Source organism: Schistocerca cancellata, chromosome 2, assembly GCF_023864275.1.
Source record: "Schistocerca cancellata isolate TAMUIC-IGC-003103 chromosome 2, iqSchCanc2.1, whole genome shotgun sequence".
In the NCBI taxonomy this organism is placed as follows: domain Eukaryota; kingdom Metazoa; phylum Arthropoda; class Insecta; order Orthoptera; family Acrididae; genus Schistocerca; species Schistocerca cancellata.
The window spans coordinates 781,247,694-781,391,872 of NC_064627.1; the positions used below are offsets into that span (position 1 = coordinate 781,247,694).

General features: G+C 43.4%; 1 protein-coding gene across 1 annotated transcript; it reads right to left on the minus strand.

The window, feature by feature from the left end:
• Nucleotides 1–48,028: 48,028 nt before the first annotated feature.
• On the minus strand, nt 48,029–107,005 carry LOC126148370 (uncharacterized). Its single transcript, XM_049915754.1, has 4 exons — nt 106,886–107,005; nt 84,392–84,668; nt 64,489–65,079; nt 48,029–48,650 (listed from the first exon to the last, which is right to left on the minus strand). Exons 2-4 carry the CDS (start codon nt 84,662–84,664, stop codon nt 48,258–48,260), a joined length of 1,257 nt encoding a protein of 418 aa, XP_049771711.1. The 5' UTR covers nt 84,665–84,668; nt 106,886–107,005; the 3' UTR covers nt 48,029–48,257.
• Between the last annotated feature and the right edge of the window lie 37,174 nt (nt 107,006–144,179).

Below are 144,179 nucleotides of genomic sequence, written 5' to 3' on the forward strand. Positions count from 1 at the left end.
ATACTTACGCAGTGCTATCAGACGAAAAGACCAACCTGACACAAACTGTGGGAAGTTTGTTTTGCAACCTTCGTACCTGGATAAAGAGCTTTTCCTATTTGAGATATCTGTGAACGTTGCGCATAAAACGATTTAAGAAGAAACTAAATTCCTTCAGCTGCGCCAATGTTTAAAGAAATCGTGTTAACGGCACTAACTCGTGGTTTGTAAATAGTTTAACAGCCGTACTCTGCCGCATTTCGCTGGTTCGAAGGCAAAAAGCTTACTGACAAATTTCACAGAAGGAAAAGGGGGACGAAATGTCTCCCACTCGAAGGTCATGTTGTTTTACTTAAATGATTACAAAATCGGGTAAAAGGAACAATGAGGTTGTCAGTACAAGCACATTACTGTTGTCAATATTATGTTGCACCGCCCAGGGCCTGTAATGATAAAGGGCCCGTTTAGGGGAAGGAGACCAGACAGCGAGGTCATCGGTCTCATCGGATTAGGGAAGGACGGGGAAGGAAGTCGGCCGTGCCCTTTGAAAGGAACCATCCCGGCATTTGCCTGGGCCCGTTTAGGTCAGGCATATTGTACACAGAAGTGGAAGAGAGAGCACCACTAAATTCTACAATCCGTATGCATTGCAAACACACAGGAATTACTGTTACAGTGTACTTATGGAGCCCTATGAGTGAATTGTATATTTTCCGGTGAGAAAGAGCATGGCAAACAGTCTTCGCTACATTAGGTTACTTAAACTGGCGTCACTTTGAGCTGGAATTTATGGCCAGCGACTAAGTGTAAGGACAGTGAGTCGGATGCGGGTTTTGCAACTGTGAAATACTGTCCTTACATTATGGAAGCGAATATTAAATTTCAACTAATATTCCGAAAATTTTGGACTTGGATAGCTTAGAATGAAAATCTTTCTGTTTATTGCAAAGGAAAACAATTGATTTTCTAAAACATTCTGTGTCATACACAACTTGAAACAGGTCACGTCGACCAAATCATAAGGAAGAACCGACAGCGACGTATAATGGAAGGCAGTAAGATCCCTTGGCTTTTGGTTTGGCAGTATTCGACAGCCATTTCTAGGCGCAAGTAAATGAAGAAAGGCAGCACGTTTTCGTTATCAAGGAACGTCTTCATCAATTACTTTAGTTTTAATGTGATCTACGAGTAATTGCTGATGTTTGATATTAACATGAAAAGCATTCCGTAGACAGGGAAAGAACTTGTTCTTGGTCAACTAGTTCTGTAATGACCAAAAAGACTTAAATGATCTTCAAGCACATGTGTTCCAGCAGTGGTTTGAAGAAAATGTTAGTAATAATGACGGTGATAATCGAATTATCCGGTAACTTCAAACTTCACAGTGGATTTTCTCAAACTAAGAAATTTCCTGAATCAGTGAAAATTTCAAAATGGCTTCAAATCGAGGCTATGACGCCTAGAAGAGTCTTTACATCCTGCTGACATGAGAATAGCATAATCTCCACGTCAGAAGTTTGCTTCTACTTAACCATGTAACAGACTCGCGTTTTTTCCACCGTGACTAGTTTAGTAAGCTAAGCACATCATCCATTACAGCACACTCCTGGGGCTGGGAAATGTGGCCACAATGGTCTGGTGGAACGAACTATCACAAGTGCAATGCGTGGGTTCAGGCATTTACTTTTAAGAGGCACAAATAGATTTACTTTACCTCTGATAACCTCAAGAGAAAGTTGTTATAATCCAGAATACGCATTAAACATCACGTTCCTTCATTCCAAACTGGGCAGAGCCGGTTTACGTTGGAAAATGACATAGGTGGAGGTCAGGGTAAACAGAAATACTGTCACCAGTAAACTTACTTACATTAGAAAATTTTATTTTATTTGATGAGCTGATAGCCGTCTGAAGGAACAGGGCTTTATTTTACTTGTACTTGATTGAACTAGAGACGTTGAAAAATTTGGTGCTGGACTGTGATTCGTATTCGTATCTCCTCTTTCGAGGATCTGAATCTCTCGGAACAGTATAGTTCAATCATTTCATTCCTTTTCCCAAGACTGCAGTCTTCTCTAGGTCTCCTCCAAAGGTAAATATGTGGGTCCGAATTCTGATCCAGTACAAAAATATTCATAATTTCATTTCAAGCCCTATCACGTGCACACCGGCCTGCTACTGAAAATTAACGTGCATTTATAATGTCTGTTCATGTTGCCAACAATTTCTGGACAAACACGCACACATCTTACTGTTGGTGAGTAAGCAACTGATACTTAAGCAATATTCGTGGACAATAAAGACGAACGATAGGAGTGTGGTTCGATTGTCGCTCAGGCACAAAAATTTGTGTCCTTATTTTAGATTAAACACCTAGCAGCTGGCAAGAAAAACCGATACGTAACATTTGATTTTACTTAGTTAACAATCCGAGTACGTCTTGGGTTCGTATCTCCGTCGCAGAACTTCACATCATGCGTTTCATCTTTAAATTCATACACACTTCGTTACTTCTGAATTGAGGTATATCAGACATCTTTCATGGTTAGTTAACAGGGATGAAAGGGTCTTGATAGGAGTCCCGGTTTATTACAAAAACTGTCGTCTTTTATTTTCAAGTTTAGATTTGGTTACTGATACAGGCGAAAATTTCGGTACTTCATGACTCTTCATGGATAGCAATATGATTAGATTAGATTAGATTAATACTTGTTCCATAGATCATGAATATGACATTTCGTAATGATGTAGAACGAGTCATTTTAATGAAAGATTTCTTTACATACCAGTATTCACTTCCTTTACAACAATTTTTTACTCCCTCTCTCTCTCTCTCTCTCTCTCCCTCTCTCTCTCTCTCTCTCTCTCTCTCACACACACACACACACTCACACACACACACACACACACACACACACATTCTCTTTTTATTTTTATTTGTTTGTTGTGCTCGACAATCGGTGAGGCACGAAAACATCCGTGAATGAGTTTCTTAGTTTTGAGTACAGTTACGAAAGAAATATAAAAACAACTGTGAGAGTTACTGATTTATGATGCTTAGTAGCACTCAGTTCTGAGTATTATTAGCAACTAAGCTCCAGTCCCTAAACCTAGTTACAGAAATGCGAATCAGACGCATTACGTATTCCAGGCCGTAGCAGCTGCGTCTTTGAGGCGCCAGCTATGGTCACTTCCCAGCCCGCTGTAGGATCACATCGGTTCGTCTTCTTCCTGCTGGTAATATAACTGAGATTTGGCAACAACGCAAGGTATGTTTGGCAACTCTGTGATCAACGTGTTACTTCCTGGTGTGCACGGAATTAAGCCTCAAAGTTCACTTGATTTGTCGTGTCATTCCCATTGAACAACCTGAGTTGTTATCGCTTGAGGTGTAACAGAAGATTGTAAATTTACGGTTTTCAGCTAATCAAAGTCATTGAACGCGGCAATCGCAATTATTCTCGTCCTGTAAATAGCGGTTTACGAGTTCTAGACACTATCTATCTGCCAGCGGTGTGTTGACGTGCTGACCTGAGAAAACGCGACTGTTATGGTTCGCGGTTCCAGCCCCGCTGAATGTAACGTTTTTATCCCTTCTGTGTAAGAGATGCAAGCAGTCAGATCAAACATCGATAAGCAAATCGTAAGAAAATACTTTCAGCTCATAGTGCAATGGTGAAAACTTACAATGCTGCACAACAGGTAACGCCTCTTTCCGCTGCTGACAAGCAAATTCTCGGTTTCTAGGAATACGCAACTTTATTTATGAAATGCCACGTTTGCATACCTGTTGAGTATGTCACACCATACCATTTAAACACAGACCCAATCGAGATCTAAGTGAGTAGTGTTTTACTAATTCGTGCAGATAGAGGCACACTTGTGTACAGATAACCAGTTTTGTTAAAACAGACTTTCGTCTTAAGGTTATCTTGGGTAGTTTTATTTCATTTCTTACAATACAGTGCACAGTTTTCGTAAGGTTTCTTTTAGTGTTGTTAAAACAATACTAAACATGAGAGAGAAATTAATCATCAACGATATATGCGAATTCTCTGATGTTATCTATAACAGTCTGACAATGCACATTACATGCATGTAGAAAACTTGTTGTGAGTTAAAGCTGTCAAACAAGGTTTGAAGAAGAATAAAATGCCACTGCCAGACGACAGCTAATTTAGAAAATACCTTTCTAACTATTTTGGCACGATGCGCTCTCCCCGTACATAATACAAAATCTTCGAGCGCATGTGCTGCCTGGCCGTCTCTTAAACCTGAAAAGAACAAAATGACGCAGAAGTTAGCCTTTTTTTCCACATGCGACTATTTTGGGTTGAGAAGTGAAGAGAATTATGTTCAAAGTACCATTAAATTGATAACTTCAGCAGAGAGCAGAATTGCGTTTAAAAAAATGTAGTAGCGAATGTAATAGAACACGCCACATCTTATCAACAGTGCGCGACGCTTGCTGTTACGCTACTAACTGTGACATAGTTACAGCAGATCTGGAAGTAAACAACAGTTCCTCCAGAACTTCAGCATTCCACAGTGCTCTGAGATAATGCATATGGCCGGATCTAGACTTCTGAGAGACAGACAGTTACAGCATTTCTTTTGCACTGCACGATGGTTTCAACAAACAGAGTGCGCAATAGAGTATCTCAAATGGAAAGGAACACTTCCTATTTAAATTTCTGCATCCTACACTGATGGCAGTTCTGTGTAGGTGGCAGTTACGTTATTTTATTTCGGTGATTACAAAATAGAGTCGAATGTATGCACTGGGTAGCCAAGGCAGCTAGGTCATGGCGATTTGGTCAACCAAGTAAATGAATGTACTGAACATCCTGCAAACCACTGCAGAGAGCCTGTGTGTCAGAATTCTCATCTTGGGTGCCACAACGGTGTTCTGATAGGGAAATGCAGAGAGCCTGTGTGTCAGAATTCTCATCTTGGGTGCCACAACGGTGTTCTGATAGGGAAATGAGTTATAGAGAAGAGGGTTTGGAGGTCTGTTGGACTGATGCTAGTTGCATATGATGTTGGTCTCGGTTCGATCCCAACTTCTGCTGATGTTTTTTGATAGGGAGAGGCAGATTCTATTCTCTTCTGGCTACGCCAAGTGAAAAAGGTATAATGGCATTGTGGTCTGAAAATCACATTTAACATGATGTTCCTTCTCTACCAAGTAGACATTAGGTGTAACCACAATAAAGTAAGGAGTGGCGACATGTAGAAACTCTATCACCAGTAACCTTTCTTATACTAGTTATTTATTTCTAGCGACGAAACAAACCCTGTGTATGGTCACAGGACACTTATTCCGTCTTTTATTCGAGCTTCTGTATGTCGATAAAATTGGTTCTGAACTGGGAATGCAACTCAGACCGCCCTTAACACAGAATTTGATCGCTTCGTGACAATACAGCTCGACTACAACTTGTTGTTTGTTCAAAACTGCAGATTCCCCAACATCTACACATATTGCGCATGAATGGGTTGGAATCCTGGCCCAGCACTAAACTTTTCGCTATGTATTATGAAGCTCTAGGAGGAGAACACCTATCTGCTGGTGGATAATAATTTTTATTTTTAATGCATTTTTATTCGTTGTCAACACTACTGTAACTGACGTTTTTGACTCCCAGTGAGACACAGAACTATTTGCGAGATCACTGTAAGTTCAACGATACTATTCCGAGCTGCTGGTGGAGAAAAATTCGGTAAGTGTCGTTTCTTTTTGTGTAGTCAACAACGATATGTGTGGGGTTCGATTCCTAGTCAGCGCTAAACTCTTTGTCATATTATTTCTCGTTCAAACATGCTCACATGTCGGTGCTGGTGTAACAAACCAATACTTAACGTTCCTTTTCTCTAGAATATAACAGCGATATGTGCCGGGTTGGAGTCCTGTGAAGGAAAAAATTAATGTTTCGTCTCGTCATTTTAGTTAATACATCTAGCTATTGCCGAGAAAATCCGATATGTCAAAGTTGATTGTGCTTCAATAACAATCCGATTAGGTTCTGGGTTCGAATCCCTGTCCAACACAAAGCCTTACCTCACTGCATTTCAAGTAAGTTACTTGTGAAGAAGCAGTATTTAACATCTCTCGTAGTTCGTTAACAGGGACAATAGATGCTGGGTAGGAATTCGCGACCGTTAAAATGTTTACGTCATGTAATTTAAAGTTGATATTTGTTAACTGATACTGTATAAAATCGAGGTATATCACTCTCTTTATGCCTAGTAAGGAATGACTGTTAATTTCCGTCAGTCACGAAATCTTAGTTTGCATGACCTGGGTGTGAATCCATATGCAGAACGAGTCGGTTCGTCGTGTCATTTGGAGTTCATACATATTCTCAACTAGCTGCTCGTGAATAACGTAAATTTTTAATGACATTTTGTGTTAAATAACAAGTATGGTATGTTACTTTGAAGAGGAAATCACGAATACGACGAACTTACTACGTGCATTACGTATGTGACTTAATAATGAGAGTGCTAACATTTCAGGTATGTCATTTGTTGCAATAAATGTGAGCTTACAGGCCTTAGGAACAGTCTTGTCTGTGATGAGATGTTCCCTGATATTTTTAGTATCGTGGTATTACGTTACATCCTGAGTTATTGCGATACAGAGCAGTGTTTTCTAGTGGTGACTTGTTGGAACCATTTTCAGTATTCAAACGACTGTGTCAAAGAGCTATTAGAGGACCTGCTAGACAGCTGCGTCATGTGGGTTGCATAGGAATCAGGCGAATTGCAATCCAGGTTGTTCGGATACTTTTGAGCATGACTGTACTTCGTTAACATCCGATTAGGTGCCGGGTTTGCATCCCTCTCACAAGCTTTGTATGATGGCATTTCAATTTTCAACATGAGCATACCTTGTTCCTTGTGAATGACACCATATTAAACATCGTTGGGGGTAGTTCCCAGGACGGTAACTGTTGTGACAGGATTCCTAGTTCAGTACAAACATTTTCGTCATTTATTTTCACGATCCGAATTGATAACTGATACTGGTGCAAACGTCTGTACTTCAAGTCTCTTTATGCCTAGTGATCCGGTCTCAATAAGGCACAAACAAAGACTAGCTTAGTTAGCAATGGCTATAGGTGCTGGGTTTGAATCCAGGTCCAGAACGACCACGTTGGTCATGTCATTTAAAGTTCAAATTTGTGTACACGTAGCTGTTGATGTGTTATGAGAACAATGATATTACTGGTGATTCACTGTTAATGTTTAGATTTCCTTAGAGTGCTTGTTGCCGTTAATCACGTTTTTCTACTGGTTCGTCCAATATCTAGAGCCACTCGCCGTTGAGCGACCTTCAGCACGTGGATGGAAAACCTTTTAGAGAGCGAAAAATTTTTTCCAATTGCCGTACAGCCTTGTAACTCCATATATTGTCTCAAGTATTTAATTTTGAGTAAGGATTACTGTACGATATATGTAAAATAATCCGTTTTCTCAGAACTTTTGGAATGTCACTTGTTGTAATTAAGGTTAGTTTATGAGCGTTATTGGGCGTCTCATTGCTAAGAACGTGTTTTCTAATATGTCTTGTATGACGATATTAGTTGACACTTAGACTGACTGCCATAAAGACCTTTGGTCTCTTAGTAGACTCCTGCGGTACCCATTGTATGTAGTCAAACGACTGTACCCCACAGGGTTTTGGTGTTTAGAGGACCTGCAACACAGCTACGTTATGTTGGTTGTATTTGGCAGTGACCCACTTTTTTTGCTGTCAAGTGTACCTCTCGGTAATACACAACGCCTTATAACACAAAAAAATAGTGCGCCATAATTCTTCAGTTAATTAATTCTGTAATTGTAAAGTAATTTAATATATATATATGTACTTTATTAAGTTTGTCAGTATTCACTACATAAAAACTGTAATATAATCATGCGGTTCTAGGTGCTACAGTCTGGAGCCGCGTTACGGCTACGGTCACAGGTTCGAATCCTGCCTTGGGCATGGATGTGTGTGATGTCCTTAGGTTAGTTAGGTTTAATTAGTTCTAAGTTCTAGGCGACTGATGACCTCAGAAGTTAAGTCGCATAGTGCTCAGAGCCATATAATCATGAAAAACTATTGAAAATAATATTGTAAAACCTTTGAAGTAAAACCTCTGGCAAAGTCAGGAAGTTCGTATTGTATAGGATACAAAGAACCTGTTTCATAGTTGAGAATAATATCGTTAGGGAAACGCTTGCACAGAGACAACAGCAGAGAGAGGGAGTTGCTAGTCTACATCTACATCATACTCCGCAAGCCACCTAATGGTTTGTAGCGGAGGATACCTTCGGTACCACTATCTGATCCCTCCAACCCTGTTCCACTCGCAAATAGTGCTTGGGAAAATGATTGTCGGTAAGCCTCCGTATTGGCTCTAATTTCTCGAATTTTCTCCTCGTGGTCAATACGCGAGATGTATGTTGGGGGAAGTAATATGTTGTCCGACTCCTCCTAAAAAGTGCTGTCCCGAAATTTCAATAGTAAATCTGTCCGTGATGCACAACGCCTCTCTTGTAACGTCTGCCAGTGGAGTTTGTTTAGCATTTCCGTAACGCTCTCTCGCCAGCTAAACCATCCCGTGACTAAACGCGCCACTCTTCGTTGGATCTTCTCTATCTCCTCTATCAGTCCTACCTGATAGGGATCCCAGATAGATGAACAATACTCAAGAATAGCTACTTCTTTCATGGATGAGTTACATTTCCTTAATCTGAGAGTCTGTTGTCTGCTTTTCCCACTATCTGTTTTATATGGTCATTCCACTTAAGGTCGCTCTGAATAGTTAAGCCTAGATATTTTACGGCAGACGCTGTCTCCAGCTGTTTGTCATCAATAGTGTAGCTGTACAGTAGTGGATTTCTTTTCCTATGTATGCGCAATACATACTGTGGTGAAGTATGGACGCCAAGTGGCGGTGCTCTAGGGCGCAATGGTGAGTGTTTTCGAAATGGAGTCTGAAGCATGGTAAGGCGTTGTGAAATGATAAGCGAGCACATGTCTGGGCGCATCACGAAGCATATAATGAGAAATGGTTATGGAATAAGAGTACTGAGTGGCCAAAATTATTAAAAGTTGCTCATTGTTGAAGAAGAGCCTGTTGCCATGAATAGTCGTTACAAACTGTATTACGTCGCACTACAAAGGAGGATTGACCCAGCTGTCTTTCTAGTTACCTACACGCATTTCCGGCATCGTTAGTTTCAGTACTTCGAACATTATACTGTTTCTTAGTTGAACTATAAATATTGTTAGCGCTACTGATTATCGCAATTCGTTAACCATCAGCAGGGTCCTATCCTTCAGTCATTAGTCCATTAAGTGAATGAGATAAAGTTATTAACTGGAAAGAAAATTAATCTTCATGCATTTGCAGTTAACTTGAATCAAAAACTTCATGAAACCAGATGCATTAATATTTAGTGTTCTTTGTGCATTGTAGTGCTCCTACAGCATCCAATCAGTAACAAAGTAAAGAGAGCGAAAAGTGAAAGTAACGTCAATACAAATAAAATAAAGAGCATCTGATACATTTACTAAAGTGACTTTTATAATTTTTATTGTGCCTTTGCAAGTATTTCGTATGTGTCTGACTTTCGTAACATTAGCATTGTGAAACTGGTTGTTGCAAATTAATGAAGGCTTTATGAACTTTTCTGAAGCAACATTTATCGCTATCCAAAGATAGGACCATTTAGTTATGTACGCAGCGTGTCAGCGTCCTAGGTATAGTATTTTGAAAATTATAATGCTTCTTAGTTAAAATGTAAATATTGTGAGTGCTACTGATATCCCAATTCATTAATGATAAGTAGGGTCTTATCCTTTCAGCGTTATCACCGAGAGAATCATAAGTGAATGAAACAGTTCATGAAACTAGGCAATGCTTACGTTGGCATCTCGCAAGGCGAACATGGAATCGACCTAAAAGGCTACAAAGCGTCTTATGTGGACCGGCTCATCGTCTTGTCGCCTCCAGGGAAGTGTTAATTAGTCTTGTAGGACAGCAGGGGAGCTTCTAGAATGAAACTTTCACTCTACAGCGGAGTGTGCGCTGATATGAAACTTCCTGGCAGATTAAAACTGCGTGCCAGACCGAGACTCGAACTCGGTCCGGCACACAGTTTTAATCTGCCAGGAAGTTTCATATCAGCGCACACTCCGCTGTAGAGTGAAAATTGCATTCTAGAAACATTCCCCAGGTTGTGGCTAAGCCATGTCTTCGCAATATCCTTTCTTCCAGGAGGGCTAGTGCTGCAAGGTTCGCAGGAGAGCTTCTGTGAAGTTTGGAAGGTAGGAGACGAGGTACTGGCGGAAGTAAAGCTGTGAGGACGGGACGTGAGTCGTGGTTGGGTAGCTCAGTTGGTAGAACACTTGCCCGCGAAAGGCAAAGGTCCCGAGTTCGAGTCTCGGTCCGGAACACAGTTTTAATCTGCCAGGAAGTTTCAGCAGGGGAGCTGTTTGCTTGTGGAATTGATGCAGCGTGGTCGACAGTGTTACATGGACGGAAGCTTGGTGACACCATTTAGAGTATATGTTTGCAGTGTCACCTGGAAGTAAGGTGGAGTTGCAAGATACGTCTTGAATCTAAACCGAGCATTGGAGTGAAAGTGTTACCCTAGTTTTCCGTCGAGATTATGAGCTGTTTATGCACTGTTCATTGTGCTGTCAACGGGTGCAACAAGAAGAGCACGTGTCATTTGCTAACTTGCCTGGATTTTCGTAGTATAAAAGAAGGAAGAACGCAAGCCAGCTGACGGTGAGCTCTACAGTTTAGCACGCGAACAGTTGTCAGCTTCTGGTATTAACGTACGCCACAGATTAGCTTTGTTTAATGCTTGGTTGGTGTTTGGGAGCGTTTGTGTTCAACTTGTATATTGCGAGCGGCACACTGTCTTGTCAGAATGTTCACCGTTTAATGCGGCTGAATGTCGTTAAGCATTTTGATTACTCATTTCTGTGGTTATTGGTGCAATGTTTTTAAAATTAGTATTTTTAAAATTACACACTATATGATCAGGCTGCTTTTATTCTTACTGAATGTTATAAAACGTTGTAAATTGCTTTAAAAAGGAAATACTTTTATAGCTTTACTCTTGGTTAAGATTAACAACCAGTTTTTTGAGAGGGATATTTGCTAGCCTGTAATTCCTTTCAGTCTAGGCGCTTTTGAAATCGCATTTTGGGATAGTCTTTTTCAATTTTTTAATCCTAGTGTTTTGGCCAAGTATTGGTAAAACTTTGTTCATTTGAATCACAGTGAGAGCTTAAATTTTTATGGAATGAGTGCTCTCTGATTTCAGATTTGTTCTAGCAGCGTTACTTGGTTTTCAAATTAAATTACCTAGAATGTTTGACTATCTTCTACCACGAGGCTTTTGTGTTCAGAGTTCCTTTATTTTCGAGTGTATATGATTTTAATTGCGTATTCTGTTGTAAGGCATATATTATAATTGCTCTTTGTGTGGGTTTTAGATCACTGAAGAGTGTGAACCACTCCCTATAATAACTGATATCTGTTTGAGAAGGGAACATGTGTGGAATGCTGGACGTGGCTGTTACCCCTTGTAAGCTGTTAGAAAATGTTACAGAAATTGCTATATAATTTAATGTGTAAGCTGTATACTTTTTAAAAGAATTACTGTTGTTCATTTTTGGTGGATTTACTGTTGGCTTTCAAAATTCTAAATTGGCTGTCCTCCTTGGAGTTACTTGGTACAATATAATTATCAAAAAATTTACGTGTTTATTTTTGAGTACGTGCGCTTGGCATCTTCCACTACCTAACTGAGTGTATTATCTTATAAGATAGCTCAGTTATACACGAGAATTATCTGTATAACAGCGATCAAGCTATAATCTTGATTGCATTCTTTCAGTTAGCATTGTTCTTCGGAATTGAAGCCTCGTAAATAAGGCACATTAGGTAAACAGGTCATTAAAATCAATTATAACCGGAGAGTGTAGGTTATAGCCTATCTTGTATCGTCTGCCACAGTAGGTTTTCAAGCGTCTTTGTAACGCTCTTGCACTTGCTAAGTGATTCTGTGAAGAAACTCGTCACTCTATCTCTTCTTTTAATCCAGCCTGGTAAGAGCCCCACAGGTACGAGCAGTAGTGAAGAATCGCTGAAACAAACAAATGTTTTGTAAGCCTTTTGTTTGGTGGGTGAATTACATTTCCAATGCATCGCAACCTTTGATCTGCTCTTTCTGCACACGTTTTTATGGTGTCATTCCACAATGGATCTTTCCAGCCGTTACTCCTAGGTATATTACGGTTGTTAGCGATTCCAATGATTTTCCTCCAACAGCGTAATCAAACAGTAATGGATCTCTTCCATGTTTACGCACAATGTCTGACAGTTTTTTGTGTTCAGGGTCAACTGCCAGCCGTGTACCAGTCAACGATCCTCTGAAGGCAATTCGCGTTTCGCTGCTTCTTTTCTGGAGTTTTTGTTGTAAACAACAGTATAGTCTAGGAGCCTCCTCACAGAGCTTTCAAAGTTATCCACCACATCCGTTTATATATGTAGTAAATAGTCTCGGCCCTATTAACTTCCTTGCGATACTAACGAAGTTACTTTCAAGTACAGTGATATCATCCCATTGAAAACGATGCGTTCAGTTCCACCTGCGAGGAAGACTTGTATCCAGTCACAAATCTTTTCTCATACTCAGTGATCTCGTATTTTGTTCACTAAATTATATTGTGGAGCACGGCAGCAACCTAGTCGCTGTTATCTACTGCTCCATTTGATGGACGAACAGAGCGACACAAGTTTAACAAGATTTTTGTTTCCGAGATTCATGTTGATTTCTGTTAAGAAAATTTTCATGCTCCAAAAAGGTCGCAATATGTGAGCTGTTTCCAACTCCACTGCCACTAACAATACTTATATCTGTATGGTTCATCTTCGCTGTGGCGCGAGAATTAAATTGAGACTAAAAGCTTGGATTTTTATTAGTAAATAAACATTTTAAATTCGAGTTCAGCTTTTATGCTTTCCCTTTTATACCCTCACTTTCGGTTCCTCTCTCATCCATAAGTGGCGGGACACTAATTTTGGTACCATTAACAGTCTTTACGTATGACCAAAATATCTTCCAGTTTAAGAGAAATCGTCCGATAATACTCTTCCACGGTAGTCGTGAAAGACTTCACTCATGGCCCTTTTGACAGCCAAACTGAATCGTCCCCTTAGAAAAATTATTGAATTACTGATTATTACAAATTTTCTCTTCCTGGCGGACACATGTCGAGATCATCCGCTCTCAAAACTCCGCCATCTCTCTCCCCACATTCACCACTGCTGGCGGCTCACCTCCAACTGCGCAACGCTACGCACTGTTAACAGCCGACTGCCCAACACTACAATAGCATATACTCCAACAATGCAAACCAACCACAGCCTTCACACAGCACAGTCAGTGATTTTCATATAGAGCGCTACGTGGCGTTACCAACATAAAAACCTAAACAGTCTACTTACAAAACGCGTTTCATTTGACATTTCCCTATCTCACGCCGTATGCTTAGTTTTTCACATGTTGTGAAGTATTGTGTGTTTCTTTAGAAATTTCTTTACAGTCAGTGTATACCATGGAGGTTCTCGCCCATGATGAACTATTCTACTAGGCACATACATGTCGAATGCATGGTCAACTATTCTTCCAAACATGAGCCACACTTTTTCCATAAGGTCAACTCCACAGCTAAATATTTGGAGTTTCTTCCAGAGATACGAGAATACTGACTGTTTATCTTGTTTGCTAAAAATATTAATCCTTCTGCTTGTTTTATTTGCCGTTTGTACCACGGTACAACTGCTTCATGGTCACTTATACCAATTTCTAGCAGCGTGGAGTGGCCGCGCCATGTCACAGATTGCGCGGTCCCTCCCGTCGGAGGTTCGAGTCCTCCCTCGAGCATGGGTGTGTGTGTTGTTCTTAGCATAATAAAGTTTAAGAAGTGTGTAAGTCTAGGGACCGATGACCTCAGCAGTTTCGTTCCTTAGGAATTCACACACATTTAAACGAATTTCTCTGTGGACATCAGCAAAATGATCAGGTGTATTTGTTGCTGCTGGATTCAATATATAACGTTTCCACCAGGCGAGGGCTTCCGAACTATCTTATCTGGACAGTTCTCAGAGAACGTAATTTATTAATGTAGCGCAGGGCCTCTTGTCGTGCTCACCACTTTCAAACCTGTAGTTTCCTCATTTGATTTATCGGTGATTAAAGTCTTCTTCACTGATGACAGTATGTTCGTGAACATACGTACTAGCGAACCGAGGTTTTCTCTAAGCTTTCGGGTACATCTGGACACGAGTCTGGCAATCGACAGAAGGATCCGATTATAAGTTAATGCTCATCCTTTATACAGAATCTCACTCTGACAATATGGCATGTCTCTGTAGATTTAAGTTTTTTTGTCTGCTGCGACAAATACATCACTTCCATTTACCAGTATGATATCCTTCTAATACATGCTTACATTTTCTCCAAGTATCTCATTGCTGTTGGAGTTTTAAGCAGCTTTCTGTGCCTAGTATAATACTCAGTATAATGTGAGCTCCACAGCTTTTTAGGAGCGCTTCAGACCCTGCCTTTTTTTGAGAACTCTTTGCCTGTTAGTTTCTAGGATGTTAATAATCTCGACTGAGAAGGGTACTTCTTTTGTCTTATATTCACACTTCCAGATCCCCTACAGTTATCGTTAACTGGTTTGGATGGAGAGTCGCTTAATCCAAAAAGCTCTTGTGTGAACACCACAGGCAGTTCAAATGCCCGGGTAGCAGCCCCTCATGTTTAGTGTACACCCAACTCGTTTAGGGGGCCCTACAGTTCTCAATCCTATGGCGTAAGTACAGAAAGTAGCAGCCTTAGCTTGTCACAGAATTTCTAAGTCTCTGGTTCAGTCTTTCCACCCGATTCAGAATCGGGAGGCAACAATCAGTTTTAAGGACAATGCTGCAAACTGTGAGTTTCGTTGAAACTCTGTGTGCAAGGGTGTCTTCGCAGCTATCTCTGCCATTCGCTGGAATGATCCAAGCCTGACCTCGAAGCCCAGACGACAGACATCGTTTGTTCCAACAGGCGTTACAATGTGCGGTTGGTTGCACTCTGATCCCTCAGTGGCTGCCGGAATAGCTTCATAGTAATGATAAATAAGGTCCATAGTCATACGCACTGAATGTGTCTGGTGTTCCTTCCAACATCTGGCTGCAATTTCCCTAAGGAGAATGTCTCCGATGTCGAGTTCTCATCAGTTACACAATGAAAACATTTTCTTGTGGACAGGTGGTGTCGCTCATAAAAATGATTTCTGGGCACCACTCCACGGAAAGGGTGAACAGATCCCTCCACTCTCTCAGTACAATGTATTACGTATCTCTCTCAAAAGGATTTAATTAGGCCGCACATTTAATAATAAAACCATGATCTCGTAGTTGCCGCCCTGAAGGCTGGCAAGAGTCTTCCATCTCTGATGATCTGTTAACGAAGCCTCTAGCTTTCAATGACACCAATATTTCCCAGGGGCATCGGAACTTGAACTATAAGGCTAAGAGTAGCGTTATTTGAAGTAAGAAAACACGACATGAAATGAAATGCTACAGCAAATTAAGGAGATGCCTTAGGTTCAAATGGCTCTAAGCACTATGGGACTAAACATCTGAGATTATCAGTCACCTAGACTTAGAACTACTTAAACCTAACTAACGTAAGGACATCACACACATTCATGCCCGAGGCAGTATTCGAACCTGCGACCGTAGCAGCAGCGCGGTTCTTGGCAGAAGCGCCTAGAACCGCTCGACGACAGCGACCAGCGACCGGCGACGCCTTAGGCCTCGGGGCTTCGGGAGTGCTTTGATTGGAGATGCTCAGCATAAGCGTTGTCTCACAGACTGCAATAGAATCTGTTTATAATTTGGGCACCAATATTGCGCTTGCGTCCTACAAGGTTCTGCCCAGGGGCGTATTTTAGATGTTGACATTTTCGGTTAAGTTTAATGTGTCCGCTGAACGTCCGCAGCTCGTGGCCGTGCGGCAGCGTTCTCGCTTCCCACGCCCGGGTTCCCGGGTTCGATTCCCGGCGGGGTCAGGGATTTTCTCTGCCTCGTGATGACTGGGTGTTGTGTGATGTCCTTATGTTAGTTAGGTTTAAGTAGTTCTAAGTTCTAGGGGACTGATGACCATAGATGTTAAGTCCCATAGTGCTCAGAGCCATTTGTCCGCTGAACTTCAGTCACACTGGACACTCAGTTCGCTACCTCAGATCCGGCAAATCGCAGGAGTGGCAACAACTCCAGGCTTGTTGTGGTCGTTGTTTGCAATGGATGCACTGCTATTTACACTCAATGCAGTCAACCGTTTCACGCCACATCATATTCGGGTGTCCTCCGAAAGTTACGTCGATTTGACAGCTTTCCGGTAGTTCTGAGGTGATCTCTCCTCTACAGTTAACAGCCGATTCAGTGTGATATCGTGCCAGGTACCTCTGAATCTCATATGTACAAGTAACTGATGTAAAAAATATAGGTGATAGTTATAACGGAACAAAACTACCCAGTACTCACCTCGGCATCCACACTGCTACTGAAGCTTGGAATTGTAGACATGACATTGTTTACGTAGTAGTCAACAGAAGAAACACAGACTGTATGTCATTTGTAGCGAGAGTAAATCCATCCAAGAATCCAAAGTCATTCCTGCTATGCATTTTCAGTTCCCCATCGCATCCACTTGACAGGGATACTTACTCTCCAAGAGACATCCAAACAGTCTTCGAGAGTCTTGAACGAGAAGAGTTTTATATGGGACTTCGTTTGCACAAAAAGAATATTCGTGATTTTTCCTCCACTTTGACCTACCTACACCTGGTTAGAAATTATGTGTACTTACAGTAATAAGCTGTAGGAAACGTTAGTAATGAAGAACGTCCTTAAAAACTATCTTTTTGTGTAACATATATTATTCTACCAATTTCCGAAAGCCACAGAGACTGGGAGCTCTTGCGCCACACAAACAAACTGCCGGCAATGACAATGCAGAGAACACGCCAGGAGCTGTTAGCACAGGTGAAGTGCAGTGAAGACGTAATTCATGTATCAAAAAGTACACAGGCTGATTAAATTCATTTCCGTTGCAAACCTTTCACACCAACTGCAACGCAAGTGACTGGAGAGAGACTCTGAGTTCTAATCTGTGTCACTTTTTCTATCCTTTCACGTAATTCTTCCGCAGTCTCCCTACACCACGGTCCATATTGTAAAAAAGTGAGGCGCTGACGGATATAAAGCGCCTGTTGTGTAGTTGTTAACTGTCTACCAGTCATCGGCGCAACCTTTACAGACAGGAACCTATTTAGCTAGCTTTAAAAATATTGTATCTCGGTCACCAAATGGTTCAAATGGCTCTGAGCACTATGGGACTTAACTTCTGAGGTCATCAGTCCCCTAGACTTAGAACTAATTAAACCTAACAGGACATCACACACATTCATGCCCGAGGCAGGATTCTAACCTGCGACCGTAGCGGTCGCGCGGTTCCAGACTGTAGCGCCTAGAACCGCTCGGCCACTTCGGCCGGCTTATCTCGATCACCAACGCGATAATATAAACACCTATGAACATACATCGATGTTTGTCATATTCACTTCTCTTATCCTCTACCCTTTGTTTTAATTATTCTTCATTTATTTCCTTTTCATGTTGTTTTGGATTTCTCTGTTAATATTTAGACTTAACTAAATCAGAGTCATTCATTTTTGTCCACGCCGATTCAAACAGTTTCAACGCCGGCGCGTGATACAAAGTAACACGTGTCTGTTATTTCGGACATGTCCGAAAGAACAGATAGTATGGGGAATCTGCGGCTGTGATAAATTTTACATAAACTGATTGAGGAGGGGGAGAAAGTAAAGAAAGTAAAGGAAAAGGAAGGAGCTCATGATATCAGCCGTATCGGGACATTACGCGGAGTCAGCGGAGCCGAGTGGAAGTTTGTGCCGGACTGGAATTCGAGCCCGGGATCTGCTGACTAGGCACTTACGTCAACCACTACACCACCCAGACTCAGTATTTTCGCAATTACGCGGACTGTCTCGGTACGTCCCTCAGCCGACCCATATTCCCATCAAGCGCCACCTATCCACAATCGCCATCTATGTCCTCCATGCTCACTATTTTGAGATTCCTGCGGGAGGTCGGACGTGATTCTGCAGTCGCACTGAACGTTGTGGTCTCATAGCCCATAGAGGCGATTCAATTATGTGAATGAATTCGGACATGTCAACAAGAACTGTTACCATGCGTCGATAGAATCGAGTCACCCGATGTGTTGTGAATCCACCACTTCGAGCGAGAATGCACAATCATATTCGACCTCCTGCAGGAATCTAAAGTAGCGAGCGTGGAGGACGTGGACGGGGACTGCAGATACACTATGTGATCAAAAGTATCCGGACACCTGGCTGAAAATGACTTACAAGTTTGTGGCGTCCTCCATCGGTAATGCTGGAATTCAATATGGTGTTGGCCCATCCTTAGCTCTGATGATAGCTTCCACTCTCGCAGGCATACGTTCAGTCAGGTGCTGGAAGGTTTCTTGGGGAATGTCAGCCCATTCTTCAAGGAGTGTTTGCACTTAGGAGAGTTATCGATGTCGGTCGGTGGGGCCTGGCACGAAGTCGGCGTTCCAAAACATCCCAAAGGTGTTCTGTAGGTTTCAAGTCAGGACTCTATGCAGGTAAGTCCATTACAGGGATGTTATTGTCGTGTAACCACTCCGCCACAGGCCGTGGGTTATGAACAGGTGCTCGATCGTGTTGAAAGATGCTATCGCCATCCCGGAATCGCTCTTCAACAGTGGTAAGCAAGAAGGTGCTTAAAACATTAATGCAGGCCCGTGCTGTCATAGTGCCACGCAAAAAACACGGGGTGCAATCCTCCTCCATGGAAAACACGACCACACTATAGCACCACCACCGCCTCCAAATTTTACTGTTGGCACTACACACGTTGGCAGGTGATGTTCACTGGGCATTCGCCATAGTGACACCATGCCATCGGATCCTCACATTGTGTACTGTGAATTGTCATTCCACACAACGTTTTTCCACTGTTCAATCGTCCAGTGTTGACGCTCCGTACACCAAGCGAGGCGTCGTTTGGCATTCACCGGCGTAATATGTAGTAGATCTCACCTCTCGCCTAACTGTCACAGTACTTGCAGTGGATCCTGATGCAGTCTGGAATTCCTGTGTGATGGTCTGGATAGATGTCTGCCTATTACACATTACGAGACTCTTCAACTGTCGGCGGTCTCTGTCAGTGAAGAGACGAGTCGGCCTATAGGCTTTTGTGCTGTACGTGTCCCTCCATGTTTCCACTTCACTATCATATCGGAAACAGTAGACCTAGGGATGTTTAGGAGTGTGGAAATCTCTGGTACTGATGTATGACACAAGTGACACCCAATCACCTGACCACGTTCGAAGTCCGTGAGTTCCACGGAGCGCCCCGTTCTGCTCTCTCACGATGTCTAATGACTACTCTGGTCGCTGATATGGAGCACCTGGCAGTAGGTGGCAACACACTGCACCCAACATGAAAAACATATGTTTTTTGGGATGTCCGGATACTTTTGATCACATAGTGTAGGTGGCACTTGGTGGGAATGTGGGTCACCAGAGGGCCATACCGAGATAGACCGCGCAATTTGCAATAAACACGGTGTCTGGGTGGCGCAGTGGTTAACGCGACCGCCTACTAAGCTAGAGATCATGGGTTTGAATATAGCAGAAATGGAAAAGTTTAGAGCGACGGAGGCTGCTATGATGTCCTGGTTATAATCAATACGCAAACCGGCACCCAATGGAGCTAGGAGTTTGTATAAAAGAGTGCTACGTCCGTTGTAAACCCGTGCAGAAGTAATCTGACACAGAAAGGAAGAATGTCTGTCGTTTGCAATGCATGTACAACCGAGTATCGGAAGCCGCAAACTGATTTTCAAAATTACGAGACTCAGCATTTGCCACACACTCGTCTCTTGTGGGACAAATTGCGGCTGTCGGAACAAGACTTGTACGGGAAGACGAGCGCATAGCAGAATCTCTAGAAGCACATTATGGAGACCAATGTACTTCTCTTCGTGACAGTAGACGGCCGCACACGTGGGCGATGTAACTCTAATACAGCAGCAACGTGAAAAAATCACGACATGAAATTTTTAAGGTTCACTACAGAGCGATAACTGGGGACAGCCATGAGATTTAAATTCGAAGAAGTTGTGAGAGTAACTAGGTATGCGTTTACACTATATAGCTGAGTTTATGCAGAACCAAACCAACGATCATAATTGCTGGCCACGTATCAAATCCGGCTCCTTATGTCTCGCAGTTCATCGCTCCGTGCTTTATAACGCATGGACAGGTCGGAAAAAGAGCGGACAGTTCGAATATATTTTAGAGTCTATTCAAGGATCTTAGCGCATAAGAGTCTGTTGCACATGGATCGTATAAATAACGTCGTTAACAGATAAGATTAAGGTTTCCCAAGATACTTTAAACGACAGAGGGATGAGTTCCCTTACAATTCATTTTCTGCCACTCGAGTTTCAGATATGGTATCTATCCATATCTTTTAAACGACAGGTGGATCATTTCCCTACTGATTCATTTCCTGCGACTCCACTTTTAGATATAAGATTTACTGCTATCTATTAAAACGTTGATGGATAATTTCCCGGCCGGCCGGAGTGGCCGAGCGGTTAAAGGCGCTACAGTCTGGAACCGCACGACCGCTACGGTCGCAGGTTCGAATCCTGCCTCGGACATGGATGTGTGTGATGTCCTTAGGTTAGTTAGGTTTAAGTAGTTCTAAGTTCTAGGGGACTTAATGACCACAGCAGTTGAGTCCCATAGTGCTCAGAGCCATTTGAACCATTTTTTTTTTTTTTATAATTTCCCTTGTGATTCATTTCCCGTCAAGTTTTAGATAGACTATGCGTGACGTAATACTGCAATGGGACAAAAATGTCATTGTTTATTCCGAAGTAGTATTCCAATTCCTGTCAAGCCACAATGCCTTATTTTTACTTCAGAGCAGTATTCCAACTCCTGTCAAGCCCAGGCCGGCCGCTGTGGCCGATCGGTTCTAGACGCTTCAGTCCGGAACCGCGCTGCTGCTGCGGTCGCAGGCTCGAATCCTGCCTCGGGCATGGACGTGTGTTGTGTCCTTAGGTTAGTTAGATTTAAGTAGTTCTAAGTTCTAGGGGACTGATGACCTCAGATGTTAAGTCCCACAGTGCTTAGAGCCAGTCAAATTCAGAAACAGGAAAGATGCAGGACTAATCGCGTGAGGTTTCTTACTAAGCAATTTTTCATGTCAAATATCAAGTGATAACTAAGTTCGACACGAAAGTTGAAATCTTTTCCCGTTATCAATTAAGCATCACTGACGGGACGGATATCCAAATACCAATCACAGTACAACAAAGCCATGCCGCTGGCTTCTGACGCTACGCGGCAAAATGTAGAATGTGTGATTATAAAGTGGGGATTTCTGTGGAATTGCCTGTGAAACGTTATGACAATAATGACTTTGTGTTGGTGTACGGAAAGTAAGAGGAAGTGAAAAAAGATAACAGTAAAAAAATAAAGGTATAGCACGAAATAGCGTATTAGCAGAAATCATACCCCTTACGTAAAACCAAGGAATTCATTAAACTAAGAACCTATTCGGTGGACCGATCATCGCAAGATTTTTTGCTCTCTATCCATTAACATATTGTACATGTTGCTCCGAAGTGAGGATGAACTTGACAAGGATTGTGCTCTTATTTAGTACGAATGTGAGAGAAATACATGGCACGAATATGAGAAACGTGGTGGAGCTGCGCAGATGGTCAACCAATCAACACCACTGCTGACGCTCAACTCCAAGGACTCGTCACAGTCTCGAACACCGATACAAAGATGTTGATGTGATTTGAATAAAGTCCTTTTACGTATTAAGGTGAATCATTCTGAAACACGAAATGATCAGCTCGTACAACAGAATACGCAGCATGCTATCTTGTAACTAAACCCGGATTCAATCCACGTGAAGGATTGTCTGCCGACTGGTACACCGGCCATCTCCAGTGTCGTTTTTAGGCAGCTTCCCTTGCTCGTTTAGACAAATGCTGGGCTCTTTCCCAAACTCCGCCTCAGTCAACACAAACAAAAAACACACTATACACAAAATATGACAACACACAAAACAAAATTTACATGATTCGCATTTAGATGGTTCACTCAACTTGCTTACTCTGTTCTACCCATCGAGGCAAGGAGCCGCCATACGGTGTTAACGTTCTTTGTCAAGAAAGGAACAGTTCTGAATAACCTGCGAAAGGTTTGTCACTCGGGGCGTGATCCTGTGCTTCGGCTGAATATGAATTTAGTGCTGCAAATACACTCCTGGAAATTGAAATAAGAACACCGTGAATTCATTGTCCCAGGAAGGGGAAACTTTATTGACACATTCCTGGGGTCAGATACATCACATGATCACACTGACAGAACCACAAGCACATAGACACAGGCAACAGAGCATACACAATGTCGGCACTAGTACAGTGTATATCCACCTTTCGCAGCAATGCAGGCTGCTATTCTCCCATGGAGACGATCGTAGAGATGCTGGATGTAGTCCTGTGGAACGGCTTGCCATGCCATTTCCACCTGGCGCCTCAGTTGGACCAGCGTTCGTGCTGGACGTGCAGACCGCGTGAGACGACGCTTCATCCAGTCCCAAACATGCTCAATGGGGGACAGATCCGGAGATCTTGCTGGCCAGGGTAGTTGACTTACACCTTCTAGAGCACGTTGGGTGGCACAGGATACATGCGGACGTGCATTGTCCTGTTGGAACAGCAAGTTCCCTTGCCGGTCTAGGAATGGTAGAACGATGGGTTCGATGACGGTTTGGATGTACCGTGCACTATTCAGTGTCCCCTCGACGATCACCAGTAGTGTACGGCCAGTGTAGGAGATCGCTCCCCACACCATGATGCCGGGTGTTGGCCCTGTGTGCCTCGGTCGTATGCAGTCCTGATTGTGGCGCTCACCTGCACGGCGCCAAACACGCATACGACCATCATTGGCACCAAGGCAGAAGCGACAATCATCGCTGAAGACGACCCGTCTCCATTCGTCCCTCCATTCACGCCTGTCGCGACACCACTGGAGGCGGGCTGCACGATGTTGGGGCGTGAGCGGAAGACGGCCTAACGGTGTGCGGGACCGTAGCCCAGCTTCATGGAGACGGTTGCGAATGGTCCTCGCCGATACCCCAGGAGCAACAGTGTCCCTAATTTGCTGGGAAGTGGCGGTGCGGTCCCCTACGGCACTGCGTAGGATCCTACGGTCTTGGCGCGCATCCGTGCGTCGCTGCGGTCCGGTCCCAGGTCGACGGGCAGGTGCACCTTCCGCCGACCACTGGCGACAACATCGATGTACTGTGGAGACCCCACGCCCCACGTGTTGAGCAATTCGGCGGTACGTCCACCCGGCCTCCCGCATGCCCACTATACGCCCTCGCTCAAAGTCCGTCAACTGCACATACGGTTCACGTCCACGCTGTCGCGGCATGCTACCAGTGTTAAAGACTGCGATGGAGCTCCGTATGCCACGGCAAACTGGCTGACACTGACGGCGGCGGTGCACAAATGCTGCGCAGCTAGCGCCATTCGACGGCCAACACCGCGGTTCCTGGTGTGTCCGCTGTGCCGTGCGTGTGATCATTGCTTGTACAGCCCTCTCGCAGTGTCCGGAGCAAGTATGGTGGATCTGACACACCGGTGTCAATGTGTTCTTTTTTCCATTTCCAGGAGTGTAGCTTGCTTTGACTGAAACATCCTAGAAGGTGCGTTATGTTTAAATCTTCCATGTGGAGTCATTAGTCTGTTGTCACTGGCACTTGCGGAGGTATTTGGCAGAATCATTTTAACTTACTACATGTTTATATAATTATGGACACATCATTTGTTGCACGTAGCGTCTTCGTCCTGATAGAGAGTTGTCCTCCACAAAGCACTAAGGACTATTAATGAATCGGTTGTCGCTTGGTACCTGGGTTGGTTAGCTGTAAATGATGTAGTCGGTGTTCTCCACCGCTTCACGGTCACAAAACGGTTATTCAATTCTTTGTAGACGAAAGAGGTGTATTCTCAATCCTCTGCTGTTAAAGTGGGAGCAAAAATGATGACGGGAAAGTTTGTGCTCCATTCTAAGACAATAGCACTACATCTGCCTAATGTCTTCCGATATGCCGGCTTGGCAAATTATGATTTAATTAAGTTAAACTGTTTATATCCTAAGTGTATGTGTGTGTGTTTGTGTGTGTGTGTGTGTGTGTGTGCATGCTCGCACGCGATAGAAGTGTCATTGTCTACTAAAATAAATGTGTTCACATAATTTTGTAGAATATAATGTATCAGAGGCTAGCTAAGTGGATAATGTACGAAGACCAAAATACACAAAAGAAACAAGAAAGTTATCTCACGGTGTTGTGGTCACTATTTATACGGTACGGGCCTTAGAGACTCGTGGCTAGAGTTCCGTACGACGCTGGCGAAGTTAACAGTGCTGTGGACATACTGCTGTTCTATTAGGAAATGATTTTAGATAGTTGGCTTGTGACAGGTTGTTTCGGTTTGAGAACTGCAATGGGACTCGTGACTCTGTGACAACAACATGCGTTTTGTAAATATTTCTCATGTAGTGCTGTCTCAATAAAGTCTTTTGTGTTGTTACAGTTTACCCGTCTTTCGTAGTAGGTTGAAGTCAATAACTACAGTTGTGACCGAAAATTACAGAAACATACCAAGCCAACACGTCAACGCAATGGAAGATCAACAGTCACCTATAGTCAAACAAGAAGATCAGCTTCAATACGATTGCAGTTCCCCAGTCTCGCCGACGACTTCATCGCAAATGGGAAATTCAAGTACGTCATCAACAACCACAACAAGTGCAATACCGATATCAACTTATTGGACAACTCTTTTAACAGAATGGGTCGTTCGAGTGGGGCGCATTTTTCAGCAGTATGGTGTGTGCAACTACACAGAAAAACTGCATCTTCTCTTCACCAATATGGGTCAAAAATTGTTTAAAGTTGTGCAAGACTTAGTATCACAGCCCATCTTCAAGTAATCATGTCAGAACTTTGAAGATACAGTAATAAAGCTCCTATCGGTGTCTAAGGAACAACGTACGCAAAGCATCCTGCATAAAGAGGCGATCGGAAACCGAAGCCCGTCAGAATCTTCGAGTATCTACGTAATTTTGGCGGGTCAGATCGTTCTTTTAGAACACGCATTACTTACGATATGGCTCAACCATCTCCCATCAACAGTAAGTGTAGTTCTGGCTGCACAGGACAATGTACCATTACCTACTTTTGCAGAGAAGGCGGACGCAATTTCCCATTTTCCCCTTCGGCACTTCACAATGTTAGTGTGCTACAACAAATATTGTGGCAGACGCTCTGGTTCATGGCGACGTTATAGAAAGCAACACACTGGAACTTCGGATTGACACCGCCCGCAAGTCCGGATAAAGATCAACTTTTCTTCTCGTTAAGATATCTAAGGCGCCGTTTCCGTAAACTGGAAAAAGAAATTACTGTCAATCGCCGCACAATTGATGTTCAATCTCCTCAACAGCACAGTCACAATCCAGAGACGAACAAAACTCACACTTCCTCGTGGTGCTGGTTATCGCGTTAAAACTGGAAATCGAGCTAAGAAGGTGGGAGCAGCGGTGCCCTTACCCAAACACCAAACGCGACCAATAGGGAGTGATATCTGTCGGTAAAAAGAGTTATGACGTCCCGCAATCTCTGAACAAAAGCGAATGAATCACAATTGCCCTTTCTCACAGAATTTGTATCCCCAAGTGTCAAGTGCTTCCGTGAAAAACGTATTTTTGCAACAGACACAGTGAATAAACAGTGATTCAGATATTAGCATCTTACCCCTCAACTGCACCGAGCCAATACATCGTCAGCCGGACTGCACGTTGAAAGCAATAAATAATACACTAGGTCCCACCTACGGCGCAACTCGCCTTTCAGCCCACAAATAATACGGCGAATGATTTTTGACAAATGCCGCAATCTCCCGCACCATCTTAGGAGTGGAAATTTCAAACCATTTTAAATTTTATGTTGACATACACAATCGCCAGTTGATTACGATGAATCTTCAGTATAGGATCCCTGCAACTATGACGACAGGTGCAAATACAGCCGCCGCCACCAGCGAGGACAAGTTTTCATTTCAGCAACTTCTACGATATTATTTAGCTTTATTCACACCGACGACACCCCGAAAGGAAGCACAGCGTTCAACAGTGGACTGCATTCGGATAATACCTGGACCGCTTCTCTTCGGCGGCACGCACTGCTTAGCTACGGAACGTCACGCGGTGACCAAACAATGTTTCGACAGGTGGTTGGACGTAGGTATCACACACAGATTGAACAGTCCCTGGTAGTCACCACTTTATCTGATGACTAAGGATGGCCGTACTTACCGATCCTGTGATGATGATGATGATGAGGGTATGGCATGGGTGGCCGGGAGACCCCTCGCGGGGCGGTTCGGCCGCCGCTCCACGAGTTCTTTAACGCGACTTGCGAGTAAATGAGGATGAAATGATGACGAAAGACACACAACACCCAGTCATCTCGAGGCAGAGAAAATCCCTGACCCCACCGGGAATCGAACCCGGGACCCCGTGCGCGGGAAGCGAGAACGCAACCGCAAAACCACGAACCGCGGACACCGATTTTGTGATGGTTTTAGGGCTTTGAGTTTTAGGTCTGTCCCAGATCGTTATGCCATTTCCAATATCCAGGACTTAAATGAGTGCATTACACGGTTTCTCAATTTTCAGTGTAATTAATTGTAACAAGCCCTATACGCAAATTGCAGTAGCCTTCTGTTACGTTCCAAGGACGGACGTTATTACCTCTTTCGCGTTGTTTGAGTTTCAATTTGTGCCATACGGTTTAAGCAATGCAGCTCAGACGCCGCAGCACCTGAAGAATATATAGATGAAGTTTTGGAAAGTCTAAATTTTTATGTCACGTATTTAGATAACGTCCTGGTTATTTCTCGTAATGAACAAGAGCGCAGAGAGCGCTTACAGTTATTGTTTCAACACTTTCAGATGTAGGTTGCACATTAGGTAAGCCATCTATCAGTTGTTTAGGATACGTAGTGTCAGTAGAAGCTATCAAACCCCTCCCCGACAGTGTGCAAGCAATTCACAATGTGCCCCACTCCAAAGCGTACCAAACGTTAAGACGTTCCTAGGGATGATGAACTTATATCGACGACACCGTCCAACCAACCGACCAACCAACCAACCAACCAACCAACCAACCACCAGAAAACCCATGGTGCGATGGACACAAACTTAATAATGCATTGGTAACGGCTGTCTTACTGTCTCACCCAAGCCACAATTAGCCTTGGCATTAAACGCTAGCCAAACAGCTATCGGGAACCTGACAGCCACTAGCAAGTTACACCGGCTCAAATCTGTTGATCAGCAATAGACCGAGAGCTACTTGCAATCTACGAAGCAATAAAATACTTTAGCAGCAAATTTGAGGCTAAGACTTCCACCATTTTTACCGATCATCGCCCTCTTACCGCCTTCGAGAAACTTAATTAGCAAATTTCGCCTCAATTTACCATGGACAGCCACGCATTAGCGGTTTCGAAAACATCGTCTCTCACGGGCATGCATTTAGTGCAGGATCCAGGCCAGTCATTGCAAACACACAGTGCACGGATCCAGAACTACAAATTTTATTATACCGTGGTAGCTCCAGTTATAAATTAAATGAGATCTTCTTTCCTGTTTTGGAAATCACCTTATGGTGTGACACGGCCGAAGTCCAACAACGCCCATACATTTCCGCGACGCAGCATGGAAATATATAATATTCCAAGCTGTTCATAGTCTGTCCCACCCTCGCGTTCGTGCTTCCGCACGTGCTGTGATTCAAAGCTATACATAGCCAGGACCAGACGAACAGTGCCACCAGCTTGTGGCAGGGGTTTATTTGTGTTGTAGACAAAATGAAGTCGGTCGACACACTTTCGCTTCTATTGGTGATATAGTTACCCCCGCAATAAGAATTATGCATGTGCACCTGGACGTCGTAGGACCAGTTCCCTACTCCGTGGCGGCGTTAACAATACTAGACCGCTCTACCCGTTAGCCAGAGGCCACGCCTAGTACCTATATTTCACCACATACGTTGGCTAAAGAATTCGTCCGCAAGTGGATGCCCAGTTTCAGGGTTCCAGCCACAGTGACTATGCATCGCGGTCGACAGTTTGGCTGCTCGATTTTTACCGAACTCAAAAAACTATGTGTCACGTCTCACCTCAAAACTACGAACTACCACCCCACGAGCAATAGAATAAGGTTGAACGACTTAGTAGAACCCTCAAAGCAGTTTCTTTGTGTCACATAGTACCTGGAGCGACGCATTGCTTAAAGAACGACTGTAAAAGCGGATATTGTCCTGGCCCCGTGTCAATTAGTCTACAGACAACAAGCATAGGTTTCCGCAGATCTCATAGAGAGTCAAGAAGTAACAACACCCTCGGCCCACGTACTGCAACAGTTCGTATCAACACTGTAACACGCAACGCAGCGATCTATTTCAGCAGCATCACCCTGTCACGGCATCAAATAAATGTTTTTAATTCACTAGCATCTCCAGATCTGTTCTCATGTTTGGTTAGTTGTTGACACATTCGAGCTGCCACTGTTTCTCCCTTATCTTGGACCATATCGGGTATTACAACACGGCTTGCACGACTTTGTAGTACTTCAAGATGGCAAGCAGACAGTAGTTTCTGCAAAGAGAGTGAATCCCGCTTACGTCGCAAACGGAGAGCCCTCAGGGAAGCCACATGCAGCTTGCTCAATGCAAATCGCACTGGATGAGAAACTCTCAGAGAACAACATCCCCATAGTTTCACAGCATCAAGAGGCCAATGATCCAGTTACATTAGTAACACCTGTGGGATGCAACTCATCCTCACCTGAAACTCCACCTGTACAAGGTTTTGTTACTCGCTCTGGTCAAAAAATTAAACATTCCAAACCACACATACTGGGCGTGCCGTTCTCTCGCCCAGCAGGAACACGTTCCCAGGTTTACACACCCAGAGGGACCTTTGCCATCGTCACCTTCTCTAGCACCACTGTCGCCACCACTGGAAGCCATCTCCCACAACGAAATTCGAACTACAGCATTAGCACCTTCTGGAGATATGTTCACAAGAGCAGGGTGGCAAGTATGCCCCCAAATTCCCCTCCACTTCTGGCACTCCCGGCTTCCGCAATCAAACCCTTCAGTCAGCGCTAACAATCCGCCCCAACTGTTACTTTGCTTTCGCAGAGACCCGTAGCGTAATTGATAAACATCATGGGCAAATAAGAGATTTTCAAGCTCTTGATGTGTAGGCTACATTTCACGTCAGGCATGTTGTGGGTGTAATACCAGCCTGCTTCATCCATATCATTTGTAAGGACTACACATGCAGATGGGCATGGTTGGGGGAAGTTCGAGATGGACACAGGAGAGGATGGATAGAGAGAGGGGGAATAATGGGATAGATAGGGAGAGTGGGGTTCAAGAGGGGATGGGCAGATAGTTGGGGGCAGGAGTGGATGGACAGAGACCCTGTGGAAGGAGGGCAGGGCAGAAGAAGGAGGCAGCTTGAGGGCAGAGAGAGATGGAGCAGATAGAGAGAAGGGAAGAGGAAATCTGTGGGGACAGGAGGAATGAGGAATTCACTGGCATGAACTGGGGAGTTGGAGATGTAGGGAGAATGGGCAGGAGGAGATATATGTGGAGAGGATGTCAAGAGGATATCTGCAGGGAGTTTGGGGTAGGAAGATATGTACACAGACAGAGAGGGGGGTAGAAAAGAGAGAGATGTGAGAGGAGGAGACATGGAGAGGGGAGGACGACATGGAGAGAGCCAGTTGGGGGAAGAAAAAAAGATGGATGGAGAGAGATGAGGAGGGAAGAGGAGCTCGTCAGAGAGAGGTGCAGGAGATGGACAGGAGGAGAGGGATAAGAGAAGGGGCAAGGAGGAGATGGTAAGAGAGGTGGGGAGGACGAGATGGACAGAGTGGGGGAGGAGGAAATGAACCAATAGTGTGAGGAGGTGGAAATATGTGTAGCATGTGCAGTATATGTTCTAAATGTGCACATGGGAGAATTCCAGGGAGAAGGCTATATATCAACATAAAGTAACAAATACCTCTGTATGTTTAGGATCTCCTTTCAAAACCCCAAATAATTTAATCCATTTAATTTGGCACACTAAGGGCAAACTTTACAAGTATCAGTAATGTGGGGTCTACTATCTTCTAGATTCAGTAAGAGGGAAATGCAGGCAAAAAATGGGCTTTTTTCAGCACTTGCCATATAGGCTGCCCTGCATGATAGGTGCCTTATGAGGGAGTAGCATCAGCCTGCTTCATTGATATGCTTTGCAGGGCAGCCTGTATCACAGAAGAAATGGTTTTAAGGCCTTTGGCATGTAGACTTTCTTACACAAGTGGCTTGTCGTGGGAATAATATGAGCCTGCTTTATTGACCTTTTCTGCAGGGGCTATGAAAGTGGGTTGGTATAGCTAAATTGGTTCAAATGGCTCTGAGCACTATGGGACTTAACTTCTGAGGTTATCAGTCCCCTAGAACTTAGAACTACTTAAACCTAACTAACCTAGGGACATCACACACATCCATGCCCGAGGCAGGATTCGAAACTGCGAATGTAGTGGCCACGCTGTTCCAGATTGTAGCACCTAGAACCGCTCGGCCACACCGGCTGGCGGTTGGTATAGCTGTGGAGAGGTTGAGATCGATTGAGGAGGAGATAGAAAGGGGGCAATAAGGGACGAATACAGAGAGAGGGGCAGAAAGGAATAAGCAGAAAGAGGGAGCAGGAGGGGATGAAGAGATGGGGTGGTGGAGGTGGGCAGGAACTTGGAGCATGAGGAAATGGACAGAGGAAGAAATGGAACAAGATGTGGGTCTGGAGTGATGGAGAGAGAGTCGGAGGAGTTGGGCAGAGAGAGAGGGGGAGAAAGAGGTGGACAGGGAGAAAGGTTGAAGGATGGGACTGACAGAGAGAGTAGGAGAGAAGGAGAAGGGCTAAGGATGAGTGTGGGAGTAGTTGGATAGAGAGAAATCAGGGAGGAGCAGATGGGCACAGAGAGCGGGGGGAAGAGAAGATTGACACAGAGATATGGGGTGGGGGAATAGATGGTTAGAGAGGGAAGGGAAGAGGACACAGAGATATGGGGAGGGGGAATAGATGGTTAGAGAGGGAAGGGACGAGGAGACAGAGGGAACAGAAGGTGGACAGAGAGACAGTGGCGGAAGGGGCTGGGCAAATAGAGGGGGTGTAGGAGGAAACTGACGGATATGGGGGGAGGAGGAGATGAGCAGACTGGTGAAAAGAGGAGATGGACCAAAAGTGAGGGGAGAAGGCGATGTCTGTGATATATGTGTCAAACATGTACACAGGCAAACCTAAGAGGAAAAGGCTAGTACTAATATGGAACATAACTTTTGTTACTTAGGAACCATTTTCATCTTTTCTTATCCTCATAAATTAAGTAAATGAGCGAGACAAATGTGCTTGTGTGATGGTTACTTACACCTCTGATTTTCACAGAGGGAGGAAAAGTAAAGTAAATACAGAAAACAGGGTAATTTTTGATGTTCTACTTCTCATAAATTTCAGTCAAGTAGCCCATCAGTGCCATATTTGTACCAGGATATCATCTGTGCATATCTAATAGGAGCTAGAATAGTTATGGGTGTTCAGTAAAGTTACTATCTACAACCCATTACGTAACATAATTTGATAATCACCTTTCCAGTAAGCTATACTGACTGAACCTAAAATAACAATGAAACCAAACAGTGGGATCTCCAGTACAGACATGAATGGCCTTTTAAAAAGGGGGTAGATTCGGTGAAGGTTTAGTATTCAGTGATGAGACTAGCTCCTATTGAGTAAGGAAAATCAGTGTTAGTAAAATAAAATTATGGCGGATGGATAATCCTCATTATGTAGTTGTGAATTCTGATTATTTTCTAACAGTGAATTTCATTCACACATCGAAATGCAAAGTGTACCATCTCTTGAAACGTAAGTTTCTCTCGGCTTCTACAATCTTTAGGTAAACTACGGGAATTCAGTTGTGTGACGTCATTGACAGCTGCCGATATTTCGACTGGAGGCAACCCCGTCATATTTAAGGCAAAACTGCACCAGGAAAACGCTGTGCGAGGAAATTTAGAAGCTCAGTTAGCAGAGCAATTTCGGAAAGATAGCACACATACACACTCTGTAAACACTAGCCCCACAGAAGAATTGTATTTTATTGTTCACACTGCAGCGTATTCCGATACGATTCTGACAGGCTAGTATTGTGTTTTAGGAAGAAGTGCGTATACAATTTTTAAATACTGATATCTTACACGTTTGTGCTTACAAAACAATTATTGTGGTTGAATACATACTTCCAGAACCTGCTGTTGAACAGCATGGTGGCTAATGTCATGAAGAAGGGGTAAATTATTGATTTTTGGTTCAAATGGCTCTGAGCACTATGCGACTTAACTGCTGAGGTCATCAGTCGCCTAGAACTTAGAACTAATTAAACCTAACTAACCTAAGGACATCACACACATCCATGCCCGAGGCAGGATTCGAACCTGCGGCCGTAGCGGTCACGCGGTTCCAAACTGAAGCGCTAGAACCGCAAGGCCACACCGGTCGGCTATTTATTTTTGCCTACTGCTCTAATACAGGTGGTTATAAGTAAATTTAAAGTTACAAAACGCTGAGAATTATGTCAAATTTGGATGGGATATTATCGAAGAAAGGCTGGACATTATGGAAAAAATTAATGAAAATTTTTGCACTAGAAGGCGCTGTAAGTGACAATATGCAAAATAAAAGACATGGGGTACATGCCTGTTGCTCAGTTTGCGTCTGAGACATGTCAATGTCTCATTGTAGGATCGCGTGCTGCTGGTAAAGCTCTTTTATAAGAATGGTGACTGGGTATCAGTAGCTCTGCAGAAGTTGTGGACACGTAACGGTATGAAAAAAGACGTTGCTCTTATGTCTACCAAGGAACTCGGGAAAATTCGAAAATACAGCTTCTTTTGAAGAGCAGTGTGGCAAAAGAAGAAAACTGATTCATCTGACATTAGTAGAAGATGTGGTCACACCGTTGCAGCAGGGGTTGAGTGCGAGTGTGCAGGCATGAAGTACATGGGGAATTGCCTGAACTTTGGATATGCCTGTGAGCATAGTGCATAAAATTCAACGAAACATCTTGCATTGCTATCCATACAAAATTACTCGTATTCAGGATTTGCTTCATGCTGATCTGCCAGTAAGACAAACGTTTCCTCTAGAATTTATTTCTAACATGGAACTGAAAGATGAATGGCGATGGAACATTCTGTGGACAGACGAAGCCCATTTCCGTCTCCAAGGAGATGTCTATACACGGATTTGAAGAATTTGGACAACGGAAAATCCGCTCGCACACCAATCGGTACCGCTTCATTATGCAAAGATAACTGTGTAGTGTGAGTTGGAGGCATCGTTTACTGTAAAGGCATATTTTTCGAGGAGATGTATCCTGTTACCTGTATCGTCACTGGTGAAAACTATGAGAGTCTTTAGTGCACCAACATCATTCCAATGCTTCAACAGCATAATATCATTTTTATGCAACATGGCGTACCTCTGCACATTGCACAGCCAGTGAAGCAGCTGCTGCAGAGGGATTTTGGATATGCTGGAGTTATCAACCATAATTTCCCTACAACCCGACCGTTCAGATTACCTGCTGTTAATCCGTGTGACTTCTGGCTGTGGGGTTATCTGAAAGATGTTGTTCTCAGTGCCGAATTGAAGGCATACACTGTGCAACGCATTCTGAACGTGATCGCTGAGACCCTCCGATTTCTTGTGGAATACGCTGTTTCTCGATTTCGACTTGTGGAAGAAAACGGTGGATAGCATACTGTAAACGTCTTGCAATAGTCTCACAGCAGTTGCATTTTATGTGATTTTTGGCGTCAGGACAGCGAAGAACTGATTTTAATGTTAATTTTTAAGCGGACTTTTGCCTTAGGGCAATGAAAAACTAATTTTTACCATCTGATTTTGTACGACCTTGCCGTGATGGTTAGGATTACCTACACTCCCTACAGCTCCGACGGCTGGCAGCGCAGTTGCCAGTATTCGATATGGAAGTTCAGTGGGCCAGCGACTGCCCCGCGGCAAACCCACACAACTACTGGATTTTCGACGTTTACAAGGTACAGCAATATGCACAAGTGTTACGTGTAAAATATCGAATGAAGACTTTACCTTCAGCTTTTGTTCGGGAGAATGGAAACTCCAAGATCATCGTCATCTGACTGATCATCTCTCGTCGCGACCACACAGGCTTCGGTGTCTTCACTGCTGCTGTTTTCACCGTCTGATAAAGAAATTACAGTACTTTGTACGGATTATTCTCTCACATATTCTACTATGTTCGACTGTGTAATCTCTTTCCACACATCGCGCATGAAGTTCTTCCAATTTTCTGGCGTTATTCGTGTGACAGCTTCATTTATCAACCTCTCCGCGTCTCACAAAATAAAGGTTTTATTTCTCTCCGCAACATCTGTTTTTATTGGACACCAAACGAATTCGATGGCGTAGTAATGGCAATGGTACGGTGGAAGAGGCATAACTTTTTGGCTGTAGTTCTCTGCTAAAGTATCAGTTACATATCGCGTCTTTTATGGCTTGTATCGTTCCACTAATTCCAGAGGCTCCGCTTTTCTCATATTCTGCTCAAAGCCTATTTTACTATTTTTCAACCAGCTGACTACTTCGTCTGTCCTTAAAAAGCAGCCATTGGTGCCTTATTTAACGGTACAGAATAGTGTAGTGCGTTATCCATAACAAAAACACTACCACAAGTAACATCTGGTAGCAAACGAGTAACGAACCAGTCTTCAAATGTATTCCTCGTGGTAACTGATAGTTGATTTTAACTGAAACGTCATCATAGCATCGGGCACTAAACCATTTATAGAGCTAGCATGAACAATAATTATACTGTGTTCATCATAAGAATAAACCTGATATAAACATTACACCATGTATTCTCACGCGTTTGCTTGAATCTCATTGGATTTACTTACACATGGAGCGGAAGAGAAGCTGTGTCCAGTACAGCCAAGCACGATCATAAGGATACGCTTCATGCTGTGTTACACGCACGTAGAGTGAGCGATAACGCGGGACAACAGCTTTACCTATGCATTTAACTTGGACAGCACTGGCCAGTCAGCTGGTCCAACTAACCCCCAATCAGACGTAAAACTAGACGAGCAGAGAAACAATATACACTCCTGGAAATTGAAATAAGAACACCGTGAATTCATTGTCCCAGGAAGGGGAAACTTTATTGACACATTCCTGGGGTCAGATACATCACATGATCACACTGACAGAACCACAGGCACATAGACACAGGCAACAGAGCATGCACAATGTCGGCACTAGTACAGTGTATATCCACCTTTCGCAGCAATGCAGGCTGCTATTCTCCCATGGAGACGATCGTAGAGATGCTGGATGTAGTCCTGTGGAACGGCTTGCCATGCCATTTCCACCTGGCGCCTCAGTTGGACCAGCGTTCGTGCTGGACGTGCAGACCGCGTGAGACTACGCTTCATCCAGTCCCAAACATGCTCAATGGGGGACAGATCCGGAGATCTTGCTGGCCAGGGTAGTTGACTTACACCTTCTAGAGCACGTTGGGTGGCACGGGATACATGCGGACGTGCATTGTCCTGTTGGAACAGCAAGTTCCCTTGCCGGTCTAGGAATGGTAGAACGATGGGTTCGATGACGGTTTGGATGTACCGTGCACTATTCAGTGTCCCCTCGACGATCACCAGTGGTGTACGGCCAGTGTAGGAGATCGCTCCCCACACCATGATGCCGGGTGTTGGCCCTGTGTGCCTCGGTCGTATGCAGTCCTGATTGTGGCGCTCACCTGCACGGCGCCAAACACGCATACGACCATCGTTGGCACCAAGGCAGAAGCGACTCTCATCGCTGAAGACGACACGTCTCCATTCGTCCCTCCATTCACGCCTGTCGCGACACCACTGGAGGCGGGCTGCACGATGTTGGGGCGTGAGCGGAAGACGGCCTAACGGTGTGCGGGACCGTAGCCCAGCTTCATGGAGACGGTTGCGAATGGTCCTCGCCGATACCCCAGGAGCAACAGTCTCCCTAATTTGCTGGGAAGTGGCGGTGCGGTCCCCTACGGCACTGCGTAGGATCCTACGGTCTTGGCGTGCATCCGTGCGTCGCTACGGTCCGGTCCCAGGTCGACGGGCACGTGCACCTTCCGCCGACCACTGGCGACAACATCGATGTACTGTGGAGACCTCACGCCCCACGTGTTGAGCAATTCGGCGGTACGTCCACCCGGCCTCCCGCATGCCCACTATACGCCCTCGCTCAAAGTCCGTCAACTGCACATACGGTTCACGTCCACGCTGTCGCGGCATGCTACCAGTGTTAAAGACTGCGATGGAGCTCCGTATGCCACGGGAAACTGGCTGACACTGACGGCGGCGGTGCACAAATGCTGCGCAGCTAGCGCCATTCGACGGCCAACACCGCGGTTCCTTGTGTGTCCGCTGTGCCGTGCGTGTGATCATTGCTAGTACAGCCCTCTCGCAGTGTCCGGAGCAAGTATGGTGGGTCTGACACACCGGTGTCAATGTGTTCTTTTTTCCATTTCCAGGAGTGTAGCTTTGAATGTCATTTAATTTTTAAAGAGAATGTAATAATATTCGGCAAAACTCCAGCATTCCTCACGCTTCTTAGGTGACCAGACGGAAAGCATAATATGCTCTCGTTCTCGCCTAACATAATATTCTAATTACAAACAAAAGTGATAAAAATTCCTAACTTACATACAGGATAACTTTTCTGAGCGAGCTATGTGTGATGCAAAAGCGCATTGCAGAGATTTCACCGTATTGTTGAATACTGAAGCCACTGAAGGTATTAATAACAGTCAGTCGTCTGGTAATCTCTTAGCTCCTTCGTTATCCGAATCCGAGAAATACATTTCAGTTCTGGACCTGTCATTTCCTGTATTGATTACGAATCGACCAACAACAGAATCCACGAAGGCGCCTTATTTCCTACTCTTTTTTTTTTTTTTTTTTTTTTTTATGACGTGCCGTTCTACATCCCGCCGGCGTTCGGCAGTGACACGTGAAAAAGTTGCGTGCGTTAATTCCTGTACGTCTGGCAGCTTAATGGTCTTGTTATTTCTCGCGATAAATCCCTTAACTTGGCTCCAGATCACTTCTGTTGGGTTCATATTGTAATGGTACAGTGGCAAATGTAAAGATGCAGCATTTGTATGGGTTGCTCGATCTACATCTACATCTACATCTACATCCATACTCCGCAAGCCACCTGACGGTGTGTGGCGGAGGGTACCTTCAGTACCTCTATCGGTTCTCCCTTCTATTCCAGTCTCGTATTGTTCGTGGAAAGAAGGATTGTCGGTATGCCTCTGTGTGGGCTCTAATCTCTCTGATTTTATCCTCATGGTCTCTTCGCGAGATATACGTAGGAGGGAGCAATATACTGCTTGACTCTTCGGTGAAGGTATGTTCTCGAAACTTTGACAAAAGCCCGTACCGAGCTACTGAGCGTCTCTCCTGCAGAGTCTTCCACTGGAGTTTATCTATCGTCTCCGTAACGCTTTCGCGATTACTAAATGATCCTGTAACGAAGCGCGCTGCTCTCCGTTGGATCTTCTCTATGTCTTGTATCAACCCTATCTGGTACGGATCCCACACTGCTGAGCAGTATTCAAGCAGTGGGCGAACAAGCGTACTGTAACCTACTTCCTTTGTTTTCGGATTGCATTTCCTTAGGATTCTTCCAATGAATCTCAGTTTGGCATCTGCTTTACCGACAATCAACATTATATGATCATTCCATTTTAAATCACTCCTAATGCGTACTCCCAGATAATTTATGGTATTAACTGCTTCCAGTTGCTGACCTGCTATTTTGTAGCTAAATGATAAAGGATCTATCTTTCTGTGTATTCGCAGCACATTACACTTGTCTACATTGAGATTCAGTTGCCATTCCCTGCACCATGCGTCAATTCTCTCCAGATCCTCCTGCATTTCAGTACAATTTTCCATTGTTACAACCTCTCGATACACCACAGCATCATCTGCAAAAAGCCTCAGTGAACTTCCGATGTCATACACCAGGTCATTTATGTATATTGTGAATAGCAACGGTCCTATGACACTCCCCTGCGGCACACCTGAAATTACTCTTACTTCGGAAGACTTCTCTCCATTGAGAATAACATGCTGCGTCCTGTTATCTAGGAACTCCTCAATCCAATCACACAATTGGTCTGATAGTCCATAAGCTCTTACTTTGTTCAATAAACGACTGTGGGGAACTGTATCGAACGCCTTGCGGAAGTCAAGAAACACGGCATCTACCTGTGAACCCGTGTCTATGGTCCTCTGAGTCTCGTGGACGAATAGCGCGAGCTGGGTTTCACATGACCGTCTTTTTCGAAACCCATGCTGATTCCTACAGAGTAGATTTCTAGTCTCCAGAAAAGTCATTATACTCGAACACAATACGTGTTCCAAAATTCTACAACTGATGGACGTTAGAGATATAGGTCTATAGTTCTGCACATCTGTTCGACGTCCCTTCTTGAAAACGGGGATGACCTGTGCCCTTTTCCAATCCTTTGGAACGCTACGCTCTTCTAGAGACCTACGGTACACCGCTGCAAGAAGGGGGGCAAGTTCCTTCGCGTACTCTGTGTAAAATTGAACTGGTATCCCATCAGGTCCAGAGGCCTTTCCTCTTTTGAACGATTTTAATTGTTTCTCTATCCCTCTGTCGTCTATTTCGATATCTACCATTTTGTCATCTGTGCGAAAATCTAGAGAAGGCACTACAGTGCAATCTTCCTCTGTGTAACAACTTTGGAAAAAGACATTTAGTATTTCGGCCTTTAGTCTGTCATCCTCTGTTTCAGTACCATTTTGGTCACAGAGTGTCTGGACATTTTGTTTTGATCCACCTACCGCTTTGACATAAGACCAAAATTTCTTAGGATTTTCTGCCAAGTCAGTACATAGAACTTTACTTTCGAATTCATTGAACGCCTCTCGCATAGCTCTCTTCACACTACATTTCGCTTCGCGTAATTTTTGTTTGTCTGCAAGGCTTTGGCTATGTTTATGTTTGCTGTGAAGTTCCCTTTGCTTCCGCAGCAGTTTTCTAACTCGGTTGTTGAACCACGATGGCTCTTTTCCATCTCTTACGATCTTGCTTGGCACATACTCATCTAACGCATATTGTACGATGGTTTTGAACTTTGTCCACTGATCCTCAACACTATCAGTACTTGAGACAAAACTTTTGTGTTGAGCCAACAGGTACTCTGAAATCTGCTTTTTGTCACTTTTTCTAAACAGAAAAATCTTCCTACCCTTTTTAATATTCCTATTTACGGCTGAAATCATCGATGCCGTAACCGCTTTATGATCACTGATTCCCTGTTCTGCGTTAACTTTTTCAAATAGTTCGGGTCTGTTTGTCACCAGAAGGTCTAATATGTTATCGCCACGGGTCGGTTCTCTGTTTAACTGCTCAAGGTAGTTTTCAGATAAAGCACTTAAAAAAATTTCACTGGATTCTTTGTCCCTGCCACCCGTTATGAACGTCTGAGTCTCCCAGTCTATATCCGGCAAATTAAAATCTCCACCCAGAACTATAACATGGTGGGGAAATCTACTCGAAATATTTTCCAAATTATCCTTCAGGTGCTCAGCCACAACAGCTGCTGAGCCAGGGGGCCTATAGAGACATCCAATTACCATGTCTGAGCCTGCTTTAACCGCGACCTTCACCCAAATCATTTCACATTTCGGATCTCCGTCAATTTCCTTCGATACTATTGCACTTCTTACCGCTATAAAAACGCCTCCCCCTTCACTGTTCAGCCTGTCTCTGCTGTAAAAATAATTGTTTTTCATGTTTCTACGACACTTATCACTCTGTTTCATGTGAGACTACATCTGTGGTATAAAACAATGGATATAGTCCAAATAAAGAGTATTTGGTTTTTCGTTTTTGTCCTAAAAATTAAATTCTCATGTTCTATTAATTTAAGCAATCTTTATCAACAAGCTTTCATAAAATATAGATAATTAAGGATTTATATTTGAATTGAAACAGGAATTTCGCATGCAGTATGTAATTAGAAACAAGAAGACTTTTTATTCTTACAAATGATGATGAATTTTACATTTACTAAATGTAGGTATTTCAAACTAACGAAAAAAGGATGACCAAGGCAAGACTTGACCAGCGATCCATGACCTCCACTTCGTTGTTATTCGTTTATTCTTACGATGAACATAATATAGACACCCTCCCTTACCAGCCGGCACACTCACAGTTCCGTGGTGCGTGTCGTCTGTCCACGCAATGGATCGTATTTGACGCTCATTGACCCATGTTTCGTCAATCCATATTACATTCTCTGGATTCACTATTAGCAACTCACATAGGAAGCGACGTCTCTGTGCCACAGTGTCTCCACGCTCCATTAGCACCTTTCCTTCTGAGAACTTTTACCACCGGAAGCCAGTTTTTTTATTTTTTTCATTTTTAACAATAGAGATACTTGTTCTTCATGTGAACAAATCAATGTCTGACATCGATTCTTTCAACTTTTTAAGCGTCGGCTAGTCCTTCTTGCTGTAGTACGCGTATGTATGTTGCCTGATAGCACTTTCGTCAAAGTTGTCTGTTTCAATCACATGACATGATATCTTTCTTGACTTTCCAGGTGTCACCATGACAGGGCTCTCGGCTGAATTGGGAGCATATTTACCATTTGTGATTCACTTCATAATCGCTGTAGAGATGTTCAATGGTTCTGCCAACCTGTCAATCACTTTACTCACTGGTATCAAAGGCCCACCATTCTCCCTTCCCCTTTCAGAGTAAACACGAAATGTGTATACAAATTCGCATGGTTGAGATTATAGCGTAGCTCCTTCTCCAAAACTCCTCTTATCTCCACTACAGCAAGCCATTTTCCTCAAGCATGGCAAGAAACTAAAAGAATTAGTGGAATGCACATTTACACACACAAACCTGAACGACTGAAAGCAGGGGTCGCCTGGCACTTCGGCAAAACTGAGGCATTGCCACGGTACTCTAAGAAAAAAATCTCATGATCTGATTGGCTGTTGTGGATGCACGAAGCACGTGCGCAAAGGCCACTTCAACTGTCAGTTCTTCTCTCTCAGTACGAAATATAAGTGAGAGTGCCACAATTGTTGAATGCCAAACTTATGTACTCGTGCACATTCCACAAGTTGTTTGGTTTAATGTGCAACTAACACAATAGCCGTCGTACTGCGATTCATCTATCATTTTCCGCCAAATTCAATTATCTTACGGCGCTCACAGTGCCATATAGTGGTAAAGTTTTCGTTAATTTTCTGTTAAAATTTGACATCGTTCTGAGCAGCGGTTCATGTCTGTCCTCATCTGTATCTCTGTAGTCCCCTGAAGTGCTATGGTAGTTACAGTCTTCTAAGATGAACTGTGTCGTCTGCTTGTTGAAGTCTGGTGGTAAAACCATGTTGAGCTTCTCTGCATGGGGCTTGTCCATTGATGTTACATTAAAGGTGTCACATTCAACTGTCATTAGATCTGTGTTGTTGTTGGTAGTTCTGTTCGTCAATGTTATGGCTTTCTCAGGCTTTATGAAAATAGCACTGCCGTATTTGCTTCAGCTAATTTCATTCCAACTATTTTATGGTCTTATTGCCGCTTCTTTTGTGCGTGTTTCTTGCCTGTATTATCTGTGAGATCACCTCGACATACGGCCATAAATAAGGCAGTTACGGGAGAACTAGCGTAGATTGAATGCTGTCCTCAATTCGCAGCGGTCATTTACGACGACTTTGGCTGTGCTTGTGGACTTTGGTTCGGACACGTTTTGGCCAGCTATATGGTTGACTTTGTACACAATTGGGCGATATGGTATGAACTGCTCCGTGTATTTGCGTGCTCGGCAATGAAGTTATTTATTCCTGAGGAATTCACAGTTCTTATGAATAGTATACAACAACAATGCCTTCACATTTAGCAACTCACTTTTTTTGTGACGTATGTTAAAGGATATTTCTTTATATTCGGTTGCGTATAAAATATTAAGTGGTTCAACTACATTATCTATGTACAGGTATGAAGCTTTTTGTACTGCAGTTGTATATACCCAGAAACGATTCCCTGTGCATAGTCACATTTTAGTATATTATTTTAAATTCGCTCAGTTGAGAAGCCCTGGGTCTGCAACGCCAATAACTAGAAACTACATCAGTCCGAAACTGATGCCAAGGAACAAATATGCATGGGGACGCATAACACTGTGAATAAACGATATTTTTCCAACAATCCGTCTCTTTATTATTCATTATAGCTGCAATGTGTTATTATTTACCTGGTTTCCGATCTGCATCCACAGCAGAAATGAAAAGTGCAACATAATCTTGAGTAAACTGATGTTGAGAATGAGATACATCTCGTCGTCTGCAATGGAACTGTTAATAAACGGAGTCACATTAACCGGACATGCAATGCGGGCGGACCCGGTGCTTTAGGGACCCGCAGAAAAGCAAATAAATATTATTTTTATTATCATAAGGTTAAAAATAAATATAAAAAATTAAAATATATACAAACATAAAAACAATATTATGAAAAGGACATATCCACTACATGGCGTTTATCAGTCTATCCTTTTCATAATATTGTCATTATTCCATCTTCAATTTTCCAGTGTTCAAATACAAGTAGAGAACTATTTATAAGGTAAACATGGCAGTAAGCACACAAAAGATCAGTTCAAAACGATTTTGTAGAATCAATCAACATTGAGTAACAGCTATAAGAGTGTGTTTTTGTAAACAATCCTTGTCCTTGCAGTTTCTCGTGACACTTGGTTTACAACACGGTCCTCGATCGTCATAAAATTACGACGCATATTAGTTATTATAAAACAATGAGAACAATGAAAAAGTATACCAAAATATCACATTTAGATAGAAAATTATTCTTTCTTGTTGTGTAATGTACCTAAGATTCTATTAAGCAAATTTTTTTCTAAACATTTAACCTTTGACAGGTCTTTATTCGACAACAATGTCAATTATCCAATAAGACGTTGTGGTGCAATAACGACAAATTAACAGCCATCTCCAATTTCAGACGAGCGCTCTTCGTAGGAAGTTTAGAATAGGTGTATTGTTAAGTGGCGTGATATCTTTCGAACGCGGCATGAATAGTTTAAAGTTTAACATTTTTTCGTGTTTATAGTGCCTTTTTACAGAAAAATGAAATAGTTCAAATTTGAGCACGAACATCTAAGTGGTGCACAAAACAGAGGAGAAGAAGCGAGAATTAGAAAGAGAAGCAAACAAATTGGTGAAAATACGTAATTTTTTCTCTTCCTGGTGGCAGAGCTAGATCAACGTTACAGAAGTTTGCAGTGCCGTAAGTGAATGCGGTTCTTAAGTGAAAAGCGATAACAGCAATTGTGAAATCGGAAAAGAAGATGTAAGAATATAGCCATAAATACCGGCTGTCCCAGAAGTCGTTTCCTGATTACAGAAATTTGTAAGACATATAATATGACACATAGACAAATTGCAAGCGATGTAGTCAAGTTTTTGTGGACACACACATACATACCTTAGCTGAACGCCTGATACGGTGTCATGCACAACAAAATCGAAGGACCTTTTCTCTTCAGTGAAACGACAATCACAACCAATGCGTATCTTGAGATATTGCAGTTATTTGTTGTGCCACAAATTCAGGACATTCCGGGCTTAATTTTCCAACAAGATGGTGTCCACCTCATTGGGGGCTAGATGTTCGTGCCTATTTGAATACAGCATTTCGGGGAAGATGTATCGGGGGTGGCGGTCCCATCAACAGGCCTCCGCGACGAAAGGACATAACACCACTGGATTTCTTCCCTTGGGGCTACGTCAAAGACCAGGTTTATCAAATACCAGTGAATGACATCACAGCATTAGGGCGCAGAATTACTGACACCGCAACAACCACCCCTCACGAAATATTGACCAACATATGAAGGGTTTATTTCAATAGTGGTACAAGTCCATTTTTGTTCATATTGAGATACAGAGTCCTAAAGTTAAATGAGCGCTGAAAAATGTGCGGTTGAGATACCAGAAATATTCAGGCATATGGCTTCTTGCTAGAGATGAACCTTTCTTTCTGTTTGTTTGGCTCATTAATTTCAGAAGCATTATAGACAGAAAAGTAGAGGTAATGGATTTGTACCACTATTGAAATAAGCCCTCATATGGATGGAATTAGAATATCGCCTGGACATCCTTTGGCCAACAAAAGCAACACACATGGAAATTTTTTAATCGTTTGTGTGCACACAAAAACTTGAATATTCTACCCGAACTTCAAGATAAAAGATAATATGTCTAAGTGTCATATTTTCTGTGTTAGACGTGTTTGTTATCAGAGAGAGACTTCTGAGATACCTTGTATAATTTGGCCTATTAATAGACCGGACTGTTCAAATGACAGTGTAGATTACCGCTTAGATGTAGATGATGAAACTAAAAAGTTTTATGTTAAATAAAATCTTTATCCGCCAGTGCTTTTTATACCCAAAAAATGCTAAGCAGGAAAATAGGCCCTTCTCCATTGAACATTATGCAAAGTACACAATGGAAGCACAAAAAAATTTGAGAGAATGCTTGTGTTATTCACTTAAAAAGACTCCATTTGCTGTAAACCATGTTGGCTCATTGGGGGACAGAAATCGTCGTCAGCTTGGTGGGAAGGTTTCGAGATTGGAGGTGGCTAACCAGAAGTGTAGTACGACACGAATCTAGCTACGCATATTTTAACGCATGCATTGCTTTCAGTTCGTTGCGTAGGAAAAATATAGTTGAGCAGTTATGGATTCAGAAGTAAACAAAAGTGAGAACAAATGGAAGTAGGCCCTTGAGCGTAATAAAAATGGTTCAAATGGCTCTGAGCACTATGGGACTCAACTTCTGAGGTCATTAGTCCCCTAGAACTTAGAACTAGTTAAACCTAACTAACCTAAGGACATCACAAACATCCATGCCCGAGGCAGGATTCGCACCTGCGACCGTAGCGGTCTTGCGGTTCCAGACTGTAGCGCCTTTAACCGCACGGCCACTTCGGCCGGCGCTCTTGAGCGTATTCTGAATCAACACTCGTACCCTAAACATAGCGTTTCAGGGATATAGGGAGGAAACTGGAAAATGAAACAGTGGAAACTTTTCATCACTTATCGAACTTGTCGCTAAGTACGATCCGTTACGATGCAATCTAAAAAATTAAACAAAACGCGCACAAAAGAACCTTAGCCCTTCAATTAAGAATGAGTTAATAAATGTCCTACCTCGTGCAGTTTAAAAATAAATTATTGATGACATTATAGTTGTCCCTGTCTTTTCCGTTATTACAGATACAACACACAAAATTACAAAAGACATCAAGTAACTCAGAAATTTAGATACGTTAGTGTTCCATGTGATGTCGCTGGAAACCCTTGTGACATAAAGATAAGTAAAGTTTTTTAGGTTTTTGTGAAGTAAAAGATAATAGTGCGTTAGGAATAGAAAAGAAAATGTCAAGTGCAAGAAACGAAAAGAGGCTCTTGTTAACTAAACTCCGTTGTCAGAGTCATGACTATTGTCCGCATAAGCCAGCCATATACAAAGCTATTAGAACGAGAACTCAACAAAGACAAAAAACTGCAAAACATATGCACTGTGCAGCGCGTAGTTTGAGTCTCGTACTTAACGACGTAACTCCGCCTGGTGTTAGTTGTCTTCAACAGCCAGTGCCGGTCCCACGCCCGGATGAAGGAGGAGGGTTGGGCATTAGGCTAACAACCCAATCCCGTAAAAAACCTCTTTCTTACGGAACACAAGATTGACGGAAAATGTGTATCTTGAAAAGTGCGTACTCTTCTTCAGAATGCAGCTGATAATTCATCTTGCTATTGAAACAATTTTGAGGACGAAATGTAATCAGCTACATCCTTGGCAATGAAATCGGAAATTTCACCAGAATTTGAAAATAAAAGAATTCGAAGAATGAAAAAACGTTTTAATGAACTCTGTCAGGATGAATGGCTAGCGGATGGAAATATATATTTCAGAATCACTGTCGTAATCACAGTTTGGACAATATTGTAGACCAGTTGAAAAGCAGGTTTGAGCGTATGGATAATGTTAGCCACATCTTTAAAATTATTTTCCCAAAATTTCTAAATTATGCTTGTTACAAAGAGATTGACAATGCAGCAGTAATTCTTCAAAATGAACATGAGGAAATATTTGCAGTCCATTATCAGACTAGGTAATTGGTTTCTAAATCGCTCTAACAAAAAAGAAAAAAATAATAATCTCTGTAGGTGACTTAACAGAACAATTGTTAATAAAGAACTGAATCGTAGGTGCTAGCGTTCCAGATGTATGCACAACATTTTACCTGTATTAAACTATTCCTGTTACTGTTTCTTCAGCTGAACGCTCATTTTCGATGCTCAGACTTATAATGAAATATCTGCATAATTCTATGAGACAAGACAGGCTTAGTGAACTCAGCCTTCTCAGTATCGAAAGTGAGAGAACTAGATCCATTGATGTCAGTGAAATTATCAATACCTTCGCGTCACAGAAGGCACGCTGCACGGTCTAGTTTCACTAGAGATACATATGAGTACAGCGAGGCTTTAGAAGCACAAGTACAACAAACAACAGATACAAGTATACGCCTATGCTTATGTACATTGAGTGTCAGTCACTACAATGCATTTAACTGTTTAACGTTTACCGATAATTTTGTTTAATACTTTGAAAATAATGAACAGATAATCACTGTCTTTATGTTATATGGAATTATACAACACACTGAATTGAATTTCTGCTTCTTCCTGCTGTAATGAATTCTACGTAGTTACTTACAGATTATGCATTTCATTTTAGAGAGCGCGATTTTTTTTCAGCTGGGCCAACATTACACCTCTGATCAAGAGTAATATCAGGTTTACTTGTTTCATAATTCGTTAAACATCACATAGTGTACATAGCTCAACAACCTACTTGTCCATTACTTTCTGAAATTGCATTATGTGAAAACATAAAGAACACATCAGTAAGGAATTCGACATGGAGAGTTGATAAATTTTACAAGTGCGTAAATATTGTGAAAACAGCCACTCTCTAAAAGTCGTAACTATCACAGTTACTTCAAATATTTTAGTTCTAATGGGATCCACAACTAACACAAATTTTCTGAAAGATAAAAATCTATTCCAGTGGCAGCTACTGGCTGTATTAAAACATTCTTTTCTTTTGAATTCACTACTACTGCGCAGTTTAGACTGTGCAGCCTATTTCGAGCGATTGGATAGTATGAACCACAAAATGCACATACTTAGGTTACAAGCCGAAGTATTCGTAAATTCATAAAATGGTAAAACATAGAGGATTGGTCAGAATTTGCAATGATAGACGTGACATCAAGTTGATAATCTGTGACACAACATACCATTTACAAGTGTAAGAGTGTACTAGAGTACATACGTGAGTTATGCTGTACTACCACTTGAGAATGGCTACATACCCAAAATTGTACAATAGTGGTGAATATGAAACAAAAGGGTGTTTCAATCCAATTAATGACAACCAGAGATACTGATTTTTTATTTTTGTCGTTTAGAAAAAAAATTCATTCAGTGAGAAGGTGAACGGAGCAAGTTACACATGGAGTTGAAAGTTAAATTAACAATTATTTCACTCTGCATGTATTGCAGACGTTGTAGTGCTGTGGCAAGATTTGTCGCATAAAATACTGAAGTCATTATGCAATTCTAGTGCTGTATCACACTGTATAGTCAATGTGATTCACAGGAGCCCCTTACTCTCGAAGTGGCGTATGATGTACTGCATATATGGTCGGGAGTATTCGTTGTCATACACGCCATACAATGTGTCTGGCTGAAAATTGAAGTCCTGTAGAGCTCGCGTGAATTTGTCTCCGACGCGCTCCGAGGAGACCACGAAACCACAGAAGGCGGAAGTGTAGAGGGTGAAATGCTTCAGGTCCTCCATGTCCCTGAGCAGTTCGTCCAGCGGGTAGGCGTCCGCCGCAGCTGCCATCCCCAGCGCGCGCAGCGACGCCTGTAGCTGTGTGTGGTAGGTCTCCAGCAGTGAAGGCAGGCGCTCGTGCACATCCAGGCCGGTGTTCGCGTACAGGAAGTATGCCAGGTCGCGGGCAGGGCTGGACACGTGTGTCATCTGTGGATGTAGAAAGGCAGCAGAGCAAAATGAATTCCGTTGAATACTGAAGTGATAGATTAACATGCCCCACCTGATACTAGAACTGTATACCTGACAAAAGCTTGCCACCAGACGGAATATTAGACACTTCTTTAAAAGTGCACACGGGTCTCTTTGGGAGGATTTATATAGTGTAGAACTGGAACCAGTCACAAATATAACTCTCCACTGATGACATCAATCATGGCAGTGTAGTGGTATGCATGTGTTATTTTGTTGGATAGTGCAGTAAGATGAAAAGATGTGGAGATGTGACAGAATGGTAGACAGGAGATTCTGTGCCAAAGATTGACTCAGATTATCCAATTTGCTGCTATTTCAATGCAGAAAATCCGATTTGTCTCCACGGAATGACATAAAAAATAGAATGAGATACCATGTGTGTCAAATGGCGCAAGAACAGTGGTCGTAAAAAGATCCTTACCAACAGGGATCAGAGGCGGTTGACCGTCTTTTCATTGACAATCGGTTTCAAACCTGACATGAATTGCTGCGTGAATGAATGCAGATCCATCCCAACCAGCTTATGAACGATCATTGCTAAGGTAACTCCATGCAGTGGACATTTGAGTCAAGTACATCGCAAAAAGCCATTGCTCACGCCACCGTATAAAGCTGCTGCACGAGATCCACGGGCCAAACAACACAGAAACCGGAAATTAGTCGACTGCAGAAGCTAAATGTGAGCCGACGAGTCGTGATTTTGTCCCTTTATTCAAATGCTACCAGATGACTAGTGAACTAATGGCACAATAAAGGTTTTAAGATGGAGTGTGTGGAAGGTGATACTCAGGCTGGAGGTGGTTCTGTGACGTTATGAGGGTGGTTTACATACCAAGACTTGTATTCACCCGTTCAGGGTACAAACAACGTAAATAAGGATGTTTATTTAACACTCTCAATGACAAAGTGTTGCTCTTACAGCTTCACAATGATTTGCTGTGCACATCCCTGACCTCCTGGATTAGAACAGCCGTGTTCACTGGGCTAAAAACGAATTTTCCTTGCTCGATGAAGTATACCTCACCCTAACACTTCTTGACTGGCCCACTAACTCACCCAATCTTAATCCCATTAATGTTTCTGGGATTACTTCGAGCAGTGGATGAAATGTAGCAATCAACATCCCATTTTGCAGGAACGTGGGGTTAAATCATGTCAGTAGATTCAGCTGGATACAGCACACTTGAAGAATCCCATGGACTCTCTTCTTGCCGAACGGTGGCCATCAAAGGGATAAAGGCAGTGTTACAAAGTATTAGCATCAGGTCTCCTCGGGGTGAATAATCTGATGCCTTGTGTGCTTGCTTCTTTCACAGCAAGTGGCATACCAAATCACACATTTCATAAAAAAAATTATCTTGCGGGTGCTAGAAGCTCTATTTGACATTTTACTCCATGTTTCGAAATTTAATTTGAGTTTTTAAAACTCTGTCTCCTGCCTACAAAAATTTACGATGGATGAGAATCTCCACATACAAAAGCAGTAAATAGTTTTCAAGGAATACACAGCGCTGTGCAACAAAAATCTACTTGCAATACTTAATGAATTATAGAAAGAAACTTCCTCAAACACAACCTAGTATTTAAACAACTTCTGCTATACGAAAATCCTTGCTTCTCAAGTTAACGCCAGTGAAGAAGTATTTGTGATGCAGACAATGGCACAAGAATGGGGTGTGGTTTGAAAAGGCAGAGTGGTCATCGTCTGATATATTCCATTTGAGTAAAGAGCAGAGAAATGGCTTGTTGGAAGTCTTGGGACGCTACCCAGAAATACTAACGATTGGCTAGGGGTCATCAACAAAGTGTCTAAGGTATTGATGACAGATAAGGTACCAGTTCCTCAGTCACCCTACCAGTTATCACCACTGTAGATGAGAGAGTTAAGAAAAATTATCGATCAGTTTTTAGCTGAGTGTGTAATTCCACCAATGGTCTCGCCCTACGCATTATCGATATTTTTCGTTCCTAAACCCAGTGGGGAAGGATCCTAGCTGGTTGTGGTTTATTGTACTCTGAATCAAAAGGTAATTCAGGAATCTGAACCTTTGCCTGACCTTCATAATTGATAAATTGTTTTTCAGATACGGAATACTTCACCATTCTTGACCTGAATCAGGCCTACCACCATATGTCTCTCCCAGAGAAGTCCATGCCTCTTCCTGCATTTTACATTGAATTAGAAGCTCTTTGAACGCAGCTGAGTTCCATTTGGGTTGACTACGAGAGCAGTCATATTATCACTCTTTCTAGGTTGTGAGCTGGGTGACTAAAATTTAGGGGTGTTACAATCATTTGGACAACTTGATTATTTGCAGAAAAACTTTCAGTGATCACCTGGATAATACAGGACAAGTCTTTCATCCACTGTCGGAAGCCAGGCTGAGTGTGAAATCTGCTATGTTCAAACTGGCCCAAAAAGAGATGTCATTCCTTGGTCATCCTGTGTACAATAAAGGTGTACCACACAGATACCTCCAATTTAGGTGTCGTGGTCATCCTTCTCCAAGAGGAGGAGGGAAAGAGCAAGCCTGTCAGTTATCCCTGCACCCGCATTATCAATTGGGAAGATCACATAGTCTGTATGCGAAGCAGAAGTGCTATCTGTGTTATCTGGATTGGAATAATACAAGTTTTACCTTAAAGTTAACCCATTCTACCTAGAGACCTACATCCAGACCTTAACATCGGTTCTAATTAGCCCACGGAAGACGCCGAGGATAGATCGGTGGGCTGTACACATATCTACCTTACGTTTTAATGTTCATCAGATAAGGAATACAAATAACCGAGTGGCTGACGCTCTTAGATAAGTGTTTCAACACGACTCTTAGGCGGCAGATATCCTGAAAGACGAGGAAAAAATGGCTTGTGTGCGGACAGACCTCAGGGAGATTTTGGGGCTGCTCAGAGGGTTAGCCAAAAACAAAAACAAAAAAAAAACATGACATCAGTCCACGGTTACTGAAATTAAAACAACGGCTTAAGGGAGGGGAAGAGGTGCCTGGGTATTCACTTAACGAGGGATGACAGGAAGGATCAGGTATGGCTATCCCAGGGGCTGAATCCTCTGGTGTTTAAGTACTTTTATCATTCCTTGTGTGCAGAACACCTGAGAGTATATAAGACCATTACGAGGATTTAAGAGCACCTCAGTTGGTCTACTCTTGGTGTTAAATGGCGATGTTCGTAAATTACTGCGCCAGTGTGAGGACTGTTTGGTAGTGAAACCCAGGTGGGGAAGCTTAGCTCTCATAGGGGAGAGCAAACGTTAGACAAGGTGTTCATCTATTAGCTACGTCCCCTAACCTGTACTAAACAGGGTTATCGGTATGTGTTGTTGGTGATGGGTGGTGATGAGTGACTCTTCTGTTTTGTTTGGCTGTTGCTGAGCTGGGCAGGTATTATGAGTATAACCATTCAGCATTTTAGTCGTATTTTCTCTATATTTGGGGCCCCAAGGTTATGGTCAATGACTATGCGCTATTTACTGTGTCCTGTGAATTTAAAAGGTTCTGTGTTACCAGCGCTATTTCTCATGCAGCCACCACCACCTATTACTCGCACCACTATTCACGGAGCGTGTGAGCTGCAATCTTAATTTTGCCTTGATCGTCTACCACAAGAAGTCGCAGAAGAAGTGGGATGAGTCTGTTGGATGGCTTTATTTTACCTTTTACATGACCATGTATGAGACTAATAGGACTATTTCCTCCAAACTTATATTTGCATTCCCTGTTAAATTGTTACTTTCCAACCTCTGGTCAGTTAATGATCTTCTTCCTGTAGATAAGAATATTAAGGCCATTAAGAAGAACGGAGACTCTATGAGAAATAACATCAGGCTTGCACATCAGAGAGTGGCCCCCTGGTACAACAAGGGCTGTCATGTGACTGAGAAACAGGTTCTGCTTGAACTTTTGGGAGCAAACCAAGGAAGGACGGGGGTGCGGGGAGAGAGAGAGGGGGGGGGGGCAAAAGGTCACTTTTAATATGTTGCCACGGCTTGTGGGACTGTATAAGGGGCCCAAAGCACCTTTCCAGAGAGATTTCTGATCCAAGAACTCTATACCAGCAAATTAATTGGGGCTCATATCAGCCAGCTGAAGATCATCACTGGGAACCAAAATGGTGAGGAAAACTCTCATACCTTGCCACTCCCGCCCCCATAAGGGGAGAGGAGAGGAGGCGGATGGGGCAATGTGTGCGTGACATCTTTGGCATTCAGTAATCTATTGTGTCTGTCCTGCGTATGTTCTGCCCCTTTGCTGAGATACCCAAGGACGCCTGTCCGCAAGGGGAAACGCGAGCAGCGGGAGCCGGCGAAGATGGGGCGTGCTCGGCAAGTAAGAAGTGGCAGTTGTGTGGACAGTTGCAGTTCTGGGTTTGCTAAACATGTGAGAGTGCTCTGTTGTGCCAGGCATAGCTGGAAGGTGGCTGTCTGGCCTGTGGAGTGCTATTGTCACCATGGCACTGGTTGAAATTTAAGTGTCAGTTACTCGATCGTAGGGGAAAGTGAGCCTGCCCAGGAAACCGTTTGGTACCCATATTGTGGACTTTACGGTGGTGCCTTTTGTAATGGTCAATAATTTTGTTCTTAACTGATGTATGAGACACTGCATCTTGGTCCCTTTTGGATATAGCTGGTATTTGTAGTCATTCCTTCGATTTTCTGTTGTGATCGAAAGTGCTCATTTGTATTTTCCTACCGGACTGTGTTTAGCGGTTTTTCTTGGTACGTATTCGCGATTTGTGGCTAACGTGGATTATAATTTGATTTTCGTTGCCTACTCTCCATTATACTGTGTGATGTGGCTTGGTTGTTTGTCTACACAAGCCCGCAGTTTACGTCAACTTTTTCTGTAAAATTAAATGTAGACTGCTTTTCAGGCTAATTACCTATTCGGTGCTTACCAGCCTCGTTTTATTTATTGGTGTCTTTATTTTATTGGAACAGTGTTTAACGCTTTCAGTGCTTATCAAACGTTGTATTTATGGGAGTTTTGTATTTTCTTAAAATAGTGTTTAATTATGTTAATGTGTGTGTTTGTGTGTGTGCAGTTCAGATTAGCCATTATTTAATGCCTTATTTATTGAATTCAGCAGCAGACAAGGAAAGGAGCCTCGCTGTAAGCTGAGGTTGGTCTTACGGCATTCATAAAATCATTTTGTAATGTCAGTTCCTCTTAAATATCTGTCAAAAGGTGTCTATATTGATAAGACAGCTGGCTAGCTGATATAGTAAATCCCCATTGCTTGTTATTAGTTGTTTTTCGAACTACCTGCCTGTTTAATAATCATCTGGCGAGCTGTTTGTTTTCTGTCCCCGCCCTCCAGGCTTAGACGACTCCTTCTGTGTATTTGTTCGGCTACCGCCGTTTTTGTTTGTCTGTAGCTCTTGACATAAAGCGTTCGCCTTGCTTTGACGTTCTGTATTTCAGTTCTGTATGGTACATACAACAGAACCTTTACATTTACAGTTAATTTTCCTTATGATTTAATGCAACTGATTTCTACTAAATCTCTCTCAAGTAAGTCTAAGCAATATTTTCTACAGGCAGCCTTTAGCATAAGTTCAGTACAGTGTTTGGGTCGGCCATTGTGCCTTAAAGAACTGTGTTTAAAGACCTGATAAATTACCTGCCCATGGAGACATGTTCATATGTAAGATTACGATTCCTCAAAATAGGTACTAATGAATTTCTTGTGTTTAAAACAAATTTCGTGTAAGTGCTCAAGCACCTTCACCAATCATTTATATAGAGGTGACAAAAGTCATGGGACACCTCCTAATATCGTGTCGAACCTTCTTTTGTCAGACGTAGTGCAGCAACTCGACGTGGCATGCATTCAAAAAGTCGTTGGAAGTCGCCTGCAGTAATGCTGAGGCATGCCGACGCTATAGCCGTCCATAATTGCGAACCTGTTGCAGCTGGGTTTTGTGAACGAAGTTTTACTTCTCGATTATGTCCCATAACCTTCTTTGGGTTCATATCGAGCGATCTGGGTGGTGAAATCATTCGCCCGAACTGTGCAGAATGTTCTTCAAACCAATCGTGAACAATTGTAGCCCGTGACATGGTGCACTGTCGTCCATAAAAATTCTATAGTTGTTTGGGAACACGAAGTAATTAATGACTGCAAATGTTCTCCAAGTAGCCAAACATAACCATTTCCAGTTAATGGTCCGTGTAAACACAGCTCTCATCATTATGGAGTCACCACCAGCTTGCAGAATGTCTTGTTGACAACTCCGGCCCATGGATTCGTGAGGTCTGCGCAACACTCGAATCTTACCATCAGCTCTTACCAACTGAAATCGAAGCTCATCTGACCATGCCACGAATTTCCAGTCGTCTAGGGTCCAACCGATAAGATCACGAGCCCAGGAGAGGCGCTACAAGCTAAGTCGTGCTGTTAGCAAAGATACTCACGTCGATCGCCTGCTGCCATAGCCTATTAACACCAGATTTCAGCGCACTGTCCTAACGGATACGTTCGTCGTACACCCCACTTTGATTTCTATACTTATTACACGCAGTGTTGCTTGTCTGTTAGCACCGACAAATACGGCTCCTTTCGGTCGTTAAGTGAAGACCGTCGGCCACTGTGTTGTCCATGGCGAGAGGTAATGCCTGAAATTTTATATTCTCGGCACACTCATGGCACTACAGATCTCGGATTATTGAATTCGCTAACGATTTTCGAAATGGAATGTCCCATCCGTCTAGCTCCAACTACCATTGCTTGCACAAAATCTGTTAAGTACCGCCTTGCGACCATAATCACGTCGGAAACCCTTTTCACATGAATCACCTGAGTGCATATAATAGCTCTGCCAAAGCACTACTCTTTTATACCATGTATGCGATACTACCGCCATCTGTATATGTCCGTATCGATATCCCATGACTTGCTACCTCATTGTGAAGCTTGTGGCATGGTCGCCGGCCATTAATGAAGATATTCTAAGGTACTGTTCGTTGTAGAGAAGTTCTGTTCACTTAAGACTGGCCAGTGCTGTTGTTGGTCGCCGGCCCTTAATGCAGGTATCCTGTTTCTAGAGTGCTATTCGTTGTAGAAAAGGTCTGTTCACTTAAGACTGCACAATGTTGTCGTTAACTGGTCTTTATGGTCGAGGCATCATGTTACACACACACACACACACACACACATGAAGATGAACACCCCCACTTTAAAAAGTAGATTAATAAAAATAAATACATAAAATAAAAAATAAATAAAAATACAATCTCTCCGTTTCTCTCTCTCTCTCTCTCTCTCTCTCTCTCTCTCTCTCTCTCTACCCCTGACACACTCGCGCGTGCGCGCACACACACACGGACACCACACACACACACACACACACACACACACACACACACATGCACACAGAAGACATGATTTCTCTCTCTTTCTCTCTGTTTTTTTCTCTACTTAATCAGAAAATATAAACACTAACAGATCGATAGTAGACGCCTCGATCGCTATCTAAAACGGACAAAACACGAACGCATCCCACAATAACAAAACAAAACACGGAAAATGACGAGAGGAAAGTGCTCAGAAGTGTAAATGTGTTAACCGCAGTAAAGTTCTGTGTGCAAATGCAACTTCTCAACACATGCACGTGGGGGACGAAGAAGAATGTAATAAATACCAAAGAACGGCGAGTAACGAAAAGAATAAAAACTGTTTATAATAATAAGTAATGCTTGCGAACTGTTAACTTGCCAAAAAAGAAGAAGACAAGTTTAATTATTTCTGATAATAAACTGCTGTTCGTGTATACCATATTTTGTGGTCTCTGTACCTTTCCACTTCCCAACGAGCTCCATACCGCATCAGTTGCTTTACGTAATGACCTAAGCGCTTGTTACAATAATTATTCAGTTATTTATGAGGAAGTTTAGTGTATTCCGAATGTTATACTCATTCATAAAATCTTTTGTATAAAAATCTTTCTAACTTTGTAGCAAAATGCAAACTGCATTAAAAATGAACCCGGAGTAGAGTGAAATTACTGAAAAGTCATGTGTAGACTACATGAGCAACCAACAGCTGTTGCAAGGATTTTGATAAATATTAACACTTTCCGTTACATAAGAAAGCCGGCCGCGGTGGCGAGCGGTTCTAGGTGCTTCAGTCCGGAACCGTGCGACTGCTACGGTCACAGGTTCGAATCCTGCCTCGGGCAAGGATGTGTGTGTTGTCCTTAGGTTAGTTAGGTTTAAGTAGTTCTAAGTTCTAGGGGACCGATGACCTCAGATGTTAAGTCCCGTAGTGCTGAGAGCCATTTGAACCATTTTTACATGAGAAAAAGAAGGAGGATTAGAGTTTAACTTATCAGCTACAATGACGTTATTACAAATGAAGCATGAAACACGGGCAATGATGGGAAAGGAAGTCAACCGTGTCATCCCCCAAAGGAATCATCCTAGCATTCACCTTCACCAGATTAGAGAAAACACAGAAAACTTAAACCATAACTGCTTCCTAAAAGTGAGGTCAGTGCGTTCTGAGTCATAGTGCTTAACTCTTGTAATGTAATACACGCAAATATGGAAAAAATTTGTCATATGTAATTAACCATATATGAGTAATTGGAAAACAGCCGATTAGAGTAGAAACTAGCGCCTCAGAATGACCCTCTGCGACGTTGATCATATGTTATGAGTTACAGCTGTATGCAAAGCTTGGCTCGAACGAGGATATCCGCCTTAAGCTTGTAAGACACTAACAGTTACGAAAGAAATCTTTCGCAGCAGCAACCCTGGTGGTGTTGATAAGATCCGCTGCGTATTCTTGCTCTTAGGGGTGTCAGTCTTACAGCGCCATGGGGAAACTTCGGTAATGTGTGGAAGGAGAGGGCAGCAGCTCCTTTCAGTCTTAGGTTTTGAGTTGGTGATGGAGCATGTTCGAGTAGCCTAGCTGATAGTATATGCCTACAGTGTAAAAGAAGCTGCACCTGAATCCTGGTTTGGCACGCAGCGTTAACTTGAAGCATATAATCAATGCAGCATACCCTCTGCACAGAGTGAAAGGTTTTCTTCTCAGTCTGTATGACAATGTTTGTCATTAATGGAGGCAGAAGAAATGTGGAGTGGATTTTATAGAGAGTGATGAGGAAGATGAGAATTATGTAAAAAGTATTGAAATGAAAATGTGATCTACGTTGCCGGTTATTAAAGCTGTCTGTGTCTCAGAAAAGAGTTAATTATGCAGTAACAAAAATTGTTAATAATTTGCGCAAGAACACACACCGACGGAAAAAGCACGCGACACCAAGCAGCTGTGCGATGTAAACGAAAGATGGTAGGAGTGTTTCTTCATCTGAAGGACGATATCTATTCAGATTTCACCCTAATCGCATAAGCCTGTCGCTAGCAGTGCCACTGGGAAGGATGTACTGAGTTCATGTCAGTCAGGAATGCCTTTAAGGCGACATACACCATTATCAACACCTCAGTGAGTTTGGACGAGGTCGTGTAACACGGATATGAGGAGCTGTGTGTTCTTTCTGCGATACACAGTCACTGTACGTGATTTCTGTCAGCGGTGGTTACGAAAATATACAGTGACTGTTTGTAAATTAAAATTGAAACAAATGGGTCCTCGGTCACAGTTTTCAGTGATATTTACCAGGTTCCAACACTTCTAGGAGTGCCTTCATCAGAATTTAGACATTTAAAGTGACCGAGCTCCAGACGACCGCGCTACCTAGAGGGAAGACAATCGCATTCGGTGTATGGTTCTGGCACATCGGACTGCATCTACAGCAGCGATTTGAGTAGCAGTTGGCATCACAGTGTCATAACACACTGGTTACTTCAAGGACAGCTCCGAGCCCGACGCCCTGTGGCGTGCATTTCACTGACCCCAAACCACCTCCATTTACGATTTCAGTGGCGTTAAGCGAGAGCTCACTGGAGGGCGCGGTGGAGGTCTGTTGGGTTTTCTGATGAAATCTGGTTCTGTTTGGGCGCAAGTGATGGCCACATATTGATAAGAAGGAAGCCAGTTGAGCACCTGCAACCAACCTGTCTGCGTGCTAGACATACTGGATCAACACCGTGAGTTATGGTCTAGGGTGCGAGTTCGTATGATAGCAGGAGCACTAACGTTGTTATCCCACGCACCCTGACTGCAGATTTGTACGTCAATCCGGTGATTCGACCTGTTGTGCTACTATTCACAAACACCATCCCAGGGGGTGTTTTCCAACAGGATAGCGATAGTCTACATATCACTGTTGTAACCTAACATGCTCTACAGAGTGTCGATATGTTGCCTTGATCTGCTAGATCCCCAGATCTGTCTCCAATAGAGTACATATGGGACATCACTGGACAACTCCAGCGTCATCCACAAATTTCTCTTTTAAACTGATAGCTTGAATAGAACTGAAAAACAACGTTTTCATTCATGTTAGCAACACTCCCGTATACACATCCTGTAAAATGACTCGTTCCACATTATTTCTATGAAATAATGGTTTAAATGATCTATGGAACATGTAACTGCCGGCCGCGGTGGTCTATCGGTTCTAGGCGCTCAGTCCGGAACCGCGCGACTGCTACGGTCGCAGGTTCGAATCCTGCCTCGGGCATGGATGTGTGTGATGTCCTTAGGTTAGTTAGGTTTAAGTAGTTCTAAGTTCTAGGGGACTGATGACCACAGATGTTAAGTCCCATAGTGCTCAGAGCCAATTGAACCATTTTTTGAACATATAACTAATTACCTAGCACTCGCACCGCTGAAGCAAACCGTTACAGCGCGGAAGCTCTGTAACAAATATGTATGAAAAGGCAGCGTGCATAATCACGGTTTGGGGCTCTTGGAACTTGGTTCACATTCGAACTAAAAACAAGGGGCAAAAAGGTTTTGGCTTATCCTGGACCATCGGCTGTTTGTGTAGCCATTCGAACATTTGTCTTACTATAGTTATGTGTTTAAGAAAGTTTTGAACGACGAACCGAAGCTGACACTCAGGCAAATAGTGCTAATCAATTAATTCTTCTCGCAGAAGATTGTAATTGGACTGAAATTAACGCCGAGCTAATGGCACGATTTGTATGTGCACCGTTCGAATTTTACGTGCAAAAACAGTCTCTGTTAAATAATTATGTCCAGCTCGGCACAAAATGAGATACTGTTTGATCGAGTAATTAAAGCTTTAAAGATAACTATGTAGAAAATTAAACTAACACCAAAACTGCTACGAAAATAGTTTTCAGATTAAAGGCCACCTTATTTCCAAACAATATAAAAAGTTTCAGTGTGTTTTCTTCAAAAAAATACTATGCTATATTGTAGAAAATTTGTTTTCGTATAAAACAAGCTAAGTTCGTCTATTCGCATATAGGATTGGAAAGCTGGTAGGGCTACTGTTTTGTCGTACAAACATTGTTTTGCGGTTCTTCTGCTTATTTCAGCCAATCATACTCACACTTTTTTCGGACTGGTTCTTGCAATATTTAATTGGCTACATTCAAGGATGGCTACATTCAAGGATGACATAATTTAAATTTTAAGATTCACTTTTTTATTTTTTTGGATATTTATTTTACTTATTTTTCCTACAGCACCTAAATATCATATAGTTACAGAATGACCTTGAAGATTTTGAGAGAATATTTTTATTTTTAGGTTCAAAATGGTTCAAATGGCTCTGAGCACTGTGGGACTTAACATCTGAGGTCGTCAGTCCCCTAGAACTTAGAACTAGTTAAACCTAACTAACCTAAGGACATCACACACATCCATGCCCGAGGCAGGATTACAACCTGCGACCGTATTGGTCGCGCGGTTCCAGGCTGAAGCGCCTAGAACCGCTCGGCCGCACTGGCCGGCTATTTTTAGGTAATGTTTGTAAATATAAACAAATTGTTTTTACAGTGGATATTCATAAAAAGTGGAATTGTTTATAGAATTTAAATGCTAATATAAAAAGTTAGCAGCTATCATATTGATTTTGTAATTCCTGAAGCAGAGCTTGATAGCACAATTATATCATTAATAGTAAAATGCCTCTTTTTGACTTCAATTCAAAGTAAGGGATTATTTAACAAACTTCTAGCTCGAAGCTGACTGCAATAATTTTCTACTTATTCAGTTTCAGGTTGACTGATTAATATCAAAAACTTCTTAATGCAACCAAATTTTTAAAGTTAACTAAAACCCTTCTTTTTTCCTCACTGAAGTGCAATGAAAAAAGACTTAGATCACTGATTGGAAAACCTCATGAAGAATGGGACTCACTATTTTTGAAGGCAGTACTTCTTTGTGAATAAGAAAGTATGTCTAAGTAGTGTGAGGAGCCTCGTTATAGAACAAAGCTTGCAATTGAGCACAACAGAGAGCCGTAACATTTGAACACCCATCTGCACAGTTTTCCTGGTGCTGTTTTCTCCTATAAAATTGTGTAGTATTTCAAGGGGCCTGTTGATTTTGTTCCAAATTTTCCCACAGGAAAGAAAATCTTCATGACATTTGTCGCCATGCATAAACCGCATGTAACAAATTAGATGCATATAATTGTGATTGTCTATAACTTCATCCATTTGAATAGCGAAATTCAGATTTGAGTTTTTCAATCAACTGACCATTAACGCTGTCAGCCACACCGAGTATTTTGCGACTAATAGTGTTGTCTGACAAAGACACACTTGCCAGTTACTTGGCAGCTGACTCACCTATCATAATAGATACCGTCTCCAGCGCTGCTGATAAACTAAGGTCTTCTACTGTGGTGTTCATTTCTTTCTCTTTGCTACAGATAGACGAAACAAGAGCCATTGTAGGAATCGTTGCTTGTTTAGTGACAAGTATTTTTTTTGTCATTTCTTTCAACTTGTGTGAAAAGTATTCCCCTGATTTGTTCACCAAACTACCGCAATCTGATTCGAAACATTGTTTCATTTGATTAGGAAGCATGCTTTCAGTAACTAGGATTTTGATAGAAATGACACAAAATACACATTCTTTACTTCCAGTAGTAGTAAAAGAGACTGTTGTACCTAGAGGATGGTGTACATCAGAACACCTGATGTTTTTGGATTGGTACTACAGTCTAGTTACTAATTTTAGAATCACATAAAAGGAATGTGCACTAGAGACTGCCATAAGCAGCTTCAACCATTTTCTACGGTTTTTGTTGTCGCTAGACATGAGGTTATGCTTTGTGCAACATTTCTATATATTTTGAGGTCTATATATTTAAATACTGTATGATATATTAAAGCTATTTCGAATATACTGTCAGTTCTTCAATTACAGAATTTTATAGCAAGTAAAAATCTATATGTTTTAAGTCTAGTTATATAATGTATGAAGGTTAAGTCACACTTTGTGGCTCATGCACCATCTTGTTCCTTGAAACAGAAGGAGGTCTTTTACCACTGAACACGTGATATTTGCAAATTAACTGAGTTTCGTTAATATTTTAACGATTTTATCTGTCTTGAAAATGCAGATTTGTATTAGTTTCCAGTAGCTTCAGTTTCAAGATGTACACTCCTGGAAATGGAAAAAAGAACACATTGACACCGGTGTGTCAGACCCACCATACTTGCTCCGGACACTGCGAGAGGGCTGTACAAGCAATGATCACACGCACGGCACAGCGGACACACCAGGAACCGCGGTGTTGGCCGTCGAATGGCGCTAGCTGCGCAGCATTTGTGCACCGCCGCCGTCAGTGTCAGCCAGTTTGCCGTGGCATACGGAGCTCCATCGCAGTCTTTAACACTGGTAGCATGCCGCGACAGCGTGGACGTGAACCGTATGTGCAGTTGATAGACTTTGAGCGAGGGCGTATAGTGGGCATGCGGGAGGCCGGGTGGACGTACCGCCGAATTGCTCAACACGTGGGGCGTGAGGTCTCCACAGTACATCAATGTTGTCGCCAGTGGTCGGCGGAAGGTGCACGTGCCCGTCGACCTGGGACCGGACTGCAGCGACGCACGGATGCACGCCAAGACCGTAGGATCCTACGCAGTGCCATAGGTGACCGCACCGCCACTTCCCAGCAAATTAGGGACACTGTTGCTCCTGGGGTATCGGCGAGGACCATTCGCAACCGTCTCCATGAAGCTGGCCTACGGTCCCGCACACCGTTAGGCCGTCTTCCGCTCACGCCCCAACATCGTGCAGCCCGCCTCCAGTGGTGTCGCGACAGGCGTGAATGGAGGGACGAATGGAGACGTGTCGTCTTCAGCGATGAGAGTCGCTTCTGCCTTGGTGCCAATGATGGTCGTATGCCTGTTTGGCGCCATGCAGGTGAGCGCCACAATCAGGACTGCATACGACCGAGGCACACAGGGCCAACACCCGGCATCATGGTGTGGGGAGCGATCTCCTACACTGGCCGTACACCACTGGTGATCGTCGAGGGGACACTGAATAGTGCACGGTACATCCAAAACGTCATCGAACCCATCGTTCTACCATTCCTAGACCGGCAAGGGAACTTGCTGTTCCAACAGGACAATGCACGTCCGCATGTATCCCGTGCCACCCAACGTGCTCTAGAAGGTGTAAGTCAACTACCCTGGCCAGCAAGATCTCCGGATCTGTCCCCCATTGAGCATGTTTGGGACTGGATGAAGCGTCGTCTCACGCGGTCTGCACGTCCAGCACGAACGCTGGTCCAACTGAGGCGCCAGGTGGAAATGGCATGGCAAGCCGTTCCACAGGACTACATCCAGCATCTCTACGATCGTCTCCATGGGAGAATAGCGGCCTGCATTGCTGCGAAAGGTGGATATACACTGTACTAGTGCCGACATTGTGCATGCTCTGTTGCCTGTGTCTATGTGCCTGTGGTTCTGTCAGTGTGATCATGTGATGTATCTGACCCCAGGAATGTGTCAATAAAGTTTCCCCTTCCTGGGACAATGAATTCACGGTGTTCCTATTTCAATTTCCAGGAGTGTATTTAGCTTGTAACTGGTTTTTTATAGACCTCTTGCTTAATGTGATTTCTCCTATGCTCATGAGCGTGTAGCAGTGTAATAATACAGTATTGTCAAGATAATCTGAATTGCAAAGCATTTAAATTTCAAGAGAATCTTTGTTCCTAGGTACATGACCATGTTGTAGCTTGGACCATGTTTTCACATTTGGAAAAACAATAATTTTATCGAGTAACTTTTCTAATTCCAGAAGAAGGCTGCAGCACATACAAAGTGAATGCCATTGTTTGAAAACAGAATAAGACAATATATTAAGCTATTACACAGCTGGCTGTAGGTGAAATTCCGAAAAGTATTCCAATGGTGCAACATTCTGCCCTACATGTAATACCAGAATTCATCTGTCTGTCGTCATATTTATTTCATTTTCGTATATTCATGTGTTTAAAACTGCATGATGCATTTGAAATATCACCTTTTGTACAAACATTTAAAAATTTGTCCATTCTGACAGAGGAACACAAATCACAGAAGACACAAAACAATTAAAAACGAATTGCATTCGACAAAACTAATCTTCAAACTGATTATTACTGAATGAAAAAAACTGAGTCAAGAAGCACAGTTTGACTGCTATCTACCATGAAGACATCGTAACAACATTTACGTGCTGACCTACTAGATATCGCTACTAGCACTCACATTGTTCTTTTACTCAGGCAACAAATAAAGCAAATTACTGTTTTTATGAATGTGCTATGATGAGACTACTGTAAGGCTGGGCACTCCTGGGAACTGCAATGCACATTTTGAAAACCTCTCAGGTAGACAAGCAGACACACCGAATAGACATGTCACTGAATAGGTGTCACACATACCTGAAAATCGACGAACCGCACATCACCAACATCCCCTGACGAGTACTTGAACATCATGTTGTTCTTCCAGCAGTCACCATGAACCAGTACCTTCAGCTTAGTATCTTGTACTTTTTTCTTCAACGTCTTTCTCATCAGTGGCAGTAATGTATCTGTGAGCTCCATATACTTGTCTGCACAGTGCTCATAGCTAGGAATTCTCTTCACGAAATCGGCAACAGCGGAAAACGTACTTTGCATCATCGGCCGCAGAATAAACTCCATGTCCTCAGTGCTGAAGTAATCGACATTGAGTTGGGCACCGCAGTCAGGGAGCTTGCTGAGCACATAGGCAGTACCAGCATGGAGGCGTGCGTACGCTCGCATCACCACCTCGCAGTGCTGGTAGTCGAGAGGTCGATCCGCGTCTGCCAGTCGATAGCCGGCCGCCACCAGGTCGTCCAGCACGAGGAAGGCCCTGGGCGTGGTGCCGTGGTGCAGGCACGTGGCCACCAGTGGACGGAACATTGCGCCCTCCACCAGGCGCAGAGCCTCGTGCGCTATGGGCATCACTTCGCCCAACACCAGCGCCTCCGTCTTGAATACGTCCCACTGTGAAATAAGATGGTTATGGCACTGTCTCAGATTTTTCTACACTTAGTTTACTTAAGCTTTGTTATCTGAATTGGACAGTATTAGGTGTCACAGTCAAAATATTTTGAATTTGAAAAGAGTCTGCAATGTACTTTAGTAGTAATTCTACGACATGAAACTTCCTGGCAGATTAAAACTGTGTGCCGGGCCGAGACTCGAACTCAGGACCTTTGCCTTTCGCGGGCAAGTGATCTACCAACTGTGCTACCCAAGCACGACTCACGCCCTGTCCTCACAACTCTACTTCTGCCAGTACCTCGTCTCCTACCTTCCAAAAAACACAGGGGTGCCCAGCCTTACAGTAGTCTCACCATAGTACATTCATAAAAACAAGTTTCATATCAGCGCATACTCCGCTGCAGAGTGAAAATCTCATTCTGAAAACATCCCCCAGGCTGTGGCTAAGCCATGTCTCCGCAATATCATTTCTTTCAGGAGTGTTAGTTCTGCAAGGTTCGCAGCAGAGCTTCTGTAAAGTTTGTAAGGTAGGGGACGAGGTACTGGCAGAAGTAAAGCTGTGAGGACGGGGCGTGAGTCTTGCTTGGGTAGCTCAGTTGGTAGGGCACTTGCCTGCGAAAGGCAAAGGTCCTGAGCTCGAGTCTCGGCCCGACACAAAGTTTTAATCTGCCAGGAAGTTTCATATCAGCGCACACTCCGCTGCAGAGTGAAAATCTCATGCTGGAATTCTACGATAGCTATTTCCTAGGCCACTATGAGGTTTCCCAGGGGTCGATAACACTGACTGACTGTGGGGCTGCTGTTCAGCACTACATATTCATTTTTTAAGTATAGCATTGTGCAGGTCACTTAGTGTGTGTAAATGGTGATTTATATTTTTATTCTATTTCTAGCTTTTCCCTTTAGTATGCTCCTGCAATATTCAAGTAAAACTCGTGGCGTACATGCCAACCAGAATCATCGCTTCAGAAAAAGTTGTTAATTCCTGTGGAATATGCTAACAAACAACCCGCTGTGCACTGTTGTTTGTAGCTAGTAGCAAGTGTGGGAGACAACTCACGTGTTGGCTGACAGTCGTCGCTTACAGTGGTGCATCCAGACAGGAAGTTCTTTCTGGATAGGGGTTTTTTGCTAGCAATGACGAGAAATCTCTCCTATTCTGTTTCTCGGACTTCATTCCAAAATTAAAAGTAACTTCTGTTCATCACATGTTGACTGGTTGATGGCCTCAAGGGCTGGTCTGGGCGCAGCCATATTTATAACATATGACGCTAACGTCTAATAATAGTTTATTTCACTAATTTGAACTCTTATGTGAACAACATAATAAACATTAATCAAGATACTTAAACTACTAGCCACTGTTGACCTCTCATTAGCTCAACTGACATAACAAAGGAAACCACTGTTTATGAATAACAAACTTCACTGTTCCACATTTTTACCGTCGTTCAAATTACTGTTTAACAGTGACAGTTGCCTTACCGGTAAACAAAACTGACAGTTGCCCATGGTTGCAGATGCTGACTTGGTTAAAATGTCACGATATCAGTTATTAATTATTCAGCTGACATAAGAAATTAAAATAAGTCGTACTACAAATTATAAATTTATAGATTTACATTTGTCAGTGGACAAAATTTGACTTCAGATACAGCAAAACGTCGCGAGCCACTGCTTTTGAAAGCTTAATCTTTATGTTTCTGAGAAGCGAAAGTTGAATACCTCATACTGGACATTACTGGATATACTGGATATTAAGGGATTCGATCCTGCAACTGTCGGGTTTCCTAACCCTACTCCCACCTTACGGATGTTTTTTCCCTTGCCTCCTCTTGGTGGATAGCCGTGCGGGATTAGCCGAGCGGTCTGGGGCGCTGCAGTCATGGACTGTGCGGCTGGTCCCGGCGGAGGTTCGAGTTCTCCCTCGGGCATAGGTTTGTGTGTTAGTCCTTAGGATAATTTAGGTTAAGTAGTGTGTAACCTTAGGGACTGATGACTTTATCAGTTAAGTCCCATAAGACTTCGACTTCACACACATTTGAACATTTTCTCTTGGTGGATACTGGCACAGTTAGGTCATATTTTAGGAAGTCTGTTTCATTGAAGGTATTTCAAATTTCAGCTCAGTTGCAATACCACAAATGGAAATAATAAATTGATCAGTCGGGAATTTGACAGTGCGATTGGGCATTTAAAGCATGATAGAATTCCTAAATAGGTTCTCTCTGCTACATTTGGAAGGGGGAAGAAGCGCCTACTGCATGATAGCATAGACACGACAACAACAAATACTACTGCAAGACAGAGTCCACTGCAATGTACTGAGAAGCACTAAACACGATACGCTTAAACCACGATTCAATCCATTTTAGCAGTTGTCATGGCTGGATGTCGGAGACAGCCGAAACACTCACACATCCTGTGTGCTCAAGTTCATAGGTCCACATGCATTTCCTCAGGCCAAATGCTGCGCAACACTAGTGGCCACCATGGGATGTATGTCTCAGCGATTGCACGAAATCCGCAGGTAGATGGCCATCTGTAGAGGACCACCCAGTTGTGGAGGCTGTCCAGGATGACTTGACATAATTTTCCACGTAAAATTTTACATACCCCTTATGGCTATCGATGCGCTGAAATTGCAATTTCCCACATCAAATCCATACCTCCCTTAGACTGGGCATTCTCATTTTCTTTGCACATATCAGAACAATGAACACAGGAACTTTACACCCCAACACATACTTTATAAGCCAATTGATCACAGCGAATATCACACATCTCTTACTAGGTATAATACTTCGCCAATAACTGAATGCTAGTGACACTAAACACATCGAGTGAAAATCCGTGATCGATGGATATGCTCCATTTGTTTTTCTTGCGAGTGGTATGTAATCGTCTTATAAGCGACCAGCTATTAAAAACGCGATCGCGACGACCATGTTACTGTCACCCTGCATAAAAAAGCAGTCTTGGTTCTACAGGCACACACAAGTATTACCGAAGATACCAAATTTAAAAATTATACATGCTTTATAAATGGATGTGTGGTATTGCTACCAAATGATATGGTCTTCCACACAAATACCGTGACAATGAAAATAGGTGGTGAACGTGGGGTGTGTATTAAAAGATCGAAAGTACAGGTGGACATAGCCAGCAGTGTAAGCGCGTAATAAAATCACCAATCTCACCGAAAGTAAAAGTGATGTGGCTAAGGTACATGGTATTAAGCCAATATTTGCAACTCCCTCATGCTGATGGTAGACATTTCTCACATTAACAAACAATATTTGTAATGAGCTCTATCTCGATACCATATGGACAGTGTAGCAGAGGTTCTGTGATGTATCTGTGGTGTTATAGGTGAGGAAGGATGATGGTTGATTGATAATGATTACATATGAGCAATCACTTAAAAATGCAATGCTAGACTGAAGTCATAAGAAATATACAAAATCCTATGACCAATACACCGGCTTTTCAGATCTACAGTGTTACACTTTTTAGTAGAAATGCTGTCTGTGATTTGGAATCAGGTCTCTCCATTCAAGTACATACTTTCGTTCGATCCTATGGAGATATGTTTTAGTGATTACAGCAACTGGTGCATGATATCCTTGGCACTCTCACGTCTCGAAGTGAGTCACCTTTTTCGAACCTATCTGCTGAGGACCCCATACAGCACACCAGCAGTGTGGTTTTAAATGGTCTCTCTGCATCTTGTAAGTGTTCCTCAGTCTCTTCCCATTCTCCATGTAGCTTTGTCCATGTGATCGTTCCAGTTTAAGTCGGAACCGAGCAGAAGTTTGAACACAATATCTACCACCTTCTCCATCCTGTGGAGAAATAGGGTGAGCTGACTTAATACGACAAGACCGTGTTTTTGTGTAAGGCTAGCGTCAAACAAAGATTTCTGCTGCAACACAAGGTAGTAGAAAAGATCGTACAAGGAGTTATGACGATCTTTCCTACCGGGAAAATTAGGAAGGATAAGGATTTTGCTCCTGCATTGTGGTACATTTCCAAACTACATACAGGTATTGGAGCCTGAAGGAGATCTGCGTCCTTTAGGATGTATTCATGCCTGTCACCCTAACATTCTCTCCTTCCTCGTTATTTTGTACCATCCAACGGAGAAAAATTACGAACTATAAAAACTTCACAAATATCACCCAGTAGAGAACTCAATAAGATATTGTTGCGTCCCTCTCTTCCCATACATAGAAAACAAATATCGTCTGCATTGTGACATCGAGCATATGTGATGATCATATTAAATATATAGGTACTGGTCCACTGGAGCAGGCATCCAGTGATCAAAGTCGTTTCTACAGACCAGTGCAAACTTTCGTCACTCATACTATAGAGGAACCATATCAAACAGACTATCAACCACAAAGAAATGGTGTCTTGTGTTGTTGTTTCATAAGTAGTTTGATAAACTGTTTTTTGCTGTAACACATTGAAGCAGTTTATGACTACATCTATGCATTTTTTTTCTACCATGACTTCGACATCTATGTCAGGTGCCAAACTGATATTAATATATTTTGATCCATTGGCTCTCACAGAAAGCTGGACATCCCGTGGTGCAAACTATGTTGCTTCCAAAACAAGTAGGATGGCTGAAATAAAAGACAGAGGCAGTGTTTATTATTGACAAATCACAACAGATCCGAAATGGAAAGAATTTACGGCACTATAGAACGTTTCCAAACACACGTCAGAAGGTGATGACCTCTACATTTTATGTCATCTTCCACAATGACAGGTTTGCAGATGTCTAGATGTTCCGTTCTAAAGAGGCGAAGAGCACTGATTGCTCATATTGCAGCCATGTATACGATCAGTGTTTTGGTGCTGGTCAGCCCCAGAAGGTGTTGCTCCCACCAAGACTCCCTCGATCTCAAACAAAAGGTATTAGTCAATCATTATGTGATAATCAACAGCATGCCAGTGGATAGATGGGTTGGAAAAGATACTGCCGATGTGTGACGATGTACTAGCATAACCACCACAGTTAATAATGCGATCAATTTTAGCAATTTTACTAGTTTTTCCGTAAGTTATACGTTGACCATTGACCAGACAGCATGCTCCCCAATTTCGGCATCTTCGCTAAAGCACCTCTCCACTACTGTGCATGTACGATATACTAGATTACGAGTGTAGATAGATGACTGTGCAATACGTCCATTTATGGTTAATTCTTGAACATATACACCCAAGTATACCAGACAGCGTCCTACATCGATGCAGTTAGTTAATCTACATAATTCTAGCACTCCTATCAGAGTGCATAATTTGTGATTACGATTGCACATCTTTCGCTATGTGGATGGGAGTCCCAGAGTATTCTCGCATTCATAGGAAAAAGTTGGAGATTGAAAGATTTCCCTGCATTGTGTTTTACCAACCCTCACAGCAACACTGTCACTGACTTAATCTGCAGCTGAACAGGAGTAGGGTACTATACCGACTACATTCCACTTCTCGTGCAGCAACAGAGCTAACTGAGTCCGTAAATGCTATTCACCGAAGACTGTTCCACATCAGTCTTACTGACGATACCTATCTCTTACTATGAAATAAGGTATCTTCGATCATAGTGGGTCATTTATGATTACGTTGTCCATCTTTCACTCTGTGGATGGGAGTCACAAAGTATTCTCACATTCTTGAGATAAAGTTGGAGATTGAAGGATCTCGCCACATAGTCTCTCACCAGCCCTCCCTACAACAATGTTGCCGATTTAATTTCCAGCTGACTAGAAGTAATAGGGTACTACACCCGATACATTCCACGTCTCGCTAAGGGACAGGGCGAGCTGAGCCCATAACTGGTATTTAGCGGAGACTGTTCCATACAAGTCTTACGACACTCATCCAAGTGCACGAAATCTCTGCAGATGCGCGGATGGTTAGCAACCTCTATCGGTGGAAAGTGCTTTAGTGATACAGAGAGCCGTAGTGTAGGTGCAGCCACAACGAAGGGGTCTCTTTTGAGAGTCCAGACAATAGTGTGGTCGTGAAGAGGGACAGCAGCCTCTTCAGTAGTTACAGGAGCAACAGTCGGGATGATCAGTTGATCTGGTCTTGTAACACCAACAAAAATCGCCTTGCTGTAGTGGTACTGTGAATGGCTCTAAGCAAGGGGAAACTACAGCCGTAATTTTTCCCAAACATTGCAGCTCTACCGTATGGTTAAATGATAATGGCATCTTCTTTGGTAAAATATTCTAGAGGTAAAGTAGTTTCCCATTTGGACCTCTGGGTGGCGACTACTCAGGAGACGTTATCAGGAGAAACAAATCTGGCGTTGGCCGCGCGGAGTGGCCGTGGGGTTTGAGGCGCCATGTTACGGATTGCGCAGCCCCTCCCGCTGGAGATTCGAGTGCTCCCTCGGTCGTGGGTGTGTGCATTGTTCTTAGCATATATTAGTTTAAGTAGTGTCTACGTCTAGGGACCAATGACCTCAGCAGTTTGGTCCCTTAGGAATTCACACACATTTGAACATTTGAAATCTCGCGTTCTACGGATCGAAGCGTAGAATGTCAGACCCCTGAATCAGGTAGGTAGGCTAGAAAATTTAAAAAGAGAAATGGATAAGTTGAACTTAGATATGGTGGGAATTAGTGAAGTTCGGTTGCAGGACGAAGAAGAATTCTGGTCAGGTGAGTACAGTTTATAAATACCAAATCAACTAGGGGTAGTAAGGAATAGGTTTAGTAATGAATAAGGAAATAGGAATGTGGGTAAGCTTCTATGAATAGAGCAGTGAATGCATTATTATAGCCAATGTAGACACGAAGCCCACACCCATCACAGTAGTACAATTTTGTGTGGCACGTAACTCCGCAGATGATGAAGAGATTCAAGAAATGTAAGATGAGATAAAAGAAATTATTCAGATAGTTAAGGGAGACGAAAATTTAATATTCATTGGGGACTGGAATTCGATAGTAGGAAGAGGAAGAGAAGGAAAAGTAGTTGGTGAATATGGACGGGGGGAAAGGAATGAAGAGGAAGCTGCCTAGTAGAATTTAGCAAAGAGCATAATGTAGTCATAGCTAACACTTGGTTCAAGAATCATGAATGAGGCTTGGAGACACCGGATGGTTTCAGAGTCATTTATATAACCGTAAAACAGAGATTTCGGAACCAGGTTTTAAACTGTAAGTCATTTTGAGCGGCAGATGTGGACTCTGACCACAATTTTTTAGTTTGAACTGTAGATTAACAACGAAGAAATTAGAAAAAAATAGGAATTTATGGAGATGGGACCTGGATAAACTAAAAGAACCGGAGGTTGTAGAGAGTTTCAGAGTGAGCATTAGGGAACGGATGGTAATAACAGGGCAAAAGAATACAGTAGAAGAAGAGTGGGTAGCTTTGAGGGATTAAATAGTCAAAGCAGCAGAGGATCAGGTAGGCAAAAAGACGAGGATTAGTAGATGTCCACGAGCAACACAAGAAATATTGAATTTAATTGACTAAATGAGAAAATATAAAAATGCAGTACATGAAGCAGGTGAAACGGGACACAAATATCTAAAAAATGAGCTCGACAGGAAGTGCAAAATGGCTAAGCAGGAATGGATAGAGGATGTACTGGTAGTAGCAAACAGCGCTAGGGGTAAGATACATGCCGCCTACAGGAAAATTAAAGAGACCTTTGGAGAAAAAAGAACCACCTGTATGAATATCAAGAACTCAGATAGAAGAACAGTCCTAAGCAAAGAAGGAAAAGCACAAAGATGGAAGGAGTATGTAGAGGGTCTATACAAGGGCGATGCACCTGAGGCCAATATTATGGAAATGAAAGGGGACGTAGATGAAGACGAGATGGGAGATATGATACGTGTGAAGAATTTGACAGAGCACTGAAAGACCTAAGTCGAAACAAGGTCCTGGGAGTAGACAACATTCCATTAGAACTACTGATAGCCTTGGGAGAGCCAGCAGTTTTGAGAAGGGAGTGCTTTTCCCAAATGTTATTTGATCTGTATATTGAGAAAGTAGTAAAAGAAACCAAAGTAAAATTTAGAGTAGGAATTAAATCCCAGGGAGAAGAAATAAAAACTTTATATTGTAATTCTATCAAGGAGAGAAAAGGACTTGGAAGACCAGTTGAATGGAATGGACAGTGTCTGGAAAGGAGAATATAAGATGATTGTCAAGAAAAGAAAAACGAGGATAGTGGAATGTATTGCAATTAAATCAGGTGATGCTGGCGGAATTAGGTAAGGAAATGAGAGACTTAAAGTAGTAAATGAGTTTTACTACTTGGGCAGCAAAATAACTGTCGATGCAGAGTGGATGTAAAATGTAGACTGGCAATGGCAAGAAAAGCGTTTCTGAAGAAGAGAAATTTCGTAACATCGAACATAGATTTAAGTGTCAGTAAATCTTTTCTGAAAGTATTGGTGTTGATTGTAGCCATGTATGGAAGTGAAACATGGATGATAAACATTTCAGACAAGAAGAGAATATAAGCTTTTGCAATGCAGTGCTACAGAAGAATCCTGAAGGTTAGATTGGTAGATCACGTAACTAATGAGGAGATACTGAATAGAACTGGAGAGAAGCGAAATTTGTGGCATGGCCTGACTAGAAGAAGGGATCGGTTGGTAGGACAGATACTGAGGCATCAAGGGGTCACCAATTTAGTACTGGAAGGGTAATAATCGTAGAGGGAGACCAAGAGATGAATACTGTAAGCATATTCAGAAGGATGTAGGTGCAGTAGTTACTCGGTGATGAAGAGGCTTGCACAGGATAGAGTAGCATGGTCAGCTGCATCAAACCAGTCTTTGGACTGTAGACCACAACAGCAGCAACAAGAACATCGGTATATAGCAGATATGAGAGTGTTGTGATGATATAACAAATGGTTAAGAAGAAACGTGTTGTTTATGAGCGATGGAGCTCCAAACGGACGGAGTTTGAAGCATTTTACATAAATAAATCAACTGTGCTATCAATCCTAAAGTGTTGTTATAGTGTCTGAGGTCAGTATCAAGAGGATATCGGCAAGAGAGAGATGATCGTAGAACACAAACACAAACAGTCCTAAGGCTACAGGGTTCTGCACTTAAACACACTGTAATGGTAAAGCTGTGTGGTTTCAGAAGTATTAGTCATGTGGAGTGCAACGCTCTTAATACACTAATGTGGGACATGGATGTCCGACATCTGACATACATCCACCCTGGAAGTTTTCTACCCACTCATTACGTTGACAAACTTTAAGATGATAAAATCTTTGAGATACATGCACTACATAGCTTTCTGGAAGTGTATAGCGCCCACTGTTCACATCCAAGTACCATTCAGTCAAATCTGAGTACCATTCAGAAATTAATTACACTATGCTCGCATCAGTCCTATAAAATGATCGTCAGCAACAGAAAATTCCGCTGACAGGGAAACAGACAAACGCTTAGCAGCGGTGTTTGACATAAAATTACATGCCATGCTGCATTAACTCTGTAAACAGCACAACTGTCAACCAAATGTATACATAGGGTTTGCAGTACCTCACAATCACATGTCACTAAATTGGAATCATTGCAGTTATGAAAATGAAGACTCGATTTATGTCCAAAGTATGGCAGAGAAATGGAATACTTTTCTTACATCTTCTTTCATATAAAGGAGGGTGTTGAAACAGATTTTCCATTATTGAAAATTATCCCTACACATGTGTTGCAAGTCCTCTGCTGACTACGGTATGAAGACGTTCGCTGTTAGCGAATGCAGGTAAATAGCGGTCTAAGTTACACACAGAACACACAATTGTATACGAGTCGTTCGCAAGTTTTACCGCACAACTGATGCACTCTGAGTGAACAACTGAAAAAAAAATGGATAAATGCATGATAAATGACCTGCTGTGATATCTTTCTCCCTCTAGAATACATCAATCTACCATTAAATAGTACCTCATTACAACTTCTCTCAGCCGATCACTCCATCTAGTTTTTATCATCGTTTAACGCAGATCCATGTCAGTTTATAGGCAGATGGTTCTCTCTTGTAGGAAAGCATCAAAGACAGAAGTCAACTTGCATGTATCACTATTAAATCAATAGACAAACAGTAGAATGTTGTTAAAAAACCATGCAGCAACTGTTCTGTAAGTTATTTGTTAGCTGACACTACATGGTTATGATTGGTGGAGACTACAGAGAAGCACATTGTAAATACTGTTTGTTAGTGTTTAAAAGGCCTAAACAGCCTTGCACAGGTTCAAACACGTGATCAATTCTGCAGTTGTATATTGCACTCCCTCCATCTGGTAATACAATGCTACTTACCTAAGGACACTTTATAAAAATGTATACTGTGGTTGCCTATAACTGGGTGGTCACATCTAGTCTTATGGTCTGACGTATATAAATTTATTACTCTACATTTGGTGATCATTCACGTTAATCATTTCATTCCAGCCCCCTTATCATGTATGGTATGGCTATCTCTACTGCTGAGGCACTGTACTCCGAAAAGGGGTGCTAGCCACCTCAGTATGCATGCATCTGGAGAAATCTTATGTTCTGAGATAGGTATCGTCAGTAAGATTGGTGTGGAACAGTCTTCACTGAATAGCATTTACGGACTCAGTTCGCTCTGTTGCTGCACGAGACGTGGAATGTAGTCGGTATAGTACCCTATTTCTGGTCAGCTGCAAATTAAATCAGCGACAGTGTTGTAGCGAGGGTTGGTAAAACACTATGTGGGGAAATCTTTCAATGTCCAACTTTTTCCTATGAATGCAAGAATACTCTGAGGCTCCCACCCACATAGGGAAAGATGTGCAATCGTTATCATAATTTACACACTCTGATAGGAGTGCTAGAATTATGTAGATTAACTAACTGCATTGGTATAGGTCGCTGTCTGGTATACTTGGGTGTATATGTTCAATAATTAACGATAAATGGACGTACTGCTCAGTCATGTATCTATACTTGCACTCTAGTATGTAGTATATGCACCGTAGTGGAGGGGTGCTTTAGCGAAGATGCCGAAATTGGGGAGCAAGCTGCTGTGTCATTGGTCATTGTAGAAATTACGGAATACTAGTAAAACTGCTAAAATTGATCGCACTATCAACTGTGGTGGTTATTCTAGTACAACGTCATACATCGGCATTGTCTTTTCCTACCCATCTATCCACTGGCATGCTGTTGATTACCACATAATGATTGACTGATAGCTTTTGTTTGAGATGGAGAGAGTCTTGGTGGGAGGAACACTTTCTGGGGATGACCAGCACCAAAACAGTGATCATGTACATGGCTGCAATATGAGCAATCAGTGCCCTTTGTCTCTTCAAAATGGAATATGTAGACATCTGCAACCCTATCACTGTGGAAGATGAGATAAAAGGTAGAGGTCATCATCTTTGAACATGTGTTTGGGAATGCTCCACGATGCCGCAAACTCTTTTCTTTTCAATCGAAATTAGAATTATATATTAATACCTTCAGCTGCTGACTGGCGTTGATACACATCAACGGGGGCAGGCGAAAATGTGTGCCCCGACTGGGACTCGAACCCGGGATTTCCTGCTTAGATGGCAGACATTCTAACCACCTGAGCCACCGAGGACACAGAGGATATTACGACTGCAGGAACTACCTTGCTCCCGCCTCCCGTGAGACCCACATTCTCACCTTCTATGTCCACACACTACATTCATAGTGTCCCACCCCCAACACACTCATTATTCGTGGAATACATCCTTACCAAATCCCATAAGAGTTCGGGGAATTTGTGTGCATCCGCACGGAAGAAGAAGGTCATGGCTGGTATTGCCAGGACTATATGCTTGTATGGATATGGTGTCTGTTCTTTTGGACAGAAGAAGAAGGTCATGGCCGGTATTGCCAGAACTATATACTTATATGGATATGGTGTCTATTCTTTCGGACATTAGAATTATGTATTAATACCTTCAGCTGCTGACAGGCGTTGATACACATCAACGGGGACAGGTGAAAATGTGTGCCCCGACTGGGACTCGAACCCGGGATCTCCTGCTTAGATGGCAGACATTCTAACCACCTGAGCCATCGAGGACACAGAGGAGGATAGTTCGACTGCAGGAACTACCTCGCTCCCGCCTCCCGTGAGACCCACATTCTCACCTTGTATGTCCACACACTACATTCGTAGTGTCCCACCCCAACACACTCATTACTCGTGGAATACATCCTTACCAAGTCCGAAAGAACAGACACCATATCCATATAAGTATATACTTTTCTTTTCCATCTGTTGGGATGTCCTCCACATTTTTGTCAATGAGGAACACCGCCTCTTTTTTCATTCCAGCCATCCTGTGTGTTTTAGAGGCAGCATAGTTTAGATCATGAGATGTCCAGCTTTCTGTGAGAGCCAGTGGGTCGAAATACGTTAATATCAGTTTAGCACCTGACACAGGCTTTGACGCCAAAGTAGAAAAAATGCGTGGCTGTGTACACAGCTGCTTTGATGTGTTACAGCAAAAAACAATGTATCAAACTGCTTATGAAACAACGACACAAGAACCCTCTCCTTGTGGTTGATAGCCGGTGGTTTGATATGGTCCTCCTACAATATGGGTGGGGAATGTTTGCACACTCTGGGCAAGCAGCTTTGATCACTGGCCACCTGCTCCAATGGACCAATATCTATATTTTTAATAGGTTCTCCACATATGCTCGATGTCAACACACAGACAGTATTTGTTTTTGATACATTGGAAAAGAGGTACATGTTAATACCTTATCGATTTCTCTACCGGGTGACTTTAGTTAAGTTTTTATATCTCGTAATTTCTCTCCGTTGGATAGTACAAAATAATGAAGGAGAGACTGTTAGGGTGACAGGGTTGAATGCACCCTAAAGGACGCAGGTCTCCTTCAGACTGCAGTACCTGTATGTATTTTGGAAATGCGCGACAGTGCAGGAGCAAAATCCTCTTCCTTCTTCCAGTTCCAATATGATGCGAAGTCTTCCTAAATATTCTGGTAAGAAACATTGCCGTAGCTGTGTGAATATGATTCGCCAATGGCTGTGATCACTTAAAGATATCTCCATAGGATACGACGTAAGTATGTAGTTGAATGGAAAGATTTGATTCCAAATCGCAGACAACATTTCTACCACAAAGTGTAACACTACACATCTGAATAGCCGGTGTATTGGTCATAGGATTTGGTATATTTCTTATGACTTCAATCTAGCATTGCATGTTTAAGTGATAGATCTCATAGCATACCATGCACTTTATGCGAGCATTCTCAATCAGCAATTATACTCCCTCATCTATAATCACATGGATGTATCACAGAACCTCTGCTACATTTTCTACATGGTATCGAGATAGAATTCGTTACAAATATTGTTTGTTAGCGTGGGAAATATCTTGCATCAGTATGAGGGGGTTGCAATGTTTTATTACGAGCTTACGCTACTGGATACAAGCACCTGCAATTTCTGTCTTTTAATACACACCGCACGATCACCAGCTACATTCACTGTCATGGTATTTAAGTGGAAGATCATATCATTTAGAAACAGTACAACACTTCGATTTATAAGGGATGTAAAATTTTTAAATAGGATGTCGTTGGTGATACTTGTGAGTGGCTGTAGAACCAAGACCGCTTTTTTATGCAGGGTGGTAGTAACAAGACTGTTTGTCGCTTTTTTAATGCCTGGTCGCTTATAAGACGATTATGTCTCTCTTCCTAAGACACGCTGGTACCACACGCAAGAAAAACAAATGGAGCGCATGCATCGAACACAGATTTTCGCTCAATATCGTATCTTGTCACTAGCATTCAGTTTTGGTGAAGTATTATACCTAGTAGGATCGCTGTGATCAATAGGCTTATAAAGAATGCGTTGGAGTGTAACGTTACTATGGCCATTGTTCCAACACGAGTAAAAAAAAAGGACAATGCCTGGTCGTAAGGGAGGTATGGATTTCACATGGGAAATTGTTGTTTCAGCGCATCGATAGCCATAAGGGGGATGAAAGATTTTACGTGGAAAATTATGTCCAGTCAAAAGAAGGATATAGATACAGATTTTTCCAAAGCTACAGTCGTCAGCGGGAGGTATTTCCGGCACTTCACTCATTGTTGGATGTCCCAAGATTGGAGCTATCATCATAATATTTAATTGTGATTTCATTGACTAATATGTAGCTGTTTTCCCAGCACATTTCTGCCTGGTGTTTGAGTGCATGGCAGAGGTGGCCAGTGTCCAGAACGAACTGACATTTGTTAATTAAGGCGGGAGGCATACCTAAGCCTCTGAGCCGGTCGCTCTCTGGTAGGGTGAATAGCAAAATATTACTCATTATGTATTTGGCAGATTTTGTGATCGCATGTAATGGGAGTATTCTCTGATTTTTATGTGGATATTTGAGAAGATTCAATCCTGCGAGTATTGACGCTGGACATATTGATAACATCCGAATTACAACCATTCCTGTCATCCTGGACACCCTCCACAACCGGGCAGTTGTCTCTGGTTGACCGAGTCCAGCTGCAGACCGGCCGCGATCGCTGAGATGTGCACCCACAGTGGCAACTAGCGGTGTGTAGTGTGCAGTGGGTCGCTGTGTTTGGGCAATGAGACACAAGTGCACAGGATGTGCAAATGTTTCAGCAGTCTCTGACTACTGCTACAGCTTTGATTGTGCTTTAAGTTTGTCTTGTTTAGTGCTTCTCAGTATACTGCAGTGGACTCGTCTTGCAGTGGTATTTTTTGTTGTTATATCTATCCTATCTTGCAGTAGGCCCCTTTACGTCCTTCCGAATGTACACTATGTGATCAAAAGTAGCGACCGCAGTAGTCATTACACATCGTGAGAGTGCAGAACGGAGCGCTCCGCAATACACATGGACTTCAAACGTGCTCAGGAGACTAGGTGTCACTGGTGTCATACATCTGTAAGCAAGATTTCCACACTCTTAAACATCGCTAGGTCCACTGTTTCCGATGTGATAGTGAAGTGGTAATGTGAAGGGACACGTATAGCACAAAAGGGCACACACCAACCGTTTTTGTTGACTGACAGAGACTGCTAGCAATTGAAGAGGGTCATAATGTGTAATAGCCAGACAACTATTCAGACCATCACACAGGAATTCCAAACTACATCAGGATCCACTGCAAGTACTGTGACAGTTAGGTGTGAGTTGGGAAAACTTGGATTTTATGGTCGAGCAGCAGCTCATAAGCCACACATCATGCTGGTAAATGCCAAAAGACGCCTCGCTTGGTGGGAGGAGCGTAAACATTGGACGACTAAAGAGTGGAAAAACGTTGTGTGGAGTGACAAATCACAGTAAATAATGTGGTGATCCGATGGAACGGCGTGCATATGGCAAATTCCTGGTGAACAGCATCTGCCAGCGTGTGTTGTACCAACAGTAAAATTCGGACGTGGTGGTGTTATGGTGTGGTAGTGTTTTTCATGGAGGAGACTTGCACTCCTTGTTGTCTTGTGCAGCACTATCACAGCACAGGCCTACATTGATGTTTTAAGCACCTTCTTGCTTACCACCGTTGAAGAGCAATTCGGGGATGGCGACTGCATCTTTCTACACGATCGAGCATAACGCACGGCCTGTGGCGGAATGGTTACATGAGAATTACATCCCTATAATGGGCTGGCCTGCACAGAGTCCTGACCTGAATCCAATAGAACACCTTTGGGAGTTTTGGAACGCCGACTTCATGCCAGGCATCACCAACGGACATCGATAATTCTCCTCAGTGCAGCACTCCATGAAAAATGGGTGCCGTTCCCCAAGAAACCTTCCAGCACCTGATTGAATGTATGCCAAGAGAGTGGAAGTTGTCATCAAGGCTAAGGGTGGGCTAACACCATATTGAATTCCAGCATTACCGATGGAGGGCGCCACAATCTTGTAAGTCATTTTCAGCCAGGTGTCCATATACTTTTGACCACATAGTGCAGCAGAGAGAACCAATTTAGGAATTATATACTGCTTCAAAACCCCAATCGTAATGTCAAATTCCTGGCTGATCAGTTTATTGTTTCCAAAAGTGATATTGTGAGCACGCATCTGTCCACCCCCTCCCGCAAATTTCTTAAGGACATAGAATGCGACTGAGCCAAAACATGAAATTTTCAGCTACTTCCAACTTCTTGTACACAGTTGCAGTATGTATAGCATCTCCCTTGTCATTGGTGAAGCCTAGCATATCCTGCATCTTGCAGCTTCTGCGGAAGGCAACTGGACATAATCCCGACGAAGTTGTTTACCAGTTAGGTCACATAGGGCAGCGCGCAGCAAACGCAGTTTGTAAATTTCTTGCCCATCTTGCTTTTTTTTGTCATGGCTGTTGGGGTCGATCGAATGTTGTAACCACTGGTCAGGAACGCAGTACGCAGTCTTTTGAGCTCACGTGTTACGTAATATTAAATCACCCTCACAACATGAATAGAGAAAATGGACTCAGGCTCTACATATCCTGGCTGCCAGTCCTCAGAGTCCAAAAGGCTGCACCAACAACATTCTCAGTCTTCATTACATCCCTGCTTGTGCGGGCGTTTAGCTTCTTCAAGAATCTCATCTCTGCTTTCTGTATTTTGCTGTCATCTGTTTTTTTTTTGTTTTTTTTTTTTGTGCGTCCAACTCTCGCTGCCATAAAACAGTAATAATATCGTCATATTCCACAAGATTCCGGGATTGCAGCCGGATCTCATCGACTTCTTTCCACGATATTTCGGCTGACAACCTTACAGCCATCTTCAGGCGAGTGTTTGACACTGGAGATAGCTAGTGCAAGTCGCTCTATTTATACGTAAAAGTGCCGCAGGCGCGCATGCGCAAGTTACCGTAGCATGCACGCCACCTGTCGATTCCAAGGCCCTCTACAATATTACTGCATCTATGGAGCGCCAACAAATGCGTGAAAAAAGTAAAACATGCACGCAGACGTGTCCAAAACAATAAAATGCAAAATTTCAATATTAAAATTAAAATTACTTGTCGCTCGACATGTCAGAAGCCATAAAAAGTTTTCTTTAAAACGAAACATCGTGTGTAAGCAATCTTCCGGCCACCAACAAAGACTCGTGCTCTTCTGGGCTCAGCCAAGGATGATCTGGGATTACGGAAGGCTGGAATTTATAAAATGCCTTGCGAGTGTTGGAAGGCCTATATTGGTCAAACCACACGCACAGTACACGACCGCTGCGTTGAACATGAGCGCCACACTCGCCTTTTACAGCCCAAAAAGTCGGCCATAAGGTCGAACATTGTATTTCCACAGGACATACTATGGATTATTCGGCCACGAAAATCTTGGCCCCATCGAGATCCTTCTGGGATTCAGTTGTGAAGGAATCCGTGGAAATACGTTTAGCGGAAAATCTCATTAATCGTGATGGCGGCTTTTTATTGAATAAGGCCTGGGATCCGTTGATTTCTTTAATTTCAACCAAAAGAAAACGTTTTATGGCTTCTGACATGTCGAGCGACAAGTAATTTTAATTTTAATATTGAAATTTTGCATTTTATTGTTTTGGACATGACTGCGTGCATGTTTTACTTTTTTCACTCATTCGTTGGCGCTCCATAGATGCAGTAATATTGTAGAGGGCCTTGGAATCGACAGGTGGCGTGCATGCTACGGTAACTTGCGCATGCGCGCCTGCGGCACTTTTACGTATAAATAGAGCGACTTGCACTAGCTATCTCCAGTGTCAAACACTCGCCTGAAGATGGCTGTAAGGTTGTCAGCCGAAATATCGTGGAAAGAAGTCGATGTGATCCGGCTGCAATCCCGAAATCTTGTGGAATATTCGATACGCCGGGAAAATTTCAAGAGTCACAATATCGTCATAGTTCTATACATTTTAATTTTTGTGTTTTTTGGGTTTGTTATCAAATGTTGTGTTTACTGTTCCACATATTCCATGAAATATAGAGATATAGATTTTCATCTATGTTATTATGATAATCCCCACTCGGGTTGCAGCCCAGATATTTAAAATGTTACGCCTGTTATGTTACTTTGTAGTTAATTACTGTTTTGGACTTTATTATCTTCTGTATTATTAATGGAAATTTAGAACTGTATTCTGTACATATTTGATTCAACCAATGTGCTCTCAACTGGAAGTCGTCTCTGCTTTCTTGTATTATTACTTATCATCTGCAAATAATAATTCACCTATATTTGTGTTTTTATCTAATTTAATTCCTAGATTACTATCCGATTTACAATTTTTAAGGACATTGTCAATACAAATGTTGGAAAGATCAGCTGATAGACAAATCTGCTGTCTCACTCGTTCTCCTGCATTTACTACTGTTCTTGTTTCATTTTTGTATATTTTATAAGGTGTAGTGAGTAGTCACTGTCATTTATTACCTTCCATAATTGGCGGATGAATCTAAATGTTTTTGTAATAATTCTAGTTATTTCTATTACATGTAAAATTTACTACATTCTCAACGCAGAAGACTTTGTATTCATGACAGCCACAGCGTGAATATATTATTTTGAAGATAAAACCGCTTCAGTTGTAAGTACTTTATAAGCGCAACCGGTTTTTCAGCATTATAGCTGGATCATCAGGCGAAAGAAAATCAAATCATGTTCTGATGAAAAAAGAGAATGGGATCACCCACCGTTCATAGTCAGCAATTTTTTCGCTATGCAGCGGACATCTACTGTAAAATAGCGTAAAACAACACAGAACGCTCCCGTGATATGCTCACGTGATACCAGGCGTGCCAGCTGATAAAACTGGCCGTGCTCATAAATAACTTTATCTTCAAAATAACTTTATTATTTAAATGTTTGCCTAAAACAGGCCATGTACTATGTCAACTTCATAAAACTTGATGCATAACCATAAGGTTTTGTCACTTCTATTAAACCAACTGTAGAAATTCACTTAGGACTGCCGTGGTGCGGTGCTGACAAATTATGATCGTGAAGGGCAAACTGCCACTGCAGCATGCTACCAAACTATGCTTGTGAGAGTATAGGAGGCTCACAAAATGGAGAGTCACTGGAATCTGTCGAAGGGAGTACTGAAGCTACATGGAGAACAGACTTCAACAAAAACGTCTCTACCAGGTCAATCATAGCTGGTATAAATATACCTTGAAGGATGAATATGTAGAAAAAAGGCTAACACCATCACAATGTTTCAAGGTCACAACTTCACTCTTTAAGGGTCATAAAAAAATATTTATGACTAGCCTTCGTACTGGGTTTAGTCACTGACCACCACCATCTTGACGCTGCATCTCACCTTACGGACCTGCTGCTGCGCCTCCGCTCTGCTATGGTCGGCCTTCACGATCAACGGCAGCTGCCGAGTCGTCTCTTCCTCGCCCTTCCTGAAGGCGACCCTCACCCTGGACATATGGCTGCCGTAACCGGCGCCGACCTTGTTCGCCGGCTCCACCACGATGGACTCCACAGTGATGGTGTCACACGAGAAATGCCTCTTCAGGGCCGCCTCCATCATGGAGTGGTGGATATAGTCAGTAACTTCCGGACCATTGCTTCCTGGTGCATCCATCGTTCTGTGAACGTGTCGAGAAGTCACAATGTAGCAATATGGTTCTTCATGTGCCAGAGTCGCTATAAAAGTGCAAAGAAACACGGAATGAAAGAAGTTAAAACTATTTTATGACAATATTTTCTAAAAGAACTTTGCATGAAACTCTATTCACGTTATCTTGTGAATCACTTTTAAAAACAGTTTTTACACATGTTTGCTTCACAAGATGTTACATCTCTTTACAAATAATAACAGGCGGTCACATCAGAACGCTGATTCATGCACTGAAGGTGATGTTGACTGTGTATCTACCTGTAGTACGCCAGTGCAAGACGATTTCCTGTACTTTTCCTCATGTAGACCATTTCAGAATTTTTGGTAGGCCTGTCATCCTGTACCACAAAGCTATGAATCCCCTTTGTTCCTCCAGAAACACAGCTTCATTATGAACAATTTTCGAAGACTAAGTTCCCACCAATTCATTTTCCGATTTTCGTGGAGCATTTCATTTTTGTTCGTGTCTATTCGTTGTGAGACTGTCACAAGGTCAACATTTCAAGATGAATCATCAGTATAAGTGCCAGAAACTATGGGTCCTACCTCTTTTACGCAGGTCCTCCAAAGTTGGAGCATTTTTTGTTTAGAACTACGTCAATATCATTATCTACAAGGACTTTAGATAGGTATTCGTTTTTAGCTTGGCTAATGCCTTCTGTATTTAAATGGCATACTCGGATTGAAGGGCCAAGTGTTGCAATCAGTTGGTTCAAATGGTTCTAAGCACTATGGGACTTAACATCTGAGGTCATCAGTCCCCTAGACTTAGAACTAATTAAACCTAACTAACCTAAGGACATCACACCCATCCAAGCCCGAGGCAGGATTCGAACCTGCGACCGTGGCAGCAGCTCGGTTCCGGAATGAAGCGCCTAGAACCTCTCGGCCACAGCGGCCGGCAACCAGTTGGTCCTGAAAAGGTCCATTTTTTAAAGATTTTTGATTCTGATGTGTCTGCAAGTTTGTAGCCAGATGCGCATCCTCTCTATACAAATGGGTTCCACAGAGTCTCCGGTTTGTGACTGAAGAGTCCTTCCTGACAAAGACATTCATGGCCATCCTCGGATATGACGTGCAAATGACTCTGTAGTGTCACTTACGTATCCTTCAGCGTCACTCTATTGTTTTCTGGAACTACTTTCTCCAGAGTGGCCATGTTCTTCAGCGTCACTGTAGACGCCGGGCGTTCTCGTCCTCTTAGAAATCCCCAGAACCGTCGGTACACGTCGCAGGATAGGTGAAAGTTTGCCGAAAGCTCATTTAAAAGGCTGCAAAATATTACCTCACGCAAGTGATCTTGTATCGCCATGCAAGAGATAGCAGAAGAAGGCCAGCTCTGTGTGTTCTGCTGCTCTAGGTAACCAACATACCTGTCCACTCATCGCACAGTCTCCCTTCCCGAATTATAATTTTTTTTAGCAGTACTATGAAATTCTGTAGTCTATTCCCAACAGTCAGTTTTGTTGCTGTCATCGCCGCAGGAGTTTGATTTTGTATTGTGTCGGTCATGAAACAAAACTGCTAACAAATAGAAGCACAGTTAAACTAGTATGTTGATATGTTTTTGATGTGCTGCCCAAATCTGGATAATCCACATTTTGGGACCCTAGACTGCTGCGTGATTCATCTGTATGGCAGAGTCAACCCTGAACTGAATCCTAAACAATCACTGTCTTTCTATCAAAATTAATAACCCGAGGCAGATAAAGTCTGCACGGTTTCTGATTGCTGGGCGCTTTTCTACAGAGTGACAACTCACGCTATCTCAGAAGTCTTTTAGAGACCCTTGTTCGCTGCTTCTTCGAATACAGTTTGCGCTGATGCCCTCAAGGCGTTGGCAGTGTGAACGATCCGTGATGGGTGATAACGTGTTATGCTTATGATATAGTGTCGCTATACTACTGTAATGAACATAAATGAACCTAAAGAAGTCCATCGAGACGGAACAAGCTCATATTGGGGAAAGATGAGAAATGAAACGGGCGTGCCCGTTGAAAGGAACCAACCCAGAATTCGCCTTAAGTGATTTGGGGAAATCACGGAAAACCAAAATCTTGATGGTCAGATGGTGGTCTCTACTGCTGCCCACCACGCACGGTGATAATGGCATGAAGTTAATCATGTCGAAAGTTATAGAATATATAGGATGTTCGAAAATTCTCGTTAAAAACTTGTAGTTCTTGTAGAGGAGAGTGAGTACCTAATAAGGCCGGCCGGGGTGGCCGAGCGGTTCTAGGCGCTACAGTCTGGAACCGCACGACCGCTACGGTCGCAGGTTCGAATCCTGCCTCGGGCATGGATGTGTGTGATGTCCTTAGGTTAGTTAGGTTTAAGTAGTTCTAAGTTCTAGGGGACTGATGACCTCCCATAGTGCTCAGAGTCATTTGAACCAAATACCTAATATTTTGAACAGGAACTAATGTCCGGAAACGTACCGTTTCCTTGCTACACACGTTTGAAAGCATGTTTGCTATGTAGGTATGCAATAGCGTAGTTATGTTGGGGAGGTTGCTTACGTGGGATTGACTGGCGTCATTTACGTCTATCCTACCTCTCTGACTTGGTTCGAGCTTCATTCATGTATCTGTGTGTTAGAGAAACATGGTTGGTACGCGTTTGCAGGATATATTGACATGATTCTTCTGTATGGCGAAGCTCACGCTAATGGAAGAGCTTCTGGTCGCCATCAACATTGTTACTCACAACGTCCGACTCCATCGCATACTTTTTTCGCCACAATTTCGCAACGGCTTCAAAAAATGTGTACCTTCACCGTCAGCAGGCGTGACTGTGGTCCTCCAAGAAGTCTCTGCACACCCGAAATGGAAGAGCCTGTACTGCATCACGTTGAAGCGAACTCGTCAACGAATACGCGAGCAATATCTTTGGTTATTAATGAGTGGAAATGTAAAACAAGAGATGTACTGGGTCACGAATAGTAAATTACGTGTAAAAGTGATCATGTTACCAACGGTACGTTTCCGTAAATGGGTTCCTAATCAAAATATTATGTACTCACTCCTTTCTAAAAGTCCTAAAAGTGCGTAACGGTATTATACGAACACCCTGTATTTCGTCATCCCAGTGATCACTGTCGCCACATAAAACCGATCGAAGTTATAGAATGACAAGTCTGCTCTGTCGTAGGGAGGCCTCGTAGCCTAAATTTTACACTAAGCCACCAGAAGGTAATTACTACGTCATAACGCAACGCATGTAACGATTTACATTCACCAGATCGATTAATGTAGGTAAATTATAATCAACATCAAGTCCAGTTTGTGAAGAGCGAGGTGACGCAGTGGTTAGCACATTGGACTCGCATTCGGGAGAACGGCGGTTCAAAGCCTATAGAAGCCGTCCACTCTCTTCCGCTTGCAGCTTCTGACCCGAACAGACGCTCTCCTCTCCTGCCCTCTTGGGCAGTAGCCCATTCAATTTCGGTGGCTTCTCTAGGCTTTCCTTTCCTTTTTATGGCATTGAACACCCATGCATTTGAAATATGTTTGATTTTTCACCTTCCTCGCCAATCCTGACACGTTAACAACATGCTTATGTACACCATCGACTGCTGTGCAAACTTTATTAAAATGTACTTCTTGTTACGATCTATATGGATCACCTTCAGCCGGCCGCAGTGGCCGTGCGGTTCTAGGCGCTACAGTCTGGAACCGAGCGACCGCTACAGTCGCAGGTTCGAATCCTGCCTCGGGCATGGATGTGTGTGATGTCCTTAGGTTAGTTAGGTTTAATTAGTTCTAAGTTCTAGGCAACTGATGACCTCAGAAGTTAAGTCGCGTAGTGCTCAGAGCCATTTGAACCATTTTTTATCACCTTCAGGCACTATTTTAAAATTTATTATAGTATTTTGCTTTCTGAGGTATTAAATACAGTTCATTTAATACAGACTTAAACAGGCAAACATCAGTATTCATATTACAAGTCCCTAACAACCATTTTATCGCTTAACGCATCTATACTCTCGCTGGAAAAGTCGTACAAATGTGTATATGCCACCTTTTTAGCGTGATTATAGATGTGCACAGTTTTCAAATGTGTGTTAGTGATCTGTAATACAAATACTAATATTTGCTTACTTGATTCGTACTAACTATGTGTAGTACATCAGAAAGTAAAATATATTAACAAATTTTTGGCAGGTGTCAGAAGGTGATCCATACAGTATAAAACCAGTGGCACGTTTTAATAAAGTTTATACAACTGATGGTGCACATAAAAAATGGCTATCATTAAACGTATTACTGCTGGGGAGCACCATATTGCTAAAAAAAAGAAAAGAAAAGAAAAAAAATATTTATTTAAAACTTTGTTCTTTCACCATCCCAGATTAATGACTTTTTTGTACGTGTTTACTAATTTCGGCCATTACACCAGCATAAGCACCTGTGAAAAACATTTCATTTCAGAATAACGTAAGGCCATGTATACATAAGTAACGTGTTTCATGATCATCGCCGGACCCACATGAAAAGTGAAGTGCAACTCTTTTCAACAAGTTTACTGGAAACAGTCCACCAATAGCGAAAAAGTTAATGTACATGAACGTCTTCTATCTTGGAAACGATTCAAAGTAGAGCATAAGTTGATACGAACATTCTTGCTTCAAATGGTCATTTCTTTCACCTCCCAGAACGATGACATTTCCTGTAGTTGCGAGTGAGACGATTTCAAAAACATATTTGTACAGCAAAATATATGAGTATGAAAACGTTATAAAATACTCTATTAGGCCTATAGCTGCACGAAATTGGAATTTAAGATAAGGAGATCGCAGTTCATAACAAAAAAAGTCAAATGACTTCAGTCAATAGAGACTTTTAGAAAGAAAGTTTTCGAGATTCAGTTAGAATCCAACTACACCACATAAGGTATTTCGAACATCAATGATGTGTCTGAGTGGAGTACTGTTAAGTGGGGGGTGCCCCAAGGATCAGTGTTGGTGCCACTCCTGTTCCTTATTTATATAAATGATATGCCCTCTAGTATTAAGGGCAACTCTAAAATATTTCTGTTTGCTGATGACACTAGCTAGGTAGTAAAGGATGTTGTGTGCAACACTGGCTCGTTTTCAAATAGCGCAGTACATGACCTAAGTTCATGGCTTGTAGAAAATAAACTAACGCTAAATCACAGTATGACTCAGTTTTTACAGTTTCTAACATACAATTCAACAAAACCTGACTTTTAATTTCACTGAATGGGCATATGATTAGTGAAACTGAACTATTCAAATTTCTAGGTGTTCAGATAGATAGTAAGCTGTTGTGGAAAGTCCATGTTCAGGATCTTGTTCAAAGACTTAATACTGCCATTTTTACTACTCGAACGGTATCAGAAGTGAGTGATCGTTCGACACGAAAATTAGTCTACTTTGCTCATTTTCATTCACTTATGTCGTATGGTATTATATTTTGGGGTAGCTCTTCCCATTCTAAATGGATATTTTTGGCTCAGAAACGGGCGGTTCGGGCAATAAGTGGTCTGAGTTCACGAATCTCTTGTCGACCTCTGTTCACGAGTCTGGGTATTTTGACATTGGCCTCTCAATATGTATATTCCTTATTGTCGTCCCTTGTTATCAATATTAGTTTATTCCAAGAATAAGCAGCTTTCACTCGGATAATACCCGGCAGAAATCAAACCTACATTTGGATCGGACTTCCTTAACTCTTGTGCAAAATGGTGTGCAGTATACTGCTGCATCCATTTTCAGTAAGCTGCCATTCGAATTCAAAAATCTTAGCAGCAATCCACGCGCTTTCAAATCGAAACTGAAGAGTTTCCTCATGGGTCACTCCTTCTATTCTGTCGAGGAGTTCCTTGAAAAATTAAGCTGATTCTTATTGTATAGCGTTTACTTAGACATATGGACTGACTTTTTTCAGGTTCATGAACATTTATTTTTATCTGTTATTACTTTTATGTTGTAATTTCATGTACTGACACGTTCCATGACCTTGGAGATTTGCTCCTCAGTTTGGTCCTACGGAACGTGACGTGTAAATTAATAAAAAATAAAGTGTCATGAGTAAATGCAATGAAATATTATCTAGTATTCGCTTGAAAAGTATGACCAGTTTACGATACAGTCGTGTCATGGAGAAACAGCCATAGTTCGGACGTCGTAATCAAGAGTGTGTATTGTTGTGCTCCAGAATAAATTCGATGTGCATTTTTAATTTTTTTGAAATTTTACCCAGTGAACTCAGAGCTGAGAAGGCCATCTCGTGTTAGGTGTACCAATAGGAACGTCAACATGAGATGTCATGGGTGTAGCGGAAGACAGGCCTCCAAAAGAGCGACACTCAAACGTTACAGGAAAACCTCAGCTCAACAACCCAGAATAATTGTTGAACTACTACACGAGGGTAAAGAGCGCTGACCAGACCAATAAACGAAATCAAATTCACTAATGCATCTACAGCCACCACGTCATAGGCATGGGGTCGAATTTTTCAGTAACGGAGTCTTTGAGGCTTGACGACACATTCAGTTGTGTCGCTATTCTGTCCATGTCACCATAATTGAGAGTTTCAGTGAAGCGATGACAAGCTGATCGACGATAGTCTGCTTGCTACCTGGTTGTTGGGGTCAGCGCCGAGATACAGACATCCTGATGCAAACTACAGCCGTGGTGTGCCATTACTGGCAACTGGGATGTCACAGATGAGGAGAATGGGGTACTGCCAGCCATCCTCCCACTGAGAGTCATTCACAGGTGGCCTGCAAGCTGTAATCTCCACACTGCCCAAGTTTACACAGCCCCTAGGCTGACACGTGAACATCTGATGCAGTCTTGGTCGACTCATGGTGGATGACAAGGGCCCAACCTTCACTTAGGCAGCTTTATGACATTTTATACTCAACGTGGCGAATAAATTTTATTACAGATATTGCTGCATTTCTAACGCGTCCAGACGTTCCTCCAGACAACTCCCTCAAACCACGTGATTGACCTCATGCACCTCCCACAGCTCCCTAGGTCGCAACATTGCTGTCCGAACTGGCTATCACCTCAGGACATCGTTGACAGTGGTATCATGTCTGCAGCATCGACCATCGTCTGGAATGAAATATTGTGGTAAGCTTAAATTTTCTTTGTTGTTGCCCTTTTGGTGCATGTGTGTATCTATAGCACTTCGAAAGCGTCATTTGTTAGACTGAGGCAGCCTGTGGAATTGTCGTTATTTAAAGGAAATGTCATGAAAATGTACTTAACGCTAGTACAATTCACTTTTTGTAACGTGACGGTGTCTGAACTGTCATGTATCAAGGCTGTGTCAGCCGCATGTAATAACTGTAGACGATTCGGACGTTTGGCACAGGATTGTTCTGAGTCCCATTGGGCAATGATATGGCAAAAGGACCAGTGCATAATAATTTTTTGCGTAGTTTAATTTTCCTTTTTGAACTTGTTTGTTATTGTAAACGGTAGTTGTACGTTACGCAGAGTGGTAGAGGCATGGGCTGTTACTGTTGCTGCTTTCACAGAACGAATACAGGCATTTCTAGACTTGAATTCTCAAGAAGAGCAGGAAAAGGAAGAGCTACGTCAACAGGTTGAAACTTTACAAGCTGTGGTGCAGCAATTTCAGTTGGAATCGGAGAAAGCTAAGGCAGTGTTGGATGTACCTTCCTCTTGTCTCCATCCATTAGGAGCTAACTTGAGAATGCCTTTCTCTGGTAAGTCAACAGAGGACGTAGCTGTGTTCATTAACGATGTTACAGCTACCACCGCAATGAGTACGTGGTCAAAAAAGACTTCTCTCCGTGTGGCTAATTTATGACTGAAACGCGAAGCTAAAACGTACGTAATGTTTGAATACTCCATTAGTAGTGTAGCGCTTGACACAGTCACGTTGATTAAATATTTGGGCGTAACATTGCAAAGCGATATGAAGTGGGACAAGTATGTAATGGCAGTTGTGGGGTAGGCGGATAGTCGTCTTCGGTTCATTGGTAGAATTTTGGGAAGATGTGGTTCATCTGTGAAGGAGACCGCTTATAAAACACTAATACGACCTATTCTTGAGTACTGCTCGAGCGTTTGGTATCCCTATCAGGTAGGATTGAGGGAGGACATAGAAGCAATTCAGTGGCGGGCTGCTAGATTTGTTACTGGTAGGTTTGATCATCACTCTAAAGCACAATGAATCAGTGGAGGCCCTTTCAGGATCGGGAAGATCAATGTGCAACATAGGAACTGTTGTAAAACACCGAAGCTGATAGAGTCTTACTATATGAACCCAAATAAGAGTTGTCTTTCTGGGTTGTATCCCTGCCGAGATGTTACACAGAGTTAGGACTGGAAGTCCTGGCGACTTGGCCGCACCTGTTAAGGTCGCTACCACATTTAGAAGAAACTGGCGTTGTCACAAACGTACGTACAGACCACCGTGCTTTTGTTTCAGAAGTAAAGTGCTTTATATGTGGGCATAGACGTCATATACAGAAGGAGTAGGTGCGCAAATGGTATAGGTGTGGAGTAGTGGTAATCAAGGTCAGGGAAAACAAACTCAGAGGGAGCAACCGTTAAACGCAAACGGGAGTGCTTACACTGTTGCAAAGCATTCTCAATAGGACATAACATTGCACAGATAGATGCACAGATAGATTGATGCTTGGCAGGCTTTGTTGACGACAAGGAACATATATTTTTGGTAGACAAGGATGTGCACTTGTCAGTCGTCAGTCTGGAGGAGATTAGGGTCTCTGCGTTACAAATTACGAAAAGTTGAGGGGCTGAAAGACCCTTCCAATACATTAACGAGGTGGGCACTCAAATTCAATGAGTTTGATTGTGAGGTGTTTCATAAACCATATAGAAAACACACAAATGTGGATACATTGAATAGAAAGAGTGCAGTGTTGAATGCGCTAGGGCAGGTCTTCCCAACCTTTTCAGCTGGCGGACCCCTTCTTCAGTCGAAAATCCATGGCGGACCCCTAGTCAGTCAAGAGCACAGTAACTTTAAGTTTCAGAGGGAAACCCATGGGAACTGAAAGCTTCTTAATGCAAGTGTCATGTTCGCAATGACCCCCCCCCCCCCCTCACCCGAAATATCAATAGTATTTGGTTTAGAGATGAATGAAAATAACTTGAAATTAACGATCCAATTTGAATTCCCACTGTATCCAGACACTTACTAGTGGATTTACTCCCTTTGTTCAACACACTATAGTCTGATTAAAATTACTTGGTAATTGACATTTCACACGTTGGAGCTGCCTTCCTCCAAGAGCAGTCAACGTCAACGTCACGTCCAAACTGTTCGCTGTTGACAAGCTGCCACTTTGGTCTGTTCACTTCCACTGTTTGCCTACTGTTGTGTAATGAGCATGCAAATTTCGTAACAGTCGTTTGCGTATGTGTATGTGTATGTGTGTGTGTGTGTGTGTGTGTGTGCGTGTGTGGTTTTTCGTGAAATACGAAGAAAAATGTTCAAATGTATGTAAAGTATATGGGACTTAATTGCTGAGGTCGTCAGTCCCTAGTCTTACACACTATTAACCTAAGCTTAACTTCCGCTAAGGACAACACACAACACACAATAACACACACACACACACACACACACACACACACACACACACACGCACACATGCCCGAGGGAGGACTCGAACCTCCGGCGGGAGCGGCCGCGCAAAGACGAAATGGCGCCCCAGACTGCGCGGCCATTCCGCGCGGCTGTGAAGAAAAGAGGCAGACCCATGATTCGGGATACAAACACCTCACGAAAGAAAAGAGGCCAAAGAATTGCCTTGAAAGGACTATTGTGACATCTGTTGTGCAGTGTGTGGGAATACATTCACACAGTTTACATGCGTTTCCAAACCGGATTTCGTAAGCCGATGTCCCAGTTCCGCTTTTGGTTGGTCAGGTAAACACTTCAAAGTCGATTCTGGAAATCTGATTTTATAAAGCCTTTTTCCAGTTCCACAGTCGATTTTCGTGTCCATGTAAACAGCTCGGAAAGTCTAGTTATTTTTACGTCTTTGCGTATCTACTAAACGGCTGCTGTCAGTCCATAGCCGGCAGCTAGTAGGCGGCGTTGCAACAGTGTACTGTCAGTTGGTAGCTGGCAACTGGCAGGCGACGTGGCAACTTCAACTACTACTTGGACACTATATCGTGGCAGTCAGCCTCGACTGTAAACAAATCAAGAAAACAAACAAAGAGACACTCTTATTTCTATATAAGGAGGCAAAGTACTTCACAGAACGTAAGACTTTTTTCTGAAAGGAAACAATTCTGGCACCGGAGGTTTACCTATTACAAGGTGGCACGTGAAAAGTCCTCATTTGTTTACGTTCGCAGCCAGTTGCCACAATATGGTGTCAGAGTAATAGCAAGTAATTGTAATTGAAGTATAGGCAGGCCATATTTTTGACTGAGAGGACGGAATATATTAAAAAAGAAAAGAAATTAGCTTTAGAGATAATTTTAATTTTCGTAACAAAAATATCAATGCCAACAGAATTCAATTAATAATTATTTTGTAAATGATAGAAGACAGAAACAAAATTCCTACAGAGTTACAGTTCAGGTACGTTCATTGAACATCTACGAAGAAAAATGCTTTCTTCTTTACTATAGATGAGTCTGTAGGAATAATAATGGAATCCTAATATGATGGCTGAGGGTGCTTCTGCTGACACAATTTTGAAAAGTTGGATTCAATTCTTGACAACTGGAGACGGATGTTTGGTTCCGCATCAAGACAGCTTCGGCACTTAGTTTTGTGGGCAGCATAGATCGAGAATCCAGATTCACACATATATGTTGTGGCAAACAGAAGAAGTACACGTTTTGCCTTTTCAACAGGGAGGTAGTATTTCTTGTTATCCAAACGGATCCAAAAGTGTGAGTAACCGTCAATGTCAAAACTTAATTTCTTGGAAGGGTCTGTGGGAATTTCTATCAACAACTCGTATTCATTTGATGATAGAATGTTCAGCTTTTTGGATATAGTGAATGGGTTGACCACCCATTCGTATTTCTGCAGCTTCTCATCTTCAGCTGTTGGGAAATAATGCTCCAACAATGACATCAAGCTTCGGAGATGTTCCAGAATCTGATGAAACAAATTCTTCCCAAGCGCCAATGTTTTGTTTTTCAAAAACTCCTTGAGAAGAGGGAAACACTCGACCTCCCCATCCTCGACGCTCCCTGCCCAAAAATTGATTTTCCTCTTGAATGCTCGAACTTTGTCGGTAGCAGTGACCTTTGTTTCACTTTGCCCTTGGAGTGAAATATCCATTTCGTTCGTTTTGGAGAAAATATCTGACAAATAGGCAAGTATACACTGCCAATTTTCGTCGTTAATAAGGTCTGCTAATTTGGTGTTATGCTCCAAAAGGAAGCTAAGACTTCCAATCTTAATTCGTACAACCGAGAAACATTCCCACGTGAGAGCCACCTCACTTCTGTGTGGAGAAGCGGGGAACGAAGAAGGCTTCCCATATCTTCACACAGTATTGTGAAAAGTCCTGACTTCAACGGCCTTGATTTTATGTAATTAATGATTTGAATGGATTCGTCTAACACTTTCTTGAACGAAACAGGCATTTGTTTCGCAGTTAAAGGGTATCTGTGAAGAGCACAATGACTACTGCTGCATTTCTTGGCGTTTTTTTTAATTTTCGTTATTGCTCCGACTGTAGGACCCGTCATAGCTTTAGCACCATCTGTGCACGCATCTATGCAATTAGACCATGAAACTTCATTAGTCCTTAAAAAATCATCCAATAGACTGAATATTTCAGCACCTGTTGTGTTGGCAGGTAGTGGTCTGAACAATAAGAGGTCCTTCTCAAAACATCCAGAATATTCATAACGGACAACAGCCAATAAAATCACTAATCCTGCAACATCACTGGATCCATCTATCTGCAGAGAAAATGAATTGTGTTGGATGCGAGAAACAAGAGTGTCTTTCACATCATTTTACATGTCAACATTGCGTCTCTTGACAGTATTGTTTGATAATGGCACCGAAGATACAAGCTTTACTGCCTTTTCGTCTAGCGTGCAAGAAACATCTACATCTACATCCATACTCCGCAAGCCACCTGACGGTGTGTGGCTGAGGGTACCCTGAGTACCTCTATCGGTTCTCCCTTCTATTCCAGTCTCGTATTGTTCGTGGAAAGAAGGATTGTCGGTATGCTTCTGTGTGGGTTCTAATCTCTCTGATTTTATCCTCATGGTCTCTTCGCGAGATATACGTAGGAGGGAGCAATATACTGCTTGAGTCTTCGGTGAAGGCATGTTCTCGAAACTTTAACAAAAGCCCGTATGGAGCTACTGAGCGTCTCTCCTGCAGAGTCTTCCACTGGAGTTTATCTATCATCTCCGTAACGCTTTCGCGATTACTAAATGATCCTGTAACGAAGCGCGCTGCTCTCCGTTGGATCTTCTCTATCTCTTCTATCAACCCCATCTGGTACGGATCCCACACTGCTGAGCAGTATTCAAGCAGTGGGCGAACAAGCGTACTGTAACCTACTTCCTTTGTTTTCGGATTGCATTTCCTTAGGATTCTTCCAATGAATCTCAGTCTGGCATCTGCTTTACCGACGATCAACTTTATATGATCATTCCATTTTAAATCACTCCTAATGCGTATTCCCAGATAATTTATGGCATTAACTGCTTCCAGTTGCTGACCTGCTATTTTGTAGCTAAATGATAAGGGATCTTTCTTTCTATGTATTCGCAGCACATTACACTTGTGATGAAGACAATAGCATTAACAGACGGATTTATGAGATTTTCTGCAATGGTATGAGCTTTGCCTGTTTCTGCCACTCGATAACTAACCAAGAAAGAAGTTTTTAATGAATTTTCATTAATTGTTTTTGCATGAGTTTTCATGCAATGCTGAGAAGCAGCTAGTTCAGGAATCTTCCTTTTGAAAAAAATCGATGCCTTTAGCCTGGAAATCCGGGTGAGTACCTTCAAAATGACGGCGCAATTTAATTGGAACCATTGAACTGTTCGGAAGGACTCGCGCACAAATTACACACTGAGCCTTACCCTCCTTTGTCTCCATAAAGCCCATTTCTAAATAGCTTTCGTTGTACTTACACTTCTTGGTTACTCCACTTCCACAGGATATTGCAACCAATGGAGTACTTGCAGCCGGCCGAAGTGGCCGTGCGGTTAAAGGCGCTGCAGTCTGGAACCACAAGGCCGCTACGGTCGCAGGTTCGAATCCTGCCTCGGGCATGGATGTTTGTGATGTCCTTAGGTTAGTTAGGTTTAACTAGTTCTAAGTTCTAGGGGACTAATGACCTCAGCAGTTGAGTCCCATAATGCTCAGAGCCATTTTCTTTTTTTTTTCTTTTTTTTTTTTTTTTAGTACTTGCAGCGTTTTCACATAATAAATCCGGCTGTGGAGCTTCTTGTGATTGTTCTTCCTTTGGTCGTCCCTCATTCATTTCAACTGGAAACTTGCCTTGTTGTGAAGGCGATGGAGAAACTGCACCCTTCTTCAATGATCCTGACCACAGCCACCGATCCATGTTAGAAGTAATAAACTGGTCAAATACGACTTATGAAGCAGGTAGTGCACTGACGAAGCAAGTTTAACATTTAATGATGCCTGGGACCACATACGTGCCACGGAGCGCCGTGATTGGTCGACAATGCTCTCTCCGCGCATGCGTACAAGGTTCCAGCGCATCTAGCGCCGTGAGCCGGCGCACAGACGACCCCCGTATTGTTGCGAAACAGTCGATCAGAGAAGCCGCATTCTCCGGCATTAAAATGTGTATGCGTTCTCACTTAGGAACCGCAGAGGCTGCTTGGGAATATGACCTGAAGTAAAAGTACACATGTTTTTCACACAAAAAAAAACAGTTTTTCACATTTTTATTCAATAATTTAATCATTATTTTACGCGATTTGGTGAAAGGTGGCCGCGGCCCCCCTAGAAAGAGCCGGCAGACCCCTAAAGGATTCGCGGACCACACTTTGGGAAGCCCTGCGCTAGGGAATAAATCTAATGGGATGCTAGAGACCACAGACGGGTGACAAAGACTGACAGGTAATCAGGTCACAGTTGCAGTTCATGACAAATGAGGGCCTACTCCGCAGAATGATGAAATGTGGATAACATACAGTGGTTCCAACAGCGTTGAGGATTTGTTGCAATAAGCACGAAACCATCTGTTGTCAGTTCATGGAGGATGCAGATTGATGAACAGACGAGTCACGGAATGGTTCTGGTGGAGAACAAAAAAACCGGATGCTGAGCAATACGTAAAGGACTGTGTATCTTCTGCAGAAGGGACTCACATTAGTGTTCAAAAAATCTCTTTAGAAAGTCTACCCGAGATGCCTATACCTTTCCAGACGATAGGTTATTCGTATCTTGGGACCGTTCAATAGAAGACCTGCCGGAAATAAATATATACTAACAATTACAAATCATGATATAAATTAGTAGGCTTCAACAGCTAGTGTCAATTTGAATAACATAATTTTGGGTGTTAGGCCAATCATTATGAAACATGAAAGCAGCTCAACTGCCAATGTTTTGTCAACTTGTTGCGGTACTCTTCAGGTTAACTGCTGGATACCGCTGAATGTCTTCCCCTATATATTTTCTATTTCGGTCATCTGATTGCCACTGACTCACAGATCTTGGATGTCACTGGACAATGTGAAGAGGGATTGCTGTGGAGTGGGATGGCTGTACAGTAGGCTATTGCCTGTGGTACTCTGGTGGTTAATAGAAAGGCAACTCTAGCAGGCGACTGGTGGGAAATAGTGTATTGACAGGCTGTTGTCTTTAGTAACCTAGTAGGTGACTGGTAGGCAGCTGTCGTTGGCGATTGGCAGGCAACAGCAAATCGGCAGCGCGTATCCCATGAGTAGTGTTTCCCCGCAGCGAGCGTTAAGTCCACGCGGCTGTTCTGTCGTGGCCACTGTTTACGCTGTCAGACCTGAGTCAAATGGCGCTGCTGGCTGGCAAACGCATGTGGTTCGCTGTGCTCGAATCTCCGGCACCCAAGCCGTAGTTAACTTGTAGCCATATTACCTGTTCACGCTGTCAGGGTGTTTGATTACTTCAATAATTTCGCTTATTTTTCGCTGCTGCTTGGCCACCTGCCGAGCAAGCATACGATAATCTAGAAAACTGATAGAACGGCCACATTCCTGCTGATGTACCACTACATCTGTTGTGTCTTTCTACTCCAGTCTTACTTAATGTTCATGCTCCGACACACGAGTGTTAATGGCTCTTCCAGTTTCACAGTTCCGCCGAAACAGACTTCGCCGCATTCACACCGAATTTCGTAGATGCTTGCAGTGTGGAGAGCATCCACAGGATCCTTACTGCGCCTCAACAGATCTCATTTCTTACAACATCTCCGGAACATGGGTTTGATTTCTTCATGATGCAGAATCTGGTCTATAAGGTCACTTACGTACACTGTGTGATCAACAGTATCTAGACACCTGGCTGAAAATGACAAGTTAGAGGCGGCCTCCATCGGTAATACTGGAATTCAATATGATGTTGGCCCATCCTTAGCTTTGATGACAGCTTTCACTCTCAAAGGCATACTTTCAATGGCAAACCATTCTTCACGGAGTGCTGCACTGAGGAGAGGTATCGACATCGGTCGGTGAGGCCTGGCACAAAGTCGGCGTTTCAAAACATCCCAAAGGTGATCTATAGGATTCAGGTCAGGACTCTCTGCAAGTCCTGTCCATTACAGGCCGCCACAGGCAGTGCATTATGCTTGATCGTGTTGAAAGATGCAATCGCCATCCCCGAATTGCTCTACAACACTGGGAAGCAAGAAGGTGCTTAAAACATCAGTGTAGGCCTGTGCTGTGATATTGCAAGTGGTGCAAGCTCCCTCCGTGAAAAACACGACCACACCATAACACCACCGCCTCCAAATTTTACTGTTGGCACTACACACGCTGGCAGATGATGTTCAACGGGCATTCGCCATACCCACATCCTGCCATCGACTCGCCACATTTGTACTGTGATTCGTCACTCCAAACAACGTTTTTTCATTGTTCAATCGCCCAATGTTTACGTTTCTTATATCGAGCGAGGCGTCGTTTGGCATTTAGCGGCGTAATGTATGGCTTATGAGCAGCCGCTCGACCATGAAATAAAAGTTTTCTCGCCTTTCGCCTAACTGTCATTCTACTTCAGTAGATCCTGATGCAGCTTGGAATATCTGTATGATGGTCTGCATAGATGTCTGCCTGTCACACATTATGACCCTCTTCAACTACTTCTGTATGGCATCGGAAACAGTGGACCAAGGGATGTTTAGGAGTGTGGAAATCATGCGTACACACTTATGACACAAATGACACCCAATCACCCGACCACGTTTGAAGTCCGTGAGTTCCGCGGGCCGGCCGGTGTGGCCGAGCGGTTCTAGGCGCTTCAGTCTGGAACCGCGCGACCGCTACGGTCGCAGGTTCGAATCCTGCTTCGGGCATGGATGTGTGTGATGTCTTTAGCTTAGTTAGGTTTAAGTAGTTCTAAGTTCTAGGGGACTGATGACCTCAGATGTTAAGTCCCATAGTGCTCAGAGCCATTTGAACCATTTTTTTGAGTTCCGCGGAGCGCCCCATTCTGCTCTCTCTCGATGTCTAATGACTACTGACGTCACTGATATGGAGTACCTGGCAGTAGGTGGCAGCACAATGCACCTAATATGAAAAACTTATGTTTTTTGGAGTGTCCGGATACATTTGATCACATGGTGTATCTCATGTAAGGTATGCGAGCAACAGAAATAGTTTCCCTTGCATTTTTGTCTGGTTTATCTCTGCTGTTCCTCACAGCTCGTTGTATGTCTCTGTTGTTGTATCCATTTGTATGAAAGGTTGTCTTAAGCTCGTTCAGTTCATGTTGTGTGTGGTTAGCATCCGGTGGATGTGGGCTGTCAGTATATGTAGTACACCGTTCTCTTATCCTATGTGGTGGTGTGAATCCTCATACAAGTACGTTTCAGTGCGCGTTAGTTTCCTGTGAGCTTTATGTCCTACTTTCCTACTAAATGTTCTATAAATCTCCATATCCGGGAGAGGAATCACTCCGTTGTTTTCTACTTCTAGGGTGAACTTTATGTTCTTATATAGGCTGTTGATATGCTCATGAAATTGTCTAGTTCTACTTCCTCATGAAGCCATATGATGCTGGTCTCTTCCACGTACCATCAGCCAGTAGGATGGATGTCCGTCGGTTTTTGTTCTTGAAGGATGTTGATGGTTTCAGCTATAGGAATGTTGGTAAATAAAGATTTTATGTCCGAGCTAACCATAAGATCGATAGCCAGTACTTACTGTTCCCGTATGAGCTGGATAAAATGCATAGAAACCTTAACATAAGACTCCATGTGGCTAACCAGGCTGCGTACCTTGTAGTCCAGATGTTTTGCCACATAATACGTGGGTTATTTGATTCCCTTGACAACCGGTTTCAAAAGACAGCCTTCCTCGTGAAACTTTGATGTTCCATATATGAATGACGGCACTGGAACCCGAGGGAGACAAGTTGCCGTTTTGTTGTTGCGTACCAACCACCAACAAGAGATGCCTGTCAATCACTTACTAGACTGGCGTAGGAAATAGTCTGTCGATACACTATTGCCTACAATCACCTACTGAAGTTGCCCTCCAGTCAGCCACTAGAGCAGCACAGGTAATATCATACAGTACAGCCATTCCCCTCCAGAGTAACATTTCTTCAAATTGTCCAGTGACACCCCAGATATGTGACGTCGGCAGCCACCAGACTGCCGAAACAGAAGACATTCACCAATATCCAGCGGTTCACCATCCCCAAGAGAACCACAATGAATCAGACGAAGCATCAGCAATTTCGTTGCTTTAGTTTTTTTATAATGACTCGGCCTAATAGCCAAAATTATTCAAAATTATAAATCTTTTTCAAGATTCCTGGCAATGGTGACGATTCCTTATCAGCAGGCTGGTACAATAGCTCAGGCTATAGTTAATAGCTGGATATTTAAATTTGATGTGCCTGATACGTCAGATACAGATCAGGGTACGCCTTTTATATCAGACTTGATGGAGCATTTATGTAATGTACTTGGTATTTGGAAGTTACTAATAAGTCCGTTCCATCCAAAAACTAACGTCAGAACGGAGTGAGTTCATAGAACCGTCTCTAAAATGTTAAGTTGTTACGTTAATAGCCAGCACAGCAACTGGGATAAGCAGTCTTGCTGTGCAACCCCTCCAGTCTGATTTCCTTGCAATCCGTGACCTGCCTGTTCTTCGCAATGTGTCAGAACTGCAGTCAGTACTAGGCAAGATGGCATACTACGTTTGGTTCATACCGAATTCCGCTGAGATCGCAGCTCCATTGCATCGCCTGTGTCGGAAATGTGCCTTTCGTGTGGGCCAAAGACTATCAAGACGCATTTCAGGAACTCAAAAATGCTTTGCTTAGTGACAGATGTTTAGTGCATTTTGACCCTGCCAAGCCGGTAGTTTTGCAAGTAGACGCTTCTTCCTATGCAACAGACGCTGTGCTTCCGCATAAATTTGGTGCAAAAGACAGACCTATTGCTTTCGCCTCAAAGTTGTTAACTCAGTGCAATTATTCACAAATTCAAAAAGAAGCTCTCACTATTGTGTATGGAGTGACCAACTTCCATTACTATTTATATGGTCACCAGTTCTTTTTAGTGACAGATCACAAGCCTTTGCAGTCCTTGTTTCATCCATTAAAGCCGGTTCCTACACGCACTGCTCAAAAATTGCAACGTTGGGCTTTGCTGCTCTCGCAGTATCAGTGTGAAATTGTGTGCAGACCTACAGGAAAGTATAGCTATGCAGACACCCTGTCTCGGCTTCCGATTCCCTCAGACTCTGATTTTGATTCATCTGATGCATCTTGTTGCCAAATCGATGCGCAGGACTCTGAATTGCTAGAATCGTTTCCCTTTCACTGCAGAAAAATTGCACAGGCCATAGAAGCAGACCCATATCTCAAGATTTTGTTGCATTACATTCGCACGTCTTGGCTTCGAACATTGAACAGTATCCAGAACTCAGTTGTGCGCCGATATTTTGCACGTCGGCATAACTGGCAGTTCAACAGGGTATGATTCTAAATGACGGTAACAATCGCGTGTACTTATTCCCAAAGTGTTGCAAAAGGATGTGTTGCGATTGCTCCACCAAAGACATTGGGGTATTGTTTGCACTAAAGCTAAACAGTTAGCGCAACAGCACTGTACTTGGCAGGGCATGGGTGCCCACATTCAACAGGTGACGTCATAGTGTTGCGCATGCGCGGAAAACCAATCAGCTCCACCACAGACATTCTCAACTTGGCCTAAGACTCAATCCCCATGGCAACGAGTGCACACGGACTTTGCTCGATCATTTTGGAACACTCGTTGGCTCATAGTGGTACACTCTTTTAGTAGTTCCCATTTGCTGTGCCTATTGCTTCTACCATGTCACGTAGCACCATTCAAACGTTGTCCTCCATATTTTGCATAGCCAGAAGCACTTGCATCAGACAACGGACCACAGTTCACTTCACGTGATTTTGAACAGTTTTGTGAACGGAATGAATTTTGTCATCTAACAAGTACTCTGTTTCAATCTCACTCCAACGGAGAAGCAGAACGCTTCGTACACACGTTTAAACAACAGATGGCCAAGCTTCGCACCACCCACACAGGGGAACAGGCGCTGTAACTCTTTCTCGCCTCCTATCGCTCCCACCCACGAGACGGACCATCACCGGCGGAACTTCTGCATGGCGCCGCCATCGGACGCTGCTACACTTGTTGCATCCACCGCAGCATCGGCGCCGCAAATGGTCCGCAATTATCGCTTTGCGCAGAGCAGTCTTGTTCTTCAGGGCTTATGGCAACTCCTGGCGCTGGAAAAGAGGTTTGCAGCGCCGCCACCAGAACCACATTCGTGTGCGTCATTTGCCCCGTTATTCTGCTGCTTTTCTTCCCCCAGATTCATGGCCACACGGGACCGCGCGGCCTTCGCAGCCGCCCTCTGGTGCCACCAGGGCACCCCAGGGGGAGCAGATGGACGATGCGCCCTTGCCCCAGCCGTCCCCGTACGCTGACCCGATGGACGTGAACCAGTTATCGCCGTCGCCGTCGCCGCCATGCCCCAGGACACACCCTCAGACCTGGATGTGTGCCCTGGCAGCAGTTTTCCAGAGGATGTTCCTGTTGCTTGGCAAGCCAGATGGGTACAGTCGGTAGTATGCCGTCCTCCACAGTTACGGCTGCCAGCTCATCTGTAGGTCCAGCGTCCTGCCTTCCTCCCTCCCCCCCCAACCACTCATCCCCCGCCCCGTTGTTCGCATCCTCCCTACAGGACAACAGTGCAGCATTTCGGGGTGGAGGGAAGAGGGAGGGAGGAATGTGCTGAACCAAGCGCGCCTATCATGAGAGAGACCAGAGTCACACCGACAAGCAACAAGTCGCCAACGCCCTCTTGACAGCATGTATTTAGGCCGCCGACGTTGACCAGAGGGCCTCACTTATTCGCTCGGACTCACTGACTCACTCATTCCAGTTTGGTGTCTGTCAGTACATTTGCAGAGAGGGCTGAGTTCATGTCACAGGCTATGACAGTATATAGCGATCAGATTAGCGACCAGATCGGGACTAGCGGTGAGACTGAAGTTTGTAACAGCAAGACAACCGATATTGTTTGCAGGAGGACTATTACTGATGAGCTTGTACCACAACACAAGGACTCTATTTCAGTTAAGTAAATACTTCTAGTACAAGTAAATAAAGAATTGTAATTAATCCACGTGTGCATTTATGTTGTAGAAAGAGGATATTGTCCACCAATAACAACATCCTCTCCCTTGCTTTCTTGCAGAACATGACTCTACAGTGGCGACGAGCATACTGCAGATTGGCCGGCCGGTGTGGCCGTGCGGTTCTAGGCGCTTCAGTCTGGAACCACGCGACCGCTACATCGCAGGTTCGAATCCTGCCTCGGGCATGGTTGTGTGTGATGTCCTTAGGTTAGTTAGGTTTAAGTAGTTCTAAGTTCTAGGGGACTGATGACCTCAGATGTTAAGTCCCATAGTGCTCAGAGCCATTTGAGCCATACTGCAGATTGTCTCTCGTCACGAAGACAGAGCCAAAGAAAATTTTTCATCAATTTTGTGTATTGTCTTGACTGTGCCGTTAGCATGTGAGGGAGTTGTGTTTTTTCTGAAACAAGTACTGTTTCTCACCTCAGAAATCCTCGTAGTAGCTTGGCACACCAGATTTCTGGTACTGATTTACAGTAGACATGACACTTGATGATTCCTTATCGTTAAAATAAAGACATTAAAAGTACACTTTTCTTGGTACAAATAAGCTGGCCGTTCTCATTTCGACAGAAGCACCCAGACATCAGTCAAGAAGAGTGTTGTAGGCACCTGATGCCACTTAGCTGAAAGAGTATATAAAAGACGTACCTCAAAAATTCACGGCGAAGCATGAGAGAGGGAGTTGGCTCCTTGGGAAGGCGAATAGAGTTGCGTATCTTCGAGTAAAATCACAATCATCTGTTGGCGATTTCATAGTGATACAGGAAATTTCCACCTCAACGCTATGAGAAAAGTAACTGAACAGAAAACGCATTCTAATTTCTAGATGTAACACCCCACTCACCGCAAGAGATGCTAGCCGTTGTGTGATTGTGACCGACTGAACCACAATGAAGGAGACTTAGACAGAGGAAGTAAGTATGCGGTGTGTCTAAAAGAAAGTGCACTGTTAGGAATTACAACTACCACAAAAAATTAATAATTAACTTTTCAGATTCAAGTTATGTGTTCGTTAAACCTCATCGAAAAGATAAAATGCATTATTAATTACATTCCGCAGCATTAATCGTGACTGCTGTACAATAACCCCGCAGGTATGGGATTAATGTAAGTAATTACTTATTTACAAAAAAAAAAAAAAAAACGCAGTGTCAACTGTTTTATAATCTAAAAATAACACGTATCAAAACAAAACTGTATCGTTCTGGATCCCACTAAAGATGCCTAAGACTTAAAAACAAAAGGCTAAACGCGTCTGGTAGAAATAAATTACAAGGCAGTAAGAAAAGGTGGTTTTTGTTTACAGAACAAATAATGACAGCACCTTTACCTCAGTAAATTCACTCCGACCTGAAACACCAAAACAGCGACAGGCAATTGCGCAGACTGGCGCTCAGATGTAGATAATCGGTTGTTGCCTGCAGATGCCTTTATCGGGAGGAGCGCCTTATCACCGTCAGAGGTTGCAGAGATATCTGTGCCAGGGAACAATGTGCACGGCATAAATACCCGGTGAAACTACGCAAGATTAGAGAGCAATAACGCAGCTCTGTTATCGGTCAGTCGACTCCCAGGTTATTTTCAAATTTAAGACATCGCGAGTCTGGTAGCTATGAATAATCTACATCTACACTCCGCGTGTCATCTACCGGTGTGTGTGTGGCAGAGGGTTCGTCGGCTACAAGCCGAACGTGAACGCGGCTGTTCCAGTCCTCGCCACCGGCGGTGCAGTGGTGGCTGAACAACTGCTTGGCGGCGCTGCGACACAGGCGAAGCAATATAAGCGTCACCGCGAGGTCAGGTGGAGCGTCACCCTCGACTGTCGCCTCTCCTGGACTCCCTACCTCCGGACAATCCAAGCCAAGGCACGCCCCCGACTGTCTCCTCAAGCTCCTCTCCGGCCGTACGTGGGGTCTGGACCCCTCCACCATCCTCCACACCTATAAATCCCTCATCCGCCCTATCCTTTGTTATGCCCATCCGGCTTGGATCTCCGCCTCCCCTACCTTTTATAAATCCCTCCAAATCCTCGAACGCCATGCTCTCCGCCTTGCCTATCGCATCCGTCTCCCCTCTCCCACGCGGATCCTGTATGATCTCATCACCTTTCCCCACCTCCTCCTTTTCCTTGAAAGGATACGGATCCTGTACACCTCCCGTAAACTTGATCCTCCTCACCCTCTCGTCTCCCCGATCCTTTCCCACCCCCGCCCGCTGCTGCGCCTATATTCGCACGTCCCACCCGGTCTCCATCTCTCCACCCTCCTTACCCTCTCCCAAGGTGGCTTCCGCCAGCTCCCCCTCCCTGATGATGTCCTCGTCCCCTCCATCTACCCCTCCTATCAACTTTGACCCTGCCCCCCCCACTTCCGGTGTCCTTTCCTTTCGGCACCCTCCCTCCCTTCTCTTCCCTTCTTTTTCCTTTTCCTCCATCCCCTCCCTTCACCCCTCTTCCCCCGGGCTTCCCCTCCCCCTTGCTCCCTCCCCCCTATCTCCCCTGCCTGTGGCATCTCTGCTCTCCCCTCTCGCTCTCCCACTCCCCTTCCTCCTCCTCCTCTCTTGGCAGGTCCCCGGACTCGCACACGCATAGTGAACATTCGCGCGCCGGAGATCATCGCCATCAGTATCTCGTGTGTGTGCTTCGTTTTGTGTTTCGTGCAGTTACGACTCCACTGTTCACATGTGCCATCGCCGTTCTCCGTGTTTTGTGAGCCGTGTCCACAAGTGTTAGTGTTTCTATCGTCCAACGTGAACGGCTTCATGTTTATTGTTTTTTTTTTTTTATCTCCATTTTTTGCCCGCCGTTGTTTGTATTGTCTGTATCACCTCTGTCATGTTATTGTTTCCACTTAAGGCTGAAGAGCAGCGTAATGTGCTGCTGTCAGCCCGCCTGTATAGGTGATTAAAATTACAATAAAGGAAAAAAAAGTCAGGTGGAGAGAAGAGGAAGCGGACGGGGAGTCTGGTGGAGGAGAGCGAGCGGGCAACAAGCAGCGGGCAGACGCCAGTAGAGGAAATTGTCGTTGGATCATATTGTTCGCCGTGGCTACCGTGATGGTCCCACCACTCAACAAGAAGGAGCTAACTGGCCGAATATCTACTGTACGGCGAGGCTGGGCGCAGTTTTCTTCACGGCTACTGGCCGATCTTTTTCCGTAACAGAACCTGGAGGCAGTGTACTGCCTGAGTGAGTGTGTTGTAAGACGTTGCTGGTCTCTACTGGTTGGTTGTCTTTGGATGTTATAATAAGTCATTTGTCGCCTGTTGTATGTATTGAGTGTAATTCAGCTTGATCAGTGCAAACAAATTAACAACATTCGCTGCTTGATTTGTGTCTGCGTGTCAGAACTGTCCAGGTGCAATATCCAAGTATGTCAGTCGCCGGTCCGTTTCGCCCCCTTTCAGTTTAATGTCAGAGCTTTCACTCATGTTTTTGTAACCAACTCGTTCCTTATTTAACTGCCAGGCTTCACCTACATTTTGTGGAAAAATTTCTAGCGCAGCGGCTGTACAAATAAACGTTTTGACCGCTTGCGCTTTTCTATCAGGGATCCATTTGGTATGTTCCTGTGTGGGCACGTGTTGTTTATGTAGTAGATTACTTTGTATTTCCTTTTAGTGTTATTGTGTATTTCATTGTAAAAGTCTAAGTGGTATTTGCTCCTTCTATAATTGTTTTAATGTCTGATGTACATTACTCACACATTTGTGAGTAAGTTATTACAGAATATTTCAACATTCCGTGTTTGGTTAAGCTTTTGCTGTTGTGTTGGTAGCCTTTTGTAAATCCCTTACACAGACAGATTCAGTTGCGTCTGTTTAATTATCTTTCAGAAGTTATTTTGCCAAGTTTGAAATGAATTACTGAGGTGTTTGTTGCTATGAATTTAATTTTAATTGACGTTAATAGCAAAGCACTATTGGTACTTAATGGATCGTCTATTGTAAAGGTTTTAAATTATTTCTCCAGTAGATTGGTAGATTTTTCTATTAATCTGTTACAGAGTGACTTGTTATTTACTGGTAAATTAGTTCCTTTTCTGGAAAGTATAACACCCTTAAAATGTACTTAAATTTATTGTATGTATGGGCAAATAAATGTTTAAAGCTTGTTAAAATACGCTACTGGCCATTAAAATTGCTACACCACGAAGATGGCGTGCTACAGACGTGAAATTTAGCCGACAGGAAGAAGATGCTGTGATATGCAAATGATTAGCTTTTCAGAGCACACACACAAGGTTGGCACCGGTGGCGACTCCTACAACGTTCTGACATGAGGAAAGTTTCCAACCGATTTCTCATACACAAACAGCAGCTGGCCGGCGTTGCCTGGTGAAACGTTGTTGTGATGCCTCGTGTAAGGAGAAGAAATGCGTGCCATCACGTTTCCGACTTTGATAAAGGTCGGGTTGTAGCCTATCGCGATTGCGGTTTATCGTATCGCGACATTGCTGCTCGCGTTGGTCGAGATCCAATGCCTGTTAGCAGAATATGGAATCAGTGGGTTCAGGAGGGTAATACGGAACGCCGTGCTGGATCCTAAAGGCCTCGTATCACGACCAGTCGAGATGACAGGCATCTCATTCGCATGGCTGTAACGGATCGTGCAGCCACGTCTCGATCACTGAGTCAACAGATGGGGACGTTTGCAAGACAACAACCATCTGCACGAACAGTTCGACGACGTTTGCAGTAGCATGGACTATAAGCTCGGAGACCATGGCTGCGGTTACACTTGACGCTGCATCACAGACAGGAGCGCCTGCGATGGTGTACTCAACGACGAACCTGGGTTCACAAAAGGCAAAACGTCATTTTTTCGGATGAATCCAGGTTCTGTTTACAGCATCATGATGGTCGCATCCGTATTTGGAGACACTGCGGTGAACGCACATTGGAAGCGTGTATTCGTCATCGCCATACGGGCGTACCACCCGGCGTGATGGTATGGAGTGCCATTGGTTACACGTCTCGGTCACCTCTTGTTCGCATTGACTACACTCTGAACAGTGGACGTTACATTTCAGATGTGTTACGACCCGTGGCTCTACCCTTCATTCGATCCCTGCGAAACCCTACATATCAGCAGGATAAGTCATGACCGGATGTTGCAGGTCCTGTACGGGCCTTTCTGGATACAGAAAATGTTCGACTTCTGCCCTGGCCAGCACATTCTCCTGGTATCTCACAAATTGAAAACATCTAGTCAATGGTGGCCGAGCAACTGGCTCGTCACAATACGCCAGTCACTACTCTTGATGAACTGTGGTATCGTGTTGAAGCTGCATGGGCATCTGTACCTGTACACGCCATCCAAGCTCTGTTCTACTCAATGCCCAGGCGTATCAAGGCCGTTATTACGGCTCAAGATGGTTGTTCTGGGTACTGATTTCTCAGGATCTATGCACCCAAATTGCGTGAAAATGTAATCACATGTCAGTTCTAGTATAATATAGTTGTCCAATGAATACCCGTTTGTCATCTACATTTCTTCTTGGTGTAGCAAGTTTAATGGCCATTAGTGTATTTTACCAAAAATGATGTTCAGACTATCTACAATGCTACCACAAGCTAACACCAGCAGATCTTACGTAGCACAGTTCATACTCCGACCAAGAACACAAACAAAAGACTCTTAAATCTGCACAGTCTGTTTCTCCTCAACATGATTACGTGACCGCAACTTGAGTCATGTTAGATCTAAGTTTTAGACACCTCTTGTAAATTATTTGCAATTATTGAACATATTAAACAAACGAGATATATCTATACACGATATTTTCATTCTATACTACGCAGATTAATTTCATATACAGCTCAAAAATGGCTCAAATAGCTCTGAGTACTATGGGACTTAACATCTATGGTCATCAGTCCCCTAGAACTTAGAATTACTTCAACCTAACTAACCTAAGGATAGCACACAACACCCAGTCATCACGAGGCAGAGAAATCCCTGACCCCGCCGGGAATCGAAACCGGGAACCCGGGCGTGGGAAGCGAGACATATACAGCTGAAATTATGTCTGTTAGATACGTATTTTACACTATGAATCGGAACTGCACGAACATTTTCAATTTCACAGCTCAATTGTTCATGCCCTGCGTTACTGCTCTACTCAAATGACACTGTTGCAGCTCTGTATTACCAGAATTCTCACTAATACATGTAAATAAAAGACACTAATATAAACTATTTATGCAGAGTAATCTTTTTGTCTAATTGTGTAATTTATGTAATCGGCAAATAACCATTTTAGTAAAATGTTTTTTGTTTATTAAAAATTCATGTTTTGTCTAATAGTCTGTCACGTTGGTCGATTCTACAGCTGTTTTCATTTTTTTTACATGGCGTGGCATTTGTTATGGAAAATGTGTGTAGTCGTGATTATTTCTACTATAAACAACACACACATCATTCCTCGGAAAGATAGAACACATCCCTTCGCTATCTCAGTACAATACACTGTATATCTCTCTCAAGACGAATTCATTAGGCCACTCATTTAATGGTAAGACCGTGCCCTCATAGTTGACAGTGTTAAGCCTGACAAGGATCTTCCAACTTTGAAGAGTTGCCAACCAAACATTTAGCTTAAAATACACCAACATTTGTCTGGGGCATCGGAACTTGAACTAGGAGGCCGAGACTGGCATTATTTGAAAGAAGAGAACACGACACGAAATTAAACTTTACAGAAAATAAAGGAGACGCCTTAGGCCTCGTGTCTTCAGGAGTACTTTGATTGAGATGCTCATACTCCAATAGAATCTGTTTGTACTAGGAAAACCAAAGCAAAACTTGGAGCCCTGGAGGTCCTTACCGTAGGGGTAGTATTCAGCATGTGGACCTTGTGGGTGATCAGTCATGTGACGGCATCTGACATTCAGGATGCTGTACATTGCAGGCCACGCAACGACTCCAGACGTGAAGTGGGCACTGTTCGCAGATGATGCAGTGATGTTTACACTCAGTATAGGGGTCCACATCATGCAGCTTCACATTCGGGTATCCTTGGAAAGTTTCACAAAATTAGCGGCTTACCGCCGATTATCAGATGCAATCTCACGTCTATTCATTGTGACAGTCATGCCAGATATCTGGACATAGAACACGAACAGGTAGCTCATGCTATGTCAGTATGAGTAAAACGTGTGGGTGACAGGTAGGATGGGGCAAATCTGCCCTCTAGTCACCTTGGCATCCACGCTGCCACTGAAGCTTTGTAATGTAGACATGTTGTTAATCCCAGCCCTAAAATACGTAGCACTCAACAGAGTAAACAAGTATTATATGCTATTTGTAACGGGCGTAAATCCAAGAATCCAAGGCATACGATACTACTACCACGCATTTCCAGCTTCCTGTCTTACGCAGGTGGCAGAGATAAGAACCCTCCAAGAGAGATTCAAGCGATTGTGGTTAACCTTGGAGAAGTGTTTTATATGGCACGTCTTTTACACGAGATGATTATCAGCATTTTTTCTCCAATTTGGCCTGTCTACACATAGTTGCAAACCTTCATAAAAATATAAAAATATATATACATAAAAATTCAGCCTGCATATGGTTGTGTTCGCAGAACTCGAAAAGAAGCTGAACGATTGACATGAAATTTTGACACAACGTTCCATTGCAATACGTGCGCGTTTTTATATACCTACTGAAGCGCCATATAGTATATAAATATAGATATAATATGTAAAGAAGATAAGTTTTAGCAAAAATCTCATCTTCGTTTGTTAAAAATTTTCAATCTCCGAAATTTCTTCCCCGACTGCTTTGAAATTTAGATACAACTCTGCGTGTGTATACTCGCGTGTTTTTATATGCCTGTAATTTAATATACTTAATGTACTAATAAATATCTAATATAAAAAGCGAAAGTGTTGTTACCAAAAATCTCAAAAAGTTGTTGACCGACTTACTTCAAATTTGTACATGATATTCTAATAGTTTTGTGTGTGTGTGTGTGTGTGTGTGTGTGTGTGTGTGTGTGTGTAATTGAGGAATGTTATTCGCAAACATCTCAAAAAATTCTTCATTCAGCGGTTTACTTCAAATTTTAAATGATACTCCCCTATATATTCAGGCGAACATAGACAACATATTTTTAAACAATAATGTACAGATTTTCTGTTAAAACCGAATGCAAGAAAGAAAATGCTCTTCTGTGTTCTGCTGTAAAAATGAGCAGTTTTATTTCCTTTTATGCAGGGAGGTTTAACTACGATAGAGGGGTATTTAAACTATTATATATTCTTTCTCATTACAGATATTTTTAAACACAAATTGTTTTCGCAACAGTGTGCTGCTGTGCTTTCTTTCTCACCGACGGTTTTCACAGACAACAGGAAAGTTGTATTCCTGTGTTATCGACTTATAATTAGAATGCTACTACAGAATCTGAATTTGGAATATCAGTAACAAGGCTCAAGGAAAGAGAGGTTGGGGACAGAGGCGTGGGAGGAAATGGACAGAGCAGAAAAGAGGTGATGAACAAAGAGAGGGGGCCAAAGGAGATGGGGAGAAAGGTGGGAGGAGATGATGGGCTGAGAGAGAGGGGGAGGGGAAATGAAGTGATTGTTGGAGAGAAGAGGGAGGAGCAGAAGATTAAGAGAGTGAGGAGATTCGGACGTACATCCGATTTCCATCCATATTAGAAACCTGTGCTTTTCTTTTTCTTGTTCCATGCCACAGCAATGCTCTTCTGTGTTCTGCTGTAAAAATGAGCAGTTTTATTTCCTTTTGTGCAGGGAGATTTAACTATGATAGAGGGGTATTTAAACCATTATATATTACGCTCCTGGAAATGGAAAAAAAGAACACATTGACACCGGTGTGTCAGACCCACCATACTTGCTCCGGACACTGCGAGACGGCTGTACAAGCAATGATCACACGCACGGCACAGCGGACACACCAGGAACCGCGGTGTTGGCCGTCGAATGGCGCTAGCTGCGCAGCATTTGTGCACCGCCGCCGTCAGTGTCAGCCAGTTTGCCGTGGCATACGGAGCTCCATCGCAGTCTTTAACACTGGTAGCATGCCGCGACAGCGTGGACGTGAACCGTATGTGCAGTTGACGGACTTTGAGCGAGGGCGTATAGTGGGCATGCGGGAGGCCGGGTGGACGTACCGCCGAATTGCTCAACACGTGGGGCGTGAGGTCTCCACAGTACATCGATGTTGTCGCCAGTGGTCGGCGGAAGGTGCACGTGCCCGTCGACCTGGGACCGGACCGCAGCGACGCACGGATGCACGCCAAGACCGTAGGATCCTACGCAGTGCCGTATGGGACCGCACCGCCACTTCCCAGCAAATTAGGGACACTGTTGCTCCTGGGGTATCGGCGAGGACCATTCGCAACCGTCTCCATGAAGCTGGGCTACGGTCCCGCACAACGTTAGGCCGTCTTCCGCTCACGCCCCAACATCGTGCAGCCCGCCTCCAGTGGTGTCGCGACAGGCGTGAATGGAGGGACGAATGGAGACGTGTCGTCTTCAGCGATGAGAGTCGCTTCTGCCTTGGTGCCAATGATGGTCGTATGCGTGTTTGGCGCCGTGCAGGTGAGCGCCACAATCAGGACTGCATACGACCGAGGCACACAGGGCCAACACCCGGCATCATGGTGTGGGGAGCGATCTCCTACACTGGCCGTACACCACTGGTGATCGTCGAGGGGACACTGAATAGTGCACGGTACATCCAAACCGTCATCGAACCCATCGTTCTACCATTCCTAGACCGGCAAGGGAACTTGCTGTTCCAACAGGACAATGCACGTCCGCATGTATCCCGTGCCACCCAACGTGCTCTAGAAGGTGTAAGTCAACTACCCTGGCCAGCAAGATCTCCGGATCTGTCCCCCATTGAGCATGTTTGGGACTGGATGAAGCGTCGTCTCACGCGGTCTGCACGTCCAGCACGAACGCTGGTCCAACTGAGGCGCCAGGTGGAAATGGCATGGCAAGCCGTTCCACAGGACTACATCCAGCATCTCTACGATCGTCTCCATGGGAGAATAGCAGCCTGCATTGCTGCGAAAGGTGGATATACACTGTACTAGTGCCGACATTGTGCATGCTCTGTTGCCTGTGTCTATGTGCCTGTGGTTCTGTCAGTGTGATCATGTGATGTATCTGACCCCAGGAATGTGTCAATAAAGTTTCCCCTTCCTGGGACAATGAATTCACGGTGTTCTTATTTCAATTTCCAGGAGTGTATTTCTCATTACAGATATTTTTAAACACAAATTGTTTTCGCAACAGTGTGCTGCTGTGCTTTCTTTCTCACCGACGGTTTTCACGGACAACAGGAATGTTGTATTCCTGGGTTGTCGACTTATAATTAGAATGCTACTGCAGAATCTGAATTTGGAATATCAGTAACAAGGCATGCAGCTAGTTACGTGTAAGAACAGAGATGAGGTGCATCGATCGACAGTAATGGAAAATTTCCTTAATAACAATTGCTTTGTATAACATATAACGTAGTAATGTAACAACTTCCGAAAGCCACAGAGATAGCGAGCGCTTGCATCACGCAACCAAACTGTTGATGATGATGGTGCAGGAAACACGGTAGAACCTGTTAGCAGGGGTGAAGTGAACTAAAAAAGTGGTTAATGTATCGAGAAGTACACAATCCGATTAGAATGACTTCAGTAGGAAACCTTCCATATCAATCGTAACGCAAGCGACTGGAGAAATTCATTTTGTATGAGTATTTATCTGGGTCCCTCTTTCTATCCATTCATATAATTCTCCGCATCTCCCTCAATGCCTGTTGTAGAGTTATTAGCTGTCTGCGAGCCACTGCCGTAGTCTGAACGAACCAGAACTAATTTAGCTCACCTTAAATAGATTAAATCTCGATCGTGATGATGATGATATGTTCATCTATAATTATACTTTGATGCGTGTTCTATTTTCGTTCCTTACCTGCTTCTTAAATTTTTAATTATTCTTCATTTATTTTCTTTTTATGATATGAGGGAATACTCTAGTTGCCTGAACTTAGCTTTTCTGAAGTTCTACACCTCTTCTTTCCTCTTTGTGCAGTAACGTGACTCCACAACATTAATTACACCCTTAGAGTGTCTGAGAATGGCAACGCTTGCTTCAGCTGTTGCAGGTGAGCCGGTATTTTTGTAAGACATTGTTAATAGTTTGACTTAAGCTAAACCACACTCATTCAATTACATCCACGCCGATTCAAACAGTTCCGAATTCTGTCAAGATATAAAATAAATTACGTGTTGCTTTTCCCTGATTAAGTAAAATCTGAGCTTTCCTATTCAGCATCCTTTTGAATCTATGTGGCACTTTTCTGGTACTGTATCATGGTCATTAAGCTCAACCTCAATATGAGAATTCCTCACTACGTCTGATATTTTGATACTAACAATTTTGTGAAACAGCAAATTGTTATACAAAGACTGGTTGGAAACTTTTCGAATACAACTTCTATAATTATAGTTTCCCATGATTATTCCCACTGCACTGGACAAATGTCTGCTTCATTAAAAATCAAACCATCTACTTCCAAGTGTAGTCCACCTGTTGGCCAAATTCATTGTCCCATACCGCATCAGATCATTCTTAAACGATAAACGCTTTTCATTTCAGCCAAATATATATATATATATATATATATATATATATATATATATATATATATATATATATATATATATATACAGGGTGTTTCAAAAATGACCGGTATATTTGAAACGGCAATAAAAACTAAACGAGCAGCGATAGAAATACACAGTTTGTTGCAATATGCTTGGGACAACAGTACATTTTCAGGCAGACAAACTTTCGAAATTACAGTATTTACAATTTTCAACAACAGATGGCGCTGCGGTCTGGGAAACTCTATAGTACGATATTTTCCACATATCCACCATGCGTAGCAATAATATGGCGTAGTCTCTGAATGAAATTACCCGAAACCTTTGACAACCTGTCTGGCGGAATGGCTTCACATGCAGATGAGATATACTGCTTCAGCTGTTCAATTGTTTCTGGATTCTGGCGGTACACCTGGTCTTTCAAGTGTCCCCACAGAAAGAAGTCACAGGGGTTCATGTCTGGCGAATAGGGAGGCCAATCCACGCCGTCTCCTGTATGTTTTTCGGATAGCCCAAAGCAATCACACGATCATCGAAATATTCATTCAGGAAATTAAAGACGTCGGCCGTGCGATGTGGCCGGGCACTATCTTGCATAAACCACGAGGTGTTCGCAGTGTCGTCTAAGGCAGTTTGTACCGCCACAAATTCACGAAGAATGTCCAGATAGCGTGATGCAGTAATCGTTTCGGATCTGAAAAATGGGCCAATGATTCCTTTGGAAGAAATGGCGGCCCAGACAAGTACTTTTTGAGGATGCAGGGACGATGGGACTGCAACATGGGGCTTTTCGGTTCCCCATATGCGCCAGTTCTGTTTATTGACGAAGCCGTCCAGGTAAAAATAAGCTTCGTCAGTAAACCAAATGCTGCCCACATGCATATCGCTGTCATCAATCCTGTGCACTATATCGTTAGCGAATGTCTCTCGTGCAGCAATGGTAGCGGCGCTGAGGGGTTGCCGCGTTTGAATTTTGTACGGATAGAGGTGTAAACTCTAGCGCACGAGACGATACGTGGACGTTGGCGTCATTTGGCCCGCAGCTGCAACACGGCGAACGGAAACCCGAGGCCGCTGTTGGATCACCTGCTGCACTAGCTGCGCGTTGCCCTCTGCGGTTGCCGTACGCGGTCGCCCTACCTTTCCAGCACGTTCATCCGTCACGTTCCCAGTCCGTTGAAATTTTTCAAACAGATCCTTTATTGCATCGCTTTTCGGTTCTTTGGTTGCAGTAAACCTCCGTTGAAAACTTCGTCTTGTTGCAACAACACTGTGTTCTAGGGGTGGAATTCCAACACCAGAAAAATCCTCTGTTCTAAGGAATAAACCATGTTGTCTACAGCACACTTGCACGTTGTGAACAGACACGCTTACAGGAGAAAGACGACGTACAGAATGGCGCACCCACAGACTGCGTTGTCTTCTATATCTTTCACATCACTTGCAGCGCCATCTGTTGTTGAAAATTGCAACTACTGTAATTTCGAAAGTTTGTCCGCCTGAAAATGTACTGTTGTCCCAAGCATATTGCAAGAAACGGTGTATTTCTATCGCTGCTCGTTTAGTTTTTATTGCCGTTTCAAATATACCGGTCATTTTTGAAACACCCTGTATATATATATATATATATAGAAAAAAAAGAAAAAACATCGAAGTAGTAAGGGGCAAGATAAGGCCTATAAAGACGGTTGTCAAGATCTTTCACCCATATAGCACATAAACAACCTTTCCAGACTAAATATCAATCAAAATATCAATGGAGCTTGGAATTACCTACAAAACATCGCTAGCCGATAAGATTAAAATTCCCCGATATCTTTTAAACTGATGGGGAATCATTTACCTTGTCATTCATTTCCCGCCACTCAAGTATTATACAGACATTGTGATAAGTCATTAGCAAAACTGATAATGGGACAAAAATTTTATTGTTTACTTACGACCAGTATTCAAATTCCTGTTAAGTCAGAAAACTGACTAATTGCAAGGATAATCAGGTGAGTTCTCTAACTTCATTATTAATAAAAAATGATTCATATAAGATACCAAGTGATAATTTCGTTCGAAACTCTGAACTCTTCTCATATTTGAATGTAGGCTTTCCGGTGTATACTGCTGATGAAATCTTCTCGGGCTTCCATCCGGATAGCTGCGTCGAAAATCCGCGACGTTTCGATGAGTGTCATTCTCATCATCTTCGGGCCAGAAGATGATGAGAATGACACTCATCGAAACGTCGCGGATTTTCGACGCGGCTACCCGGATGGAAGCCCGAGAAGATTTCATCTTCTCATATTCTCTAACAATCACTCGGCAGAGTGTAGAATCTGTAGTTGTGTCACATGGATCACTATGTGAGTGCCCACAAACTCAGGGACACCACTGAGTTTCTACTGGTATATTACCACAAATTATATTTCTTATGTAAAGTCAAAGAGTTCGTTAAACTCGAACGATTCCATATATGGATCATCACAAGATTATTCTCGGCTTCCGTCTATTAACATATTGTACATGTTGATCTAGTGTGAAGATGAACTTCAAAAGCCTTGTGGCGCTCGTCGGTTGGAGGATGACGTTTGGAAAGCTGATGAGTAAGACCATGTAGCAATGTGAATGGAATTGAATCGATAGTTGGGGGACCAGAATGTGGTTCTGATTGGGAGAGAAATACATGGCGTGACCAATGAATATGTCAAAGTCTTGAATACTGGCATAATGATATTACTGTGAATTGAATAGAAATAAATAAATGTTAGGCGGAACCATTTTGAAACACTGAAACAACTATGGAATCGTACAACATATCGTGCAGTGTGCCAGCTTGTGAAACAGAGAGGGGGCCAGACATGGATCGAATCCAAGCAGAGCACTCACAACCACAGGCTGATACGCCGACACATGCCCGAATGTCGTTTTCTGGCAGTTTCCCTTGCTCGTTTAGGTGAATGTTAGGCTGTTCACTGAATGCCACCTCAACCAAAGCACAAACATTTGAACTAAAAACACACATACGAAAATTTTCACAAGATTCATAGCAAATGGCGCACTTGACTTCCCCAACTTAGATTACCTGGACGACTGTGACGTCAGGAAGGGCAGAGAAATAATAAAAAAAGAAAATTCACATTCAAGGCTAATGACCAGCTACGTTTACATCTAGTCCTCTAGACATACATTGATGAGCCGAAACATCATGACCATCTGCTTAATAGATTGTTTGTCTATCTTCGGAACGAAATACCTCACTGATTCTTAGTAACAGGTATCCGACAGTTTTTTCGTATCCCTGTATGAACAGGTCATTTTATTCGCGTAAATAATGGGCCGCTGATTTGCGTACGCGGTAATGACGCCCAACAGTGACGCAGACAGGTTCCACATGATTTACACCAGGCAAATTTGGTCACAGAGACATCAACGAGAGTACATGATAATGCTCCTCAAACCACTGTAGCATGGTTCTGGCTCCGAGACATGGACAGTTATACTCCTGAAATATGACATCGCCATCGGGGAAGATATAAAGCATGAAGGGATGCAGGTGTTTCGCAGCTGTCGGCATGTCATCGATTACTACTCCAGGTTCCACGTAAGTGCAGGAGAACGTGTCCCATTGCAGAATACTGCTCCCACCAGCCTGCGTCCATGGCATGCTGCACTTTTCAATCCGCTGTTCATCTTGATAACGGCGTTTGTGGAGACGACCATCCACCTAGGGTAGCAAAAATATGATTCGCCCGCAGAGCCGAAACATTTCCATTGATCGATAGATTCCAATGGTGCTGTGCCCACTGCAATTGTAATGGATGATGTCGTTGGGTCAACATGGGAAGACACAGGGGTGGTCTGGTGTGGAATTCCATGTTTAACAATGTATGATGAATGGTGTGCTCTGAAACCCTTATGCATGCACCAGCACTTTGCTCTTTCGGGAGAGATGCCACAGATCGCTATCTATCTTACTTTACAGAGCAGACAAGCTTCTGAATCCCATGTTCTGTGAAAAGTCGTGGAAGTCCAACAGTTTAGCACCTGGTGGTAGTTTCACTCTCCTTATACCTCTTTCCCTAGGTGCTGACGACAGTAGCATGTGAACATTCGGGCAGCTTCACCGTTTTCGAGATACTGCGTAAAAATAATCTGTCCTTTGTCAAGGTTGCTTATCTCAATGTATTTCCCCATTTGCAGCAATTATCTGAGCCAGGGCAATCCTCTATCCGTGTCTGCTCCCTTACATACGTAAGGCGTCAAACTAATAACACACCTTACATTGAATTCCTGAAACAATTCCGGTTAACTCCATATGTCACAGGACATAGTTACGTGAAAATGTACGAATTTTATTGATAGGCAAAGTGAAGTGAATAAACAAAATGACATTTCGTAAATATAAACCACTAACACTCAAACTAGTAATTGCACGCAAGTAATTTCCCCGATCTGTCTGTCTCGATGGCTGAGCGGTCTGCGCAGCCGAAGGCTGTGGAAAGGGGACCGTGTTCGACTCCCGGCTGTGTCGGAGGTTTACTAAGCTCAGGGACTGGGGGCTGTGTTGTCTTCATCGCCATCATATCATCCGCATTGACACGCAAGTCGCTGAAGTGGCGTCAACTCAAAAGACTTGCACCAGGCGACCAGTCTACCCTATGGGAGGCCCTAGCCAGATGACATCTCTTTTTTTTTTACCCCGACCTGAGCTGCGAGATGCAGTTCTGAGAGAAAGGAGAATTTTACGACGGCACGCCGTCTTATGTAGCTGAAACCCTAGCCACAGGATACCTAGCAGACACAATGAGTCGCCACAGCCATTGCGTAGGCCTCCGGCAAAAGCTGCCTTTGTCCCTGCTTTTGACGACCATCCTTTCTACAGGAACATGGCTGGAGATCGCAGATAAACGTCTGGAGAAACCCAACTCAGAACACTGCTGACTCACTGTAGCCACTTGTGTTAAAACTCGCATGAAAGAAAAAGCTGTTTATCTCAGTTTTACGTAGCAAAAGTTAAACTCTGCCCTACAAAAGAAACGACACCTGTGATAGGATACAAAAACTCTAGTGGGTGGAATTATAAGAAGTACAAACGCCCTGATTGGCCAGAAAGAAAACGCAAGGCCCCAGTTCTGATACAGGCAAATTGCAGACAGAGTAATTGGCTTCTTCTCTTGCAGAAAATCGTCGAGTGTTTGAGCAACTGCCTCGGGCATGGATGTGTGTGATGCCCTTAAGTTAGTTAGGTTTAAGTAGTTCTAAGTTCTAGGGGTCTGATCACCTCAGAAGTTAAATCCCATAGTGTTCAGGACCATTTAAACCATTTTTTTTTTTTTTTTTTTTTGAGCAAGGTGACTCGCGCCACGATGAGACGATTGCGAGAGCCATTATGTGAACACTTATTCACAGGTTCATCTTAACCTGTAAGGAGCTAAACTGCAAAGTCTCCTAGTATGGAGAATGGCACCGAGCACTGACAGTTAACGCGAACAATTTGAGGGGAGCGACATACGAGCTATTCCAGACAAATAGCGTGTACCATGCCAATTAACTTAGCTAGGGAATAAATAGGAGTCTCAGCTTCACCGAAGACGTAGGAAAGGATTCAGGCTGGTGTTTAAGAGTCGAGAGAGATTTAGAATAGATTCTCAGATTCACAGCTCGCGCCGGCAGCCGACACTGCCATCGCCAACGCACGGCAATCACACACAATTGCGTGACACCAGCAAGTGATATTCAATTGACACTCAGAAGTGCGGTCATCTCTGTCTCTCCTAATTTTCATACATTCAGCCACGACCTGTAGTGAAACACATTCACGATTGTAGGGCTTAACTGAACAGAAATGCGAGATGTCCAATCTAACGAAAAGGATTGTTTTAATTGTGTTCTTCTTTTTGATTACTCTTTACCGAGCCCCATTCAATTTTGGGCATTTTCATTGTGCATTTAGCGTAATTGATGCCTCTGGCTCCAATTTATTTAATTTTTTTGTATTTTTATCGACCGCCAGATATGGTCATCAACCTTCTTACCATCAAAGAACCTTATAATTCGCTTCACAGTTATGAACACCCAGTATCAATATTTTACAATCCAGTACGTAATTTTGCTAACACTGCTATGTCATGGAGTCAAACTTAGAATAAAAATAAATCTTAATAACAAAAATATAAGATTCCCATTTTTGCTAACATATACACTCCTGGAAATGGAAAAAAGAACACATTGACACCGGTGTGTCAGACCCACCATACTTGCTCCGGACACTGCGAGAGGGCTGTACAAGCAATGATCACACGCACGGCACAGCGGACACACCAGGAACCGCGGTGTTGGCCGTCGAATGGCGCTAGCTGCGCAGCATTTGTGCACCGCCGCCGTCAGTGTCAGCCAGTTTGCCGTGGCATACGGAGCTCCATCGCAGTCTTTAACACTGGTAGCATGCCGCGACAGCGTGGACCTGAACCGTATGTGCAGTTAACGGACTTTGAGCGAGGGCGTATAGTGGGCATGCGGGAGGCCGGGTGGACGTACCGCCGAATTGCTCAACACGTGGGGCGTGAGGTCTCCACAGTACATCGATGTTGTCGCCAGTGGTCGGCGGAAGGTGCACGTGCCCGTCGACCTGGGACCGGACCGCAGCGACGCACGGATGCACGCCAAGACCGTAGGATCCTACGCAGTGCCGTAGGGGACCGCACCGCCACTTCCCAGCAAATTAAGGACACTGTTGCTCCTGGGGTATCGGCGAGGACCATTCGCAACCGTCTCCATGAAGCTGGGCTACGGTCCCGCACACCGTTAGGCCGTCTTCCGCTCACGCCCCAACATCGTGCAGCCCGCCTCCAGTGGTGTCGCGACAGGCGTGAATGGAGGGACGAATGGAGACGTCTCGTCTTCAGCGATGAGAGTCGCTTCTGCCTTGGTGCCAATGATGGTCGTATGCGTGTTTGGCGCCGTGCAGGTGAGCGCCACAATCAGGACTGCATACGACCGAGGCACACGGGGCCAACACCCGGCATCATGGTGTGGGGAGCGATCTCCTACACTGGCCGTACACCACTGGTGATCGTCGAGGCGACACTGAATAGTGCACGGTACATCCAAACCGTCATCGAACCCATCGTTCTACCATTCCTAGACCGGCAAGGGAACTTGCTGTTCCAACAGGACAATGCACGTCCGCACGTATCCCGTGTCACCCAACGTGCTCTAGAAGGTGTAAGTCAACTACCCTGGCCAGCAAGATCTCCGGATCTGTCCCCTATTGAGCATGTTTGGGACTGGATGAAGCGTCGTCTCACGCGGTCTGCACGTCCAGCACGAACGCTGGTCCAACTGAGGCGCCAGGTGGAAATGGCATGGCAAGCCGTTCCACAGGACTACATCCAGCATCTCTACGATCGTCTCCATGGGAGAATAGCAGCCTGCATTGCTGCGAAAGGTGGATATACACTGTACTAGTGCCGACATTGTGCATGCTCTGTTGCCTGTGTCTATGTGCCTGTGGTTCTGTCAGTGTGATCATGTGATGTATCTGACCCCAGGAATGTGTCAATAAAGTTTCCCCTTCCTGGGACAATGAATTCACGGTGTTCTTATTTCAATTTCCAGGAGTGTAGTTACGCCTGAACTCATGCTCTAATTTCTGTTAGCGATAACGTTTCCTTTACAGGGAGTGTAGTGGAACTGACATTGAGATCATTGTCTGATTACATCACTGTCCATACTGCTGCACTTTTCTGAACTCTGCATGAATGAGATGATATCTTCCTACCTTACAGGCCGTACTTTCAACAAGAAATTCCTAAAATACTTACAGAGCGTCATTGCGCAACTGTGTTAGGAAGACAGATCAGAACCAGTCTCATACGTGTTGGACATAATTTTATTACTGTGCCACTGTGCCACTGGGTGGCATCCATGTCATGGTGGGCTGTGTACATAATGTTTAGGCTGATCAGTGTATTGTTTCAGAAGCAGTATAGCTGCTCCTTAACACTAAGCAAGCGGGGTTAGAGGGCTAAGACTGTCCTTCCACTCTCGTCAAAAAACTGCGACAGGCTTCGCTAGTTGCGCACAAGGTGTTACTTGATTCGTTACGTACCTATGATTAAGTATTTGTTAAAGCCCAATGAAGTAGACTTAGATGAAATCCAAGCCCTCAGACGGTTGGGGAGACACGTTGCCTTAATCAGAAATCTCATCAGGGGTGTTTTTGCACTGCATGTTTCTTAAAGCTGTTTCTTTCTGGACTGCAAAAGTGTATTGCTCAGTGTTAACTGTGATTGTACACGATTATTTCCCTCAGCAATCCACGCAAATGGAAGTCAATCATCTGCTTGAGCCTCTTAAACTGGATTATTAAGTGTTACATGTAATAGGTAAAGAATATCCTGATATTTAGTAAAACGTCATGATTGTCCTCAAGAACTGGCATGATAACCTCACTGAGTAGAAAACTTATTCGGTCTTATGTTTGGAACTGTGGCTCATCATGCCCCACCAAAAAGTTTCAGTATTTCTGACACGGTTCCCATGTAAAAGTAGAACATTTCGCAATTGTTCCCGATTTGACTCAACAGCGAGTGACGAAAGGATATACAGGGCAGTGCTATGAAATACCCACCACTTCTGTCTGGTAATTACCCATGCACTGCACATATTGTTGGTCTGTGTAAGAAATGACGTGGAGGAAGGTACTTTTTGTACCACCAACTGAGCCCTCCAACCCTGTTCCCCTCGCAAATAGCGCGTAGCAAGAACGATTGTCGGTAAGCACCGTATGAGTTCTAATTTCTCGAATGTTCTTTTCATGGTCATTACGCGAGATGTTTGTGGGGGAGGAATGTTATCCGAATCTTCTCTAAAAGCGCTCTCTCGAAATTTCAGTAGTAAATCTATCCGTGATGCACGACACCTCTCATGTATCGTCTGCCAATGCAGACCGTTAACTCTCTCGCGCTGGCTAAACGATCCCGAGACGAAACGCGCCGCTCTTAGTTGGATCTTCTCTATCTCTTCTATAAGTCCTACATGGTATGGGTCGCAGATAGATGAATAGTATTCAAGAATCGGTCGAAAAAACATCTTATAAGCCACTCTGTTCGTGGATGAGTTACATTTCCTTAAGATTCTTCCTATGAAGCTGAGTCAGGCAACTGCTTTTCCCATTATTTGTTTTATGTGGTTATTCCAATTAAAGTCGTTCTGGATTGTTACTCCTAGATATTTTGCGGTAGGTACAGTTTCCAGCCGTTTGTCATAAATGGTGTAGCTGTACAGTAGTGTATTACGTTTCCTATGTATGCGCAATATGTTACATTTATTTATGTTCAAAGTCAACTGCCAGAGCCTGCACCATTCATCAATTCTCTGGAGGTTATGCCGCAAATCGGTAGTACCTTCAGACCTTGCTATTCTGTCATAGACAACCGCATCATCTGCGAACAGCCATAAAGAGCATCCGGCGCTTTCTACTAGATCATTTATATACATTCCAAGCAGTAACTGCCCTATCACACTTCCTTGGAGTACTCCAGAGGTCGATCTTGTCCCGTTAAGGCGATCTTGTTCCGTTAAGAGCGACATGTTGCGTTCTATCTGCAAGGAATTCTTGAATCCAGCAGTTAGTCTGCTCCGATACTCGATAAGTTCGTTCCTTCCTGAAGTCAAGGAACACGGCATCAACCAGAGCGCTGTTGTCTACTGAGTTTTAGACCTCATGGAGGAACAGGGCAAGCTCAGATTCGCAAGATCTCTGTTTGCGGAATCCATGATGACTTTTATAGAGGAGATTTTCATTTTCAAGAAACGTCATAATTCTTGAGCATAAATCATGTTCCATAATTACACAACAGACTGACGTCATCGATATAGGTCTATAATTGCTCGCAACTGTCCCACGGCCCTTCTTAAAAACGGTAATGACCTGCGCTTTGTCCCAGTCGCTACGTACTCTTCGTTGCTCAAGCGATCTACGATAAATTACCTCTAGAATCTTTTGAGAATCTTATAGGTATCTCATCTAGTCCTGATGCCTTTACACTGCTATGCGATTGTAGCTTTTTTCCATTTCGCGATCGGTTTTCTCAATATCTGCCGTTTCGACGTTCGTACGACGACTGGAGGGTGAGACCGTGTTACGATCTTCCCTGTGAAGCAATTTTGGAAGACTGGATGCAGTATTCCGGCCTTCTTTCCATTATCTTCCGTTTCGGTGCCAGTACGGTCACTAAGTGAAGGGGGAGGCGTGTTTATAGCGATAAGAAGTGCAATAGTATCGAAGGAAATTGACGGAGATCCGAAATGTGAAATGGTTTGGGTGAAGGTCACGGTTAAAGCAGGCTCAGACATGGTAATTGGATGTCTCTATAGGCCCCCGGGCTCAGCAGCTGTTGTGGCTGAGCACCTGAAGGATAATTTGGAAAATATTTCGAGTAGATTTCCCCACCATGTTATAGTTCTGGGTGGAGATTTTAATTTACCGGATATACACTGGGAGACTCAAACGTTTTTAACGGGTGGCAGGGACAAAGAATCCAGTGAAATTTTTTTAAGTGCTTTATCTGAAAACTACCTTGAGCAGTTAAACAGAGAACCGACTCGTGGCGATAACATATTAGACCTTCTGGTGACAAACAGACCCGAGCTATTTGAAACAGTTAACGCAGAATAGGGAATCAGCGATCATAAAGCGGTTACTGCATCAACGATTTCAGCCGTAAATAGAGATATTAAGAAAGGTAGGAAGATTTTTCTGTTTAGCAAAAGTGACAAAAAGCAGATTACAGAGTACCTGATGGCTCAACACAAAAGTTTTGTCTCAAGTACAGATAATGTTGAGGATCAGTGGACAAAGTTCAAAACCATCGTACAATATGCGTTGGATGAGTATGTGCCAAGCAAGATCGTAAGAGATGGAAAAGAGCCACCGTGGTACAACAACCGAGTTAGAAAACTGCTGCGGAAGCAAAGGGAACTTCACAGCAAACATAAACATAGCCAAAGCCTTGCAGACAAACAAAAATTACGCGAAGCCAAATGTAGTGTGAGGAGGGCTATGCGAGAGGCGTTCAATGAATTCTAAAGTAAAGTTCTATGTACTGACTTGGCAGAAAATCCTAAGAAATTTTGGTCTTATGTCAAAGCGGTAGGTGGATCAAAAAAAAATGTCCAGACACTCTGTGACCAAAATGATACTGAAACAGAGGATGACAGACTAAAGGCCGAAACACTAAATGTCTTTTTCCAAAGCTGTTTCACAGAGGAAGACTGCACTGTAGTTCCTTCTCTAGATTGTCGCACAGATGACAAAATGGTAGATATCGAAATAGACGACAGAGGGATAGAGAAACAATTAAAATCGCTCAAAAGAGGAAAGGCCGCTGGACCTGATGGGATACCAGTTCGATTTTACACAGAGTACGCGAAGGAACTTGCTCTAGAAGAGCGTAGCGTTCCAGAGGATTGGAAAAGGGCACAGGTCATCCCCGTTTTCAAGAGGGGACGTCGAACAGATGTGCAGAACTATAGACCTATATCTCTAACGTCCTGTAGAATTTTGGAACACGTATTATGTCCGAATATAATGACTTTTCTGGAGACTAGAAATCTACTCTGTAGGAATCAGCATGGGTTTCGAAAAAGACGGTCGTGTGAAACCCAGCTCGCGCTATTCGTCCACGAGACTCAGAGGGCCATAGACACGGGTTCACAGGTAGATGCCGTGTTTCTTGACTTCCGCAAGGCGTTCGATACGGTTCCCCACAGTCGTTTAATGAAGAAAGTAAGAGCATATGGACTATCAGACCAATTGTGTGATTGGATTGAAGAGTTCCTAGATAACAGAACGCAGCATGTCATTCTCAATGGAGAGAAGTCTTCCGAAGTAAGAGTGATTTCAGGTGTGCCACAGGGGAGTGTCATAGGACCGTTGCTATTCACAATATACATAAATGACCTTGTGGATGACATCGGAAGTTCACTGAGGCTTTTTGCAGATGATGCTGTGGTGAAAGAGAGGTTGTAACAATGGAAAATTGTACTGAAATGCTGGAGGATCTGCAGCGAATTGACGCATGGTGCAGGGAATGGCAATTGAATCTCAATACAGACAAGTGTAATGTGCTGCGAATACACAGAAAGATAGATCCTTTATCATTTAGCTACAAAATAGCAGGTCAGCAACTGGAAGCGGTTAATACCATAAATTATCTGGGAGTACGCATTAGGAGTAATTTAAAATGGAATGATCATATAAAGTTGATCGTCGGTAAAGCAGATGCCAGACTGAGATTCATTGGAAGAGTCCTAAGGAAATGCAATCCGAAAACAAAGGAAGTAGGTTACAGTACGCTTGTTCGCCCACTGCTTGAATACTGCTCAGCAGTGTGGGATCCGTACTAGATAAGGTTGATAGAAGAGATAGAGAAGATCCAACGGAGAGCAGCGCGCTTCGTTACAGGATCATTTAGTAATCGCGAAAGCGTTACGGAGATGATAGATAAACTCCAGTGGAAGACTCTGCAGGAGAGACGCTCAGTAGCTCGGTATGGGCTTTTGTTAAAGTTTCTTCACCGAAGAGTCAAGCAGTATATTGCTCCCTCCTACATATATCTCGCGAAGAGACCATGAGGATAAAATCAGAGAGATTAGAGCCCACCCAGAAACATACCGACAATCCTTCTTTCCACGAACAATACCAGACTGGAACAGAAGGGAGAACCGATAGAGGTACTCAGGGTACCCTCCGCCAACACACTGTCAGGTGGCTTGCGGAGTATGGATGTAGATGTAGATGTAGAATAGACGTTTGTGACTCACTTACTGGTTTTACATACAACCAAAACCTCTTAGGATTTTTCTTCAGATCGATCGACAAATATTTACTTTCAGTCTTTGAACGGTTCTCTCATTGACCTCCTTAGGTTCATTTTCGGTTCGTTCAGCTTTTGTTTGTCATCTCTTGAACTCGAGATGAAGTTCTCTTTGTTTAGGTAGCAGTTTTGTAACACGGCTATTAAACCAAGGTAGGTCTTTCCCATCTCTTAAGACCTTACTCGGAACATACTTGTGTAGAGAATATTGCATGATGCCTTTGAATAGTTTCCATTTGTTCTCCACATCTTCGTCCTCAACACCGAATATTTGATGTTGACTACTCAGATACTCTCAAATTTGTATCCTGTAACATTTGCTAAGCAAAAATATCTTCCTGCCTTTCTTAATATTCTTTGTAGGACCCGTTGTCATACATGCTGTCACAGTCAACCACTGCGGAAAACTTATAACAAGTCCACTATACACGAATATAAATATCAAATGATGCAAACAATTACTGTTCATAACTGCCTCAAATCTTGTAAACCAAATTAAAGTTTAGGTAGCCCCGAAAAAATCAGTAATCAAAAATCTAAGTGCTGTGAAATGTTAGAGTCCATAACTCACACTCACAAAATTAAATTAAGTCCACTAAAATGTTAGAGTATTCACTTCACATTTGCTCAGCTGCACAGCCCTTCGACGATAGCACCAACATCAACAAAAGCCTGCCAACTAAAGATTTTGTGCGCCCTACCGCTCGCGCTTAGATTGCGTCACACAGTACTAAATCCAAGTTAGACACTAAACTAATGATGGCCATTAAAATTTATAGCTATTATACCTAAACATTATGTATCCATTGTAATGCATCTTATCCGATTATGGAAATGCTATTTATTTTATGCTACCTGAGCGCACTGTGCTCTGTCATGCTAATCTTTGCCATGTACATCAAGTATTCATGTACACTCCTGGAAATGGAAAAAAGAACACATTGACACCGGTGTGTCAGACCCACCATACTTGCTCCGGACACTGCGAGAGGGCTGTACAAGCAATGATCACACGCACGGCACAGCGGACACACCAGGAACCGCGGTGTTGGCCGTCGAATGGCGCTAGCTGCGCAGCATTTGTGCACCGCCGCCGTCAGTGTCAGCCAGTTTGCCGTGGCATACGGAGCTCCATCGCAGTCTTTAACACTGGTAGCATGCCGCGACAGCGTGGACCTGAACCGTATGTGCAGTTAACGGACTTTGAGCGAGGGCGTATAGTGGGCATGCGGGAGGCCGGGTGGACGTACCGCCGAATTGCTCAACACGTGGGGCGTGAGGTCTCCACAGTACATCGATGTTGTCGCCAGTGGTCGGCGGAAGGTGCACGTGCCCGTCGACCTGGGACCGGACCGCAGCGACGCACGGATGCACGCCAAGACCGTAGGATCCTACGCAGTGCCGTAGGGGACCGCACCGCCACTTCCCAGCAAATTAAGGACACTGTTGCTCCTGGGGTATCGGCGAGGACCATTCGCAACCGTCTCCATGAAACTGGGCTACGGTCCCGCACACCGTTAGGCCGTCTTCCGCTCACGCCCCAACATCGTGCAGCCCGCCTCCAGTGGTGTCGCGACAGGCGTGAATGGAGGGACGAATGGAGACGTGTCGTCTTCAGCGATGAGAGTCGCTTCTGCCTTGGTGCCAATGATGGTCGTATGCGTGTTTGGCGCCGTGCAGGTGAGCGCCACAATCAGGACTGCATACGACCGAGGCACACGGGGCCAACACCCGGCATCATGGTGTGGGGAGCGATCTCCTACACTGGCCGTACACCACTGGTGATAGTCGAGGGGACACTGAATAGTGCACGGTACATCCAAACCGTCATCGAACCCATCGTTCTACCATTCCTAGACCGGCAAGGGAACTTGCTGTTCCAACAGGACAATGCACGTCCGCATGTATCCCGTGTCACCCAACGTGCTCTAGAAGGTGTAAGTCAACTACTCTGGCCAGCAAGATCTCCGGATCTGTCCCCCATTGAGCATGTTTGGGACTGGATGAAGCGTCGTCTCACGCGGTCTGCACGTCCAGCACGAACGCTGGTCCAACTGAGGCGCCAGGTGGAAATGGCATGGCAAGCCGTTCCACAGGACTACATCCAGCATCTCTACGATCGTCTCCATGGGAGAATAGCAGCCTGCATTGCTGCGAAAGGTGGATATACACTGTACTAGTGCCGACATTGTGCATGCTCTGTTGCCTGTGTCTATGTGCCTGTGGTTCTGTCAGTGTGATCATGTGATGTATCTGACCCCAGGAATGTGTCAATAAAGTTTCCCCTTCCTGGGACAATGAATTCACGGTGTTCTTATTTCAATTTCCAGGAGTGTAATACAGAAACCAAATCTTATGAAAGAGGGATATATTCCTCTGTGGTTTAGTATTCAGCGATGAGGCAAGCTTTCCCTAGTGTCCGGAAAATCACCGACAGTAATATATATTTACAGCTAACGGATAATCACCATTATACGATTGTGAATTCTGAATATTTACCACAAGTGAAGCTCTTTTATACAGCGAGATGCAAAGGGTACTATCATTTGTTTTTGTCGATTTCTCTGTACTCGATTAGTCCCTCACGACTACATTAGAATAATTTTGTCTCACAGGAAGAGAAAGCTCTACTTGAATCCGTCTAGAAACAACTGCTGCGTCGCCATGTCTCTAATCACACATTCGTCAACAAGTATAGGACACTCTTCCAGTAAAGTGGACCAGTAGTGCTGCATATCAAAGCTACTGAATGGTTCGCTCACACACGCGACCACCGGATTTAACGTCTCAACATTTATTTTGTAAGAACATATACAGAATGCTAAAAGCATCTTCCCCCTTCTTCATAACAACTGGACGAATTGATCCAATATGTTTCAACTGAGCTTATACAAGAAATTACCCAGGCTAGGCAACGTGAGAAGAAATGGATTACTGTTCAGATACACTACGTGATCAAAAGTATCCGGACACCTCGCTGAAAATGACTTACAAGTTCGTGGCGCCCTCAATCGCTAATGCTGGAATTCAATATGGTATTGGCCCACCCTTAGCCTTAAAGACAGCTTTTAGTCTCGCCGGCATACGTTAAATCAGGTACTGGAAGGTTTCTTGGGGAATGGCAGCCCATTCTTCATGGAGTGCTGCTCTGAGGAGAGGTATCGATGTCGGTCGGTGAGGCCTGGCATGAAGTCGGCGTTCCAAAACATCCCAAAGGTGTTCTATAGGACTCAGGTCAGGGCTCTGTACAGGCCAGTCCATTACAGGGATATTATTGACGTGTAACCACTCCGCAGCAGGCCGTACATTGTGGACAGGTACTAGATCGTGTTGAAAGATGCAGTCACTATCCCCGAATTGCTCTTCAACAGTGGGAAGCAAGAAGGTGCATAAAACATCAATGTAGACCTGTGCTGTAATAGTGCCACGCAAAACAAGGGGTGCAAGCCCTCTCCATGAAAAACACGACCACCCCGTAAAATCACCGCCTCCGAATTTTATTGTTGGCGCTACACACATTGGCAGGTGACGTTCACCGGGCGTTCACCATACCCACACACTGCCATCGGATCGCCACATTGTGTACCGTGATTCGTCACTCCACACAACGTTTTTCCACTGTTCAGTCGTCCAATGTTTACGCTCCTTACACGAAGCGAGGCGTCGCTTGGCATTTAACGGCGTGATGTGTGGCTTATGAGGAGCCACTCGACCATGAAATCCAAGTTTTCACACCTCCTCCCTAACTGTCATAGTACTTGCAGTGGATCCTGATGCAGTTTGGAATTCCTGTGTGACTGTCTGGATAGACGTCTGCCTACTACACATTAGGTAACGGCCTTGCCGCGGTGGATACACCGGTTCCCGTAATATCACCGAAGTATAGACTGGGATGTGTACGGATTCATTACAGGTGGTACAGACCAGCCGTCGTGTGAATTACTTTTGAACACATTATCCGAAAACTGTTTTGAGCAGCTAAATCTACAGCCAACGCGTAGTGGAAATATTTTCGACCTGGTAGCCACGAACAGACCAGACCTCATCGACGGTGTCAGTGTGGAGACAGAGATTAGTGATCATGATGTTGTCATTACGACTATGGCCGGCCGGAGTGGCCGAGCGGTTCTAGGCGCTACACAGGGCATGCATGTGTGTGATGTCCTTAGGTTAGTTAAGTTTAAGTAGTTCTAAGTTCTAGGGGAATGATGACCTCAGGAGTTAAGTCCCATAGTGCTCAGAGCCATTTGAACCATTACGACTATGGTTACGAAAGTTAAAAAGTCGGTCAAGAAGGCTAGGAGAGTATTCTTACTAGAAAGAGCAGATAAGCAGTTGTTAGCATCCCACTTAGTAAATGAATCGACTTCATATACTTCCGGTACGATGGACGTGGAAGAATTATGGGCAAATTTTAAACACATTGTAAATCACGCATTGGACAAGTATGTGCCGAAAAAGTGGGTTACAGACGGAAAAGACCCACCGTGGTTTAACAGCGCAATTCTGAGAATGCTCAGGAAGCAAAGGCAGTTGCACTCGCGGTACAAGAAAGATCGGGAGAATGAGGACAGGCAAAAGTTAGTAGAGATTCGTGCTGCTGTAAAAAGAGCGATGCGCGAAGCATTCAACCATTACCACCGTCATACCTTAGCAAAAGATCTTGCTGAAAACCCAAGGAAATTCTGGTCTTACGTAAAATAGGTAAGCGGGTCGAAGGCTTCCATCCAGTCACTCACTGATCACTCTGGCCTGGCAACGGAAGACAGCAAAACAAAAGCTGAAATTTTAAATTTAGCATTTGAGAAATCTTTCACGCAGGAGGATCGTACAAACATACCGCCATTTGAGTTCGTACAGATTCCCGTATGGTGGACATAGTGATATACATCCCTGGGGTTGTGAAGCAACTGAATGGGTTGAAAATAAATAAATCGCCAGGTCCTGACGGGATTCCAATTCGGTTTTACAGAGAGTACTCTACTGCATTGGTTCCTTACTTAGCTTGCATTTATCGCGAATCTCTTGCCCAACGTAAAGTCCCGAGCGACTGGAAAAAAGCGCAGGTGACGCCTGTGTATAAGAAGGGGAGAAGGACGGATCCTCAAAATTACAGACCAATATCCTTAACATCGGTTTGTTGCAGGATTCTCGAACATATTCTCAGTTCGAATATAATGAATTTCCTTGAGACAGAGAAGTTGCTGTCCATGCATCAGCACGGCTTTAGAAAATATCCCTCCTGCGAAACGCAACTCGCCCTTTTTTCTCATGATACCTTGCGTACCATGGATGAAGGGTTTCAGACTGATGCCACATTCCTTTACTTCCAGAAAGCGTTTGACTCGGTGCCCCACTGCAGACTCCTAACTAAGGTACAAGCATATGGGATTGGTTCCCAAGTATGTGAGTGGCTCGAAGACTTCTTAAGTAATAGAACCCAGTACGTTGTCCTCGATGGTGAGTGTTCATCGGAGGTGAGGGTATAATCTGGAGTGCCCCAGGGAAGTGTGGTAGGTCCGCTGTTGTTTTCTATCTACATAAATGATCTTTTGGATAGGGTGGATAGCAATGTGCGGCTGTTTGCTGATGATGCTGTGGTGTACGGGAAGGTGTCGTCGTTGAGTGACTGTAGGAGGATACAAGATGACTTGGACAGGATTTGTGATTGTTGTAAAGAATGGCAGCTAATTCTAAATATAGATAAATGTAAATTAATGCAGATGAATAGGAAAAAGAATCCTGTAATGTTTGAATACTCCATTAGTAGTGTAGCGCTTGACACAGTCACGTCGATTAAATGTTTGGGCGTAACATTGCAGAGCGATATGAAGTGGGACAAGCCTGTAATGGCAGTTGTGGGGAAGGCGGATAGTCGTCTTCGTTTCATTGCTAGAATTTTGGGAAGATGTGGTTCATCTGTAAAGGAGACCGCTTATAAAACACTAATACGACCTATTCTTGAGTACTGCTCTAGCGTTTGGGATCTCTATCAAGTCGGATTGAGGGAGGACATAGAAGCAATTCATAGGCGGGCTGCTAGATTTGTTACTGGTAGGTTTGATCATCACGCGAGTGTTACGGAAATGCTTCAGGAATTCGGGTGGGAGTCTCTAGAGGAAAGGAGGCGTTCTTTTCGTGAATCGCTACTGAGGAAATTTAGAGAACCAGCATTTGAGGCTGACTGCAGTACAATTTTACTGCCGCCAACTTACATTTCGCGGAAAGACCACAAAGATAAGATAAGAGAGATTAGGGCTCGTACAGAGGCATATAGGCAGTCGTTTTTCCCTCGTTCTGTTTGGGAGTGGAACAGGGAGAGAAGATGCTAGTTGTAGTACGAGGTACTCTCCGCCACGCACCGTATGGTGGATTGCGGAGTATGTATGTAGATGTAGATGTAGATGTTAAGCGATGTTGGGTGTGGCCGGCACTTGGTTGGGTGACCATCCAGGCCGCCATGCGCTGTTGCCATTTTTCGGGGTGTACTCAGCCTCGTGATGCCAATTGAGGGTCTACTCGACCGAATAGTAGCGGCTTCGGTCAAGAATACCATCATAACGACCGGGAGAGCGGTGTGCTGACCCCATGCCCCTCCTATCCGCATCCTCCTATGAGGATGACACGGCGGTCCACTTTACTATAACATCAGAAAAAGCTTTCTCACGATGTATAATGACTACTGAGGTCGCTGATACGGAGTACCTGGCAGTAGGTGGCAGCACAGTGTACATAACATGAAAAAGTATGTTTTGGTGGTGTCCGGATACTTTTGATCACATAGTGTATTTGCCATAATGCCCATGTGTTTCCCTCGAACACTTTTAATGATAATTACCTATTTCAGTATGGAATTAATCAGCTTTATTATTTTACAGCTGTTTTGAATGATGGTTCAATACAAAAATGCGTAGATCTAAAAAGTTTCTCGAAGTACATCCAATATTGCACCATCAACTAACCGGTCCCTCTTCACGAAAATGTACTAACACAAATTGTGTTCCATATTAATCTTGCTCATGTAGGATACCTGTGAAGACTGTCATTCAAGATGCAGAAAGATTATCCTTATACAACACTGTCGGTAATTCCCTTTACATTCCCCTTTTCTGTGCTGACAAATAAGTGCAATTTTCAGTGATATGAACGTATTAAAGTAGCCTTCAATGAATCTTGCTAGCAGATAATTCCGAGGATGCCTAGTAGCTAGAGCTTACCTGAAAAATGATCAATGACTTTCCCTAGTTTAACTTAAAGCTTCTAGATGCAGTTAGATAGTAAACGCGAACAGGCAAGATAAATGAGGCTCTTAACGCAGAAAAAATGCGAGGACAATAATAAAGGCTACCATGTAAGATAGTGATGCAGGGAATCTGCTAAAGAATCGTCAGTGAGAAGTATCATTGCTGTTCACAGTGATCATCTAACTGGAAAAACACGTGTTGCTACAACCTGTGAATCCTCATGAAGTAGGCGAAAGGAAATATGAGGTATGAGGAAAAGAAACAATGAAGAAAAAGACGAGTTTCGCCTTAAGGTTTACTACTCTTGCATTTCAGAGCACGTGCGCGTTTGTGCGTGCGTGTGTGTGTGTGTGTGTGTGTGTGTGTGTGTGTGTGCCGGCGTATGTGTGTGTGTTGTTTACAAGCCTTTCTGTCCAGCTTTGAGATGAGCGAGATGTCAGGCCGTAGCCTGACATCTAGTAGTCACCAGTAGTAGTAGTGCTAGTAGTGCTAGTAGTGCTCACCAGACGAATTGTGGGAAGCCAACACTGCTACTATATCCGACAATGTCACCAATATGTAGAGCGATGCCTGCGTGTTCAGTGTTGTGGCGCTCGCTAGGCGCCCAGGGCGTAGCGACAAGGCGGGAAATCCGCTGCTCCGACGCCGGCGGCCCGCATGTTACCCCCTTCATTTTTTGTGATATCACGCGGGTCAACCACCGCTTGATCGCCGGCCTTAAGTAAGGATGTTCCGGGAGAACTAGCGTGGATTTCGGTGCCACTGACTGCTGCCCTCACTTCGCGACCTTCGGTACATCATTTACGACGACTTCGACAGTGCTTGTGGACGTTTGTTTGGACATGTTTTGGTTAGTTACAAGTTTAGCTGTGTATGGTGAATCGCCAGAATATGGTATGAACTGCCTCTTGTATTTGTGTGCTCAGTATAGAAATAAAGCTATTTGTTCCTGAGGAATTCACAGTTCATAACAATGTCATATAACAACAGTGACCTCACACTGAGCAACTCACAGCCCATTATGATATATGTTGAAGGATGTTTCTTTATATTCAGCTTCATGTGCAAAACATTAATTGGTTCAGCTACATTTACTTACATATTAAACTTTTTGCACTGCAGTTGTATACGCCCAGGAAAGATTCAAGGTGCTTAATCAGATTTCAATGTACTCTTTTAAATTCGCTCGAGTGATATGCACTGCCTCTTCATTGCTAATGGCCGGAAAAATCAGTGCCTAGGAAGCAGTATGTGGGGACACATAACACTGTGAGTAAAAGATACGAGCGTTGGAACTTAAATAGTGGAAACTATTTATTCACAACCGATGCAAAAGAGTTATATGTTTGCATCTCTTACTGTCCTTCAGAGTAGTTACCAGCGTTGTGTAGAACCCGTTGCCAGCGATGTGGAAGACGTAGTATACCGTTAGCAGAGACTGTTCTGTTGATGGTGCGAATGGAGCGGTCTACTGCCTGTCGAATCTCTGGAACAGTTCTGAAGCGAAAGCCATGAAGTGGTTCCTTCATCTTCGGAATCAAATCAAAGTCACAAGGACTTAAGTCCGGGGAGTTTGGTCGATGGTACAGTCCTTCCCAGTCCCATCGACCGAAGAGAGCAGCAACAGCTTGCGCTGTATGCGCCCGCGCATTGGCGTGCAAAATGATGAGTGGGTTGCGCAGAAAATGTCGTCGCTTGTTTCGCAAAGCTGGTCGCAGGTGATGGTGACTTTAATTTGATTCCGAAGATGAAGGAACCACTTCGTGGCATTCGCTTCAGGACAGTTCCAGAGATTCGACAGGCAGTAGACCGCTCCATTCGCGTCATCAACAGAACAGGCTCTGCTAACGGTAAACTACGTCTTCCACATCGCTAGCAACGGATTTTGCACAACGCTGGTGACTACTTTGAAGAACAGTAACGGTTGCAAACATGTAACTCTTTTGTATCGGTTATGAATAAATAATTGCCACTATTTAAGTTCCAACCCTCGTATTTTTCCAACAATACACCTCTTTATATTCATTACAGCCATCAGTTTTTCAAATATCCAACGCGATGTAGAATTATTTAGCTGGTTGCTGAACAGCATCCACAGCAGACATAAAAGTCTGCCACATGATCTTGAATAATATCTGGCAACCAGCTACTGAGAATGAGATACAGCTCGTCAATCCACTGCAGCACTGCTAATAAAGACCGTCACGTTAAAGGAAAATCCCAGAAAATAAGACGTGTCCTGCCTTTAGTAGTGCCAATCACGCATGACATCTAATAATTTTTTTTCATAATACATCACAAAGCGTACACAGCTCAACAATCAATTTTCTCAATATTTCCTGAAATTTACTTTATGTGAAAGGGTAATGAACACACCAGAACAGGATTCCAGTCAGAGGGTTGATAAATTCAACAAGTGAACAAATAGTGTGAAAACAATCGCTCTCGACGAGCTATAAAAAACATATTTCCTTCAAATATTTTAGCTGAAATTGGGTTCACATCCAAAACATTTTTAATGATAAAAAATAGGTTGCACTGGCGGCTATTGTCTGGACTAAATACCTTTTTGTTTTGAGTTCACTACTACTGCGCAGTTTTGGCTGTGTAACCTAAAAAAATGGTTCAAATGGCTCTGAGCACTATGAGACTTAACATCTGAGGTCATCAGTCCCCTAGAACTTAGAACTACTTAAACCTAACTAACCTAAGGACATCACACACAGCCATGACCAAGGCAGGATTCGAACCTGCGACCGTTGCAGTCGCGCGATTCCGGACTGAAGCGCCTAGAACCGCTCGGCCACCGCGGCCAGCTGTGTAACCTGTTTCAAGTGGATGTGTAGTATGAACCATCAAATGTACACGCTTGGGTTGCAGTGGAAATATTCGTGAAGTCATACATTGGTAGAAATGTAGATTATTGTCAGAATTTACAACTACAGACATGACACAAAGTCAATCAGCTGCGATGTAACATACCATTTAGAAGCGCAAGAAGAACATTATTTACGAGGGTTACACTGTACTACCACTTGAGAACGGATTCATACCCAACATTGCACAGTAATGGTGAATGTGAAATAAAAGAATGTTTTAATACAATTAGCGGCGAACAACAGGACGGTTATCATAATTTAGGGAAAAAAACCACTTCCTCCAGTGAGAAGGTAAACTGAGAAATTACACTTGCGGTTGAAGGTCACTTTAATAATTAGCTCATTCTGCATGGATTGCAGACAACATAGTGGTATGCCAAGTTTTGGCTCACGACAGTACTGAAGTCATAACTTCAGTTCTACTGTTGTACCACACTGTATAGTCAGCGTCTTTCACAGGAGCCCCTTACTCTCGAATCGACATATGACGTACTGCACGTAGGGCCCGGAGTACTCGTTGTCATACATGCCGAAGAATGTGTCTGGCTGAAAATTAAGGTCCCGCATAGCTTGCGAGAACTTGTCCCAGACGCGATGTGAGGAGAGTGTGAAACCACTGCAGGAGGAGTTGTACAGGGCGAAGTAGTTCAGGTCCTCCATGTCCTTGAGCAGTTCGTCCAGCGGGTAGGCGTCCGCCGCAGCTGCCATCCCCAGAGCACGCAGCGACGCCTGCAGCTGTGAGTGGTAGGTCTCCAGCAGTGAAGGTAGGCGCTCGTGCACATCCACGACAGCGTTCGCGTACAGGAAGTACACCAGGTCGCGTGCAGGGCTGGACACGTGCGTTAGCTGCGGACGTGGGAAGGTTGTCGAGTAAGCAGAACAAATCAATTTCATTTCATAGTGGAAGGGTGGTTTAAAATGTATACCTGAATAAAGCGTGACACGAAGCTCACCAGACAGAATATTAAGGGGGTAGACCAGGGTGACGCTCGATTTTTGAAACCGATATTCATGAACTTTTTCAATAAACTAACAAACAAATTATAAAACTGACTTTATACTTTTATTGTACACTCTTAAGATTGTATTGTGTATTTTTTAAGTGAAAGACTTGCACCCAGAGGATGCTACACGACATCGATGAAAGGCCTTCATGGAGTGCGAGGGCGATTGGTGGGAACTCAGAACGCTACAATTTTCAGCGTAGAATAAAATTTCAAAAACTGCTCTGGAGCTGATAATATTGCCAAACGCAGTGTAGAGGGATATTTAAAAAATGGTTTTTAACAAACTGGCGGGACTCCGAACTAAAAGTCAGTGTCTCCGACAAAAAATTTCGTTGTAAAAACGTGCAACCAAAAATAGAGAAATATATTTCGCAAAAATCTTACTCACTAAAGGAGAAAAAATGCCGACTGGCAAATTGCAAAATTGTATGATGTAATTGCGGGTACCCTTGCCCCAGTGGATACACCGGTTCCGGTGAGATCACCGAAGTTAAGCACTGTCGGGCGTGGTCGACACTTGGATGGGTTACCATCCATGCCGCCATGCGCTGTTGCCATTTTTCGGGGTGCACTCAGCCTCGTGATGCCAACTAAGTAGCTCCTCGACCGAATAGTAGCGGCTTCGGTCAAGAATACCATCTTACGACCGAGAGAGCGGTGTGCTGACCCCACACCCCTCCTATCCGCATCCTCCACCGAGGATGACACGGCGGTCGGATGGTCCCGGTAGGCCACTCGTGGCCTGAAGACGGAGTGAGTGATTGCGGGTATATTACATGAGCAATAGTTCCCGCCAATTTGAAAAATGTTGTTTCGAAGGAACAAGAATTTGAGGTTTGAACTTGTGATTTTTAATATTAAAATGAAACAAACTTTTAATTTGCAATGCCAGCACCGTACAGTTTGCCTTTTCTTCCCCGATGTCGGTTAGATGAAATTATATCGATCAACTGGCTTCCGCTTATCAGTCGAAGCGTTGTTAGGCACGATAGGGATTATCTGTGAGTAATTGCGGGTATATTACATGAGCAATAGTTCCCGCCAATTTGAAAAATGTTGTTTCGAAGGAACAAGAATTTGAGGTTTGAACTTGTGATTTTTAATATTAAAATGAAACAAACTTTTAATTTGCAATGCCAGCACCGTACAGTTTATCTTTTCTTCCCCGATGTCGGTTCGACGAAATTATATCGATCAACTGGCTTCCGCTTATCAGTCGAAGCGTTGTTAGACACGATAGGGATTATCTTTTGAAACATTTTATCCACATAAATGCCTCTGTTTGTCATTTTCATGCACTCACGTTTTACTACATACAATACACAAGCGATATGGCAAGTTAAGCAGACGTGAGACAAGCCCCTGATTTTAGACTGTTTCCCATAAACGAATGTTGTTACGAAGAGAAATCTTGTTGATATTCGAAACTAACAGGACCCCTATTCTGTCGTTAACTGTTACATGATTACATAGGTTGCATTCGAGCGCTCGGATGCGCTATACACCATGCAGTATATCGCGGTTTTAACATATTTTGACGTTTATAGCACACTTTATATGTATGAATCTTAAAAATAGACTCTCAAAGGAGCATTTTAAGTCAATAAAAAATTGGGCTAAAAAATTTCCACTCTGGTCCACCCCCTTGATTCACTTATTTAAAAGAATACACAGGTCGTTTCTGATTACCGTAGATCGGTGTGAAACTGATACCAACTGCAGATGCGATTCACCACTGCTGAAGCCTGTCATTGTAACGAAGTGATGTGTATGTGCTCGTCTATTGTATGGAATCACTGCAGTAAGGTATGATTTCTTCAAGATGTAACAGAATGACAGAAAGGATCTTACATTTTTCGATGTGCCCACGACTACACTGTGAATCAAATTGCTCGATATGCTGTTGTATCAAAGCGGAATGTTCGATTTGTCTACAAGGAATGGTGTCCCACTTGTGGCGATGTAAAATGCCGCAATATCAGTTGTCTTACAAAGATCACCGATAGGAAACGAAGACGGTTGTAAATCCTTGTCAACGACAATTGCTTTGAATGACTGTAGGTCCATCCCAACCAGTTTCTTAGCAAACTTTCCGAAGGTAACTCCATGCAATGTACATTTGGAACGAGGAGCCTTGCAAGAGACCCTTGATCACACCACCACATAGAGCTGTACGTGCTCACTGGGCCAAACAACACAGAAACGGGACAGTTATCGACGGCAGAAGTCTAATGTGGCATACGAGTCGCGATTTGTCTCATTTCAGATGATATAAGGCGTCTAGTGAACTGAAGGTCCAATGAGTGGTTTAACCTGGAGTGTGTGGAACATGCTACTCATGCTGGAGGTGGTTCTGCGATGTTTTGTGGGTGGTTCACGTACCAGGACTTGGCTTACTGAACATAAGCCATGGTGTTCAAAGGGTGGTTATAATTAAACTTTCGGTGCTTGAGTATGTTTAGACGAAAGACTATTTAATATATGGGTACTCAGCTTTACAGAAATGATGTTCATACTGTGCACTGCAGGATTTGCGCTGTTAGTAGTGTTAGCATCATGACTTGCCGTTGGGCGCTGCTACTGCTACGGCGACTTTGGGTTGAAACACAAACATCACTGCCCATTACAACTGCAAACAGTCTATGTAGGTCTGGGCAGCAGAGCTTTACTGGTAAAGCTGTTTTATCAAAACAACAGCAATAGTGCTACTGCTCTTCGTGAGTATCGACGCGTTAAAGGAATACGCTGAGGTCCTCTTTCCGCACCGGGGTTGGAGAACATAAATCGGAAGTTGGAATTAGCCAGAGGCTTATGTATGGCTCGTAGGAGAAGTTGACGGTCAATTGCACCACCAATTATCGGAGATGCTAGTGTACCCATGGCTGAGAATACTGGATGCAACGTGTGTTTGTCAAGATGTGCACGAGGTGTGTCGCGACTACTGAACATCCCAGGATCCGCCGTTCGAAAAGTGCTACGA

Bases quoted from the DNA above. Each gene is read 5' to 3' on its own strand.
- LOC126148370 (XM_049915754.1), bottom strand. From the start codon at position 84,664: ATGGATGCACCAGGAAGCAATGGTCCGGAAGTTACTGACTATATCCAC. The intron at 65,080-84,391 runs GTGAGATGCAGC...CTTATTTCACAG, and splicing joins CGCAGCAGCAGGTCCGTAAG to TGGGACGTATTCAAGACGGA. The intron at 48,651-64,488 runs GTATGTGTGACA...CTACATCCACAG, and splicing joins TGCGGTTCGTCGATTTTCAG to ATGACACACGTGTCCAGCCC.